This window comes from Chaetodon trifascialis, chromosome 2 (assembly GCF_039877785.1).
Source record: "Chaetodon trifascialis isolate fChaTrf1 chromosome 2, fChaTrf1.hap1, whole genome shotgun sequence".
NCBI classification, from domain to species: Eukaryota; Metazoa; Chordata; class Actinopteri; order Chaetodontiformes; family Chaetodontidae; genus Chaetodon; species Chaetodon trifascialis.
The window spans coordinates 1,944,348-2,088,526 of NC_092057.1; the positions used below are offsets into that span (position 1 = coordinate 1,944,348).

At 43.2% G+C, this 144,179-nt stretch overlaps 2 protein-coding genes and 1 pseudogene across 3 annotated transcripts; 1 reads left to right on the plus strand and 2 right to left on the minus strand.

Moving 5' to 3' along the window:
- LOC139337254 (protein ELFN1-like) overlaps positions 1 to 4,588 on the plus strand; it is a 4,990-nt pseudogene extending 402 nt beyond the window's left edge.
- Positions 4,589 to 21,494: 16,906 nt separating this feature from the next.
- mad1l1 (mitotic arrest deficient 1 like 1) lies at positions 21,495 to 79,330 on the minus strand. Of its 2 annotated transcripts, none has more exons than XM_070987895.1 (18): positions 79,199 to 79,330; positions 78,493 to 78,647; positions 78,261 to 78,401; positions 76,669 to 76,848; positions 76,421 to 76,545; positions 76,229 to 76,310; positions 74,366 to 74,496; positions 72,625 to 72,739; positions 72,358 to 72,419; positions 68,358 to 68,444; positions 67,341 to 67,485; positions 63,668 to 63,808; positions 63,156 to 63,212; positions 60,387 to 60,478; positions 60,082 to 60,172; positions 49,509 to 49,740; positions 43,807 to 44,000; positions 21,495 to 22,533 (listed from the first exon to the last, which is right to left on the minus strand). In XM_070987895.1, exons 2-18 carry the CDS (start codon positions 78,634 to 78,636, stop codon positions 22,384 to 22,386), a joined length of 2,169 nt encoding a protein of 722 aa, XP_070843996.1. In that variant the 5' UTR covers positions 78,637 to 78,647; positions 79,199 to 79,330; the 3' UTR covers positions 21,495 to 22,383. The 2 variants fall into 2 exon arrangements, with proteins under 2 accessions (XP_070843996.1, XP_070844003.1); XM_070987902.1 differs by having other exon boundaries at positions 22,281 to 22,533; positions 78,493 to 78,705; positions 79,199 to 79,296.
- Positions 79,331 to 109,896: 30,566 nt separating this feature from the next.
- On the minus strand, positions 109,897 to 113,470 carry LOC139349492 (neuropeptide Y receptor type 2-like). The gene is made up of 2 exons (XM_070990352.1): positions 112,593 to 113,470; positions 109,897 to 111,436 (listed from the first exon to the last, which is right to left on the minus strand). The coding sequence occupies exons 1-2, from the start codon at positions 113,468 to 113,470 to the stop codon at positions 110,440 to 110,442; spliced, it is 1,875 nt and encodes a 624-aa protein (XP_070846453.1). The 3' UTR covers positions 109,897 to 110,439.
- Positions 113,471 to 144,179: the final 30,709 nt, after the last annotated feature.

A 144,179-nucleotide genomic window follows, 5' to 3' on the forward strand; every position in this document is an offset into this window, starting at 1 on the left:
GAGGCCATCCCCTCCCACATTAACAGGTAAGGAAACGTCCAGTCAAAGACAGCTTTGTAGACATCATTCGGCCTCTGTGCCACACATCTACAGCCCTCCCACGTCTCTCAACAGCACTATTGTGGATCTGAGGCTGAACGAGAACAAGATACGGTCGGTGCATTATTCTTCACTCAGTCGCTTCGGCAACCTCACCTACCTGAACCTCACCAAGAACGACATCAGCTACGTGGAGGACGGCGCGTTCTCAGCACAATTCAACCTGCAGGTGAGCAACCCCAGCGTCTGCACAGTGCACGTGCACATCCACACACGTGCACATCCAAGGATGCCCTTATTAATGCACATGCACACAATGGAGGAAGTGCTTTTACCTTTTAAGCGCTGTGTTCGGAGGTTAGCCTCACAGTTCGTTCGCTTGCTTTGTTCTGCTGCGCCACATTTCAGTGGGAAATGTTTGACTTGTCACTCCACTACATTTATTTATTTAGAGTTATAATGTTGGATTGTGTTACGGTGAGGTTCATGTTTTACAGAGGAAAGATTTGCTCAGAATAAAGTTTATAGATTAAACTGCACCAACCTTTAAATCCAAGCCAATTATGCAATTATATATAATGCTGGATGTCTTTGCTTAGCACTGGTTTAAAACTTAGCAGTAGCACCAGGTGTTGAAATCATCCATAGTGTGTTTATTTACCCTTTGATGAAATATTTAGATCTGAATCGTGATTTCTTTGAGTTTTATTCAGGCAAAGTTCTTGTTTTTCTACAGCATTTAATATTTCAGAGCTTAAACTTCATTTGGTAAATAAAAAAAAGAGTTTTAGGAAAAAATAACATGTTTGTATTTCTCAAAGTAAGGTACCGAAAAAGTATCTTTTTATTCCTCATAATGAATAATGATTACTATTAATATTTACAGACATTTTGCAATTGAAACTCCAATATTTTCACTGAAGTAAACTTCTGAATGAAGGACTTGTGAGTGTAATCAAAGGGAGTATTTTTACACTGTGATACTGCGCTGTTCCAGCCTCACACACAGATCGACACGCTCACACAACAAAGACAACACCCGCTCATTATGGCTTCCAGAGACATTGAGGCAAAAGCGGTTTCACCAAACTGAGCTGAGCGCAGCCGTAATGAGCTGGCACATGTACCGAGCCGCTGGAGCAGTGCCAGGAGGTAAAATGTGAAGAAGATCTTAGTAAATTCAGCACAGCGCAGAGGCTTAGATCACCACGTGAAACATGAATAGTACTGAACAGTCGTCTGTTTGTTCTGTATGTTCCCGGCTCGCAGCGAGCGATGCCTGGCGCTGGTCGGCTCTTCAGAGATTAGAATAATCCCACTTGCCTTTGTCTCCCCAGGTTCTCCAGATGGGCTTCAACAAGTTGAGGAACCTGACCGAGGGGATGCTGCGAGGCCTGGGCAAGCTGCAGTATCTCTACCTGCAGGCCAACCTCATCGAGACTGTTACACCCAACACCTTCTGGGAATGCCCCAACATCGAGAATATAGACCTGTCCATGAACAGGTATCGACCTGGGTGTGTGTGTGTGTGTGTGTGTGTGTGTGTGTGTGTGTGTGCGTGTGTGCGTCTAATGAGAGAGAGGGCGAAAGCATGCTGCGGTGGAGCTAAACAACGAGCTGATGAATCAATTAGACCTGGAGAAAGAGGTTATTAATAGATCAATCACTGAAGTCTCTTATCAAGAAAAACTAGAAAACATCTACTGTTTGAACCTGAAAAAAAAAGCGAGTTTTACTGTGTCCAGCAGAGCTGAGCTGGAGCTAAATTGGAGAACGTAGTACTTTTTTTTTAAACACAACTGAAACAACAGTAAATGTCAGGCGTCGTGTCATCAGCCCAATGGCTGCTCTCTAAACTCACCAATTTGCACTGATGTTTTCTCTACCAGGAAAAGAAAGCACTGCAGCAGATAGTCATTTTCTCACTGACAGCATCCTCAGTTAACCATGATGCAACGCTGCAACAACGCTGCCATCTTTTCAATAAAAGTTGAGATTCCTCCTTGTTCCCAGTGGGAATAACTGTCTCGCCCTTGCTATCGGTACTAACTGGTATTGATCTCTTGACTCAAATGGAAAAGCACCAGCTGAATGGAACAGGTTTAACTGCTCTTTGGGGCTTGTTGAAAGGCATTCTGGGAGATGTATAAGAGCATAAAGTGAAGTATAAGAAGACTCAGTAAGAAGTGCTTTAAGAGAGGAAATGCATTGACTTTACACGTCTGCATGTGTGGAAAACGTTCAGACAATGTGAAGTGGTTAGCAGCTCGGAGGCATTCAGCTCTGAGAGCATCTGACGGTGAAATCTTTGTCTTTGTCCCGCCTCAGGATCCAGGTGCTGGACGGCAGTTTGTTCTCTGGACTCTCGAAGCTGACCACCTGTGAACTTTACACCAACCCCTTCAACTGCTCGTGTGAGCTGCTGGGTTTCCTGCGCTGGCTCTCCGCCTTCCCCAACAGGACCAGCGAGAGGATGGTGTGCGACTCCCCTCAAGGATTCTTCGGCTACAACCTCCTGAGCCAGAACCCCCGCCTGCCCACCCAACGCAACGCTCTGCACGTGCTCAGTCTCGTGTGCACGGACGACGGCAGCAGCGTGACGCCCTTCAATTTCATCGAAGTGGCCGATTCCACCACCCCGCCCCTTGATTTCGCCTCTCCCTGCGGATTGGACGACTGCGCTTCCGGGACCCCTCCTGATGAGCCAATCAGCTTGAGTCCGATCAGCATCAATCCGATCATGACGCTAAAGCAGGTGCAGCATTCCAGCGCTGTGATAACGGTTCAGATTCCTCACCCGTACAGGAAAATGTACATCCTGGTGCTTTACAACAACAGCTTCTTCACAGATATCCAGAATCTGAAAAATCAAAGAGAAGATATCGAGCTAAAGAACCTAAAACCGAACACGGACTACACATACTGTGTGGCTTCTATACGAAACTCCCTGCGCTACAACCACACCTGTCTGATGATCTCCACCGGCCGCCGGACTGAGGCTGAACGGACAGCCAATCAGTCATCAGCCACCCACTACATTATGACTATTTTAGGCTGTTTGTTTGGCATGCTGCTCTTCCTCGGCCTGGTTGTCCACTGCCTGAGGAAGAGGAGGATCATGGAGGAGAAGGAAAGGAAGATGAGCAGGATCCAGAGGACTCTCATAGAGCTCAAGTACGGTGGAGAAGGGGACATAGAGGGAGGCAGCGGAGGATCTGTTTCCCAAAAACTTGCGGCTGGGGACAGTCTGTCCAGAATGCCGTACCTTCCCCAGGGCAGCGAGATTGATCCATACAAGCTGCAGGAGGTGATAGAAACACCACCGCACAAGCCTGCTAAACTGAACTACATGGAAGTGAGAGGGTCCGGCATTGAAAGGGAGAGAGAGCGAGAGAGGGAGAGGGAGATGTCGCCACAAGCAAATCCCCAGGGCTCAGTGGCAGAGATCTCCACCATCGCTAAAGAAGTCGATAAAGTTAACCAGATCATCAACAACTGCATAGATGCTCTCAAATCTGAGTCTACCTCCTTTCAACAGGGGATCAAATCCCCCTCGTCTGCAGGCGGAGGAGCTGTTTCCACTGCAGAGCCACAGCTGGTGCTTCTCTCTGAGCAAGTAGAGAGAGGAGAAAGAGGAGGTGAGTTCCTCTCCCCGGTGTATAAGGGAGGAAGAGGAGGGAGAGAAGAGCGCGGGAGAAGCTACCACCATTCGCTGCAGCGACACCACAGCATGGAGGCTCCTCCGACCTCCAAAAGGCCCAGCACCTCCTCCTCTCCAGGCTCTGCCCGGAGCCCTCGCTCGTTCCGCTCGGAGGGGGGCTACCACTCGTCAGAGACCCGCTACATCGAGAGGACCTCGCCCGGAGAGAGGGGGGAGAGGGGAGGCGGGGACGCCATCCGCACAGTCACCCCGGCGGCGGCCATCCTCCGAGCTGAAGCCCAGAGAATCCGCCAATACAACGAACACCGCCACTCCTATCCCGGCTCCCAGCAGCACCTGCAGGACCTGCAGCACCACCCCCAGATCCTCCAGGAGCTCCACCACCACCCCGGCGGCCGTAAGCCCTCTGTGTTAGACCCTCTCACCCTCAGCAGGCAGGCCAAGCAGCGCGAGCTGGCCTACTCGCAGCTCTCGCCGCACTACCCGCTCTCCCCCCAGTACCACAACCTCAGCTACTGCTCCAGCCCAGAGGAAGACGAGGAGGAGGAGGGGCTCCTCTGCACCCCGACCCTGGGGCTGTGGGAGAGGTTCAAACTGCACCGCAAGAGGCACCGGCAGGCGTCCATGGAAGACGAAGGATACGTGGCGGCCGGGCACGCGCTGAGGCGAAAGGTTCAGTTTGCCAAGGATGAGGATCTCCATGACATACTGGACTACTGGAAGGGCGTCTCTGCCCAGCAGAAGACCTGATCCCACATCCGGACACCCCCAACACGTCGAGGATGGAAGATACCAACACTACGCCCACAGCATATTGATACAGATACAACAATGACCTGTAAATACACACAAACACACACCAATTACAGGCACACATGCATCCACACACACACACACACACACACACACACACACACACACACACACACACACACACACACACACACACACACACACACTTTACACAAACCAAGCCTTTGCTTCTGAGAACATGGAGGACCAAACTAATATAGTACACTGACAGAAGAATCCTAACTTATAGAGCGACTGAGTTACTTTTGTAATGTGATGAACATCATAGCTCAGACTTATGTAGCTGTTTGTACGAAGTTTTGAACGAAGAAGAAAAAATAATCAACATTACGAAACAGAAACCTTAAACGTTGCCGGGAAACCCATCCTGAACAGCTCGGCTACGCTTTCAATCTGCCTCGAGACTGACGCTCGCCAACCCCGACCGCGGCAGCTTCATCTCACGGCGGCGGCGGCGGCGGACTGATGATGAGCCAGTGGTTGTTTTGGCATCGCGCCCTGCGATACTACTGAGAGAAAAAAAAGAAGAAGAAAGACACTTTGAAAGGTTTGCCGTGATTTGGATGGTTTAAAACATCAAAACGATGAATTCTGGATGGGTCGCCAGGCAACAGTAATATTCAACTGTGCTGAGGAGTAGGGAGCGCTCACAGAGAGCGAGCTTCATGTGCCAAATCAAAGCAGGGGATAGTCGAGCCCTACTGTGTACCAACGTCTCCTCGCCACTGTTTTTATATACAGGATTTAAAAAACCTAGAATGATATGTTATTACTATTAATTATTCTTATTACATTACTGCTCTTCTTCTTATTCCTATGCTCCTCATCATTAATACTCTATTCTTTGAATATGGCATGGCTCCGTCGTGTGACTGTGTTTTGACTGTTTCGAACCTCTCGGCTGAGAAGTGCACACCAACAGAGACGAGCAGCGTGACGGACGAGACGTCTGACTTCTTCTTTTCTACGGGGGGGGGGGGGGGCGCGCTCTCTGCCGAGCCCCCGCCGCACCTGCTCCTCATCCTCCTAAAGAGGGAACGCTGTACAGATGAGAGAGAGAAGTTCTATATTTGCAACAGAGGTGACTGTTTTGTTTGTACAACCATGGTTTTGAAATCTTTCAGACTTTTCAGAAACCAGAATCCCGAGTTAGTTACCTACCTTCTCACTTACAACGGTACGTTTTTGATTTTGAAATCGAACTAAAAATTCTAATCTTCAAATGAATGTCTTGAATTTCCACAGGGGAAACATATCTGCACTGTTCAAAATCACAAAACGACTCTTAGGAAGAGACCTGGAAACTCTCAGCTTCCCTCCCGACACTGTAGAGCCACTGTGTTTTACCAGCGCTTCGTTTGCTTTCTCCTCCCGCCTCCCGCCTTTCTACTCTTCATTTTCTGGATTCCTCTGGTTCCACTGTGGTGCCACTGTGCCAACGTGATAAATCACAAAGAAGTATTTGAAGTGATTTTAAATACTGCGTATACAGACCTCCTCTCCTCTCCCCTCCCCTCCCCTCCCCTCCCCTCCCCTCCTCTCCTCTCCTCTCCTCTCCTCTCCTCTCCTCTCCTCTCCTCTCCTCTCCTCTCCTCTCCCCTCCCCTCCCCTCCCCTCCCCTCCCCTCCTCTCCTCTCCTCTCCTCTCCTCCTTCACATTGACACGCATCAGTTTGCCAAACAGAAAGACGATTTGCACAAAAAGCTCCGCCACCATTGGCTCACTGCTCCCCTTCTATCCTCCAATCATTTCTAAGACCAAAGTACTGTGGTAGTAAATTGACCCTTATGGCCCCCGACCCGGCCCCCCACCGTCACCCTTACAGTTTCATACACACACACGACCACACGCAGATGAATGTATTCTTTGAGAAATTAATACTGTTCAGCAGCTGGATTTTCTGTTTCTGACGTGAAGCTGTATTCAAACAGTGTCCTCATCTGACGATAGGAAGCTTTGCTCAGACGGCCACTTGTGTTTCTGAATTGGGAGACAAATAAGGAATATTTGGCTTTCTAAAAACACAAACTGACCCGCTCGGGGCAGAATCTCATGGACTCGCCGACTGAACCAAACGTCCACACGTCTGTTGAAGTAACAGTTATGGTGTTTTGCCTTATCGAAGGTTTTCAACCCAAAACGTTCCCGACACGAGAGGCGTGACGGTGAAATTGGTATCGCTCGTGGTGAAAGGAGACCACACGTATGTCTGAACGTCTGCAGGAGAGCAGAGGCTGGAGGGAGAAACACTGCTGTTTATTCTACAGAGCCGTGCTGCAACAACTCATTACCAAGACTGAACCAGGGATGGAGTCAAGAACATTTCAATTCAGTGGATTTTGAATTTAACAAGCTTGTAGTATTCAGAGTATTGACAAACGATTTGGAATTACGAATGCTTGTACCGACTGAATCGCAGCCACTTTGCTTTCTGAATTGAAACAGAATTGACTCCTTGAAACAACACTGAAAACTACACAATAGAAAGAAGCGAGCTGGCAAACAATGGAAAGTTTATTGGTGAATGAAACACTGTATAAAATCTTTTTTCTGTGCTGTAATGAGTTCAGAATGCTCAAGTCGTTCAGCCCGGTTAAAGCCATGATCGTGGGTTAGTGAAACGTCCACAGCTGCTCGTAGCGCCGCGGAAGCTCATTGGTTCGTCGTTCCTCCGTCGCGCTGCAGCGGCTTTGACGCTCCTCTGCCGCTGTAGCAAACAATGAAGGAGGAAGCCGATGCGCCGCGCTCGTCTCTGCGTCACACGTCCCAGATTGTGGCTTTAACTAAACAACAGCCTTAAAACATTCGATTTTCTTTCATCTTTTTCAATTCCTGGTTTCTTAACTTATACTTTCCTGACTGCAATTTTATAATTGCTTGATTCTTAAGCCTCACTTGAGCATTCTTTGAGTAACAGTAATAGCAATGTAGCGATGTATTAAACTACTGTTTTTTGGGTTTTTTTCCGTTCTGTTTATGAACAATAATGGCCTGAATTCATCACGTGTCACAGAGCAGCAGCGCTCGTCTACAGTCAGACGACGGCGACGAGCCGACGGTCGACAGCGACCCTCATCAGCGCTGCTACTCTCTGAAGGGCGATGAAGAGAAACTGTGTTTTTGAAACAACAATGCCTAGAAAGTGGAAATAAATCGAGGTCCTACTGACAACAGACAGGAACAATGGAGCATGCAGCGAGGACATCTTCACCGGGAGCTTGTGTTGTGTTCTGCTGAACGACTCAGGAGAGAGAGAGGGAACGCTCTGCCATAGGATCTCTCAGAGGCTTTCTTTCTTTATTTTCTTGTCAAAAAATTAAAATGAGCACAATAAAATAGCCTTTCTTTCACTGGCTCTTTTCCTGGAGAGACCGCACCCATGTCAGAAGTTCAGACACACTCACGACTGTCACCCACATTTCAGCGTTCATTGCTTTAGAGTCACAGGGTCAGTTCAGCTAAGAAACAGAAAGCTGTGCAGTGACACGTTTGGTAACGTGGTCATTTCACTGTAAATGTTCTGACGTTCCGCCTCGATACGATGGAGAGGAGCTGAATTTGTCGGTGGTGCTCAGTGCTGGAAAATTACATGTGAAAAATTCAACAATATAATTTCCGTTGCAGCGGACAGAAACAGGAAACGCACCCTGTCTCTGGAATGAAATGATGCTCATTGGCTGAGCTGTGGTTGTTGCCTGGTCAGTCACATGATCACTGAAACCCTCTGCTGTGTCCTCTGAAGCTAAAGCGTACGCGAGGTTTAACTAAAACCTGCTGCAGGCCTGGTTTAACTGAAGTGTTCTGTCTCTACACACTCTGCTGCTGCGTTGCACTCATGGCGTACATGTTTGAAAAGATTCGTGTGATTCGACTGATAGAAACTATTTCATGAAACAGTCACAACAGCGAGTACAGTCAACGCCAACAACAAACAAACAAACAATTAGAAAACTGAGGCTCACCACTGAAGTGTCATCGTACTGCGCTGATGGAGAGCAGTTTAACAGCATCTTCCACATTCCTCCGTTACACCTGCGGTAAGAACGAAAATTCAAAATGGCCGCTGCACTCTGACCTTCCCACTGACGCCTCACTCGACCAGGTCTGACCTTTCACTTCATCTCTGCAGCCGACAGAGTCCACAAAGTGCCTCACTCTCTGAGACGGTGGCAGATGAGTGGCGCTCTGTGCAGCCAATGAAACGTCTCAGTGGGAAATTTACAGCCAAATCAACGAGTCAGTGCAAATAATGACATTACACACTGTGAAACTCTCTAGTAAATGATCTCAATATGAAGATAAACAGCCTAAATATGAGTATAGATGTAGATCAATGTCTATCTAAACTAATATGTCGCTAACCAGAGAAAAGCTTCACGCTGTGGTCCCACTCTGCTTTCCAGCCAATAAGGACCAAACACACATCTGAAAAAATAAAAACCTTCTGAAATAAAAGTACACGTCAGTGTGTTCACACTTCACGCCAGTAGCACTTCTGTTGATTGTGACTGCTGGGGATAAAACTTCACAGCGTCACATTTCAGAGACCAGAACGATGCAGGCAGACCCAGAGCTTCAAGAAGAGCTTCAAGAAGAGCTTCAAGAAGAGCTTCAAGAAGAGCTTCAAGAAGAGCTTCAAGAGGCTCTGGGTCTGCCTGACATCAGTGTTTCAGGATGATTACATACAGGAATGGTGAGGTTAAAGGTCACAGAGTTCAGCATAAGGACACATTCATACAGCTCAGCAGGTAACACTACATACAAGTGTCAAACTTATAAAATCCTGTGATCACTCTTATTCCTCCTCGGTTCAGTTTGGATGCCAGAAACAGGGTCACAGATTATTATTATGATCATATATCTGCTGTCGTGCCCACCACAGCTGGAGGAAATCAGTCAAAACTCAGCAGATCGCTGTCAAGGTGCCTCAATAGTGCATCACTTAAGGTGTAACAGCACTCACTCATATTCACTGTACAACACCCCTGAAATGTGAACGACAGCTCAGACTCACAGAGAAAGTGATGTGAGCTGCAATGACATCATCACTGTCGCATGCAGCTTGTAACAGGGACGCTGCCGTGAGCATAAACCAGGTATCAGTCTGCAGCAGCGCCCTCAGCTAAACGCTAACCTGCTAACGGGGGAAGTCAGAGATCACCGACATCAGAATCCATCTTCAGGAACCGTGATGTGAATGAGGTTTGTGCCAGTCCTACGAGTCCAGACGTTTAACTAAAACACAGACCTGCAGGTGGCGCTAGAGGAAAGGTCAAGAGATCACAAATGTCATCAGGATTAATCTTCTGGGGATCATTAATGTCTGTGCAAATCTTACATAATTCAGTCTGGACCAACCATCACTGCCATCCATTCATCTGCAGTTTGCCTAAAACTGACTGGATTCAACACGTGAGACGAGCACTTGAACGGCGTCCTGCTGTCTGATTTGTGCTCAAATCTGTGCTCGCAAACTCTCATGAGTTCAGTCATTATTGAGAATACATATATGTAACTTGCAGCCAATTTGGATTTTCATAACATCACACAACTACATGAAGACATCAGAATAATGACTAATTCAAATGGTGTAGTCCACGGCTGGCTGACAGGCGTGAACAGTTTTGGCTTGTAGCTCGACGTCATCCTCGTCACGACCTGCAAAACTCATGTAACAGGAAATAAATTTGCCAAACCTAAACGCTTTTTACATCTCAGTCCAAAGTAAATCTGGGTGATTTTAAATTCAGGCCAAATTTGCTGGAGGAGAACTAGGATGAACATGGACCCTCCATCAAAGCACTGCTTGGAGAAAGACGTCAGAAAGGGAAGTAATGTGGCGTTGGTGTGGCGTCATGGCTGAAAGGCCGTGTGTGCACGCCGTTCCTTACTTTGCTGAATCTTAATTTGACGGCAGCAAATGAACGAACCAAACGAACCATCTTGAGTATCAGTGCACTGAGCAAGTCCAAACCTTTTTGGAAATCTTTAACACTTTAATGTTTAAAATGCCAAGAAAATGCAGCGTTAAAATAACTTTGAAAATTAGAAACTATTTCTCTCTTCGTGAGTGAGCAGCTGCACGGTAACCTACTTCTCCGGCAATTTCAGGACGTTTTGGGCCGAACAAAAGCTCTGACGCGGTTGGAGTTTGAACTGTCAGCAGCTTAAACGTCATCATCTGAAATCTGTGCTACTCTTACACACAAAGGGCGTCCTTAACCTGCTCTTTCCCCCAAAACAGCCATTTCCTGCACAGTTACACCATCCAATTTCATTCAGAGGCTTTTAACGAGAAGCTTTACTGTGCATGAAGCAGGTAAGTGCTTTGCTCAGAGACATCAGCAGCTTCACTTCTGCACTTTTCATACACTCATTACTGTCTGATACTACATTTACAGAAGAAACACACAAATCCTAAATGAACCTCACAAAAACTGCTTCTCCAGCCGTTCAGCACAGCATGGGCGGTTATGTCTCAGCCACTGGTGGGTAAACGTGCTCCGGTGCTGAACCGCAGTGATTTTCCACATCAGGATGAGTTTATAGGTCAGGAGGACTTCCCCTCAGCCTGTGAAAACAGCTGTACAGCGTCTTCAGAGGCTCTGGAGGGAGCTTTGTCAAGTCTGGGCAAAATCAATGAAGTGACACCGACTGTGAACGCACACAAACACAAAGCCAGGGTCGCAGAGTGGGGGCGTAGAGCTCGAAAAATGAGCGTTAGGAGGCGGGGGGGCTGACGACCAGACACAACCGGGTGGTGTTTTAGCAAAAACAGGATGAAGGGTTCTTGCTGCTCGATCCACATCAGAGACTTACAGCCTCGTTTCTCAGTCTCTGCTGATTAGCTTTGATGAACTGCTGCTTGAGCTCTGCTAAAGTAAAATATGGAATAAAATATCGCTGATCTTCAAATTGCTGATTGTTACAGAACTTTCAGACACGTCTGATCTGTCCAAAGGTACAGTTTGTCGTCGTGAGGTTGCCAGACGACCAGCAGAGACTCCAGGACAAAATACAGCTCAGCGCTCAAATCTTTGCACCATGTAACTCCATAAAAACACTAATTTTTACATTTCCGTGTGTGTATCAATGAAACAATCGACAGTGGGCCGCCGCTGTGCAGCGTCCAGGGAGCAGCTCCGGCTCTAAGCCAGGGCCTTGGTCAAGGGCCCTGACAGGAGAGTTAACCTTATACATGGTTTTTGATGGCGGGGGAAACCGGAGCCCCTGAGGAAACCCGCTCGATACAAGGAGAACATGCACACTCCACACAGGAGGGATCGAACCCGGGACCCCTCAGCTGTGAGGCCACCATGCGGACCACTCATTTAAAGCACATTTCAATTAAAAACCGTGACGAGCCGTCAGAAAGTCCTCAGGAAACCTTTAACGCACGGACACCAGAGGTATTGATTTCCTCATCTGACTGTCGTCAAAGAGAATGTAATTAAAATGTTCAATTAGAAAAGGTCCTAAAACAGTGGAGAACACATAACCCTTCAACTGATCCGCAGGGAAAAAATCCCGTCACGTCTAATTTTAATGTGATCCTGTGAAGCTGCAGACGGAGGCGATGACACAGACCCTCGCTACAATAAGGCTGCCAGGCTTATCTCTCAGGCGAAATAACCCTTTAGACTCATAACGGAGGTGTAATTCATGTGCCGGAGCGCAATCCCATTCCATCCTGAGCCGACCGGCTGAAAATCACAACTTCAGTCCAACACCAGCGAGCTTCATTACTCCTTATCTTCAAACTGCTGCCGTACAAGTGGCTCTGGGGCCTGACGGCGGGCGGCCCCCATCCAGACGGCGCCAACAGAACATGTCTTAACGGGCCTTTCATTATCTTCCCATCTTCTGTCTGTCATGTGTGATTTTAACCCAGGGCAGGTGGATCCGGTATGTCTCCCCGGTTACATCATCGGTCTCCCCCAGCCTCGTCTTCCTCCCTTTGCGACGCCTCAAATCTCTCGCTCGCTGTGAAGCTCAGCGCAGGCAGACAGCAGCACTGTGTTCGCAGGCTGAGACTTAGGACGCTTTCAAACTTTTCCAGATTGGATTCTGTTGTTGAACTTTTAAAATTACACATGATATTTACAGAAACGCGCGTAACGCAGTCATGACGCCGGGCGGCTTATTAAAGAGCACTCCTGGCCAGCAGAATGAAAGATTTCAGCCGTGTGCCGGTGGGCCGGTTGAAAAGGGCAGCCAAACAACTCCGAGTATTACTGCTGGAAGAGGACCTACATTAAGTCCAGTTTTGAAGCGCTGGGTGAGAGCTGCCCTTTCTCCATGTGGTCTTATCAAAGCAGTCTGACGCAGAGCGGGAAGGAGCCTCCAGCTCGCCCCGGTGTCACAGTTTGGAACACAAGTAGTTGTCAGGCTCGTCACCGCCGGAGCTGCAGAAATATCTGCCTTTTTCTGTGTGTGTGTGTGTGCCGCCTGTCTCCCCCCATCACTCCATAGCTGTCCACGCTGATGCCCGCCCGACTACAAAAAGAGGCGTCCCCAGGCACAAACAATACACCCCCTCCCCCCTTTATTCTCCACATGGCATTTACAGTGACACCTCCGGCACTGACGGAGGCCAGAAGAGATATGAGGATAGAGAGAGAAAGAAAAGAAAGAGGCAGAAAACAGAATTAATAAGGGGCTAAGGAAGATAAAAGAGGACAGAAAGACGGGATTCTTTGCTCATTTCAGAGTTTTGATTTCCCTCTTAGCCCTCGGGGTTGTCTTTGTGAAATAACCTTCTTTTAAAAATGGGAATTAGAGCTGCTGTCTCCATCAGAGATCACAGCCTAATGTGGGCCAGCCTGCAGAAGGAGGCGCTTTCATTCAGCGTGATGTTAAGAGTGATAATGGGAACCACTGTATTAATACGCATTAAAATCAACCCTCTAAAAGGAGGCCCCCACGTCTCACTGCAACACACACACGCACGCCCACGCACACACAAACCATAGGCCAAGCAGCATTAAAAATGTAGAGTGTAAGTGAGAGCGCGCCGTGGAAAGGTCGAGGCTGGCTGAGAGGCGAACAACACGACTTGTGAGTTATTAGGTCAGCGGTTACACTGGTGATCTTCTCTTTGACTGTGTGAACGTATCCAACCTCCTCCTCTTTAATATCTTATGAGGCCCATCATCCTCGAGGTACAAGCAACGTTTCCACACTCGTGTCTTTTTAGAAACGAGACGAATCGCATTTAGAAGACAAGGACGCCGGCCGAACGACTGGAGACTGCTGACCCTGAAACTGCTCTGCTGCTCTCACACACAGGAGGTGAGGGGTGTGTGTGTGTGTGTGTGTGTGTGTGTGTGTGTGTGTGTGTGTGTGCGTGTGTGTGTGTGTGTGTGTGCAGGCCGGAGCCAGACGCAGGAAAACGAGGGACGAGTCGAGAGCCGTGAAGGAAATTCAGCTCGGAAAGACGAATGAATGAGGATGGAGAAAACGTGACGAGGACTGAACGACAGAGCTTTTGTCGTTTAGCCTCCCTCAAACTATTTCACCTTTCTAAACCACCACAAGGTGACACTGAACCAGCTGAAAACACACAAACACACACCCGCAAGCAGCGCTGCACACACACGCCAGCCCCAGATTGAAGGAGGCTAAGACGAGAGATCAAGGCAGTGCAAATTAAAGGCGCTCTAATTAGCCAAACTGTCACTCTCCTGCTCTGGCAGCCATATTGGAGTCTGCCTGGAGACCTGCCCGCCCGCACATTTCCACCGGCCCTCCGAGCAGCCATATATGCTGGATGGGAGCGAGGATTAGAGGCGGCGGCTGCTGAGAATTACACTTGCCAGACGTTAAGCACAGCAACAGCTCCAAAATGTCCTGATGGATGCAGAGCCGTGTGTTAATGAAGCTGCTTTGTGCAGGTCTGTCAGCAGAGGCCGAAACTTTGCCCTGTTTACGAGCGTGCCATCAGTTCTGAGTGCATTACTGCACCGTCAGCTTTGGCTGATTGTCGCCAGACAACGATCATGTGGTCAGAGCTGAAAATACCCCAAATTTCAAAGGAGGCCACATTTTAGTTTATTCAATTTCTTCAATGTTAAGACGATCTGCAAAAAGTCACTGGGGGTAATTTTTTCTCATTAAAGCAGCTTTTGATTAACTTTTGTCTTTGTAATTTGTGGAAAAATAACTAATTATCCAGTGAGAGCTGGAGTCTCTGTGCTGCTTTCTGCCACCTTAAAGTTTCAGCTTACAGGTTCATCACATTCTGATCTACATTCATTTACTGCTGAACATTTCCCAAAGTTTTTCAACCGATTTCCAAACTTTCCAGGGAGCCTCCGATGACAGGAAAGCATAAAACTCAACTTGCAGAAACTTGAAATGTGTTTGAGTTCGGTAACTCATAAGGAACCTTTAGGTTTATGTGACTGTCATTAGAAATGGAGCACAGACTGAAAACTCTCCCTGTTGCTGCTGATCTTTTCACTCAATTTCTAGAAAATCAGCAACAAAAATGTGAATGAATGCTTGTTATTGTCCACCAGCTTCAAGATCAGCAGTAGGTGGCGCCAATTCTGCAGACGCAAAACCATTAAACCACCACAGAAGAAGAAGCTGCATCAAAATGACGTGATTAAAAAAGTGCCAGTCGAAGCACAAATGTTGAAACACACTATAACAAACAGGACGGATACGTGATATTTCTTTATGAAAAAAGGCAAAAAAAAAAACAAAACACCTTAAGCATGCATAAAAACTTTTAGCTAAACTGAAGAAGACTTTTCTTGAATTTTGCTGTTTTCATCAACTTTTTCTACTGCGATGCTGCAAAATGTGCATAAAAATGCAAAGATGGAAAAGCTTGCTGCTTTTCTCACAGCTGACCTTTCAGAAACACGGAACAGCAACTTAAATCCTGCGAGTCACAAACAAACAAACAAACAAACAAAAATCACATTATGTCTCACTGCCGCTCGCCAATGTCAGCCAATCAGAAATGTGCTGGAGTCACGGCCACAAACAGGTTTACAGGAAGTCTCGGCTCAGAGGTGTATTTCCAAGTGACAATAGCAAAACAAATAAACAAATAAAAATAAAAAGCATTTAATGTAATGGATGACCAGCTTCAAGTTTTACGTCTCTGCCAGCTCACTGTATTGCAAGCTGGGATGTGGAAGCCCGGCAGGTAGGAAATCAATCTTAAAAGCTATTAACAGAAAGCGTTTGCTGTGGAAAACGCTCAGCCAAAATTTAAAGCAAACACAACATGCAGCCGGCGAATGGGCCGAGTCAGTGGCTGCATGATGAATCTGTGGGGTCGTGACATGACTGAAGGGACGAGACAGGAAATGATGTACTGCTGTTTACTTTATTCTGATTTCTGAGTGAAAAATGGAGCTTCTCAACTTCACAGGGCTGAAAAAATACTTAAAATAAGACAATTTAAGAGGGAAAAATCATTTTCTGGTTGAAGTCGTCATCAGTCACAGTAACACAGCCTGTGATGGGGGGCCACTCAGTAGATACGGCTTCACTCTGGGGGTCCCAATCCAAAAAGACTGGACGTCACTGAGTTAACCTACACAGCGCTTCAACACATGAATTTAAAGGGTAATTGGAGTTAAAGGGGAAGTCCACCAACTTTAAACATCAAAGTGTGTTTTCAGAGCGCCGCTGCGTGTGAGGAAGTCTGCAGCTCCAGAGGGAGCCGAGTGAAATCTGATGAACTGATGAAACACCGTCAGCGCCGGCTGGGGCTGAATACACGTCTGGAAGTGGAAAAATAAATAAATAAAAATACATCTGGGGGTGTGGAGTTACAGAGCAGCGAGTGTAGAGACCTCAGAGCTCAAGGCCACATTAGCTGCTGCTAGCATAACAAATCTCTGAGATCTTTGCTTCAACGAGTTTGATGGATGTATTTTCTAACTGTCATCACGAGTCAGCGTCGTAGATGAGAAACTCTTTTAATCACAACATGGATGTTACAGATGAGCCACTGTTATCAGTTATGATCACGCTGCACGCATCAGCGTCACTGCTGCGATCTGGGAAAGCAGCCAATGAACAGTCAGACAGGTTGTAAAGACACCAGCAGACATAATGTGACTATTACAGCTAGAAATGACGGCCGAAACTCTGAAGGTAAGACTCAGGTAACAATGACCAGGAAGAGCCTTCATAAGAGCAGCATGAGCTGCCGAGAAACTTCAGGTAAACGTTGAATTCAGGTGCAGAAAAAGGTCAGTTTCACTGCCGCCCCCCCACTCATTACTGGATGTACACTAAAATGCTTTGTCTCACACACACACACGCACACACACACGCACACACACCTTTCTCAGCGAACGCAGCATCACTCTGCTTCCACTCAAAGGGAAACCCGAGGAAAAGAAAGTCAGATTTGAGCAAAAGCATGACAGCTGCTCCGTCTCTGCTGGGATTTCAGTGAGGGAGAGTGGGAGACTGGGGGGAGACTGGGGGGAGACTGGGAGAAAGACTCTTCAGAGAGAAAGACGCCGAGCTTCCTGTACGAGTGGAAACAAGCAGATGGAGAGTTTAGTGAGGAAGGTGTCGACAGGAAGAGAAGCGGGATGAGAGATGAAAGAAAGGCGTGACAGGTCCTCTCTTTCCGTCCCATAAGCCTCTCTGGTTTCCAGCTGAGACTCTCCTCTGTAGTGGGAATGTCTGTTCTCAGCAGGTTTCACTTATCAATATTTCTCTGTGGTGAAAAAAAAAAAGATGAAGCTGAAACTCGGCTCCTATACTTTTTAATAAATTAAACATGTGAGAGAATCTCTTTTAAAGATTTAGAGCTGCCTTGAGAAGATTTCTGCTGTTTATCTTTAAAACGCCTTTCAAAATGGATTGTTTATTGCTCGATGAGGATGTGTGTGTGTGTGTGTGTGTGTGTGTGTGTGTGTGTGTGTGTGTGTGTGTGTGTGTGTGTGTGTGTGTGAACAATCTGACGTATGCCGCCGAGCTTTAAAGCTCCGCTTTGGCATTTTCAACTTCGCTCTACCACCTCATTTATATTTAACGAGATATCAGGGGGTGTACTAATTGTTTTCGACTCTGAGATGATGGGCTGATGAAATAAAGATAAAGGAATGAATAAAAGAGTGGAAAGAAGCAGGAAGAGCAGAGAGGATGAGGAGCAGGAAGAGAATGAGGCTTTAACAGGTAGTGATAACGTGGATGAAGCTGAGCAGAGCGTCTTCCTCTTTCCCTGTGGGAGGAACTCAAACATTACAGAAGCAGATTCAGACGATCTTCTTCTGCGATTTTCACGTTTCTAGATTGTGTAACATCACACTACTGAGGTGGCATTTACTTTTGTCTTAATCGGGCAGAGAAAACACGTGTTTCTTCTCCTTTTATCACCTGAGCGTCTGTTGATTCTCTCTGGTGAAATGGAGCCAACCATGGGTTAAATCGACTACAAGCACAAAGTGTAAAAAATGCATCAGTTTAAACAGATTCTCCTCTCGCCTGTGGCTAGGGGCCATTGTGTAAGCACAACAATACACTAAGGAGTCCTGACGGCCTGCGAGGGGTAGAGAACACAAACAAAGAGGAGTTCTGACTTCGCTTCCTCTGTGGAGGCGCTGCTGGACGGGTTCAGCCTCAAGTCTTCCTTCCACCATCCAGCATACATATTTTCCGAGGTCAGCCGTTCTGCCGGGGAAATACGACGTCTCACCTCCGCCTGCGTCGACGGTTTATCAGATAAATCCCATTTCACGACCTCCTCGAACTCTAACCTGTCTGCTCGCTCCTCAGTCGGCGGCTTCCTTCACCGCCAGGGTCCAGAACTCTGTTACCTGCCACCACTTCATCCTGGGACACACCAGAAGGAGAAAGTCCTGCCTCAACGTGGGAGTTCGCTTTCAGAGCAGGTGCTATGTGTGGAGGTGATGCTGGTAACTCTCCACCTTCCACGAGCCGTGACTCCTTCCACTGAGGAGACAAACGGGTGAGATTCCTCCTCCCGAGAGCCAGTTTTTGTGGGCAGGGGTGAGCACGAAAGCTGCCGCCGTCAGACGGGTAATGCAGCGGACATGCACTGATCCAGCTTTGTGACCGCTCGCCTGATGTTACTTCCAGGTTGAGGCCGAGCAGGTAAATGGCTACAGGCTGAGACACTCGGCTGTGAGCGCCACTCCCAGGAGTCCCTGTTATCCTGGTCGGGCAGATAGAGCTCTGACTCACGCTTAGTGGGTGTTCAGACAGGAAACAGCAGGTGTGTTTCAGGGACTGCTGAGACAAGCGGTGAAATGAGTCCAGTCTGAGTAACAGAGTCACGAGGTCGGAGGTTTATCAGATGCTAAAATACACAGAACATTATGAAGGATTTTACTGCTCATTTCACTGCTGGGTAACAGCAGAAATACAGCGCTCAGCTTCTGAGAGACATCTATCGGGAACCTGAACTTGGCTTATGTGATTGGCCGATGCTGCGCCTTGCCAGATGACATCACACTGCGCCGCATCAGAAGTTGAAGCAGTTTCAACTCGTTTTTTTGGAGAAACCCTTTGTTTTCTCCCTGAAGCCCTGAAGCGATTTTGTGCTGCGTGGTCAGCGTGAACGTGGTCTGAACGAGCCTCCAGACTCCCGTCCCAGCAGCCCACGTTGACGATGCTCTTCATGAAGACTCCGTTCCATCGAGGTCTTCGGGTCACGCTTAGCCTGGACTCTCACCTGGGACCAACAGCCTTCGGTGGAGAACGTACCGGAGCCGCTGCAGCCGACGCCACAGCACAAACAAGGAGACGAGACTTTCACTGAGTCTGAGGACGTGCTCTCGCCGTGGTTGGAGGTTCATGGTTATACGTTGCTGCAAAATGCATATTCTGTCAAGAAGTCAAATTTCCAAAAGCCAGTCACACTTATGCTTTATTGATTACATTTCAAATTGAAGTAAGACAGGACAGAAACGTTATCAGATGCAGACAACAGTGATAAAAGCGGAGCTGCTGACGGAGGCTGTTCTGTGCTCAGTGCTGTATGTGCAGCTCACATGAAAGCCTCTATAACATCACCTCTAGCTGAGAGCTGCAGAAGATGTGCTGCGCTGTGAAAATGAAGACGGTGTGGGGAAAACAAGGACAGTATGCGGCGTGTAGCGTACAGGAGAGCATGTTTCCTCATGAGACATATGGCCGCACCAGCTGGAGCGCTTATATTGTTGCTGTGATAAGTAGCTTTACTCTCAGTTCACTTCCTTTTGTTTCTCACATTTATTGGATTGCTCCCCAGCTTCCTCTTCACCGCATGTGTATTTATGCCATTTCTCTGCTGCTGCCTGGAAACGTCCTCGTCTTATCATCATCGTACTCGCTCCGACTCACAGGCGCAAGCATTAAACTGAAGTCATAAGAGGAAGAATCCATCAAAGTCTCATTCATACCAAATGACTTATTTTTGTGTCACATCAGTAAGCAAATATACATTTTTAGTTCATTTAGTGCAACTTTCTGTGCTGGTGTTCATTAACAGAGTGTATGAAGCAGGTGAGGAAAGAACAAATGTGTGTCTGGTATCAAAGTCTGTGTTAAAAAAAAGGTTTTCTCTGGCAAAGTTTTTTAAAAATAAGAGAAAAAAGTTAAAACTAAAGAGAACTAAAACATCATGTGTCCAATTTAATTCAAATTCAACGCATATAATCAGACCTAAACGTACCGTAAAGCTCTCTTAAAGGGCAGCTCACCTTCATCACTTCTCAAACAGCGTCATCATTGTTTGTTCTGTTTTCTCTAATCTGCGCTAATGAACCGTCTTCTGGAGGTCAACAGGTCATGCAGCAGATGCAGGAGAACACACACGCTCTCGAACGCTCCCCGCTGGAGCCACAGTGACGCCCGGTGTGCTTTGAACAGAGCGAGGCTATCAAAGATCAAATACAGATTTTTGATCTTTCAACTTTCAATGTGCTGATGTGGACTCTTATCTCTGCATTTCCCTCCTAGCAGGAAGGACCAGAGAGAAACTCCAGCTTAGCCTTTATCTCCAACTCAAGCTCAGAATCACTTAAGTAATACATCATATGTGCAGCACGGCTACGGTGGACACTGATGAAAGCTAACTTCAAATTCTGATATAATCCAGGACACGAATGATCAAATCACTGATGCTGTGTTTAAACTAGGGCTGCAACGATTAGTCGACGTTGTCGACGAAAATCGATAATAAAAATAGTCGACAATGAATTCCATTGTCGACTACTGTCGCCAGATGCCTTTTTCCAACAGAGTGATGCATCTCACTTGATTATAATCTCTGCTGAGAGTCGCTCATGCGCAATAGCGTCTCTGTCCCTGAGCGGTAACATACGGAAATGGCGGTGTCAACAGGTACGCGTACCAAAACTTCTAAAGTTTGGGAGCATTTTAGCCTGGATACGGCGAATAAAAAGACTACTCGCAAGGTTTGCAAAGCAGACCTTGCGTATCATGGCGTTACCTCGGTGATGCACGAACATTTAAAGAGAAAGCACGTCGGGCAGTTGAACGAAACGGAGTCTGACTCGCCTCGGTAAGATTCAAGTAACATTCAAGCCAATACGGTTTTTATCCACTCCCAGAAGAGAGCAAGTCTCACACGAGACCATGTTGATATGCTGACTTTTCTTAGTATGAATAAACTGAACGACATAGCCTGAGCCTCATGTTGATTTTAAACCTGGTCTGTCCACCATGACAGGTTTGTGTCCAGGTTATATCACACAGTCCATGTTTACCACTTGAATATGGACAACTCTGAATGCTCATTTTCAGCCGTGTATCTACAAACGTCAGTTGTTAAAACCGTTAGATTTCAGACTGTTGAGAAAGAAATGTAAAGTTCTTTTGCAACAGACTGTGCAGTTGACCACTGAATGTACTTCACGAAATGCACATAATATTTGTTTTATTTACTGTTCTACTGCTGCTAATGAGCCTGTTCTTGGTTTACAGGAAAAAAAAAATGTTTACTTGATTTTAATTTATTATTTATTATTTATTTGCCTGTCCCTAAAAACAGACAAAAAAAAGACAGAGGTTTATTTATTTATGGATTTATGTCTCAACTGACTGAGCACTGTGCCTAATTGGTTTTAGACAGGACATTTTTATTAAATTTTTGTACGAATCCGCAGTATGTTCAATAAAAGATGTATTTTTCATTGTACCCATCTTTCTTGTGTTTATTATCATTTGCCACATAATTAAATCAACTTCATGCTAAATTTAAGAAAAAATTAATAATTATCCGATTAGTCGACTAATCGTTTCAATAGTCGGTGACTAGTCGACTATTAAAATAGTCGTTAGTTGCAGCCCTAGTTTAAACAGATTCCTTTAACGCCGTCTTTTGATTGGCTTGGACACACAAGTAAGAATAAAGAGTCAACAAAGACTCAGCCTCAGCAAAGACAACGCAAAGCACACCTGCTGCAGATCCAGAGAACCACACCTACGCCTCTCCAGCCTCACGCATGTGTGTTAAACCAGGAAGTGCATCTCAAACTCCCACTTAAAAAAAAAAAAAAAAAAACATGCTTCAAATCCAAACATCTGCTTTTGTCATTTTCATGACAGCTTTGTTCTCTTAAGGAAAAACAGATTTCTCAAAGTGTCATTGATGAAATATTCAGTGTACAAATAGGGACAGCAAGTAGCTTTCTGAGACTTCTCAACGTAAGCTGGAAGGATTCCATCAAACAAGGTGTTCATCCTCCACAACACAGCGCCGACTGCACCGCTCGTACGTCAGCGCTGTCGAGAACAACCGACACGTTTCCAACACGCTGTGAATACTCTATGAGGCAGAGAAAAGGCAAGGAGCAGAAGGAAACAGAGCTAATCCCATCCTAAATGTAGCAGCCCCGTGTCTGAGGGGGTGTCAGATTACTTCAGATTGTGGTCTGTCGGCTGAAGAGGTCGAGGGTCACGGCGGAGAGGAACGCCGGGATGCTCTTCTGGTGATGCAGATGAAGGGCCACCATCTCTCCCAGAGTCTTGGAGAACTCGGTCTCCATGAGCTGCATGCTTCCATTGGAGCCCTGCGTGCACACACACACACACACACACACACACACACACACACACACACACACACACACACACACACACACACACACACACACACACACACACACACACACACACACACACACACACACACACACAGTGAGACAACACAACATCAAACAATGCGAGCTGGCTTTTCCACTCCGTCCATCTCCAGAGGAAAACTTTCAAAGTGAAGCAAGATCACTTTAAGTTGTTATTGTCTACGGGGGATTGTGGAGTGTGTGCGCGAGTGTGTGTCGTGCGTGCACGCTCACAGCAGGGTGAAGGTGTCTAAATCTGTGTGGATTAATTAAAAGGAATGAGGAGCAGCTCGGGGCGACGGAGTGAAGGAGAAAGGGATGAGGAGAGAAACGAGGGATGAAGTAATTAAAGCATTGCAGGGAGGGGAGGAAGGTAGCGAGTAGCTCGGTCCCACGACACGCTGGAAGACATCGAGACATCTGAGAAACGTCCTGTGTCAACGCGTGGAAGCAACGCAGATCTTTATTTAACAAGTGTCATGAGAAGCTTCGAACACAGACGGAGGAGGGGAAATAAATGAAGAAACTAAAGAGCAGAAGACAAAACGGATGAATGGGCGACGATTAACGGAGGGAGATTTAACCACATTATTTCCCATATGGACACTTTTTACTGAGTCCAACTCAGTAAATGTTCCCCCATCGAGAGTGATTTGGAGCTAAATAACTTTCCAAAAGATATGAAAAAACACAGATTATTATTTGAAAACTGATTAGACTTAGGACACAGGAAAGCAGCGCAGCTGAAGCAAATAAAAAAATAAAAAAATAATCCTTCTTGATAAACCAATTAGTGTGCTTCCTCACACACAACAGGATGAGGCGAACTCAGCTGTTCACTTCGTGTGAACAGCCACAAATCTCTAATGGGTGAGAGGAGAGGATAACTGAACTAATGACATTTGCCAGCCGGCTGCACAATGCTAAACAGAGGCTAAACGCAGCACGGAGCGCTGCAGAGACAGATAGGACGACTTTCCGTCTCCACGTTGTCCTTCAGCAAAATGGACAAACGTGCAGCCGGCGTTAGCGCAGTCAGAGCGGGCTGCGAGCTAGCTAAGGTTTAGGGCTGATTGACTTCTGGCAGCGAAAGTTTGGTGTTCCTTTTCACTTCAACAGACCTGATTCATCTGCTAACATTTCCACTAAATAACAGCTTAGTTGGTTCGTTTTGTTTTAATGGAGCCTTCTTGCAGAGCAATCTGACACTAAATCTACTTTCTGCAGCCAGAAGATTATTTGTACTGTCACTTCATCGTGAAATCACTGGATTATGCTTCCAGTCGATAAGTGAGCTTACCTTTCTTTCTTTTTAGTGAGAAAATCAAGTCATTTCTGCACTCTACAGCAAAAAACTGATGCATGACGCTTCCTTTTACTCCCAGCAGCAAAACAAGTGTAAACTCTAGTGGCATTGTCTTTTCTTTTTCTCTTGGTAATAAATTGCCTTTATATATATATATATATATATATGCTTAACAACATTTATTAGACCACCACCCAAAGTAAGGTTTATGCCACAGCTGCCCTCAATTAACAGCACAGGTAATTACCAAAATCATTTTTTCTGTTTCTTTGATGGTTAAGACACCAGTATGCAGAAGCTCTTTAACCGAAATGATATTTTTAATGCTAAAATATAATTATTATTGTTATCCATGAATTTTCAAATTAACTGATTTACCAAAAAAACTAAAAAAATATTAAAGCACATTATTATTTCTTGATTAATATGTCAAATTATAGCTATTTACTTGCATTCCTGAGCAGAAAAATGGGTTTTAGTGGTTGAATGTTATGCTTGATTCATTTCTGACTTCCCACTGAAGCCCAGTGAGACGGCTCAAATCTGGGTTTAAAAAGGTGAATTCAGTTTGAAATCCCTCATTCCTGTTCAAAATGGTAAAATGTGGAGAGCTCACTGAAAATGAAAGAGTCCACATTAATGCACTTCATGATGCTGGACGGTCTCTGAGACAAAGAGGGACAGACAAAGTGTTCTCACAGTGTGGTCAAGGATGCTTTGGAGTCAACTGTCGAGACGCCGAGGAAGAGGCAGCAAACGAAAGCTAACTGATGTCAGATGTCAGACACCTCAAGATTTGAAGTACCAGAGACAGAAGGAAGACAGAGATGAAGGCTTCTAGATCAGAGTGAGAAAGTGTCCAGACTGACGGAACAAGGCTTAAAGGGAAGAGCAGCTGCTAAGAAGCCATTACTGAGGCCTGCAAACATCCAGCACAAACACTGGACTGCTGGTGACTGGAGGAGGGTTCTCTGGACGGACGAGTCCAAGTTTGAACTCTTCGGTCAGCGTCGTCGTGTTTGTGTCCGCAGAAAAGCTGGAGAACGTTTTGATGCCAGACGCACTAAACCCACAGTGAAACACAGTGGACAGTTCGTTATGGGCAAATGAGTGAAAATCAACGGCATCATGAACAAGAGCGTCTACAACAACACGTTAGCACATCATGGAATCCCTTCTGGACTGAATCTGATTGGCCGTGGGTTCATATGCCAAAAGGACAAAGAGCTCAAGCAAACTTCAAAGGCTGCAGAGACTATTTGACCAAGGAAAGTTTGGGATTTATTCAAAGATTGATCGCACAAATGTTTCATCTAAGCCAAGTCTGAGAAACAGCCAGAAACTATTTGGAACTCAAAAACAAAACTGACTGTCGAAAAGTACATAAAAACAACGGCAGCAAGAAAGCAAGCTGTTACCAAGGCCAAAGGAGGCCACACAAAATGTGACGTTTTCTGGTTATTATGTGTGAAAAAGTTTATTTTCCAAATAAATAACAATAACATTTTTAGTTTGAAACAAGTTTTTCAAAGATTTCTAAAATATTGATGTTTTCTGGTTTATATGACAGGTGGTCTAATAAATTTGTTAAGCACACAGTCAAGAGGCTGCAGAGGAAATTAGAGAGAGAGGGAGGATGACACGCAACGAAGGCCTCCAGCCGGATTGGTCGCGGTTACGTGGTAAGCATCTTAGGCTGCTCGGCCGCCGTGACGCCGGCCACAGTGCTGTTTCCAAGATTAAACATGTCCGCCTGTCTTTAATTGGGTCATTATTAAAAAGTTATCAAATGTAAAAGAATTCTTTATTAACAAAGTTGCTTCTTCCGGGTTCGATGTACTAATCGATGGTGAAAAATCTTCTCTCCACACTTTGTTTTGGAAATAGGAACTGACTCCAAGTCCCATAATTCAAAGCACCTCCAATAATCTGCTTAAGTTTGAGTACGACGTCTGCGACCTTCTCAGTGCATTTCTGGACGTATCACAATGATCAAGCATACGAGCAGCTTTAACAGTCGCAAACAAGAACATCAAACACTGAGAAGCGTCTCGCGCCGACACTTTAAACAACAGGAAACACTCGTTTCAATCAGCAGACAAGAATCTGGAAAAATTACAAAACAAATGTTCCTCAGAGCACGACGACTCGGATCCGGTCGCCTCTTCAAACTCTGCACAGCGTGGAGACAAACCACAGGCTGTCTCACGACCACTGTCCACCGCTCTCACTGCGGCTTCATGTCTCTGGCCGTCCCTGGTGTTTCCTGTCCCTGCACGGCCGTCTGAAGGCTATGCCATGTCCTCGGGCGGCTCCTCTCATCACAGGCACACACACAGACACGCGTGCACACGCGGCGAGAGGAAACCGCCGGAACACGGAACACATACATCAAAGAAAGAACCACTGCCAGCCGTTACCATGGAGATCCAGTGTCTGATACACCTTCTGCTGGAGTTTGTCCTCAGACTTAGTGTGTGCGTGGGTGAGCGTGTGTGTGTGTGTGTGTGTGTGTTAGACGCTGATGGAGGACGGTGACGCCTCTCACAGTCAGCTGGAGAGGAAAACTAATACAACAGATTATTGTCTGGAGAAACACCAGCGCCCCCACATAACATTTAGATTACACATAACACACACACGCACTCACACACATGCACTCACACAGTGCTGAGCAACGGTTACACAGATTTCCATAGATTATGAAAGGTTAAGGTGCTCTGGGTCTGAGACTGTGAGTGGAAACACAAGGAGGTCAGCAGAAGAGGGAGAATCCGTTAATGGCATCTTTGTGTGCTTCAAAATGATTTATCTGTACTTATTAGCTGTTAAAACCAGCTTAGACTTAGCTCATGACGTGACATGACTTAGTTCATAGTTTCAGTGCGTCTGTTTCCTCACAGACTCGGAGGCGACGCCATGCTAGCGTCCCTGTGAGGCTGTACTCAGGCTAATGTCAGCATGCTAACACGCTCACACTGACAATGTCATGACACCATTACTGCCACGGTGACACTAACAGCTACTAATCAGCACAACACGAAGTACAGCTGAGGCTGATGGGAACGCCATTAGCTTCTGTTAGATATTTGGTCATAAACCAAAGTATTGGTCACACTGAAATTCTGACCTGATGGTGGCGCTAGAGGAAACGTCCAGAGGAGCCTTCCTCTGTGAAACATGAATGTTTGTGCCTATCCAATAGCTGTTCAGACGCTGAAAGCGTCGTGGACGCAGACTGGCCTGTGACATCTTTAACTGCTAAAAATAAACACGTAGCTGTTGCTACACATTTCCAGGCTCGTGACAGCAGCGAGGAAGAATAAACTAAAGGTCTGGACTCCGAGCGGTGCTCTTCTAAACGCAGAGCAGCATTTCTGGCTCTTCATAACTATCATTTCTTTCTTTCAAATGTGACATCTTCCTCAGTCTAGAGGCACTGCCACCGACTATCAAACTACAGCTTTAGAAAATGAGGAGCTTTCTGACAGTAATACAGATGTAGAGATGACTTTGTACAACATCTACACGTGTGTGACGCTGAGGTAACTTTCAAGTACTCATGATTGCATCAGCAAAAGAATCTCTCACAACCTTGTTGCTTCAAGAAGCTTCTGATGAGCGAGAGGGAAAATATCTCCTCATGTCAACGCTGCTATTTGTCAAGTTCACAGCTGTTAATATAACAGTTTAGAAAAGAATCAATGGCTAAGTGGATTTCTTGTACTGAGGAAAAATTCCACTTAACACTCTCCCCCCATTTACACGAGGTAGGGAAAATGAATGTTAATACAGGGTGTAAATGTGATGCGAGCACGTCTGGAGGTGGTCTGGCTCACGCTGTGTTTGGATCTCAGGTGTTACTGTAATCCAGCGTGCTGTCAAACGTACGCGACGTAACACTGCTTCAGATATTTTCTGAAAGAGGAACAGCTCTAATAACAAATTATGTCTGTTCTCTGCCATGAAAGCATCAAATCATGTCCTGTTAAACAGAACGCCATGAAAAGAAGGCAATCCCGGTGAGAAATGAAGGATATACAGTAAGAAATAACCGTGTGTGACACTCAGCGGATCAGCTGTTAACAGGGCATGTAATTCATCAAGTCACAGAGGAGGAAGCATGTCGGTGCTGCACCACCAGGAGTAACTGACTCAATGTGTTTTAGATAAAGGAAGGAATAATAATGCTTCACATATGTCGAATTTACAAGAGGGGACAATTAATGAAGAATTCGTCAGACAGCATTTCACGAAGTTGACAAAGTCTGAGGCTGATTCGCCACCAACTCAAGTGAGTCACATGCAGGTTTTGTTCTGGAGGACAGAGATTCGATGACAATAACGAGAACAAACCAAAAATAACGTATGCAGATCTCACTTTAACACCACGTTTAAACGAGGAGTCTGACACGCAGTGCGCTCACTGACTTACTCGTTTGAAATGACGTTGAAATGTACCTTTGCATTGTAGCCCTGTTTCCCCCTCAGCCTGCTGCATCCACAGAGTTTTACATTGCAGTGAAGGTCTACAACAGTGATTGTCATGCCAAAGACGTCTGAGGAAAGAATGGCTCTCCTTCACAGCCAGGGAAGAAAGAGCACCAGCGCACAGCAAAAAGCTGAAGCGAGAAACTCCTCACTGGCTTCTCTTTTTCAATCAGGGTGTCACAGTTGTGTGTTTCTGTGTCTGACTGGTGTAAAAATGATGCTGTCCTTTGTTTTTGGGGTAATCTTGCTGAAATGGAAGTTAATCGATGCGTTCTTGAATTGATTGACAGTAACTTCATGAGTATCAGTGCATACCTGGTTCACTAATGAATTACCTGACAGCATGCTTGTTCCAGTGAGGTTTCACAGAGGGCCAACCTGGCTGCCTAAATGACATTAAAATGTAGCTGTACTCACATGGGCTAATTTACCTACTGGACTACTTGGCAGTAATACTGTGATTTTATTTACGTATGGTAAAACATCTTGCTCTACAGCACAGATGGAGTGGTTGAGTCATTTCTGCTTGCTACCACCATTAAGGCCACACTTACAAACCCATTAAAAATGTCTGATTGGAATTAAACATCATGCATTATAAGAGGGTTCCTCTAAAAAGTGCAAAAAAGAGCATTTCTGATGGTTGAGAGGGAAGCATCTTGGTAACTAATTTGACCCAGAGGGCCACACGTTGAGCAGCACTTAGATTTTTTCTCACGTTCTTTAAGCAGGGAAACATTCAGAAGAAGTTCATAAAAGGTCAGGGAGGTTTTTTTTTTTTAAATCAGCTTTATTCAAATACTGACCTTATCAATGCTTATATGCATATTCACACTTCCCCAAAACGTGTTTTAAACAATATCTGACCTTTATGAAGACAACGAGGTTCTGTTTATATCTGACAACAACCGGATTTCCCTCATTCAGCGGAGACGGAGAGCGATGCGGAGAGAATTCAGCGAGGGTCGGTTATTTCCTCCCACAGGGTGAGATCGAGCTCATCCAACATAAAAACAGACAGAGATGGAAGAAAACTTCCATCTGCTTCCCTGATATCAGCGCTAAGAATCTAACAATCTGCGACAAACTTGAACTCAAAAGCTCAGAAGGACACACCTCAGCGGTGGAGAGCAGTGCTATCCCAGCCGTGCCCTCCTTTCATTTGTCTATCCAATTAAAGGAAATCAATACTTCCTGGCTTGAGATGCAGGGCGGGGCTTTATACTGACCTCATCCAACCAAGGAGCTGCATGCTGCTTGAATGACAATCGTGCTCCTCTGTCGAAGCCGACGGGGTCAGAGTAAATGTGAACAGTTAGAAACATGAAGCCAGAGACTGAGCAAAGATGAGAGGAAACACTCCCTGCTGCTACTTTCCTGACCTTGAAATGAGCTTTGCCTCCATATTTCATATTTTCTTCTTTATTCTACATTTACTTCATTTAATATTATCTCTTTTTTTGTCCTAGGGCTACAACTAATGGCCTTTTTCATCATTTCATCCATTAATCTGGAGAAAAGTAGAGAAAAAATATAGAAAAATGCTCATCACAGTGTCATTAAGCTGTAACTCTCATCTTCAAATGTCTTGTTTTGTCCGACCAAAAGTCAAAACTCCAGGCATAATTCCATCACTCATACAGGATGAAGAGAAGCAGTCGGTCCTCATCAGAAGGAAGCTCGAAGCTGAAACATCTGACATTTTTGTTTGCAAAGAGACTGAAATGATTTCTTGACTATCAGCGTAGCTGCAGACTATTTTTGTTTTTTTCAACTAACTGATTAATGGACTGATCCTTTCAGCTCTTCTTGGTGTTTTGGTGAAAACTGAGTTTCTGAAATCGCCAGATTCCACCAGAGACCAGACGTCACTCATTTGGTGATTTGATTCACAAATTCAAACTAAATACTTCTGACGAATAAACACGTATAATTAAAGAATATGTTTGGTGATGCTCTAAAGTTTTCTCACTGTCAACAAATCAAAGACCAAAACCAACGAAGAAGTGAATGAATGAATCTTCTTTCTTTCTCTCACCCCATCTGCTGCAGCCGTGAGTCAGGCTGAAGTGGTGTTTCATTTCCAATTCTTAAAATACATTTCTAATTGATGATTGAAGTGATATGATGTAATACAGCTAAACTGGCTTAATAGCAGTGAGTCCACAAACAGGTTAGTATTTATTTTTTAATCACAGCTCAAGTCTGAAGTGAAATGTTGTCACCTGATGTCATTACGTTAATTTAATTAACAATTACTTCATTCACACTTTTGGCTGAAATGACATTATTGTTGCACATAAATGTAACCAATTCTGACTGAATGCAACCACATGAATCACATCAGCGTAAAGCTGAGGCAACCTTTACTGTGCTGAATGTATCTAATCTTAATTGAAGTTCACCGAGTCCCGCAGACAACAAACGTTTTTTATCTCAGTCAGGTGTAAGCCTTGACGGGATTATGTGTGTGTGTGTGTGTGTGTGTGTGTGTGTGTGTGTGTGTGTGTGTGTGTGTGTGTGTGTATGTGTGTGTGTGCGCGCTCAGTTAATCTCCAACATTTCTGGACACATCAGCCTAATAATTTCTGTGCACATTAGTGAGTGTGAGCTCGAGGACCTCTCATGGCTGCGCTGATGACAATTGTTGAAGACTAAAATTTCCGTCTCCAGCAACTAGTGATGTCACAGTTTACATCCATGTCTGTCCAGACTCGTATCATACGCAGTGAAAGATTTTAATATAAGATATTATGTATGTTAGATGTTATCAGAATACTGACATGTATGATCCTGGTGAATAATTTCCAGTAAGAACATGTTGTCTTCATGTAGAGATCTTCAGAGCACAGAGGACTGACAGAGCGTCGTCACATGATGCAACGCCATCACCTGAAGATCAATACCAGCAGAACCAATGACCTTGTGGTGACTACAAAGCTACAAACTGTAAAACGTGGATGCTTCACACACATCTCAGTGACACTGGTTCCAGAACACTCATGGACCAATCGCATGCACTGCCCATCACCTCATGTCATACTACGCAGCCAATCACATCTGTGCACTTGTTTTAGAATTTGCTTCTGCAACATGCTCGACCAATTCCTGGAAGTGTTTACACAGTGAGTGAGGTGTCCTGTGGACGCTCAGGTTATGCATAAACAACCCAAATATTCAGGTCATGGTGACCGAGCATATTTGCAATAACAGGATACAGGAAGTGAACTAATGGGAGCCATTGTAATGCTGAGAATGATGGCTGGGTCACGTCAGCACAGAACCCCGCGTGCGTGTTTGCATGTCTGCATGTTTCCATCATTTTTAGGGACGCTGCATAGACTTACATTCATTTCCTGCACTTACCATCACCATAACCACCACTTACTAACCCTTACACTCACCCTAACCTTAACCCGTCTTCACTTTAACAAGATTAATGATTTACATTTCGGGGACGTGCATGCATGCACACCCACACGGGAGATGTCTCTAATTGGACCTCTTTAAATTTTAATTGAACACCTCTGCACGAGGGATAATGCACACACCTGGTGGTTATCTGCACTCTGAGTGCTCTCCTCTATTTTTATTTGCATGCTGAAAAGCTCTCTGCATTCTCACTTCCATTTGATGAGCGGTTTCTATTATGTGTAACTGTGACTGGCAAGATAAGTAATGTGACTGAAAAGATAATGATCAATCACCACTCCCTTACAATTTATATTACAATAGTCTGAACAGTTCTCGCCTTTATGAAATGCTTAAAAGACAGCTTCAGTGTCCTTACAGATATGACATACGGCACTGTTAAAATAGAGTCCTCGGACTATGTGCATGCATGGACGTGACAGATGGCTCTATGCTGAGGTGAAGACATGCAGTTCACAGATCAGCTGACCTCTGTCTCCTCTCTCCACCGCTAATGAGGGGACGTTTCTTCTCTGTCTTACCCTCTCCATCTTGTTCTCTCCTGCCTCCACTGCACAGATCTCTGCTATTCAGCTTTATTAAATTCTCATCTGCACCTTTGCCTCTTTTCAGACTCACACACACTCACACTCACACTCACACACACACACACACACACACACACACACACACACACACACACACACACACACACACACACACACACACACACACACACACACACACACACACACACACACACACACACACACACACACACACACACACACACACACACACACCACTAAGAGCAGCGTCATCATCAACAATAAACAATTCCACTGCACGGCACAGCTGCTGATTGGTGGGGGTGGAAAAAAAAATAGAGGGAAAATTAATTGAATAATCAAATATATGCAGATGAATAGCTTTCAATTTAAATGCAGATTTTGGCATTTTTCTGCAGTCGGGAGGAGGATGTCAGAGAGGAGAGATGGAGTAAAGCTCCCACCAAAAATAATTAAATCAGCAGCAATTCTATTCATATTTATATTCTAATCAGCTTTTTGTTTACTGTTTTTAAAGCGCTGTTCGTGTAACTAATGACTACGTACATCTTACAGAAACCTATTTTGTGAGCAGAGTGATAAACATCATCAACAGAACCACTGATCAACCTGAAGCTCACTAGCATAAATACATAAAACATGGAATTAGTTCCAGCTGTCAATACAAGACACCTTAAAACGCAACACAAGCCTCGGTGTTCAAAGTGCTCCGAACTCTTTGTGGTTTGGTTTTGGATTTCTTTTGCTTTAATGTCATTTTCTGAGAATTTCAAAGCCAGAGGAAACTCACAAGCCCTGCATTTCTAACTCAAAATGCCATCAGCAGCACCTCCCCTCGTGGTTCTCGACTTTATCATATTTCTGTCGTGGTTCAAATGTTCGGTTTTGAACAGTTGTGAATCATTTTGTCACGGAGAAGAAAAAAAAACTCCAAACATGCAACACTGCTGTGCCATGGGCGTCACCTTTGATGTGTGATTGACAGGTCATTAGTAAGCTAGTTAGAGTTGAGAGAATGACAGTGTGCTGACCTCCGTGTAGTATTTAACAAAGCAGGGACTATTATAGAAGAAACCCGCCAGTTGGCCTGGATTTTCCACCATTAAAACTCCAAGCAATGTATTACAAATGAGGCAGAAAAGGGTTTTATATGCAGGGTGAAATCCAGCTCAACACAAAACACTGTGTGCCATATGCATTTCAGATAGGACTCAAAACAAACTGGGCTGGTAAACAAGTCTTAGCTGTTGGAAGCTCAGCAACAGGCCGGTTTTTCCAAATGAACTGTGAATTTGATACTGTGTTTGTTATCTGGACATATTTACTGCGACAGATGCAGTTTTGGGCAGAAGTGTAATGCAGCTTGTTGTAATCACAAAGCTAATGCATCCCTCTCTTTGCCACACACACACACACACACACACACACACACACACACACACACACACACACACACACACACACACACACACACACACACACACACACACACACACACACACACACACACACACACACACACACACACACACACACACACACACACCTGCTCTGGCTATCTAACCTCTCTCGTATCTCAGGTGTGCTGGTGCTACCTGGCTACATGTTGGCCTGAACACAGTGAGGCCACTGCAGTACTTTTGTTTTTGGCTCATTCGTACAGTTTACAGCTGTGAGAACTCCCTTTCGCTCCTCCGTGTAAACCATAAAGCAGGTTAGGGCTGAAATTCACCATGTTTACATTGAAAACTCAATTTATAAGAGCATTAACAAATCACAAGAACCACAATCTTAATTACAACTTTAACAACTTCTTAATGAGATTACATTAATGGCACCACACTAATTGGACAGTATGATTTCACAGCATGGCCAAGACACAGAATTAATCATACAGCTACAGGTGTTTCATTCAAGCTACAGCTTGTTAAATGTGAGATAAAATGGACTTTTTTTCCTGTGGATAATTAGCCAAGTTTATATGTAATTTAACTTTTCTCCATCTGGCTGGTTTGTATAAAAAAAAGAAATCCTGGAAAGAAGTCAAACAGCAGCAAGAAGCGACTGCGTGACTTTCTCTGATTACATCCAGAAGAAAAATCGTTGTTACATTAAGATTTAAATGATAACGGCAGTGCTTGTCAGAAAAAATGGAATTAGAAATTTTCCACAAATCAAATGAAGTTTCTGAGTCAAATGAACTTTAAATAGTCTTCTTTAAAGCCTGCGTTTCCATCAGAGCTTCTGGGTGCTCAGATTAGGAGGCTAATTACAAGTCTTGGTAGCAAACACAAATACTCAGAGGAAGCTCTTAAGATAGGTGACCTTTCACTGTGGACCAGCAGCACACAGAATATTTACAGCATTGGAGCTAATGTGACACTGCAGAGCATCAACAGCAGTTTATTGGGTGAACTTTAGTAAACCTTCTTAACTTAATGAGTGAAAGTGAAGAGAAAACTTCACTCCAGTGATTCAGCATCGCGTCAGGGTCACGACGGACAGTTAAAAAAGAAAACAACTGGCACCAATATTACCCATAAGACAACTTGGCTGCCAACCCTTGGATCAGGGATTTGGGTGCTATGCTAGCGGTGGCTAATGTACCGACGAGCCGTTGGCCTCGAGCAGAGATGAGTGGTCTCCGGGCACCTGGTGGCTCACTTCACCTCCCTCTGGAGCACCAAAGGTTTTCTGCAACTTTTCCACGTACGCAGCAGCAAATGTAACATCATCCAAATATATTTTGATAAAAACTGCAAATACTTTTACATTTTTGTGAATTTCTATCACATTTATTCAAAAGAGGAAATATTCATGTGTGCATGAGAAATAATTTGTGAACTTTCTTTTTTATGAGGATTTTTTCTGTTTATCTCGCCGGGGGTGAGCCTGGAGGAGATGGTGCGTTTGGTCATGCATGCGTCCACCTCTCTGCAGATCATCTCGCACACTACTGGACTCAGCGTACCTTCTTTTGTGCAGATTAACGATCGCATGTTCAAGGGCCTTTCGTGGTTAAGGTGATTCATAATTTTTGAAAACCCTGTTTTATTAGCTGTTCTCTTTTATACCACAATTTCAGGATAGGAGTGGGTGATGTGGCCTAAAATAATATCACAATATTAAAGGGAATTTCTGTGATGCTCGGTTTAGCAGTCACGATAGCTCTCCTCGTACTCAACAGGGCGCTTCTGCTTGAGGTAGTGAAATAAGTTTGCTGCACTGCCCTCTGTGGTTGCTCCAGTCACATTAGTGTGCTTTGTTACACAGCTGATCCTCCACCATGGTAACGGTATGACATCATTACATCCAACAAGTCAGAATATTGCCATTTCAGCTGAAAAACAGACATCTATAGAAAGGTTTGGTCTCATCTTGAACCACAGCATACACAGATTAACTCCATAAAGGATATGCTGTGACACGCCAAAGTTAGTACGATAAGAGATGAATAAATGCCTGTTTTTCTTACCTACCTATCTTGCCTGGGAGGGAGCTGGGAGGGAAAACTGAGATTGGACTCTTCTTTGGGAGGGGAGAGGCAATGAAAAATATTTCTGAGGAAAGTTATTTATAAATAAATTACTAAACAATTTGTGAATCCTTTTTGGGTACTTTCAGTAATATCAGGACGCACCTGATTCTACAGGAAATGGATACTTGACAGTCAAACGGACCAACGTTTGACTGCTTTTTTCTAAATTCTTAACTCACCGTGGAGATAAAATCATGTGAGTGACTGGGCTAAGCATTAAACATGGAGTTATGAAGACAACAGCTCCGAGTCTGCACCGTGGAGCTGCAGAGAGCATCTCACGCTCAGGAATATTCATGACCTCAGGTGGACTTGTGTGTGGTTGTGATGTATCACGTTACCATGGAGACAGCAGACATATGTTCCGAACATCGACCAGAGGAGCTAGTGACGCCGACAAGCGCAGGCACGCACACGCGCATGCACGGACACACACACATACACATACACATACACACCCTGAGGGCGAGCAGGACAGGAAACTGTCAGGAGAAATCAGAGTCAACATTCTCTCCTTTCTCTGGGATTTCAACTCCAAGATTTCTCTCTGAAGGTTTAAGTACATAAAGTCATATCCACTGAAAATGCAGTTAATTTATTCACTCTTGTATTCCCATCAGCCTTTGTGTTTACTGTTTATTAGTGCTTTGCTCATGTTTATCTTCATTGCTATCAGCGATACATCAGTGAGTGTTTTGTTTCAGTCAGCGAGCAAAGTGAGATTCAGTCCCAGCAAGCCTTCTTTTCCCAAACACCCACTCATCATCTATCCTTTTTAGTTTCAGATTCATTTTACTGCTCTCTGTCTGTCTATCCGCACACACACACACACACACACACACTTTAGATGACTAGAACCAACACATGACTGCAACATTTAATGGATCTTACTGTTATTTCAGTAATAAAGACCCATTTTGCACAGGGAAAGATTTAAGATAAATGCACAGTACGCACACACACACACACACACACACACACACACACACACACACACACACACACACACACACACACACACACACACACACACACACACACACACACACACACACACACACACACACACACACACACACACACACACACACACAGCCTCAGCAGTATCTTTCAGAACTGCGTTGGTCTTTAGTCTGCATCATGACCTTGTTTGATCAGATTCAGCTAAAAATAGCTATACTACAGTGCTACAGCAAGAGTTGAATTATCCATCCAGAGTGAGTACAGCTGGCGTAGTATTCGTGGATTAAGCCTGATAAAAAAAAATGGTAAATAAAGCCAGCAATAAGCTGGGCATGTTAAATTAAAATTCTGGGGGAGATTCAATGAAGTGGTACTATAAGTCTCCTCTTTCATCCAGAGTCAGACAACATATCATATAAAGTTTCATTTAAAAGTCCTGATTCAGTTGGATTTTTGATTTCGTTTGATGCATTATGAAAATGATAAGATGGACAAACTATTTCAAAGAGTTTCTCTCCATGACTGCGATGTGAAAAAGGGAAAAATGCATCATAAAACAGTTAAAAAGTTCAAACTTTTCATGCCCGTCCCCGGCGTGTTCATCCTGCACTTATTACATTAAGACTAAATGCTCATTCAGTTACCTGTTGTGTTAATGTACCTGCTTCTCCTGTGTGTGTGTTACAGGCAGCACAGGTGCTCTGTCTGGAGAGTGACATGAGACAGGCAAAGGAAAATGTTGGCATAACCCTGATTAGAAACACAATGGTTCTCTAACTGTCCTCCTTTTTAAAAAGGAGCTGTATTGATATTTTCACACCACTCTGGCTGCTGTCAATAGTGTTGTGGACAATGAATGTGCCGTACGTTCCAAACCCTTTCAAAAGAACCGGCTTATTCCACTTTAGTCTCTAATCAATAAAAAAATGGTTAAAGAAAATACAACACCTTTATCGGCCTTATCATTTTAAGTAGCTGCCACACTGCCTGCTACAAATAACACTAAGACTGTGGTGGCGTTAAACCTGATTGGTCAGAAGAAGAGAGAGGCAAAGATAACAGGCTTATCACTGGGTGAGAAAGAGTGACACCGAGACGTTTTTGGACGTCTGCCCAGCTGGGTCCCCCTGCACCAGCTCCTGTCCACTCCCATGGCTCAAGTCTTACTGGAGCCAGCAGCTTCCTGACAGTCGAGCTACGCTTCAAAGTTATTCTCAAAATGAAGTTATAACAGACAAATGACTAAACCATTCAGGCAGCGATGGCTTACAATCTGTCTTACACACATACACACAGGCAAACACACATTCGTGTGGCGTTAATCATTCCCAAGTGGCTGATAAAACAGAGACAGGTCATTAAGACTCGACAGTGTTCATAAACTGCGCTTTATTAACTGTCCTCTTCCTTCTCCCACTCTCTCACACAGACACAGATAAAAATGATTTTGCTTTATGAAAAGGCACTGTTTCATTTCTTCTTGAAACCACTGCCATTTTTTAAACTCCCTGCTCCGTCTACGCACCACCTACCTTCCACCATCCCTCCATGTATTCTCTCCTTTCCCTCCATCTCTCTCTGCTGAGAGGGTTGACAGTTAATTGGGAGTATGTTTTAATGAGCTGGCCCTGAGATTCTATCTTCTCCTTTCATTAGGAAGGGAAGACGAGGGGAGAGAGTGTCAAGGAAGTGAGGGAAGAGCGAGAGAGGGGGAGGGAGGGAAGTAATGAAAGAAAAAAGAGAAAAAGATGGAAAACTCAGGTCGATAGAGAACAGCTAGGAGTTTAAAGTCGCTGCTGCAGAGAGCACAGCTCTGTGGGTGCGTTTGTTTATTTGTTAATGAGCTAATCAATATCAGAGGTGTGTAAGCCCAGCAGTGGGTCTGCTTTGGGAGATTACTTACAGAGACGCACAACTTGTAAGACTTGTTTGTCTACAATGAGCCTCACCATTTTTTTAACCGACTTAACTGTTTTCACTCAACTAAAGTTGCTAAACTCAAGTTTGTCAGGTACAAACGAGAACAATGGGAACATCAGAGGCAGGATTTCTTACTTCTTTCTTATTCACTATTTTACTAATATCTTGGAGGAAGTGAAAAGGAAAAGGTGCATAGAACTTGGGTCTTGGGTCTACAGCACTATAATCACTGTGTAGATAAAAAAAAAAAACTGCCCTGGACGTCTCCATCCTGTTAAGTCAGACTTTTTTGGGCTTGAACCTTCACATATTAAATGTTAATGTTATAAAATGTAAGCACTGCCTTCCTCTCCTTGAAACTTCTGGAAGAAAAATGTTCAAATAACTCACTCGCTCGCACAGCTAAGGTGTTTATCTCGCTGATTAGCGGGGCCTCATAAATACCTAATCACTGATGCTAATCAGCCCTCTCACCTAGGGGTGAGCTAAAAATATAAATTGCACACATGTTGGAGTTAGGCTAATACACAAACATCTTCTGCACACTTTCCCTGTCAAATTAATTCTGGCATCACAGCCATTTTAACTCAACACTGCATTAATCCAATGTTAATTGACAAACAGTATTTCCCCACAGAAACGAGCTCTGAATAAGCAGCTTTGGCACCACACTGCGTCTTGTTTGCAACACTAGAAAAGACCCACACAGTTATAGTTCAGACACACACAACTTTTGATCTCCCAGCACTCTAATACCAGCTGTTAGCAGAAACACACATTCTAACCTCTGACTTTATTCTGTGAGATTGATCAAAAACAACAGCAGGACGGTGCCAATATAATGACATTCCTTTTGACTTTGAAGCTGATGATAAATGCTGTGGAGGTGTGCATCTCAGAAACTTAATGCAATGATGGAATAAAGTTACAAAAGGAACTTTGAGGAGGATTAACAGTCTATACTTTATGACAAGTGTCACTGTGTTAAAATGTATATAACACACAAACATTTAATATGTCAGCTAACTGTCAGCGCTAACAACTGACACTCGCAGTCATTGTTTACGGCCACATTTTAAATTCAAATATCTGTAATGTTTGGTTGCACGTTTAGATTCAATCTCTTGCACCTTTGGTGATCCTGTTAATCTCACATCTGCTGCAATGTTTTACGTTAACTGAGAAAGTCTAGTCGAAGACCATCCACTCTCTCTAACGGGTCGTCCTTCGTAGGGCTGCAGGGGGCTGGAGCCCAGCTGACACTGGGAGAGCGGTGGGGTACACTTAGTGCCCCTCCCCACACTCAGCAGCTTTAGTTACTCCTGTCCCAACTTCTCTGAAACGTGCTGCTGCATTAAATTCAGAATAAGCAGATATTTATGAAAATCAATGAAGCTGATGAGGTAAAACACCGAATATATTGTCTTTGTGCCGTATGTCAAAAAGGATTTGCAAATCATTGCATTCTTCTTTACTTGTGCTTTACAGCGTTCCAGCTTTTTTGGAATCCTAAAAGGAATCCTGCTAAGCAAAATGAAGAAAGAACATCTTCATTTTTCTTGTTGTAAAGGTGTTGACAGTTAACCTGTGCTATGCTACACTAATTTGTGTTATAGCAACAGCAGTTTTTCAGTGAAATACAGAGAGGACGGACACAACACCTCCTCCAGCACCTGTACAAGCTAATGCATCCCAACAGTCCTCCCAAAAAACACAATCTTTATGAGGCTTGTGAGAGATGTTGCTTCAGCTCTGTGTTTTTTTTTTGAGGCTGTAGTTTGTGGCGTTGTATTATTGTATTAGTATTCAAGTTGGGTGGGGAGTTAGTGTATCGGGCAACTGGATAATAAACCCTGAACTTCAGCTGAAATGATTAGTCAATGAATCAGAAAATTATTTTGATAATTGAGTAAGTCCTTATTAATCACTCTGGTGTGAGAATTAGTGGCTTTTTCATACAGTTGAAAACTGACCATCTTTGTGTTTGACAAAACAAGACATTTAATGAACTTTGGCTTTAGTAAACTGAGAGCGGAGTTTAAAAAAAAAACAGATATTCAGCAGAAGAATCAATAATGAGAACAATGCGAAACATTAGCCCCATCTTCCTTTTGAAAAAACAGACCGTACTTTTGTAAAGAAAAAAAAAAACAAAAAAAAACAACGTGTATATATATTTATATTGTTAGATTTTTTACTTATTGTTATATTTTTCACTTTTTTAATAGCTTCTTTTTAATAGATGTGTCATGCACCAACCTCACCAAAGCAAATTCCTCGTATGTGTAAAATCGTACTTGCCAACAAAGCTTTTCTGCTTCTGCTTCATAACTAAGTTTCTATTAGTTATGATCATTGAAGTATTGTTTCAGTTTCTTGTTTTTCCCCAAACCCTCAATTAGTATTTGATTGTGCTTACTAGACTTGCTTCTCACAGATGAAACCGTAAATGTAGTTCAAATTACAACATCTGAGCAAAGTGAGTAACAAAGATTGAATGAACAAAACATTGCTTGCAGTCATAATTACCATTATCACTGTGTCTCTGTAGCATCCCTGTTGAGATTCACACAGGACTGAATGAGTCAGAAAAGTGTCTCATTTGACGATTTAACTCGAAACGTTTCAATTACCAAATTACAGCAAAGTTAAAAGGCCGAAAAGTAAACATGAATAAAGAGTGAATAAATCATTTGAATGCAAGTGCGACATAATGAACGAGAGAGAGGGAGGGAGGGAGGGAGGGAGGGAGGGAGAGAGAGAGAGAGAGAGAGAGAGAGAGAGAGAGAGAGAGAGAGAGAGAGAGAGAGAGAGAGAGGGAACGAGAGGGGGAACGTGACAGTTGCAGGTTAAACAGCTTACACCATGGGGGGGATTTGGGTGCGTATGCTAGAGGGGGATATTAGCAGGATTATCTGGCAACCCTGTTGCTGAGGTGAATAACATTAAAATCCTATTTGTAAAGACTTCTATGCTTCCTGTCCAAAATCCCCCGTTTTCTCTGCTCTTACTCCTGCCTCATCCCACAATTAGTCCAATTTATATTCTCATAACCCAGATTACAGTCTCACACACACACACACACACACACACACACACACACACACACACACACACACACACACACACACACACACACAAAACAGCAACATTACACATGTTATGTATATCGCATTCGTGTGTATGTGAGAGTGTGTTCCTTTAAGTGTGGATGTTCCTGTGTATGTGTGTGTGCACGCGGTTTGAGTGTCGTGTTTCATTAGCAGTACAGGCCTCTCTGCTCCCATAGGCCATCAGACGTGTCATACACACTCAAACAGCAGAGCAGAATGCTAACGCAGGAGGTGTTAGCATCTGTTTTAAGCGTGTATGTGTGTGTTTGTCTCTGTACATCTGTATGCATGTGCAGCCAACGGGGGGTGGGGGGGTGGGGGGGGGTGAAGTGTGCTGTGACGGAGAGTGTTGAGATTGGAGTGAGTATGTGTGCAGCTGAGTGTGACAGTGCGCACTATGAGGGCATTACGACCTGTGTGTGTGTGTGTGTGTGTGTGTGTGTGTGTGTGTGTGTGTGTGTGTGTGTGTGTGTGTGTGTGTGTGTGTCTATGGACGCAGTCTGAGGTTAATACATATTGACAGTGAATTATCTCTTCTGGCGGGGTCGCAGGTGGGTTCGACAGAGCAGATTTGACACACCAGCATGAAAAAAAAAGTTCATGTGCGCGTGCATGCACGTTCGAATCCCCCCAATATCTCTCAATCTTATGTTATTCTCTACTCCACCATCATTTGAATGAGCCCTTGAGCAAGGCAGCAATGCCCAGCCACAACCGTCTTGCATTTGACCACAATAATTACCCTGCCAAGATAATAAAGCTGCCTTCTACCTTGCCAGTATGGATTCTCCACGGTTTCTGTTCTAGCTAGAGGCCTCCCTATCATAACACAACACAGCAACAACACGGCGATTAGCTACTGCTACACACTCAGATCAGAGGGTAACAGAGAGAGGGTGAGAGATAAACAACAAGGGAGAGATAAAGAGAGAAAAAGTGTAGCAGTGCAGGATGGAGAGAGGAGAGAAGGGGGAGGAAGGAGACAAAGAGGTAAGTGCAATGGGAGCATAACAGGATGTTTCCACTGTAAAGCTACTTAAGAAAAAGGATTTGCTCAACAGCTAAGGGACAGACACAGTTTTTATTTAGCACACTCAATGAGTGGATGGGGAGAGGTGATCGATTAATGCAGCCCAGCCCTGTGACACTGCCCAGTCATCAGTCTCTCCCACACACACACACACACGCATGCACGCACACACGCACGCACGCACACACACACACACACAAACACACTCAATCATTCCTCTACTCATGGGGTACACACACATTCAATACACAGAGCAGAGGAGAGTCCTGGTCGGCGTAGCGCTCCTCTGCCTGCATGGCCGAGTCAGGTACAAACCTATAACGTGGCGTAATGGTGCATAAACGTGCATATGGAGGATATGGGGGTGGGATGGGAGTGGGGACACCCTGCAAGGTCAAATTTGCACTTCCTGAAGCATTTGTGAAAGATCTCACTCAGACAGATATCAGCACGCACACAGATGCCACAGCCTGTAGGAGGTTTAATGTTGACAGTGTTTCCCTTTCAACATCGCATTTCAGTGTTAATGATCCTGGTGCATACTGCAGAAATACACACTGTCAGTGTCTCACAGCTACCTGCAACCACATCTGATGTCAGTGTGTGTATGCATGTTGAACTAAATGTACAGTATATTGGTAATATTGACGACAGTATAGGAGACTGGATCTGGGACGTAGTTTCAGTGTGTTTTCCTGGTCTTAAAGGTTGCATAACAGCTTAACAGTTCTGACATTTCTGAGCAAAGAACAACTGTGACTTTTTCTCTTGTGTAAATACTGTGCATTTGAAAGCACCAAAGTTATAATGTCACATTATACCAACATTATTCTGTTTGATTGAGTTCACATTGCCCAGCCCTAAAGGTGAAGTATGTGTACCTTTTTGAAGAGCAAGGAGTCGTCCATGTGCTCTGCATAGACTGACGTCAGCCTGTACTGGTTCTCAGTGGTGATGTCTATCTGATAGCCGGTCAGGACGTAGCACACTGTGCGGAACTCCTGAATTTTCCTCTGAAACACCTCCTTCAGCCTCTGGTTCCTGAGCTCCGAGCTCTCCATCTGCTTACGCAAATCTGCAACACACACAAAGGTTGGGAGAATACATCAACCACACATTGTGATACTTGTCTGGAATGTAAGTATGTATGGTTGGTAGTTATATTTTTATGACATCACTGCCTGTCAATAAGCAACTCAAGTCTTCCCCTCTTAAGACGAAGCTACATGAGCAAGCCGCCTTCTCCATGGAGCTCCACAAGTACATCAACTCATTCAGCTGATGGAGACGGACGACTCCACATGACATGCGCCACATTTCCACACCGAATTCCTTTGAAACCTGAAACTACATGTACCTAAACCCCACACCTGTTGTGTGTTTCCACTGCACACAGTAGAGTGAGGCAGGATATTTCACTGAAACAGTGAACTTCACTGATTTAACAATAAACTACCCCAAACACATTTTTCTGCATTATGTCCTCTAAAATAAATAAATAAATAAATAAAACATAAAATATTCATACTGCCGCATATGAGACAACACATGTAATTTCAAATACAGCTGCGATAGGCCAATATTGGCTAGGAAACCAGCCAATAAATCGGTCGGGCTCGAGCACACAGTACTTTTAATGTAGGTGTGGATGTTACCGGGCTTGTGTGGTGACTTCTCCATCACAACACATGAGACTTTTCTCGGTCTTCACAGGCTGCAGCATTTATTAACCGACACCCTGTAACCTAAACTGCACCTTTACAGCCAGACTGATAACTTAGCGCTAACCTTTCCCTCTGCTCTGCTCGCACTGACCGCCACTTTCGGCCGTTCGCCCTCTCTCAGGCGCTCAGACACGCGCTCGCTATGCACACAAAAGGCGAGGCCACTGAATGTTTCATGTCCTTTCTTCTCAGTATGTGGTTGTTTATTACATCAAGGAGACAAGTTTTGTTTGAGAGAAGGCTGCAGGCAACAAGACCAAAGACTGCTGAAGAAAACAGGAAAAGTGTGGGGAACGAGATGACGAGATGACTGGTTGCTCTGACCCTCACTGGTCTGCAGTGTTTTAACTCCACCTTGTAATATCGGCTCAGCCTGCTTGGAACCTCAACAGCGGGTAACAGAAAAGGGGACAGAATGGAACGGTACCATTCACAACTTCTGTCAATGAAAGCGCGAAAATAAGCGTTCTAATGTGTAACGAACTGAACTGAACTGGACTGGACTGCCTGGTGGAAGCACGGCTATATAGACTCCCTGAGGCAGTCCATCTGCTCACTGAGGGTCGACAAAAAAACACCCTGATGCAGAGTGTAGTGGCGACTACAGCAGTCAGCTGCGTCTCCTCGGTGGATCAGAGGGACTCATGAGGAGGAGATGCGGGATGGGGCTTGACTTTAATTTGTTGAAAATCAATTTGCGATAATTACTTTAAATTGAAGACTTGATTTGAGGAGGCAGAGAAATGAGTTTGTCTAAGCAAAAATGAGTCGTTATGGAGGGAATTTATAGTGTTCTCACTGCAGAGAAAGTTCAATGTGATACACGTGCACATGGGTGTGTGTCATTGTGCGTGAATATAATGATGAAAGGACTGAGGAGAACAGAACAAGCACAAAAAGGCAAATGTTTCCAAGATGTTACTGTTCACATTATTGAAAACATCCCCAATATGTTTGTGTATGTTCTACTGGAACATCTGACCACGGGAAGCTGGTTCATCCACACAGCACAGTCTCCACTGATACTGGCAGAGTCATCAACCGTCAGTATCATTTGATTGCTATTTCTATGATTTCTGCCAAAAAATGGAGCTGAGTTTGGAAGCTTTTATCTGGACCCAGACATCTTTAGTGGGAGTGCATGCTCCAGCCTTTTCAAAAGGTCCATGCAGGATGAGCAGTGGACAGATTGCTCTATTTAAATAACTGTGAGTATCATGGTGTAATTTTGGATTTCACAAGATCATAGACAGTTGTCCTCAAATTTGTTCTGCTATTTACGCCACATAAAAATACCCATGTTGGCTGCTTGAATTCTGTTGGCTGCTTGAATTAAGTTAAACAAAAAGTAAGTTTTAAAAAGATGGGGAATGAAAACAGGCAAAAGGGCACCAGAGAGAGAATTAAGAAGGGAGAAAAACAATTTGATCGAGGCAGATAAAATGCTTATTTTACACCCCTTAAAAGCTCAGCTTGCGTTGATAAATGTTTTCAAGGTCAAAAGCACTTCAGTTGCCCAAATGTGCATCTACTTACATAAGAATTCTGCTTTACTTAAGCAGTGCTGTTCACCTTCTTACAGCCGACACAACCAGTGACAAATTCTCAGTTCTCCTGTGCTGTCACACACAGTATATCAAACATAATGGTTACAGGGGTGCATTTGCATAGCCCAGGCTTCCACTCCCTCTATGATTGATCATTTCTACTACCCATCATTCTTCTCTTCATACATCTTAGCCTATTACATTTTTATCCATCATTATTACACAACTAAATGACTAAAAAGCATGAACTCAAGAGTCTGAGTGTGTCTGTCGTCTCCTGGGTGAATGAGTCTCAGTCAGTGCTGATAAATACTGTTTCAAGACTTCAGCATTGTGACAAAACTGTCACTATATGACAGCTATCAAACTGCCCTGAAAATGGCTCTTAATTCTCAAGTGACAGCATGAAGTAGACACTACTTAAATTTACTGTAACATGCAGGCAAACGGACACGGACTCAGGCGCATGGGCATGTTATTGCCAGTGCAATCGCAAAAAACGAATGTGCCAAGTGCACGCAAATTTGCCAATGTGTGTGTTTAGTCGCTAGATCAAAGTATTCGGGGTTAGAAGATTTTTACACCAACTGTCAAGTTTTGAGAAAGTTAGTGACTTCTGACTTTTGCCCTTAATTGGTCTCTACGGGTCTGGGCACGCTGTCTCTTAAAAGCTGTCAGAAAAATTCCACTGCGGAGGAAGTTTCTAATTTCTATATTTCCGCCTGCTCATTTCAAGCCGAACTACGCCCAAAGTAAGCACTTGTATCTGTTGAATGTACCATGGAAAAATGATCACAAATGGGTAATGACACAAATCATTTGTTGATTTACCAACAGAAGAACAGCAGAAGTTTACAAAACGTGACCCATCTACCAACGAACCCCAACAAGTGTAACGTTATCCTGCCTTTGCTCGAGACTTCTAAAGACTACTCAAGTTGAAAAGAGAGAAAATAAGAAAGAACAATTATTCCACAGTAAAAAGTTACAAAAAGAAAACAAACAGCATTATTCCTGGCTACATCACAGACCAATGACAACATCTGTTACTGAAAACATCGAGAGGTCCTCCAGCAGGAAGGTCAACCGCGTCGTCAAACTCAGCATGTTCGATAATGTTTTCACTTTCCTGTAAAGTCATCCTCAGGACGCCTCCAAAGCAGCACCAAAAACAATCTTTCATTCACAAGCACAGTAATGTGTGGAGGTAGGAATAATACTGACTTATTAATACCAACAATTGCTCAACTGGTTTAATTTCTTTTTAAAGGCTTGATGAATGAGTGGTTCTCATCTGGTACAAACATGAACCAAATTACAGAATAATCCATGTCACTTTGAACCCAGGCTTCACTTTAAATGTTTTTTCTGTAATTACTATTTAAAATCTCGTTAAACTGGAGAACATCATTAACTGCTCATCCATAAACAGCATAAACACAGTTCACACAACAGCAGCTGCCTATTTCACATTCTTGACTATCCATAAAAATCTTCCCATGACCATTTTACTAGTGCATTAATTGTGTTTGCACCTGAAAAATTTAAGCTAAGCGACATATATGTATGCAAAGAAGGTAAATCTATAATAGTAAGATATCAATTATGATTTCCATTTGCACAAAATGTAGTTGACTAAAATCATGAGACCACTGTCAACAAAGAATAATACTAGTCTATAAATAATGTTCAGTCATACACCTAGACTATACTAATGAAAACATTTTTACATAAATCTGTGATCTCAAAGGCATGAAAATGATTCAAGTTATCTAGTCATCTACTTTCCAGACATCCCACTGACCTGCTCTGAAGATAATAACAGATAGCACACATTAGCTCTGCATTATCTGCCAGTTAAAACTGAGCACACTGGTCAGAAACTAATCATCATTTCACACGAAAAAAGAAAAAAAGAGGAGAAGAATGGGTCAGAAAGGCATGAGCACAACTGAAGACAGGGGAAAAAGACAGAGAAAAGACAAGAGCGAAAGGAAGAGATGAGATGAGTTAGTGCCGGTGAGAGAGCGACAGAAGAAGAGTGAATGAGAGAGAGAGAGAGCAGCAGAGTCCCCAGAAGACAAATTAGCCAACAGACTTCCAGCGCTGAACTGCCCTGAACTCCAATTAAATATTTAACCCTGTCATAACTACACTTCCCCCTCTAACTGTCTGTCATATACTCACACCTAAGAGGACAAATGCTTCAGTGGCCTCAAATATAAATACCAGTGAAGCAGTTTCCCTCTTACTCTGGTTTTGGACACATCCAGCAGAGGGCGTAGGTTGCCAGCTTCTCTCATTTTATTTGTTTCATGAGGCTAAAAGGGAAGAGGACCTGAACAACTGCCAAAAACGTGCTGCTGGAAAGGAGTAAATCATTAAATTGCTTAAATCACACAGAAGCTGTCATGGACATCACACGTCCATCGAGTGAAGAAAGCTCACAAACAGCTGTAAGGATGCTTAAGAAGACAAAATTCCCATCCGAAATTCTTCCCATCCGAACAGCCCAGTACAGGAGGAGTCAGCAGCAGGTGATTAAAACCTCTGGAGTCCAACCACCGAGCACCAATGATCGGTGAGGCGTCTGCACAGAGCCCAGAGGACACACACAAAGCCAGGTGAGCCTGCTGCTGTCTGCTCAGCGATACAGAAGTATCTGCTCTGTACGACCAGAGCACAGAGCAGCTCCTCAGTTCAGTTAGTGAGACTCCTCGACCCATCCTCAGCCCTCACACTCGACCATAAAAATATGTTTAGGACGTATTATTTCTGCTGTTTATTAAGTAGTACAAAGGGACAAAAACTCTCATTTCGTACAACCCTGTGGCGCAGAATGATAAATAAATGAACCTAAGTTAACTGTGACAGGCTTCTTATCCTTGGCGGCTAACAGTGCAAGTGAGAAATACTCATCCTAACATAATGAACAGTTACACACTCAGTTCCAGGTACCTAATCATACTGAACAGAGTGGTTTCTATGGTACATGCAGGACATTTCAAGCATCACACTCTTCTAATACTAAATTAATTACAGCTCACGCTGAGCCCTTCATGTTCATGTACCTGGCTGCGTCCAGTATTAACATACTCTGCGTTGGTGAAGATTTATTCCTCCCAGGCTTGCTCTCAGCTGCAGCACCTGTGTTCAGCTCCATAAACATTTATGGTAACAGAAACGTGATGGACAATGAAAAAGTCACTGCAGCCGCCCGACCTGGTTCGTTTATTACCAGACTAGTGCAAGCTAATGAGCCAGTGCACAATGAGTGCGTCTGTAAACGTGTGTCTGCGTTGCAGATCTTACCCAGCACCTCCTTCGACGGCGGCAAACTGAGGCCGAGGCTGGGGGCGTTCATACTGGAGTCGTCCTGTGAATGGACCAGAGCGCCTCCATCCTGCAATGAGCGCACAAGTTCCCTGAGACGTGTCACTTCCTCCCGAAGAGCCTCAACTTCCTGCTGCCGCTGTTGCTTAGCAACAGTGGTAGGGTTCATTTTGAAGTGCAGAACTCTGGTTTTCACTGGATCGTAGTCTCCCTGAGACAGAGAGACGCACAGAGACAAAGATCAGATGTCCATCAACTCGGCTGGTTTTCTTTACAGCTCATCGACTTGAGTGGAAGCAAAATACAAAGTTCTTTATTCAAAATCTGAAAGATTAAAGGAAATACACAGATGACATACTGTTAATAGTATTATGATGTAACAAATGTGCAGAATTTATACAGCAGGACCCTTCAGTCTGAGTCCAGGACCAGATTATCAATGACATTTATCTGAGGGACAGACTTTTCTAAACACACACTAATAAATAAATAATTGTTTAGGCCTAATTAGCATTTTATTGTTTGATATTTCCACTTCCAATGTCCAGCCTGGGAGCTGAGAAGTTTGCTGGTGGCTCTATGGAGTAGAGAGGGTGGAGCCAGACAATAATCTGATTCGGCAGAACAGGTATGAACTAGGTAGAACTATGAATTACACACTTTTTGGCTTGTTTTCAGCGTTGGGAAGCTAATCGATCACTCTCAGGAAGGACTGAACGTCTTTCACTCATTTTCTGAATTCATTAATATTCTGAGGGCTGGTTGGGAAGTGTTGGTGGACTGGTGTGATTCCCGCAGGCACCCAGTTGACAATGACAGCCCTCGATCATGTTCCAAAATCATCTTGATGTCAAATCACGTGTCAGAAGCAGGTCAATAAAAGGTTGTTAATAACAACATAAAGACACTTCTCGTCTGTTTGGCATATGTTTTTGAGTCTGCTCTACTTACTTTCAACAATCTTTTCAAGTTGAGTACCATAATTTTAATGTTTCTTAAAGGCGGGACTCTCTGAGGTCTCCACTGGTTGACTGGCAACATCCCAGGGACAACAAGACTACAGGAGGTCACCTTGCCTAACCAAGAAACAGTCCAGCACATAACTCCACAGAAAACCACAAATCAAACCATCCTTTCTGCTTTGTGTGGGTTAAACAAATGAGACATAGGGTGTTAATTCCTGAGCTGTTGGTAAGCGAGGTTTACTTTACTTTTGGACAGTAGTGGACCACACGAGTCATTTCCCCATTTGCAGTGTTCAAGTTAAGCTAACCAACTGCTGGCTCTAGGTTCATACTGAACAGACAGGTATGATATGAATCTAACACTTGGCAAGAAAACAAATACGCACTATTTCTCAAAATGTCAGACGTATCAGATCCATGATCAGTGTTTAATGTCACTGTAAACTCTCTGGAACTACAGAGCAGTTGACAGGTTTGCTTGGAAAGCTGATTTAAACAATTAACCAATTATCAAAACCGTCCTAGATGTATTTTCTGTTGATGTGTTTCTTGATGAATTGATTGCATCAGCTGTAAACGACTGCATCAAGCAGTCTTTGCTCAACTGTGGCTGTACTTTGTGCTGAGGTACATGTTCTGTTAAGATATCAGCTTCACACAGCAGTCTTCAGATCAGGTCAGTCTGGTCTTGGTTAGGATGAAAATGAACCAAGGGCTAAAACATATTTGGATCCAAGAGAAAGAGTCTGTCTGTGTCCTTGCCTGTGGACTTTTTTTCCTATCGATCAAGTAAACAACATTTCACCTTCTCATTAATAATAACTTGCAGGCCTGAAGTATGTGTACTGCACAAGGCTGCAGCACATGAAACACCATATACCTGAGCCATTCATTGGTCTTACATATTTCTATGAAAGAAAAAAAATATGGACAAGGCAGAAAAGCTTGAAGAGACTTTCATAATCAAAAGGCCAGGAAGAGTTCTGTGAAAAGCATCAGCGAGGGTGTGCTGACGATGATTCAGAGGAATAAATGAGGAGGAGAGGAGAGGTTAAGTGCATCCACAAAAGCATTTTCCAGGAAATCAATCCGTGCTTTCAGTCACATTGACTCCAGAAAACTTGTACATTTTAAATACTGTATTACACACTTTGTTGCCATTTATCATTTAACCACGTTTTTCTTTTCATTTTGTCTGCTCAAGTGCTGCTGAAGAGACGAAGGTGAAGAGAGCCGGTGAGATGTCAGATAGCAAATAAACAGTTTGAAAAGATCATTTGAGTCACTATATGTTGCACTTTAGGTTACTTTATTGCTTTATTACTGTGTTGCAATAGTTTAGCTCACTGGTGTCGAGACTTGGTCGGAAAAGTCTGACCTCTCTTGGTTAGGCAGTCTTGGTTATCTTGCACATTGAACAAAGATCATGTTCCTTTCAGCAGGGAAACGGACTTATAATACACCTTTAGAGCAATTTGGCACATTTTTCAGAAACATCACATTTATTTTTTATTAAAAAGCAACTAACAGTAAGTGCAGTAAATCATGTAGATACATGGCTAAAACTGCAAGAATCATGCAAGCACATCAGCTTCATCAAATATGCTGAGCTGCTTCAAGCTCTTCATTTAGAAACATGCACACATACACACATGCTTGCATGAAACACACCATGCATGAAAGAAATAAATGGTAGCTGATGTTCATTTATTCAGTGCAATAAATGTTGATGCCAACACTGCATGGGGGAAGCAGGTCTGCTGCTAAAAGCTTGTGTAGGAGACAGGGAATTTGGAATTCAAACAAGTAGCTTTATTTCCAACTCTCTGTTTCTAAAGATATGTATTTTGTGTAACCTCTGAACGCTCTGCTCTGCTTTACCTAGCCTGCCAAAATCTTCTCTACAGAGGCTGCAGGAGCACACAGTGAAGTTATGAGCATCAGACTGCCTACCTGCTTTATTTCCCAGTGTGCTACTCTTTGCCCTCAGCACAGAGCAGTGCGGACCACCTTAGCAGAATACTCTGCACTGATACACTGCATGCAGTGAATGAAGCACAACTCATATGTTTGCGAACAAAGCGTTCTTGCTCTAGAATGTGAACTAAACTGTCAGAGCAGGCCTAAAAAGAAGTAAAAACTCTTCATTATGTACAGCTTAAGTATTCATTAATGTGCTGTTGGGTTGTGTTTTTTCCAACAAATTCTATATATACTGCAACAATAAATATGTAAGTAACGAAGTTTTACTGAACATTTCATACACAAGTCACTGACACTAAAACAGCGGTGACAGAAGAGTTCATCTAGATGCTATTATAATGCTACTACAGTAGCAGATTATCTATCAAGCACACTAACATAAAATTATGTAACTTACAATGACTGGTAAATATAGATGGATGTTGGCAACAAGAGAAAACAGCACAGAATAAGAAGCCAGTACTAAAGCAAAAATGGCAATGTTGGTTCCAGAAAACATGATTTCCTTCTTCTCTTACTTTGGATGGATGAGGCCCGGGTAAATGAGGAGAGTCTATCTTAGCTTAATGCCAATATAGGGAGACACACACAAACAGGAACATACACATACACCAATCTGAGCTCTTGATTACTGGCTAAATTAGATTGCATATGCCCCCAAGCGATGGTTGCCAAATAAACTACAGGCGTGGGGGAGAGCAAGAGGCAGACGAGGAGGAAGGGGATATGAAGATGGGAAATGTTGAAGGACATCGAAAAGGACACGGTGGAAACAAAGAGGGCTGGGGATCGTTGCCTTTGGCGGAAGAGAGTGGGAGCGTGGATAGAGGGAAAAAGCCTCACACGCTTATAAATAACACTTTGTATAATTCAAAAGGAACATAAGGATTGAGCTTTCCAAAACAAGGAACTGAGGATGTGCGTATTTCTATCAAAACACTTTCAACTGGACTGCACACACGTCACAGCTAAATACAATCCTCGCTCGTTTTCTTCTTGTGTAAACCGTTTGAAGTTCCACATCTGCACACGGAGGGTTTATTCAAGGGTGCATCTCTATATGTGTGCTGTGATAAACAGAGAGAAAATAGAAGGGAGAGCCAGATAGTGTGAGACAGATATGTAGATTAGAGCTGTAAATCCAGCACAAAAAGAAGAGTACGTCCTCAAAACGCAGCCAACAGCTACATGCTGTCAGAGAGCAAAAAACTCTTTCAAACATACTTCCTAAAAATTAGGTCAAGCTAAGGAAAATTAGAATCATTTGGCCGTGCAATTCACATTTTACTTTTTGGATACTTGGACTGAGCCAAGGGGCAAAATATTAATTGACTGTTGAGCAGAAAAAACAAAGGAAATGTACTTCTCTTTGGCATTAAAGCACATCGCCTTCAGAGTAAGCCAAGAAATAGCATAATCATTTTTTAATTGGTTGAACTCTCCTCATACATCACACTAAAGTGAGAAAATTGGAAATCATTTTGTCGCCTTTCATTGTACCTTCTGTGCAGAAGAGGAGGGTAAGACAGACAAAAAAGTAATCAAATGAATGGGTATGAGTCACTGAAAGAAAAACAGGAAGTTTTCTCCAGAAATCATCTATAAAATGGAGATGGGTGCAATTACCTTCTGCTGTACATGCATGTCTGTATTTGAGAAAACAAATAATTATGTACTACGGTTTATGTATTACAACGCACTTCCCTACACAACAACAAAAACATGCCAAACTGCCCAAATTTCAAAGTGGATGTTAACAAACTGCTCAAATATTACAATATTTCAATTGGCCTATGCTGTGTGTGTGTGTGTGTGTGTGTGTGTGTGTGTGTGTGTGTGTGTGTGTGTGTGTGTGTGTGTGTGTGTGTGTGTGTGTGTGTGTGTGTGTGTGTGTGTGTGTGTGTTCGTGGTTTACATGCATACGTACAGCCTGTTCTTTCACACAGTATTTACAGTGCAGAAAGGTGGAGTGGCATTCTAAGTGCCTGAGGCTACATATCTCTTATTCATAGAACAACAATAACAACACATCTAATACCAGGGAGCAGAGTCTGTTTTTAAAGAGAGCAAGCGGCAGAGAGAGAGAGAGAGTACAAGAGGGAGGGGGCATCGCAGTCCAGGGAGCAATGCCTGTTTTAAACACAGCTGAACAAATCACTCCGAAACATCCACTTACATGCTAAATACAGCACCAACCATAGGGGACACATGAGTCACTGATGGACCAGGTGACACACTAATGGTGAGTGAGTGTGCGTAGTGTGTCAGAGCGGAGGGGTACCATCAAAAAATAACCAAGGAAAAAGGCACGAACACACACTCTTGAACCTCATGAGCTCTTAAAGGGAGGATGAGGCTGGAGTGGCGGCAGAGACACTGGACAGACTCACAGACTGGAGCTCCTTCCTCCATACTGGCTTTTCCAGCCGCTCTCCTTTACAGATAAGCTGTACCTGTGCAGGGACAATCAGAAGTCACGTCCTACTACTATTACATCTTCTACTAGTAACCCTGTTGATCAGCTGAATAGTGTGACACCATTTGCTATGTAGGACTACGTACCACATTCATGCATGTGCATCCTTGTGTGCGTGCAAGATAAACCAAAACAGGGACACATACACAAACTCCATAGCACTACTACAGGTCTAAAACTCCACAGGGAACCTTTAAGCTCAGACAAACATGCAAAGCACAAACTGGGAATAGAATATGTTGTTCTGAAACGCAGTGAGGCTGCAGCTGAAGGGCTCCGAGATCAACATGTCAGCATGAGTTCGTCATCTTTGGGATAAAAGCAGAATGAGGCTGCAAGGTCACCTTCAGATTCTCTGGTGTAAAGTGCACACTGGCAAGATGCACAGGAGTCAAAAGCCACACGATATTAGAAAAGACAACACCCTCAGTCTTTTGTGAGGTTCTGTGAGGGCCCTCAGAGTGATTACTGAATACCAAGAGGTAGAAAAAGGTCTGGAGACGGGTCATCGTCTCTATGCTTTTTACAAAACATCAGACAGGTGGATGGTGCACTGCGGTCTTTCCTCCAAAACTAAGATGGCAAGAAAAAAATAGCTGCCGGGCGCTAATTTGAGTGGACCGCTAAGACGACTTCCTCCCACAGCACCAGTTGAGTAGTCTTGCTGGAGATGAAGCTGAGGTGCTTTACAGACCATGCAGTATTAGCATCAGAGTATCTGGTCGGCTCTCCCACGGGGACTTGAGCCTTTGGGAGTTTATGGACAAGCAAAAATAGGTAGACGTGTCAGGAAAGCATGAAAGCAAAGGGCTGCAAAAAGCTGCCACATCCTCTGTGGAAGACTGAGCTGCAGGGTCTTTCCACTTCGTTCTGTTTAAGACCTTTTCAGTGCATCACAGTGCAGAAGATTCCCTCAGAAACAACGTGCAATATGTCATCCTCTTCCTCATCAGATCACTTGGTCATGTTGAAAGATCTCACCTGTGTGCTGGAGTGACCTTTCTTGCATCTTTGGGCTGGTAATTGGACTCCCACATTCTTAGCCGCAGTGTGCCAGCCACTTCTCAGTTTTACCACTCAAATATTTATCTGCATCACAAAATATAGCTTTATACTGTATGAAGGTTGTTGGGAGAAAATTTCTTATTTAGAAAGTTTTCCTGCTGTTTTTTCCCGTTGGAACCCTTGAAATAGAAACAAAAAAGTACTTGTACGTTCAATCAAATGTATTTCACCATAACTGTCAACACTGACATTTCTCTCTCACGGAGCAGGCTGAAGGGGGATGAGGCACTCTTTTCTGACGTCGAGTCATTTCACTGATTTACTCGCTAAAAACGCATCATCTCTTCTGCTTAAGAGTCAGAAGGCTGTTATCAATTTTGTTAAGGAATATCATGATTTTGATTTTTTCTTCCCACCAAGGTGTGAGTGTGACGGAGAGACACGCTGTCTGGAAGGAAAGAAGCTCAGTCAATGGCACACAGTAACAGCACTGGAACACCAGTGCCATAGCTCAGGTTGGCATGTGGACCGCTGATGCTGCGTGGGACACCTCCAACTACTGCAAACCTGACTGAGGAGACCGCTCCCTCCGCAACCAATATCCTCATAAGCTTAACTACTATCTTTTTTGGAAAACACTGATCCATAGCATGCAATGGCCTCGTTTATTTAAGGATCTGTCCATTCTACTTCAACTTTGTTTGCACCTACAATACACATTTCAAAACAATGAAGTGACTAAGAAGAGATACTTTATTACAAGATTTCTAGATAATGTGATTCTAGAAGAAATACTGAGAAATTATTCTCATTCAAAAAGCTTCCTATTGACTTAATCAAACTTTTAAGTAGGTAAAACTGCATTTGAACATGCAAGCCATCAGATGACAACACTGCAACAGAAGGGACTGGAAAGAACTTACCTGGGCTACATGCATATCGAGGTCAAGAGAAAAAGTCAGCAGCTTTTTCATCTGGTACTACGTCTCTTTCTATCTGAAAATAATGTCTAAATAATGCCGCTGTGGCTGAGTAATATACACTTGGGCATGCCCATGTAAGCACATGTATAACAGAGAGCCTATGTTGATGCAACCTCTTGCAACGGCAACAATTATCTCTGTCTAGACACTGGCATGACAGCAAAAGCAAAAAGACAAAGTACAGCAGTATCAAGTCTACCATCACTGCTGCTCCGGTCTGTAGTGCAAAAAAAATCATGAGTGAACAAAAACAAAACAAGAAAGAAACTGTAAGGAAAGGACTGACTGTTATTACCAGCTACATTAAAAATATCTGTAATTCTGCTGCACTTTTTGAAGTGATGATGGTGATATCATTCGCCTCCATGCTAATGAACAAGATTTCTCACCAGGAAAAAAGCAGGGTCCAAACCACAGAGGGGCTACTTAAGACAGAGCAAACATGGAGGAGACCAGAGCAGCCCGTTACAGGGTCTGAAAACCTGTCAGCAAATAACATCTTTGTTCTTAATGATAAGACTGAGCTGAATGCTGACGGCCCTTTGAGATGGCCTTGTCAGACAAATTTGGAGCAAATGTCGTTAAAATCACCCTTAAAAATTCAAAGTAGCAAAGATCCAGCACAGTGTCTTTCAGTACTCCCTGTTCTGGTTTTAGCCTGCAAGCAACTGCTCGACTTCAAGTCTTGCCCCTCTTGTTGCCAATGATAGCTGGTAACACCTCTAACCAATTCATAAAGCCTCTACATTTAATATTAGGTGGGGTAAAAACAAAATTGGGTGCAGAGAATGTAATGTGTTTACGTTCCTGTCATCATCAATAATGAATGTTAGGAAGAAACAGAGAAGCTGTGAAATAAAAAGATGAAAGCTTTGCAGTCGTGCTCTTCCCATACATAATCTTAAAGCTGACATTTCAGCTTGCTCCTTTGTCAGGGAGTGAACTCATTCGTTAGCATGACCACCGACAGCAAGCGAGCGTGAGAAAACAGAGACAAAAGCAGCAGCTTAAAGTCAGAGAAGTATACTTCAAAATCTCAAAACTAAAGTTACAAACCTGATCAGACTGACTGTGAAGTGACTGCAGTGCAAGAGCATGACTGTTTTTAAAGATTCATCCAAAAATACATGGATGTCACTGATTAACACTAAACCAAAGAACCAGAATTTAGAAGGTTTTAAAAACATGCTCAAATTCTAAATGCATGCGTTCACTTTTATTTTCTATCACACAATATGTTGAATAAGACAACTAACTGCAGGACCAAGTTTAAGCTGCAATGCTGACAAACATCTTCCCAACATACATATATAATCCCCTTCTCGCCCCGCCTGGATTGGACTGGATGTGCTACGTTGATAATTCAGTTCACACCAACAACACACACAGATAACTTTGGTCTTGTCAGTTGACCCATCTGGCAACTTTTTGAAACTAAACATTCCATTCAGAATCTTGTTCGCATCCATTTCGCGTTCCACGTTTGACATCCACACAAACCGTTAGCCTGCTCGCTAGCCGGCGAGACCAAACACGTGCGTGGGGTGTGCCTATTGTTTTGTTTCCAGTTGTTTTTCTTACGTTACTCGCAGTGGCCACAGCTTCTAAAAATCTATGAGTTCACTAGGTCACAAAGAGCATTAATCTCGCGATTAAAAAAAATGACAGAGAAAATTGATTTGCCTTAACGCATTAATAACGCGATATTTCTGACAGCACTAATATATATATACACACACACACACACACACACACACACACACACACACACACACACACACACACACACACACACACACACACACACACACACACACACACACACACACACACACACACACACACACACACACACACACACACACACACACACACACACCATAGACATACAGTATATATATGTGTAAGTCAGTCAGTCGGTCGGTCGGGGATGAGTGAGCCTGAGTCTCATTACACCAGTAAGCTGAGTGGCTGACCGTTACACTAGTCAGGATGATCTCAATATAAAGACAAGGCGGAAATGATGGATTAGCCCACAGGAATCTGACGTGCAAGTTGATATAATGAAAAATTGCATTGTCAATGCATTCAGGCATTCGATTGCGTATAGTCATTCATGCCTACTCATTCAGCCACTCACTTCCCTTTCAAACGCTTCTCCATTCAGTCACTCATCTCTTCACTCGGTCTGATGTAGAGGTCTCTCCGTGTGCATTAGACCATGGAGGAGTCATAAGAATTAACTCCTAAGAATTGATCCATTGACCGTGCAACCTTGAAACCTGTGCACGCGCGCACACACACACACTCCTACGCATACTCAGTTGTCAATTGCCTTAAAAGTGGTGGTCATGCTTGAGAACACATGAATCCCATTCAGCCCAGCGCTAAATGGAGCCAACACGCTTGCCCACACACGTTTCATTAAAGTGCCCTGGTAGGCTTAGTTTGGCACAGTATGAGTCAGGGGAGTAAGAGGACCTTACTGAGATCACACACACACACACACACACACACACACACACACACACACACACACACACACACACACACACACACACACACACACACACACACACACACACACACACACACACACACACACACACACACACACACACACACACACACACACACACACGTAGAGAGCCAATTTAAAAAGGAGAAGGGATCAGGTATAACAGGGAGTTAGTTAAGTAACTTTCCAAGATGAAAGTAGCTGGATTAGATGCACACAGTCATGCATGTGTGTGATTTGTGTGTGTGTGTCAGTATTAAGGTGGCTCCCAACTGGGATTCATTTCATTTCAGCCAGTTCCAATCCCAGCTGACACGAGGAAAGGTCTACATTTATTCTGACGCTATCTCACCACCAGTCAGTCCATTCTAATCCCTTCAACCAATAAAAAAGGACTTTAAATCAGTCACAAGTTCCACAGATTTTTCATTGGCCAGTGCTGGAATCACACCTGGGTCCAATTGTTCTTGAAAAACTGTCAGATATGGGGAGTGTTTGTGCGAATCAATCTACAATGTGACACCAGCAAGGCTGCTGCCATTGGGGTTATTAAATTGGTTCCTTTGTGCCAGACGAGTAAATCCATCACAGAAAACAGTTGGAGGGAAGACTTGGTGCCTACCTGAAGGTTGTGTCTCTCCAGTCTCATCTCCAGAATGTTGTTCTGCTCCTCCAAGCGTTGTCGCTCTGCCTCTAAATCTTCAATTTTCTGTCTGAAAATTGCAGGCATACACGCTCACTTCCTTGTTTATTAAAACCAACTAGCAGAATAACGACTATGCACATCAGTGACTCAATAAGTTATCCTAAGATAAAGATTAGGCATGTGAAGTCTGGCTGAATTAATCCACCCTTGGTATATGCATGAATCTTTTATATCCTAGGTTTTGAATTCTTTGCAACAGGTCGTGTATGTGTGCTAAGCACCTGAGTATGCTGACTTCTTCTTTGGTCACTAAAGAACTGCTGTCGGCAGCAGAGGCCTGCTGCTTCTTCACAGACTCCAGCTCCAGCTCCACCTAGGACAAACAGAGGAGAAAACGGGCTTGGTGCACTAACATCAGACCACCTTTGGCCGTGTGCCTGGCAGAAACCTTGTGGCTGCAGATAAATGCTGCGGACTCTACTGCAGTGTGCTGCTATCTGTTCAAGTCGGACATCCAGACAAACAGACACACCCTTTATACACAGCTCCGTTTCACATTTCAATCTCCACATTTTCAAACGTTCGATCTTTTTCCCAAGTTCTTGTTTTCGTCCGCCTGCATCTTAGTTAGTTCCTCTCTGATCTTACTCTCCTGTCTGCAATTATCCCTCATTTCCATTTGCACACCCATTTCCCTCTTCTTCTGACAGCATCTGTCTGTCTCGCAGCTCATCCTCACTCTCAGGCTCCCCAAGACGGATAAGTAATTACTGCTATACCAGACAGGTGGATTTCACGCGTCAATACTCATTGCCATGGCTATGTTGATGTCTCCTCGGCAACCAGGAGCCATGAAAAGAAGGGAGATCATAGAACAAGGGAAGACACAAAGACAGATGCACATAGTGTGTAGGAGAGTTTAGGTCACACCTGCCGACTGTTTGCTTTATCCTGGTTTACCATCATCATTATTTTTTTTACAGCAGTCTACTTTCTGTAGCTTTTCTGGAATTTCAACATCCTTCAGTTGAAAAAAAATATACACAGCAAACTTAACAGATGGACTTTTTTTACTTCATTCACAGACCTGATCTGACCACAAAGCCACAGAACTTGTACCATAAATGCAAATCCAGCTAAATAAGACTGTCCCTTTGCAAAGGTCTACAGGACTAACGCCATTATTCAGCACACCAGAAAAAGAGATGTTTGTCGGCATGTTAGTGACACAGGCATTAGAGCATCTTTGACTCACAGAGAGCCACACCTGCGCAGATAACAGTCACAATGAACAAGGTACCTGAGCAGCGTAAGCGTTAAAATCTAAGGTTACGATGTCTGTCTGATCATTAAGTAGCAATTAAGATTTCTAGGCATTCGAATGCCACAAAGCCTCTTTTTTCTGTCTTTTTTTTGCATGTCTGTTCATTCTGTTTAGACCCATTACTTTTCATCTGAAGACGGGGTTACACCACCATTATTAGTATTACACTATTGGGAGAATTACATTCAAACAGTGCCTGCGTAGGATCGTTTTCAACTCCTGTGATCCGATTTCAAATAACTTCAGACTATCGTAAAATACAAAAGTTACAATTAAAAAAATATATAAAATTCTCTGCATCGGTCCAGGTTCGTTGGCGTTGACCCTTTCAGAAACAACATTTTCACTGTGGTCAAAAGCTGCAAAGGGAGGCATGCATGACTAGTCTAGCAGCAATCTAAAAGCTTCCCCTTGGCTGACTGTTTCCGGTGGTGGTGGATGAGCTAACCCAATCTCAACTTTAACACTCCAAAGTTTCTTTAAATATTTATCGGTTACTTTTCAAAATCCACATGTACCATCTTCACACCGGCATAAATTAGATTCACTGCAAGGTCCTTCATCAAAAGATGGCTGGTTGGTTTTAAGATGGTTCGCCTGTTACTCCCAATATTTCTTTCTTCCAAAACGTTGCTGAAGAACACTACAAGCAAATGGCAGCAGTTGAGTTTTCATTAAAACAAAGTTATGACTGGTGGGTTCACTGCATGCCACATTAAACCGAGCGCACAGACCAAACTGCCTCCTCAGTTACCTCATGATAGGTTGATGACGAACGATGCAGCACTCAAAAGGATTTTTTTTTTTTTTTTTCACTCCACATGAAACACACAGGGGCTACGTTACATCGCTTACAGCAAACTTCATGGACAACAATGCGGGAAAAACAGCATCACTGATCTGTTTTAACGGATTATTCTCCAGTCTGGATGAGCTAAAAACACAGAATCCCTCAGCACGTTAGCACGTCGTTCACTGCCGAGCCTGTCCGTAAACCACTACGACAACATTATCTGCACTTCACTTGTCTCTCCTCTCCTTCGCTCCTTTTGGGTGGAGGGGCTAACCCCACCCTCAGTGAAGCACAGAGAGGAGACGACATTAATGACTGAGTGAAATTTTAGCAGTGGTGCTCATGCTGCTACAGAAAGAAGTTATGGGGAAGGCTGGTAATGCATGTAAAGAGTTTGACTCATGTTTGGGAGCGGCGCCGCAGAGAATCACAGGGGAAACACTCACTGATATAACCGAACCAGCAAAAAATCTATTTGAGCTTCAACACCATTAGAATAAATTCAATGAGCGCTTTGTGCTCCGTAAAGACATCAATACTTTCATACCAGCGACTGTAGAAAGCTATCAAAGAAATTACCAGTTTGGAAGCATGACACGATTGCTGTGCTGTGCTGGTCATTCAAATGTATTTATGTTAGCATAACTGACGAGTTCATCATTATTTTTATTAAATTCTCTGATGACATCATAAAATATGACCACAGAGATTGAATGTTTCGTTCAAAAACCTCATTTGAAGCTTTGAATATTTTAAAAATGACATTAGGTACAGGCCTATGTTCTATTTTGAAAATTTTGTTTTTTGATTTAAAGTCAATCGTGGACTACAAAGAGAAGTTAAATGGAGTCGAATGCACACACCAGTGTGTTTTGTGTGAATGTCTCAAGAAAAAACAAAGTGTGTGCAGTGTGTGTGGACATGCATACGTACTGTCTGCAGCTGCAGCTTCAGAGTCCCTGTCTCTTCCTGTGCTTTGCTCAGCTGGACCTGAATCGAAGGACAGAAAAAAGGGGAAACGGTCACAGATGTGAGAACAAAAAAATAACTTCCTGTCCTTCTACTACTGATACAGTGTTGACAGAAACAGCATGTGAGCGGAGAAGAAGCGGCCATATTTTATCCAAAGTGTGCTGCTCATTTGCTCAGCCTTCTTCTTTTTGTTCCAGCGTTGCTCACAACGCCGCTCGTCTATCACAAGTTTTGATATCTGCCAGTTCGTTCACTGAGCGCGTCAACGAGCAGCAGCCGAGCAGGACGCATTAACATTGCCTTTAGCCACGGGAAAAGTGTCACTCAACAACATGCGTACTGGCCGACAGCGCAGAGGAGCGTAAATAAGTATCTGCATTCAAATTTTGTAATTGTGAAAATAATAAACTTAGCGACGGATGCAAGTGTTGTACAGTATTAGTGCGTGTGTGCACACACGCCGGCACACGCACCTCCATCTCTGCATTGTGGCTCTGAGTCTTCTGCAGCACGTCCTCTGCCTCTCTGAGCCGTTTGCTGAGTTGGGGAGAGTACTCCGTGGGCGCCAGTTCACTATCGTAGGACTCGAGTATGGCCCGCATCCCATCACGCTCCTGTAACACACACATCCACATCAGCATAACCCTTCAAAACAAAATACAAAATCCTGCTGTATGCTTTATTTCCATGTAGCAGAGGATGAAGTCATGACCTCACAGAATTTTGTGCTTCTGGATATGTTATGTTTGTGTGCATGAGAGCGAATAAACTGAGAATATCAAAGCTCTTTGATCTTTTTCTGATTTGTCTGTGTCACTTTTGTATGACTGTGCAGTGCATTAATATGACAGGCGAATGTCTTTGTAAATGAGGAACAAAGTATGAGGCAGCTGCGCCTTTCTCATCCAAGCTGTGACAAGAGAGGCTTAAGGTTACGCTCGTGCTCATCTGCATTTCTCCTCATGTAATCATCAAATCAAAGACAAATGTCTTTGTAGACAAAGAAGAAGAAGAAATCAAAAAATTAAACCAGAGACTCCTGACAGAGAGATGTCTTTGCAAATGAAGCATATAATATTATGCTGCCTCATCTCTCCTTTTAGAAATGTGATGAGATCATTTAAAAATTCTGATGATTGCTTTTTCTCCTCTATAACACTGGAATGAAAGCTGTGTCCTCAACGCCGTGCTCTGTCCAGTAAATCAACACACCAAGCAGATGCTTCTCTTTGAGAGGAGAGGATAAAAACCTCTTCAAGTCATCGTCCTCTCAAGTGTCACTCAGACTGACACGTCGTCTCCAAATAGCTCACGAGTCTGTCAGTGTGTGTCTGTCTGCCTGATGCCTGAGTGCGTATGTTCGTTCGCACACACAAAAACATGCATGTCTCGGGAAGCACGAACAAAAATGTATAGAAGGAGAAGTCGGCCATCTACAGGACATATCAGAAATTGAAGACGGTGAAAAAGGGAATTATTGTGTATGATTTATGCTCTACTTTGCGATGTTTGAAGAGAAAGGAGCAGTACATCCTGTCGTCAGCTGAACAGCTAAAATCAGCCCCTGGTTGAGTATCTGTGATGCCACTTAGAGAGAAATACTCCATCAAAAACGGTACAATGCGTAAAAATATCAACACATTACCTGATAGAACATTTTAGCTTGTAGCGGTAATGACTGATTACGACATTTAATTCATGCGTTGACATCGTAAATCTGTACTGGTTGCCAGGCAACATGATGAGTGAGAACAATCTAATCTATTTTAAAAAAGCCAAACAGCCTGTTTATTAATGCAAATTCACTGTCAGTCAGGACGCTTAAAATGTCAGATTAGCTCATGGGCTAGTATCTGAAAACAAACCGTGATTACCCTAATCAGATTCAGCCTTTGATTAACCAGATCAAAACCAGCATAATCCACTTAAAGATGACTAGTCTGGTTCATTTAAAAGCACTATATATGAAATCATCCTTAATTCAGCTTGATTTGTTTTGCCACTGAAGGGGCATCATTTGTCATGCTCGGTAACACAATTGGCCAATAAATCCTGAGAGAAACTTGGGAAGGAGAGAAGAGGAAGACCAACAGACTGAACAGAAGTAAATACAAAACGGTACAGACACATTTAGAGGTCAGTGTGTATGTGTCTGCTGCCAGTCCTAACCAGCAGGCCCTTTGGCTATTTACTGTCTATTAACGTGTAATGAAATTCACTCAATCTAAATCAAAAATCTGACGGCATTCCTCTGATAAAACCCTCATTTTAAAGAACACACAAACAGGGAGCGGGAAGAAAGAGTGATAAAACTATGGTTACAGTTTTCATCATCTATTCTTTAAAAATTGCTTTTATGTCAGCTGTTTTATCTGGTGCGTGAAGATGTGACCATGCCTGTAATGAGTCCACGCGTCTGTCCCACAGAAACAAAGCGCCTGAGCAGGGCGGCGGTAGCATGAAGCAGACGTAGCCTCGTGGTGGCGAGGGAAATTTGTTCGCCTCTCTTCTTCTTTAGCAGCTGCTGTCAAGGTGAAGCTGAGCAAGGCCCTTAATCATCATTGATTTGTGCCCCAGTATGTGGCTAAAGTCATTCCCACAGGTGAAGGGGGAAATAGAGAGCAGTGCACCTTAGAGCGCAAACGAATACTTGACCAATACAAAATGAATCGACAACAACGATTAATAGTTACTGTCACACACTTGCCTGGTTCCAGCTAAATGTAAGTATTCTGGTGGAGCTGGGCGATACAGTATATCCAATTAAGTACAATTAGTGTTACTGCCCAATGTATAAAATGTCTACATCTTGGCAATCAAGTTATTACAATATGCAAGAAAGGTTACTTTTAATCCGAAAGTAACAATGACAGCTGGCTACATTCAGTATCTTACAGTAATGAATAATAACAACAAAAATATTGCAGCCCATCTATCACATTATATACGCATGTTGTGCTTTTCTTGGAATTAAACAAAACGAATTAAAGAAAAAAGATGAATGAAAGACTAAATATAATTGGGCAGTTGCAGATATGGTTGGGTGAAAGGCAGTAATATACTCAACTACAGTCTTTAAATATAACTTTTAGCTGGCTGGATGGAACAAAATGCTCAGCGAGACATCCCTGAATAAACAAGATTTACTGCCTCATGGCTGTATGCTTCTGGAAAACAGGTCAAGTTGCAGTTTCCATCCATGTGTGTCCAGACACATATCAGAAAATAGTTCTGTTTGTTGTTGCAGAACATTATGATGTCACAGTGACACTGACCTTTGAGATTTGGATATAAAATGTCATCACTTCAACAGTTTATCCTATGAGACATTTGTGGGAAATTTTGGTAGCAAATGAATTCTTGAGTTATGGCCAAAAATGCATTTTGTGCAGGTCCAAGAGGAAGTTTGTGCCAGATGCAATGAAATTCACTCCAGGTCTTTCTGAGTTCACAGCAACCAAATTACAATCAGTTCATCCTTGAGGATAAGTGCTCATTTGAGCCAAATTTGAAGAAATTCCCTCGAGGTGTTCCTGAGATGTGGCGTTCAGGAGAATGTGGCAGAGTATAGACAACATGGTAACATGATGCTTACAGCCACAGCTGTTGCCTGCATGGCACAATGAAGGGGTCAAATTATTCAAAAAGCCCTGTATTCAAAAACAAGTGCACTGGATATTGTTTTAACAACTATTATTTATGAGCGCTCGCTAAAGTGTGGCTGGTTGAATGCTGTCTCAAAACAGTCAAAACAGTCTTGGGCCAAACCAGACTTTCAGCATGCCTGTAGCCCTGCTTAGTTATGGTGTTGGGTGTGTGTGTGAATGTGTGTGTGTGTGTATGATTTGTGTACTAAGAGACTGAGTATGTTGACCTAGGGAATTACACACACTGAGAAATCGATATCACAGGGAGGTCTGGTCAGGAACTGCAGAGCAGGGGGAAGCAGGCCAGACAAATTGAGGAGTCACATGACCTTTGTTGACCAATCAGAGTGGGCCGGGGGGGGGGCAGAAGGGCAGATTAGGAATTCTGCCTTGAGACTCAAGTGTGTGCTGCGTTCCCTGAGCGTCAGGGCGATGGTGCAGGGTTTGAACACTTGTGCAGTGTGTTTATGTGTTTGTGTGCGTTTGATGGTTGGGGCACCTTGGTTAGTAAAAGTACTCTCTTCTGTAGTCGACGGACAAGAGAGTCCTGTGTCTCCCTCTTCTTCTGCTCCTCCAGAGTCTTGCTGCGCTGCTGGGACAGCTCTGCACGGAGCTCAGACTGCGAGCGCTCCACACTCCTCACACTGATAAATGAACAGGCGGAAAGCAAAAGGGTGTTTGTCAGTTAATAGCAGGGGAGAGGAGAGGGCAGGCCGGGATGGAAACAGGCTGATTAGTGCTGAATGTTCAGACAATCTGACAAAAGTGATCTATAGTCAATTTAGAGTAATACTCCCTAACAGACAACTTACCTGACTGACACCAAATAATTTTGAGACAACTGTCCAGAAATCATTTGCAGCAGCGATTTGTTCCAGGTCTGATCAATAGGACAATAATTATAGCAGAGCACAATAATTACACTTCACGCTCCCTTCACCATTCCCTCCCGCACCCACCACTCGCTCATTCTGCTGTTTCTAATATTTCATAATGAGCCCAACGCGCTCAGCAGAAGAGAGATGCTCGTTAGCTAATGGAAGCTTTCTTAGTTGGACTGAGCGGCAGCATTAATATATACCAGAGCATGCGCACAGCCCTCCCCACAGACATCACCTCTGCCTAAACAGGACAAGTTTAATTAGCGAATTCCCTCTCTCTCAATCGCAATCACACACACACACACACACACACACACACACACACACACACACACACACACACACACACACACACACACACACACACACACACACACACACACACACACACACACACACACACACACACACACACACACACACACACACACACACACACACACACACACCCAACTGTCAGGAGTGCTATCAGAATCAGAACCAGTTTAATTAACTTTGTGACAATTAAGGACTTTTCAGAGATACGCTCTAATAGATACATGGGGGGAGAGAGGCATGCAGGCAGGCAGAGTGAGACGAAAAGGTCTGAAGGCAGACCGAGGGATTTTGTGTAAGTGTGAGGAAGTGTTTGTTACCGGCTGTTCAGTGTGTAGTTCTGCTCTTTCAGAGCGAATTCTCTCTGCTGGATCTGAATCACCTCCCTGGACAGATCCTCTGGTTTCCTACAGACAGACGCACAGAACGGTTTGCATACACATGTGTACTCAGGCACGCACTCACAGACACACACAATGAAAAATCAATCTGAGTGAGAGAGCAGAAAGGACAGAGAATAGATGAAAACGACGGCTTCTCCATATTCTTTTGTTAGTCGGCCAGTGGGGAGCTGTGAAATAAAATGACATGAGCAGCAGAGGGAGAGATGAGGGGAGGATAGTGGGCTAAATACTGGTCACAGCTCTACAAAACAAACTCACTCTGTGGGAGAGATTGGCAGATTACAAAACACATAAACACTCAATGGGAAGGCAACAATGCAGAAGGTCACATACTCTGACAGAGATGCGCCACATGACCTCCAAAATCCTGAAACTATGGATCCGTCTACAGAAAAAGTGAATGTCATTACCTCTTTATCTCTTGTGAAATGGCCGTACGTTACAGGAGTTTATTAATTTTGCTGCCACCCAGCAGTTAAAATTACAATGATGCAGCACGTTCAGAAATACAACTCAACATCATGAGGTTCAGTGCAGTCGTGGCAGCAAAAGACTCGAAACTTTTAACCCGCAGGAGGTCGGTGTAACATTGCAATCTTCCATACCAAAATTCGAGCGTGTAATCCACCTTCAGGTTTCACTAGAGACCGCCAGCGGTGGCCTGAGATCTGATATTGTGCTGCAGCATGAGGCAATCCGCTGAGTCATGTGACAAATTAGAAAAGGCTGAGCAGTCGAGGAGAACATCAAGGCTGGAAAGTGAGAGTGTGCCGTGTGAAAGTTGGGTGGCGTGGATTTAACAACGCTTCCGCTTCCACTCAGTGGAGCCTCAGGTATGGAAATAATCTCATGACTAAAATATGAGCCCATGAATCATATGACGGAATAACTATGGTACCCAAAGTAGGTAATTCCACACTGCCCGGAGCAGAGAGGGATTAGCCTTCTGCTAAGATTATACGAGAGGCTCTTTTTCAGTCTTCTTCTGTTTTTTGTTTTTCCCCTCACAGGTCATGGCCCAGACATCTCTGCTGATGGTGCAAGCAGTGGGTTGGTTGCATATTATTGGGTGAGATGTCTTGAACGAGGTATAGAAACAGACTGTCAGAGTGCTGCAGGTCTGTGCAGAGGAAGTGATTCTCACAGCAGAGCCTTGTTTAAGTGTTTTAGAAAATACCTGTGATAAGAGCAGCGCACTCAACAACCCAAAGACAAACTCATCGTTACCACTGGTCATGTGTTTTCACACAGGGTAGCTCATTTTTTAATCTTCGAAACTTAAAGCTCAAAGCCATCATGTGTGAACTCTGACATCTATCTGAGCGATACTGACAGCATCTACACACCCACTGCTCTAAAGTCCACTCAGATGACAGAGATCAGCTTTGTGGGGAAAAGGCAGTGTTACGACAACATTTTCACCAAATATTTCTCATTCACACAATTCAATCCTGTTGAGGACTGCACATACTGGGGCTGAAACTAATGGTTATTTTCACTATCAATTAATCTATCTATGGTTTTTGTTTGAATTGAAAATGCTCATCACAATTTCCTCAGCCTGAGGGGACGTCCTCAAATTGCCTGTTTTTTCCTGCCAAACACAAATGTTTTCAGTTTACAATGACAGAGACAAGCAGGAAACCCTCCCATTTTAGATGTTGTAGTCAATCAGCATATGATGTTTTTGATAACTAATATTCTTATTGTTGTTTGAGGAAACACAAACACACACACACACCAACACCTCAAACTGCATTTCTGACTCAGAAATACTTTCTAAGTTCTACTTTTCTAAGTTCTTTCTTTCTTCTTCAGACACACATGCGCCAAACAGTCTCAATACTCTTTGTAACTGGTGAAAGCATTACTGGAGAAGAAACCCATTTCCAGAAAACCTCCCCGTATATTTTCACTGCCGGTCTCTACAACATAGAAAATATTTTCATTCCATTTCTGTCAATCTTATTTTCAATTGTCAAGCCAGGGGGTGCACACATAAGCAAGCACAATGTTATCAGACTGTGTAACAGAAGGAAAGGAAATAAAGACCAGCGACCAGCCAAATGCTGGCAAATTCAAGCTGTGGCTGTGGGGCTTGTCGACTCCACCAGACAGCGGCACTGATTGTTGCTGGTGTGGGTTAACTTCCGGCCAAAAGTTATTTTCGTCTGGCAAAGCAGCACAAATGGCTGGTAAGAAACCAAGTCCTTTGCTGTAAGAGACAGGCCCCTCAACTACAGCGCCATTGTGTTTACTCCTCATTAACAACTGCTCCACAACATATTCTCTTCACACCACTAATGACCACCCCAAAATGTCTCGTGGCAGAAGGAGTTACAATATGTAATCGAAAGCAACACAATGAATTAAGTATCAGTAGCTTACAGTTATGAGAAATGACTCAGAGGCCAGCAAAATCAACAAATCAATAATACAAATACACAGTGGCGTGCCAAAACAGCCCAGCCCTTATGAGATATTTCATATTTTATGACTGAAGAAGAAGCCCAAAAAAGGGGGGAAGCTTTGTTTTGATGTCAACATTAATTCAGACGCTGTTACGTGACTGATGGCACTGATATTATCATTCTGTCACTGCAGCGTCATCAATTTCCTTTTCTTGCTGATCATTCCACAAAAACAGCATAATGACATAAATCCAGACTGGGTTCCACTCATTCCACCATTCTTTAACTTAAAAATACGTAGCTGAAAAGACTCAGGACATAAATGAGGAAGTCATGATGGCGTTTTAACAGCCTATGCAGCAATCACGAAATGCCACTAACGCACAAGTGCGAATCAATACTCATTTTCACGTGGACTGTTGGACTGAATGAACTGAAGGTGAACAGACTGCTGAATGAAACGCTCTCGCTTTCCATTTGCTTCCACATCACAGGACTGTGTGGGGAAAACAACATCCTGACAATTAACTTGGCCATTTAGTAAACAGTAAAAACAGCTTGAAGGAGTTCCTAACGGTTGATTTGCAAGCTGCGTTAACCTTTACTTTTGATCAGTATGAGCCTCACACATATGGCTGCCCTTTCGAAGCTGTATGTGCAACGCAGTTTTTTTTTTTCTCCCGGCAACAGCACTCAGGCAGCCAATGACATAGCGGTCTGAACACCTGAATTTTGAGGAAGGCTTCAAATTTCCAACTCGATTTGCTCATGATGACAGCCTAGACGGACTTAAATTTTCACAGCCCAACCAAATATTGTGTATATTAAACTGAGGTTGGTACTGCATTCCTGTGATCCTCCCGGGTCTTTTAATAACTGCAAAATTAACAAATGCAATCAGGCTTCAAAACATATTATGTAAGAGCAAAATGAAATCTTACATGAGGAAAGGATTTCACTCCATTTCATAATTTTTACAGTGCGTCTACCTTTTCCTTCTTGCCCTGTAGGAAAGTGTAACACACATTTTCTAAACACAAACACACACACACACACAATAAACAAACCAGAGTTGCTGTGTGGATGTATTCCACTTAACATTCTGTTTACATCATGGCCAGAGTTAATCACAGAGAAAATGGCGTGTGCGTGCGTGCACGTGTGCATGCATGCATGCGATAGGACAAGGCTGCAGTGTTTATAATCTGTCAGATCTGCTTCACTGCTCACAAGGAAACATGCAATCATTCTCTCATTACCAGTTTTGACTGGATGCATTGAGACACACTCAGGAGCACACAAAAGCAGGTATACAAGCAAACACACACACCTATACAGCTGGTGAAATCAATCCACGGTGATGAGGCACATTTATTTGGAAGGACGACAGCTCCTCCTAGTGGCACTCATTCATATTTCATCAAAAATGTTGAGCTAACACTTGCGAACACTCGTCTATCTCTGTTTCTCTGGCTCACAATCTCACTCGTTTGACAGTGTCTGACCTGATGTTGAGTCCTGTAGATTGGCCCAGATTTTCCCAGGCCTGGAGCTTCTCTGCCAACCTCTAAGGATTCGAGAAACCATAGGTCAAAGGTCTGTACATTACACGTATAGCAAGCACATGATATTACTATGACAGCAGTCAAGTGCAATCAATTTATTGATTGGCTTTAATATAATCTTCATTTCATGTTCATAGTAGAGGTCAATGTGACTACCAACACGATACAGAGTGAAACAACACAATGTCACAACCACACAGCGTTTACCTCCTTCTCCAGTTCCATATTGACCAGCTCTTCTTTCGTCTTCGCCATCCTCTCCAGCTTCCTCCTCAGGCCCTCCACCTCCTCTTTCAACAGGCTGCAATTCTCTCTGCTCTCCCTGGACAGAGCGGAGCGAACAGCAAAGACAAAGAGCACAAAACACAACATTAACTTTAAATCCTGTCTGGTGTAGGAAAGATATACGTTTTCTAAATCCCTGGCTACATTCACCCTCTCACGTGATTTTAAAATCACATTTTAGTTGTAGTGAGATCACAGTAACTTTGTTTATACACGCACGCACATGTTGGGTTTTCATCGCATTGGGGACATTACATATGACCATTCATTTCCTGGAGACTTACCCTAACCTAACCTTAACCCCAGTCTTCACCCTAAAATGAAATTACTTACATTATGGGGACCTGTATTTTGTCCCCACAAGTATGGCGAGTCCCCACGATGTGACGCAGGAAATTGGGCGACATATTAATCTGTATTGCATTAATCGGATTATTTTAAAACTCAGATTACGTGTGTGGTTTCTCTGTAAAAATGGATCAAATGGGTTATAATAACAAAGATGAGCAGAGAGGAAGGAGTGTTGAGTTTTTTCAGCTGCAAATTACAACCGTTCAGCACTGCAGAGGGCAGCGGATAGACATTATCACTGATGATGTTATCAGGTTACTTTCCGACTTGATATTACTCTTCCCATTCTACTTCTTGTCCATGCACATTTTCCTAATAAACAAAGCTCTCTTACACCGAGCTAAAGGTTGAGCCCCCCTTCATATCAATGGGTCCCCAATGGAGAGGGCAGACAGCTTCAAGTACGCATCACTGAGGGCCTCACCTGGGCGCTGCATACTAACTGAGCGGTGAGAAAGGCAAGGCAGGGACTCACTTTAGACGCTTGAGGAAACACTACTCCTGCACCATCATGAGCATCCTGACAGGGAACATCACTGCCTGGTCCAGGAGCAGCACCGAACAGGCCATGAGGCCCTGCACAGCGTGTGCTCTGTTCAGCTGAACATACAACAGGCACTGCTCTACCTCACCGTAAGGATTTTTACACCTGGTGCTGCCAGAATAAGGCTGGGGGAATCATTAACAACCCCAACCACTCTGATAACGGCCTTTTCTACCTGCTGCGGTTCAGAGGAAGGTACTGGATAGATCAGATCAGCACACAGCTTCTACCCTCAGGCCACTAAGAGCCTAAAGGAAGCCACTGCCGGAGGCTAATTATTCCTATTTCTATTCTATTTAAACTTTCTCTTTTTAATGGACAAGCTGAACCAACTGATGGGTTTACATTTCACTACGATTGTGTCTTATATGATTACATGTGACATATGTTAGCAAAATTATACTTCATCCCTTATCTTGAGAAAGGAAATTAAGTTTCATGCATTAAAATGATGTTTCTGAAATCAGAAATCTGCCAACAGGAATAATCATGTGACAGAAAGCACACACGATGTGGTCTGACAGCACCCAGGTGACACAGAACACACCGTACAAACCTGAACAGAGTGTCTGGTTTGGAGGATGCAAACACACGAGCAATGTCACCTGTCACCTAATGCCTCCTAGTGGTATGATGATCTTAAGTCACACTGAAATGTCAAGAAGTTCAAAGCAAAGATTTTGAGCACTGTGGGGTCATACTAGGCTGTAGTCTTTAAAAATGAAAGCCTGTCGGTTTAATTGAAAGGAACTTAAAAAGGTATTTCACCTGAGGAAGGCATTATCCTCTCTGAGGTGCTTCAACTCCTTTTCCAGGTCTGGAACCTTCGCCACCTCTGCCTTAACAGTCTTCACGATGGCGACATCTTGCTCCTGGAGGGCAAGACGTCTCTCCAACTCCTGCCAAAGTGTGAAGAGAGAAGTCATCCAAAACAGCAAAGTGTGTATTCAGTGCACTACTCGTCCTTGTTACAAATACAGACATCATTTAAGATTTAAATGATCTAAATAGCTTTTATGTTCAAGAACCATAATCATGTAAAAATCAAATCACACACACATGTGAAGCAAACTTTCAACCTATGCTACGTAATTTAACAACAACTGTAATTACTGCCTTGCAGTTGTATGTCTTGCCAACCAGTCAAGTTGAAGTTCAAGCCAATAAAAACAAATAGAACGGTCAAAGTTGTGACATTTCAGGGTTTAGATTGATTCACGTTAACTCATGCACTGAGTAACATGCTAGAAAACATCCCACCTTCCAGTCCACCAAAGTTGCTGTTAGCCTTTCAGCTGTGCAGTGAATTAAATTATCCTTATCCAGTCTATAGCTCACTAACATTAACTTACAAAGACGGAAAGGCAGCAAAACATCCTTTCATTCATCATTCACTCATTCACCGACAGATTCTTCGTTTGTGATGAAACATTACAAAGCCAGCCTGTTGAACGTGACCAGCTTGTGCTGTTTCCACAACAGCTGCACTGCAATCTCTCCTTAGAACGATGTGCTGAATGTGGCTTCATTTGAGCAACACAAGTAGGAAAATGAAATAATTTAAAACAAAGCCTACTTGTCTTCATTCATCTGTACTGCTTAATGCCACCCATTACACCCACAGTGTCGCCTAAACTACTTAGCTCGAAGTTTGGCTGACTGCCATGTAATATTCTCACTATGAAACTATTTATAATGTCAGCCTAACATTTGATCCTGTGGTCAGCTATGACTCACTAATGTCTGTAACAGTCACCGTAGGTACAGTGTTTCCATCACCTACAAAACAAGGCAAACATTGTAGGTGCACTCTGGTATTTAAATAGCACTACACTTGACCACAAGATTGACTTTTTGTGGTTCTTCGCTTCACACGGCAGCATCACACAGCATTTACAGGCAAAGCTACGCTGCCACCTAGTGAAGATGCCAGTACACTACACCAGTACGCCAGCTGCTGTAAGAAAACCAGAAAAAAAAAGAAAAAAAAAAAGGTCAGCATCGTGTATTGGCCTGTGCGGATTGGCACTGTGCTGGCAAATATCCTTGGGTAAGATACAGCTCCCACTGTGGTGTGCCATCAGTGTGTGAATGGTTAAAGCTGTTAATGAGCAGGCAGACTAGCTACCATTGTATGAAAGTGTGTGTGAGTGGGTGAATACAGACTTGTGTTATTAAAGAGCTTTGAGTGGTCGTCGGACTAGAAAAGTGCTGTATAAATACAGTCCATTTACCATTTTACCATTTACTTGTTGTGTGATTGTCTGCATTTGTCTTTGAAATCCTCCTCATCCGGCCACGCTGTCAGTTTTCTATAAACATAATTAGGAGCTAACTGCTCCGACTCTGCTGGACCTGGCGTCCCCAACTTATCATCCGTGATGGGGGATGAGAACAACAAGCAGTAAAACTGAAATTACACAATACAAATGTCACATCCTACTTTCAATTCAACATGTAGACTGTAAATTCAGAAACAGTCTGTCTCCTTTACAAACTAACTATTCAAACTGGCATGTTTTCATCCCAGTTTGTACAAAGCAGACAAGCTGGTCCACCATGTTCAAACTCGGTGATCCCAAACTGAGAACAAAGAGTGGGCTAAAGTGATGTCCGCTGTGTTGAACATACCTTAATCTTGATGATGTGCTCTGAGCAGGAGGACTGGGCAGCTTGGAGACTTTGGCAAAGTTGAGAGACTTCCTGATACTTCCTGATTTTAATACCAATCAGATAGAAATGTGTGGTCAGCGTTGTCTTAGGCACCACAGCTCACAATACAACAGCACGATAGAGAGCAGCAGTCTGTTTAAGTGTCTGTACCCGCGTTGTAAATCTAACTGTTCCTGCAGTTCCTGTTTTTCCAGAGATTGAGTAGAAATTGTCGAGTCTTGGTTTTGAATCTTCTGCTTCAGCTCTCTGATCTCATCCTTCAAAGAACTGATGGTCTGGGAACAGATTACAGAGGTAAGCCCACATAAGATAAGAGACATGACTGGAGTACAAACACAGTGTGTGTGTGCATGTGTGTGTGTGTGTGTGTGTGTGTGTGTGTGTGTGTGTGTGTGTACCTGGTTAGCAGTGTTCAATTTAATATCTCGCTCCTCCAGTTTCTTGTTCAGGCTCTCCAGGTTCTTACGGAGAGCACGATTTGCCTCTACTTGCTCTGATAGGGTCTTAGCCGCTCCAGCCTCTCTCTCCTCCAACTTTTTTATTCGCCCCAAGAGGTCCTGGTTCCGATCAACCTCGTGCTGTAACACAAAAGGTTGAGAAGCAGGTTTTACCCAGTGTCTTCTCTGACACTTAGCAGTTTATGCAATATCCTGAAGGTAAGAGAGTGCCGAAGAAGAAGTCTGTCTACAAGTCTGTGCGCTAACTCGGTAATATTATAATTAATTGTCACCACATGGCACAAACGGTGCCATCTCCACAATCTTGTCTTGAAGCACTTTGAAAGTTCTTTTGCATATACCAGACTGCTTTTATTGATTTTGTTCTGCTTTGAACACTAATAATCCCCACATGTTGCTTAAAAAAGCTACTCAGTTGAAGATTAATCCTTTTTTGATTAAGTGGTATTCATCTTTTTTTTCCCCTCAAAAAAAATCAAACAGGCCACAACAAATTAATTCAACACTCTCCAGTATAGTAGTTATCAATGACTGCAATGACGCATTAGTTCACTCTGTTTGTGTGTTTGTTTGTGTGTTTGTGTACTCTGTATACAAGCCAATAAGTTTGAGGTGAAATTCTCAGATGACACTGAGACATTAACCAACATTACCAGCTGCAAAGCTGAAGGGTCCAGGTTAGTGGACAGGTGTGATGAGCAACATCTGCACATGAGTGAAGGCAAGACTGAAGAAACTGTATTAGGCTCCACATGAACTGGAGACCATAGTTCTATTGCCATGCAAAGCCATGACATTAGACAGGTCACTTATTACAAATATTTAGGGGTTAACACTGATAGCCAGCTTAGCTAACACATATGGTGTAAGTCTCCCTTCCCCTCTGAGACGGCTGGTGTCTGCAGGTATGCTATGCACACTTTTAACAGAGCTGCTTAATAGAGTCCATCGTAAGCAATGGTAATATCAGCTGGTTTGGAGGTTTGTGGGTCAAACGATCAGTCTGGTTAAGGTAGTAGAGAAAATTAGGGAAACACCCAAACCCCAAGACATTTTTACTATTCAGCAGGTCAGTAGGATTTTAACTAACCTTTTCCATGTGTTGAACTCTGAGTATTGTGCTGATGAATTGTGGAAGGAGGTACAGGGTCCCAGTTGTTCTAAACATTCGTCCCTCTGTCATTTAAACTGAAACTTTTAATTGGCAACTCCTGCAGAACAGACTGAAGGGGAGGCACTAAGATAATTACAGGTTTTCTGGTAAGCATGTAAAGTGATATGTGTTTGTTTGCTTGGAGGGTGTGTATGTTTAGAGAAAAATGATAAACAGAGCAAATGGCTTTGTGACAAATTAGTTTTTTTTTTTTTTTAAATCTCAAGTTAATGCTTGAGCACGTGTTTGTATTTAATATTTTTACTGTGATGTTTGGCTTTGATGCAGCAATTCCCTGAATTCACTTTACTTTACTTTACTAACCTTTACCATGTACTTATTTGTACTATATGAACGTGTATGGATGTGTAACTTGTACCTCCAGGTCTCGCGCGCTGTCTGAAGCAGCCTTCTCTAATTCAAATCGAGCTCGCTTGTGACTCAGCTCCATCTGCTTCTTCTCCTGGTCCAGCTGAAGGTACCGATTCTGAGACTGAACCCTCTCTGCTGCCTCCAACAACTATAAGGGAAGACAAGTGAGTCAGTGCAGAGGCTGCATGTTCATACCGCCTTTACTCAGCTTACTGTTGATCTTGACAGTTTCTGTATACCTCCATGCTGCGTTTGTACTGACTCTGCAGGTTTCCGCTACCCGCTGAGTGCTCTGACAGCCGCTGCGGAGGCTCAGTGCGGCTGATGAAGGAATTGAAGGACTTCAACGTCGCGAACACAGTGGTGTCATCTTCCAGATCCATTTGAACAGTCACTGATATTGCAGTGCACACATCGAGGGTTTAGAGTGAGGAAGGGTCAGTAAATTTACAATGCAGTGAAAGAAACAACTATTCAGCTGCTAATACTCAGTCAAAAAGGTACAAAGCTCAGACAGACAGATAAATAGATATAACACTCAGCTAACCTAAAAATTAGGGGAAAAAACAAAGGCTAGTAGCTAAACGAAAGATAGCTATGGGACAGTAAGTGACATTAGCTTGATTGCTTGCTAGCACAAACACAACAAAAGAAGTTGTGCAAGCTAACCTAGCAGCTAAAAACAAGAGCTAACATTTAGTCGCTAGCGTTAAGCTACGTAACGCTATTCTGGCTTTTCGTTCCTGTCTCTTTTCAGCCGTTTAAACTGTTGTTCTCGCTCCTATGTCACTTCAGAATAGAATGCTACGTTACAACTACAGCGTGAGTGTTAGTTTCTAACGTTACAGCTAACGTTATTCAGAGGGTGCTAACACGGTAACAATCTTTCAAGGGCCGACTAGCCTTTACGTTATTACGGTCTCGCCTGGAAGTGTGTGTCCTTACCTCGGAGTTGACTTGTTTGTGAAGAGGAGCAAGTTAGTTGTAGATAAGCTATCTTTGCTCTGCTAGCGTGTTAGCTGCACACTCTGCATACTGACAAAAATCCCTCCAGTTTAACTCGAATGGGACGCGTGTGGTATCGCGAGACTTCGTTACATACCGCGAGAGTGCTAGTTGGTTTTTTCGTTTTACCAAACGAAACACGTTTTCCGTCAGTGGATGGGTGAAGTTTGTAAATGTAAAAGGCTGCAAGCTTTTTTGTTATGGCAGTCTTTATGCCTTTTCTGGCAAAACGTTATTTAGTCTCTGTATGAATCCACATTCAGAGTCAGGAAGAAGTAAGTAGACCAACAAACAGTTCACTGAAGTTGGGAAGTTCACCATCAACAACATCATCTCCACAACTGTCTGCTTCTCAGCTAATAAAACTGAGGGAAAAAAATAGTAAGGGTGATAGATTTCATGTTTTCCATCAGTCTGCCACCCGTTAGGTACCTGGATGTGTGTGAGCTCCTTGACATCAAAACAATGTAGTTGCATAGTTTGTCCCACAGAGAGCAGCACTGCTGCATTCATCGGTCTGCATTTCACACAGCATGATGATGGAGCGCTCAGCAGCGAGCTGTGACTGGCTCCTCATTACTAAAATGCACAAGGATAGTGTACCCACATAGCAGATTAATCGGGCACTGATGGCATGCATTTAGCATAGTACAAATTTAAAGATGGAAAATAAGGTATGGTCTGATCATGGCTGACATGAAAGAGGCATTAAAATGTATTGAATCACCACAAACAACCACAAATGATGCTCTTAATCTGACCTTGATTTAGCTACAAACAACACATGTTACTTAAGCTTATTATGAGCTATAAGTCTCATTCTTATGCATCCAGTTTGCTTTCACATGAATTCTTCATTCATCCCCTTGAGGAAATTCATCTTCTGCATTTGACAGCCAGAGCAGAGCTCCCAAGGACGAACTCAAGTTCTGTGACAAGTGCTGGGATCTGACACAATGATCAGAGCAGTGCTTATACCTCGCATACATTCATGTATTCTGATGTGGGAAGAAACTGGAAGGCTCACCACCAGTTAAGGTGGGGAGGAGACGTGCATGTCACATGATTTTCTGAATTCTTTGCCTGAGGGATTTCCAACGTCCACAACATTTTAGCAGTCTGCAGGGCAGCCCTCCAGAGAGAAGCAACATCGTCACCAAGACCTCGCCTGTACGCTGACAGTACTGAATGCTGAGCCACTGTGCCTCCCAGATAAACTGAGAAAACAGCTTCCGGCTCAGCAGTTGCGACGAGCTTGGAGGAGGGTAAACGCAGGGAAGGAGCAACACTTTCACATCTTGGCCATTAGCTGAGGGTTTAATCCAGAGCAGCCCGCAGCAACACTAGAATAAGCTTTAGTAGCTAATTCACCACACCATGTTCCCAGCGGAGAGCAGCAGCTGAGGGGGTCAGAGACGCTGCCCTGGCTCACCAGCATTTATGTGAGAAAAGTGCTAAAGTGCATTAAATGAACGCTAGGGGGCGCCACAGAAGGCAGTTGTTGTTTTTTTTTAAATTGGGAGAAATCCAAGGGGGAGAGGGTGGAGGAGTGTGAATTCGTCTGAAAAGGTCAGGCAGAAGACATGTCCTCTTCAGAGTGACACAAGGGCTCTCGTTCTCTCTGTCACTGTCTCCTTCTTTCTCATCGCTTCTCCCCCAAGAGTATTCTGTCTGTTTTGGTCGGCTGTCCTCACACCCCTTGGCCCCTCCCGCCTCTTTTGTCTCCTTTTCTTGGACCCCCTATCTCCCTCGCTTACCGGCTAATAGCACTTTTTCTTTACTGTCTTGCTTTATCCATCAGCCCCAGACACACACTGAGACGTGCGTACACATGTTCTCACACACACACACACACACACACACACACACACACACACACACACCATAAGAAGTAAATCAGCAGAAGTGCCTGCAGATGTGCCCTTCATTGCCATCTGTTGTGAAAAATGTGAAAGCAGCTCACAAAAAGCATTCAGCTGCTTTTGCACCCACAGCATGTAAACATCATCGCAGACATAAATACTCCAGCTTCATGTAAGTTGAAAAGGGTTAGGCAGCTGTCATCTAGAAAAACTTTTGTTACCTTGCCTTGTTGTTATCAATGTCGACTTGTACATCTTAATTAATGTCAGAAAGGTGAGAACAAATAGTGATGTTAACCAAATAGCCATAAAAAATGCATTTAGCATCACCAGCCAGGACATGTAGTAAATGTAGCACAAAATTGCGACAGACTATTAAGTTCTTTACACGTTTCTTTTCATTCCCACAGTGCTTTTGAAAAGCCTTTTCATTTCCAGGCACTCATATTCATCCTTCGTTATTGTAAACTGCGACGCATCAGGTTTATTAAGACTGCTTTTGATTTTTGAGTCATGCCAAGATGTCTGATGAAGATACCCCTCATGGGAACCGCTGTGTGAAGCCCTGAAATAGAAATGAAGTCAGTCAAATCATGTTTCACTCACATCAGACAGAGAGAGGTCATTCCAAGGTCACCCAGACACAATGTGCCGCCTCAGTGACTATTGTAACTGTAAATCTTTGTGGGGAAGTCAGAGGTGGAAAATGGACAATTAGGAGAAAAAAAAAAAAAGTTGATGAGGTAGATGAGGTAGCAGAGGGTGACGGCAGAGAAATGGGAATTTACAGGTGTGATGGTTCCATAAAGTGGGAAAAACATGGGAGACAAAAAGAAGGAAATTAGAGCAGAGATGGACAGAAAACAATGTTAGACACCACATGGGCAAAGGTTAAACAGAGGAATCAATAAAATAGTGATTTTACACTCTTCTAATGAAGGAGGACAGAGTCAATAGCTGATTCAGGCTTCCTGTGTTCTCCAGCCCCAGGGAGTACTTTAACTATATTAGCTTATGGGTGACGTGCATGCTCATACGCTCACACACACATGAACACACAGGCAGGATGATGCATACAGAGAGCACAATCAGAGGAGGAATTAAAAATAAATTACACTCACTAATTAATAAAATAAGCAAACTCTATGGAGCAGTCAAGATGGGGCGGAGATGTCACATGATTTTCTGAATTCTTCGCCGGAGGGATTTCCAACATTTCTGCAGTCTGCCAGGCCGCCTTCAGAGAGCAGCAGTGTCATCAGCGCAGAGCACATCGCAAAACTATGGAATGTGTATAAGCTATATGTAAAACACACACTACATAAAAGTGTGTGTTATAATCCGTATGGTTGTGTGAGTGTTTGTGTGTGTGTGTGTGTGTGTGTGTGTGTGTGTGTGTGTGTGTGTGTGTGTGTGTGTGTGTGTGTGTGTGTGTGTGGTGTGCATCATACTACCATGAACCTCCATCACCTGTTTTCCAATCAATAATCTACCCAACAGCTTTCCTCTGGGAGTCACTTGCTACATTATGAAAGATAGGACTATATGTTTGTGTTGGTGTGTGTAGTTGTGTGAGTGTGTGCATGTGCTCAAGTGAGCCATCAGCTGGAATGTGACCAATTGCACGGATGCATTTCATCTGCAGGGTGGCTTGATTGACAGACGCACAGAAATGAGAAGCGTCAAGGCATTGCTGGAGGTGAGTTGGGTGAATGGAAGGAGAATAACAATAAAGAACACACATGTGTGTGTGTGTGTGGGGGGGCGTCATGGTGGCAGCAAGTATGTGGAATGTAGGAGGAGAATAAACAGAGGAGATAGGGAAGGGCAGAAGAGGTGGAAGTGGAGCTGTGGAGGAAAAAAAATGGAGAGAAGTGGCGCAGACTGAGAACAAAATGTGAGAAGACAGCTGCAAATGAGAGTCAGATATGCAGCACACAAGATTTACTTCCATATGGAGAGATGTGTGTTGTGAATGTAGTGTGCTTCCACTTCCACTTTTATTTGACTCTAAAGGCTGATACCAATGCCAGTAAGCAAAGAGTCAATAACGGATGATATCAACATCATTAACCCTGAGGTAAAAGTCCTCTTTGAGATTAGCAGCTGTTGATGGTGTAGTGATCCATCTCATGTGTTCAGTTATAACGCTGTTTCTCCGCTTATTCAGCTGGAAAGTACTTAAAGGGGCTATTTTTTATTTTTGTGACCAATTCTTTTGACTGCTGTCTGTAAATCATGTTAGTGAATCGTTTTTTTCTAGTCAAAATGAAGCCATACGAGCCAATATCCAGTCTGAATTCACCACAATATGTAATAAACAAAATAATTGTATAACATCAAGTCTGCCCAAAAATGCAGCTGGTATGGTGTCATTTGTTTAATTTGTATGCTGCTTTTTTGTGTTGTGCACTATTTGTCTCTTCACCTGAGCTAAAGCAGGAACTGTTAGCAGAGGCTGTAGACAAACATATGGTGGTAAGGGGGAGCAGACAGAGGCAGGAGACCCCGGGGTATACCCAGAGGACAGATGGATGGATGGATGGATGGATGGATGGATGGATGGATGGATGGATGGATGGATGGATGGATGGATGGATGGATGGATGGATGGATGGGGCATCATCAGGCATGCTCAGGCCCTGGTGTAGGATGACTTTGAGGGCCGACTTGCATGATCAAACCGTGTTGATTTAGCACAATCAGCAAGCTGAGTAGAACTGAGACTGATACGAAATGAGCAGGATCAACAAGGGACATTGTGGTTATGTGCAATGCAGCTTAAATATTCAGCTGCTGAGATGCTCCCAAGACATTACTGCTGTTGGGGTAAAGAAAGGTCAAATTCAGTCAACATGGTGGAGCCTTGGTTGAGGCAGAGAAACTGTTGATGAAGAAAGTGTGAAGCCAACCTCTTTGAGCTGCAGAGGGTGTGCACACTTGTTATTTCCCAGATGTTGAGCTTCAATTTCTGGGCACATTTCAAATATTCATAGACGGCTGACTGTACGTTGTTTGTTGGTCGACTTATGACCTTTACTGGTTTGCTTTTCTCTTGGTATCATATGATTATCAATTTACAGCAACAACCTGGTGGTATGTTTGTTTAAACAGTTTGCAGCAATCTGAGTGACAGCTTTCGAAGGTAGTTGTTATTCCAAAAATGTGCTTTGATCATTACGGCCAGTGTGGCTGTCAACCCTCCCCACCACCACCACCAGCCATCTGTCAGGAGGCTCTGCAGAGATTATTATTGCATGAATACAATAAATGCAACTGATTCAGGCTGCAATTGCCCAAGACACTGTAAAACTTTCATGCTATGATTATTGTGGTCAAAAGATGACGATCAATTAAATGGTGTTCCATAATATTGCACCAAACTTTGACTGAAAAAATGTAACACAAATTATTAAATTATTAAATTTAAATTAAACAGTCTCATTTATGTTTATGGTTGAACCTATTTTTTAGGTTAAACTAATAGATTTGTCACATTGAGCTTAAGACAAATATTTCGTGTGATCGATTACTTCAGTTTTTTAAAATTGATCCAAGTTGTATTTGTTCTCGGTGTTCCTGAAATACTACTTTTAGATACTCCTAACTTGGCTTTGAAAACAGTACAAAGACAATATATTTAATTATTCTGAATTATTCTGAATTTGATGCAGCAACATGTTTCAAACAAGTTGGGACAGGAGCAACTAAAGACTGAAAGATGTGGAACGCTCCAAAAACACCTGTTTGGATCATTCCACAGGTAAACAGGTTCATTGGTAACAGATGAGAGGATCATGATTGGGAATAAAAAGGGGGGTCCTGGAAAGGCTCAGTGGTCCATGAACAAGGACGGAGCGAGGTTCGCCACTTTGTGAACACATGACTGGATAAACACAGTTTGTTTGCAGATGTTTGCGTTCTGTTTTTATTTATGTTTCATAGACTTCCCAGCTTTGTCTCTATGGATGTTGTGTGTATTACACTGGTCGGACATGTTGGCAGTGGGTAAGACTATGTGAGGCATTTGACAAGCGATTTTACCTTAAGATAACACTCTGATACAACATGATGCAGATCGTTTTACTTATTTGTTTCACTTACATTAATGCAAAACACATGAAGGAAATACAGGGCGTGATAGAAACGGCTTATGACATCTTCATCTAATTTACATTCTACTCTTCTGTCCTGCAGCTGTACACTGAATACTAATGTTACTGCACTTAAGACACAGACTTAGAAGGACTGCGCTTGGTAATCACTGAAGCCTGCTTCCACTCTGCTCTGTCATGTGCGTGACACCATGAAGATCATGACTGTTTTCCTCCATGACCTTTGCAGATCGGATAGCTTTGGCTGGACTAATCAGTCAGATAGAGGCTGACATGTCTCAGAGTCTCACACCAGGGACGAGGAGTGGTGTAACGTGGGAGGGACCAGTTTCTAAAACAAGCCGGGCCCCTAGTCTGTCATGCAGTCAGTCCTTAAATCAGCACTTGTGCCCCATTGATTTTCTCTTTTACTTACGCAAAAGAAACAGCTGCCGTGGTCACAGCCCTTACAAAAGCAAAGAAAATGAAACAATAATAACGATGCCACCGATTCACAGAACATCTGGATTTGGATGCACATTAAAGCACAAGAATCTAGCAGCTGTTTCAACAATGTCTCTGAAATTAAATCAATAGAGGATGAATGATTTTGTCTGTGCCGGAAAAACACATTACAAATCACAGCACATAAAACGCAGAGGAATAAATCAAGAAGAGAAATGAAGACCATTAGTATTATTCATACTTAGCTTATTATTGTTGCCTATGTTTGTTTTTCTGCACTGACATACATGTTAGACACCAGGGTGTAAGACATTTTAATCCATCACTGAATCATGCACCAAATAAAACCTGGTTAAACAAATGAAAAGTCTTCCATTTATATTCTGTATCTCCTGAGTAGGTAATTAAACACAGTTTGAAGTGAGGCCTGGGGGAGAAGAGCTTTGTAGTTTTAAGGAGGGTATGAAATTAGTTCTTTCATGTATCCTGTTAATAAAATAAATAAAATCAGTTAAATCCTTTAAACCCTTTTTGTCTTGTCACATATTTGTGAAGTGAGTACTTGAGCCATGAAACCTTCTGAAAGCGATTCATCATGCAAGTAACTCCATATTTTCACCTGCCCGATCTCGCCCTAATGTCAAAAATACAGTAAATAAATAAGCAATGAAAATAACACACATGCTTTTGATGCCTTGTCACTAACAGTATGTGCCATTTGGTGCTGGGCAGGTGGTGTACAGTGGATCATTATTACTCTAGCAGTTGGAGAAGAGCGGTGACGCGAAACCAAAACAGTAAAGTTAGGGGCAGAAAACTAAAACAATGAGCTGAAAAATGGCAAAATGCTCCACAGCACTAAGGGGAACTTCACTGTGAGCTCATCACAATGAGCAAGCCCTCTCACATAACACACACATCAGTCATGTGACCCACTGTTATTCTAAAAACGCTGATTAGTGCAGCGTTGTTTTTACAGTCTCACTGGAATTTTGTCTCCACATTTTGTTACACTGCATCTCCGTGTTTCACAGCGTTTCTGAATTACTCATTGTGTATGTTGCTATTGTTATGTGCCTGTGTGTGTGTGTGTGTGTGTGTGTGTGTGTGTGTGTGTGTGTGTGTGTGTGTGTGTGTGTGTGTGTGTGTGTGTGTGTGTGTGTATACCACTTTTCCTGGTCAACAGCAGTTGGTTGATTTATCACCTACCCACTCCAGCACGGTGGAGTATTTAGAGCTTCAGAGGACAACAGTTTCTCTTCTGGCTCATTCACACACACCAAGGTGAAAGAAACAGCAAGAGAGATTATCTGGAACCTCAACAAATGAAATACGCCCGCTGCGAATATCAAGGATGCCCTCCGCTTCCCCTTTCCCTCGACACACTGATGATTTTTCTCATTACCTTCCTTGTCAGGGAAATGGGAAAGACCGGGAACAATGAGAAGTGGAGAGAGTTCTGCATCATCTGAAGACTGGAAATCATTTTTTAAAATGGGTCAGATTTTCAAGCTCGACGTGTGCGACACGCTCTTGAATTAATCAAATATAGGTCAGTTCAATAACTGTGTGGTGGGTTTTTCTCGCTCTCTTTCTCTGTGTGTGTGTGATTCATACTAGCAGCGTGACTCTTGGGGCTGTGCAGTCGGTTTGTCTGTGCACCGTTTTGATCCACACTGAAACATCTCAGTAACTGCTGAACGTGACATTGCCGGACACCGGTCATGCTGTCGAGTGGAAAAATCTCAGCATCTGGAACTTAGGCTGCCACAAAAGTTTGTACAAGCATTCAAATTTGTCAGACAGTGTATCCAAAGCACTTTTGTGGTCCCTCTTTCCTCTAGTGCCACCATGAGGTTGGCATTTGTGGTTTGGGGTGCAATGCTGTCAAACAAACTGCCATAAACTTTGGTAACGACCTCGGTTTGCTCTAAATTTTCATTTAGCGCCATCATCAGATCAAAACTACAGACATTCCCATCAGCCTCACATATGTTTAGTACTAATTAGCTAATGTGCGCATGCTACCACAGTCCAGCTATTGTTTAGGTATTTCTGCCCGTCTCCACCCACCCCTCCACCTGCAGCTTCAACTCTGCTCATCAGACACATAAACCTCATCAGCGGCTTGATCTGACAAACTGATCTGAGTAACTACAGACATTTTGAACAAAGTTCATCAACACCCCAAGCTGTAAAAACGTCAGGTCAGTATTTGACATGAATCATGTCAACCGATAAAACAGAAAGAAAAATAAACTTAGCAGTTCACCAACGTGTTGGCTCGTACTCACTGTGTCCGCAGGATAAATGGATGAAACAGCGTTGTTTCATAATACATGAAGGCCCACCATCTGCACAGGGCATGTGTGGTTTGTCCAGTTGATGGTTGGGTGTTCAACCATCAGTTGGACCGGACAAACCACACATGCCCTGTGCAAGAAGGGCCAAAGTCGAGTCCATCTGCTGAGAAGACTGAGGTCCTTTGGAGAATGAAGCACACTGTTAAAAACATTTTATGACTCTGTGGTGGCATCTGCAGTTTTCCACGCAGTGATCTACTGGAGCTGTGGAACCTCTGAGAGGGACAAAAAAAGACTGGACAAACTGGTCAGGAGGGCTGTCTGACTGCCCTCTGGACTGCATGAGACGGTGGGGGCCTTAAGCAGCTCTTTCAATCATCAATCATCATTTAACGCTGTTTCACAAACCCACTGTTGTTTGCACTACTGCATTATTATTTTTCATCATTATTTTTAGCATTCTGCTAATATTCACTACATCCGTGCAAATATCCTGTGCAATATTACATTTTTTTCCTACTGTGCAATAGTACATAACACTGTATTTTATTATCCATAGTCTATTTGAACGTGAAAGCAACTTTATTTTTATACACTTGATTTTTATTTTGCATTTGTTTTTTCCTAGTTAGGCTCAAATGAGTCTCAGTTCTCTGGAGAGAGATTTAAGAAAGTTTGTTCATGTTTCATGTCTAACTATTGCTCATTCAGCCCCTGAATCCACAGAGAGCAGTCATGCCTGTTGAGAATAAATTATTAGCTATCAGGACATCACGATATGGATACACATTATGGAAGCAAATGGCCTGGAGCTTCACGTCGAGGTGGAATGCACAATGTTTTTTTTCCTCAGTGCTTTCTAATTAGGTGATATACTGCAGTATTAAAGTCAATTTGAGTCACATACACAAGAATCACATACAAGCACATATCAGATAGTAGCATGGAGGAGGTGCCCAAGTTTATCAGCCTATAAATAGCACACTATTGTCACGGTATAATGTATGCAGGGACCCTCATAACTTTTTAGTCAGGCACTCAGGTGAGGAGCAGGAAATGGTGGTTGGTCTTGCTCACTGTCCTTTGCTTCAGCCCCCCAGCGTGAAGATGCACCTCTCAGTCCCTGGTTGACTCACAATTAGCCCTCCCCATCCACAGACCAACAGCTGGCTGTGGGTCAAATGTCTCTGTGGTCATCTTTGACAGACATGTGCATCAGGGCTGAGAGACGAGTATGTGCCATGTGAGCGTCTCCTCTCAGACGCTGCACTGCTCAAAAGAGACAACTTTACCACCACGTTGATGTCAGAGTAACAATCTGGATTGCCTGCATTTACTATTTGGGCCAAGTCACACAGCTTTCCTGCTTGCTTTAAGTGCATCCATTATCCCACAGCACAGTGTCCGTCAAGTTGCGAGGTGTTTTTTGCGATGTCCTCGGATCTATCAAAGACCAGCCCCCAAACTTCAGCAGACAGCAGCTTTGCTTTTATCTCCCCACCGATAGTTTGTGCAGTCTCTGCATTATCCACTTCTCCCCCTCACGTCAATACGGACCTCCGACATTCACTGCACACATCTTGGATGTGTGTGTTCAGCCTTTTGAAAATGCTCAGAGAAAAACATCACACACAGTTTGCCGCTGTTCCTCATTCAACTTTCACCCTTCAGCAAGTGGGCACCTGGACATTTAAGCCTGAATGACTTCTTTGTTGGCCATGGCTTGTGCCACATTCACATGCTCCTTTCTCTTTGTGTGTATCAGATAATGGATGGTTGAAATTCTTTGAGCCTGTATAAAATGCACGTTTCTTCTGCTAGATGTGGATGTGAACGACATATCTTACATATCACATTTCAGCGCACTCATCCTTAGAAAAGACCACGGCACATCCTGGAATATCTTGTCAGTTTGATGTTTCTTTTAATGAAGTAGAAAAACCAAAGTAGCTCTTTAATGTCTGTTGTTTCTTGGACAGTGCTCACAGTAGTTTACTGGAGTTGGTCAAATGTGGTGACAACAGACCCATGCAGACAAGAAGTGTGTATTGATAACCAATAACAGTGGCCACCTTTTTCTTCTGTTGAGTTTTCATGGCATCCATTACCGCCAGCTGCTGACCTGTAAAGCCTCACAGTGCAAACTATTGCAAGTAATCCCATCCACGACACCGTCCATTCTGTAATATATATATGCATTTTGACTTGCTCATGGCGGAATTGTTTGGTCTCTGTGGATCAAAGGGTGACCTGCTCTATATGAAGAGCTAATAGAGAGAATTTATGGACATCAACTGACTTATTTGCGTCTATATTTACAGTCTATATTGATTAGACTGTATATACAAAGCATCTGTATCAGTCCAGTGTCAAGCTTTAGCTTTAAATACTCCACCCTGTCTTTGAGTATGAGAGAGTGAAAATGGAAAGTGAATTGGAGAAATATAAAAAGCCTTGTCTGATAGATTGGCCTATCTTACATAAAAGGCCTCTAACATTAGCAGAGGGGTGTGTGTGTGTGTGTGTGTGTGTGTGTGTGTGTGTGTGTGTGTGTGTGTGTGTGTGTGTGTGTGTGTGTGTGTGTGTGTGTTTTGCATGAATTCCCTGTCTAAATGTGGATTTTATCTCCACTCGAATGTCGCTGTAAAATGTTTTTCTTCCTTTTTGTCATTAGTGTTCATCAGTTTCAGTTTTTCTCTCATCAAACACGCACTGATTCACACATGAACCCTCATCCTGCCTCTGTTCTCTTTAGCCACAAGCTTCAGCTCGTCATTTTGTCGCTGATCATTTCTAACAGCTTTTGAAACCTGTCCGCTGTCGTCCTGTCAGCGGCCACCCTCTGTACTTCAAACAATAAATACTCAAAGGACGCTCATCAGACAACAAAGATAGGTGGTAAAAAGGTGAAAGATGAGGTGAAAAATAGCACACAACATAAAAAAATAATTTCTCTATCAAGTGAATAACTTGTGACATAATATGAATTATGCATCTGCTGGTCTTTCCAAGTTATTCATCCAGATTGGATTGTAGGCAGAGTTGTTGACAGAATTAAATACAATATAGAAAAGCATGTTTTCAGTAGTGTACAATCACCTGAAAATAAGGATCGTTGAGTTTTCGTTACTTTAGAATGAACTCTATATCTACAGAAGGAGCAGATGTTCTTCCACAAGCCCGCCATGTTTCTACAGTATCCCACAATGGACAAACCAAACACTGGCTGTAGAGAGAGCGCCGCCAAGAGTATAAATCACTGCTCCACAGGTATTCACATTTGTGTCCATGCAGTGGTATTGGATATGGGTATTTCCATCTGGCTAGTCACACAATCGGCAGGCACACAGCAGCACTAGCATCCAAGTCGTGTCCTGTCCACCTGCGAATGCCTGTTTAATGGCCACCTTCCTTCTGTTTAGCTATTTAAAGAAAATGCTTGATGAGGTTGATGAGAGCGCTATGGGTGAACCAAAACAATAAAGTTGTGGATCATGAAACCAAAACAACAAGCTGAAAGGCACAAAAACACTCCGTGTTAAGATGTGGGGTTGGATAATGATTTCATGTTGGTTCATCACTGTGAGCAACCTTCTTACACCATGTTGGAAGCAAAGTGCTCTCTCAGAGGCCCTCATGGTGGATAAAACAGGATGAAGTGTGCTTCCGTAGAAAGTGTGACGCACTGACTCGTCCCTTTTCTTATTTTCACTCTGCTCCTCAGATAGCCTGAGTCTTCCCATAATGATGCATTTTAACATCTTACAGAGAAAACTATGTATGTGAAAGCCACATGAAGCCATTATCTCTGTGTGGTGCATTCATGAGTCACAGAAAACACTGAAACATGTTCTTGCTGTTGTTAGGTTCACATTCACTTCCAGCAATAACTCTGGGATGACAGATGAAAGTAAACATGTGTCTTATGTACTTATTTCACGTGTTGTTTACCTCTGTGCTCTACCATCTACCATCTGTGCTCAGTGTAGCTGCAGATTCATCTTTGTTACTCACTAACAACACTCACAAAAACAACACCAGGGTTTAGTGAGCTCTACCGATGCACCAGCCTCACCCTGATCTGCTGTACGAACATATGCTTTGTGTTGTCTTTCTTCTAGGCATTTTGTAAAGTGGTGCCTGCATTAGTGAGTCAGCACGTGTGCAGCAAGGCAATAAGTGTAGTTACACTCAAGAGGCTATCTTGAGACTTTCAGGGTGAAGATGAAAAAAATGATTTTTGCTTGCAGGTGTTTGCATCGAATTTGTCAACTGTCAGTTTGCTAGCAAACAAATTCAGTGTGGGGAATGAAACATTCAGAAATGTGGGTTCTCTCTCAGAACTAAGGTGAAATAAAAGTAAATGAGAGCTAGCTCAATTTTTTACTCACTGCTGTTCTCTCCACTGTCTCTCTCATCAGAGAAATGGACATTGACGCAACCACCACTAATAATGGTGACCCCATTTATGTCCTCGTGGCGCTGGCTTTGGAGAGCTAAACAGAACATATTTTCTGATGACTCAGCCTGCACTGATGGATGACCTGTTGCCCTTTGAGCCCTGTTCAGTCAGCAAGCCAGGATTAACCTGTTAGGGGGGACCTATTGGCCCCTCACTGCCACCTGTGTGCACCCTGTTGCCCAGATCTCATTAAGATCACTGCACACAGCAGCACAGCAGCTTACGTCTTTGCACAGAAACCAATCACTGCTCCTGTGCTGGAAAACGACCAGGCCCATGCTTTTCTATGTGTCTGTCTGTGGTAATTTGATAAAGCACTTTAATTTAGGAATATGCACCATGTGAACACAACATCGACTCGAATAAATAAAGCTGCTATAATCAATACTTTTATATTAACTATGGATCAAATGACTGTGGGTGTGAAGGATGCTGCTTATGGTTACAAACCTGCAGACTCGAATGGCTGCTGCCAGGTTTTAGCTTTCTTTCTTTCTTTCTTTCTTTCTTTCTTTCTTTCTTTCTTTCTTTCTTTCTTTCTTTCTTTCTTTCTTTCTCTTTTTGCTCACGCCCCACTCTCAGCAGCATCATTACAGACCCAGCCAACTGTTTTCAGTTGAAAACACTACATGCCCAACAACAACCAGCAGACAATAATGGAGAATGGAGATCAAAACAGAGCCAAAAGCAGAGCTAACATTTGACTTACACTCATCATGTAGACCCACACAGTGCTCCACATGAATGTTACTGCTGGGTGAGTAAATAAACCACTGGTTGCTTCTACATTCACTATTAAAAGGTGATAATATCTCAGTGTTGTGTTTACAGCTTGTTTCAGCTCCCAGTAGCCAAACAAACTGTTCCATAATATATTTAATTTCTAAAATGTCTGAAAACAAGACCTGTGTCGTATATATATTTTGTTGAGTTGTGTACTCAATTATCCCAATTGTTTCAACAATATTCAAGCCAAGAGAAATCTGTGTTTTAACAGCGAAGACGGCTGCTCCCATGATCCCACGCTGCTGATTGAGAAGCCCTTCGCGGCAGAAATACTGTGGATTTAATGCAGGTGGAACATCTTAAAGCTTGATTTTGGTAGTGTGTTCCTCTCCGAGACAAGACATAAGATTAAGCAATAATGCAAGACTCACCTTAGTTAATGTGCTTACGTGGAGCTTTTAATCAAAGTCATTGATTGATTAGCTTATAGTTAATGATGAAGAAATAAGTTAATCTGGTTATTATTTCTGACGACTTACACCATGACTAATGATATCTCAAAAATAATGCATTACTTACAATATTGTATGCAAGTTATTTTCAAAAAAATATTATTTCATCATTAATAAGTGACTCATAAAAAGCTGCTGTGGACTATTTCGAACAGCTCGCGAATTTTATGGAGCCACATTTAATCCCAGATTTCCCCCCAGTTTTCCTCACACAAAGACTGGCATGTCGCCAAATGTGAAGAGCTTTAGAAGATTGGTTTGAACGAAAGCCAATTCACTCCAAACTAACCTCTTAGGAAATTCCTGTGAAAGATGGTGATGGCGTGCAAATTAGTACATTCACCAAATGATCTATTTGCTTAATACCAACTGCCTCTGCTGTACTTCCTTCTCGCATGTATGTACTTCATTTCAAATGCTGCTAAATATTCTAATACAGGATTACAAGAAATCCCAATCGCTCGTACACCAACTGGAAACGCATGCAATGATTAATGCAGAGGCCCACTGGGGTGTGAAATTACCTCAGTGTTATTAGCTAAAAATGTAAAGGAGGCTTGATTATTTTCACTTTAAAAGCTATAATTTTATTCTTGTCTGTGAGTCTTTCAGGAAGATCACAGCTCAAAACCACGTGACTCTGGGGTTTAAATCTGGCCTGGAAAGCTTGTTGCTCATCTTTCTCTTCCACTGGTCTGTCTTCATGAATGCTACTAGCATCAAAGCTAACAAGGCAAGCACACGGCTCTTTAATTAAAATGTCAGTCACACCTTAAAGAAGGCATCAGGTTAGTCACAAGATGGTGTGACTACACAGAAATCAGACTTTGAGTGGTTTCTTTGTTTATTGAATACTTTAACTTCTCAGTCCAATTACAACTTAGATTTACCAAATGTTTATTGCCAGTGTTTTTCAATTTAATTCCTCCTCTTCATCATAATATGCAAGCAAAGATATGCTTAAGATTCAGTGACTGGAACCACTTTCAGACAAGGAAAAGATTGCTGCATGGTGAATAATTCAACAGTCACCTAGATGTGGTGACATTTAAGGAAAAATGTTTAATTTCCTTGTTGTCAAGAGCTAAATGAGAAGACTGATACCGCTCTGATGGGGCCACAGTGTGGCTGTGGCCTGGCTGTGTAGCATAAAGGCTAAAAACAGCTAGCCTGTTTTATAATCTGCCGACCAGCACCTCTATGCCTTACTGTGGCAATTAGCATGTATCTTGCTTGTACAACCTGTACACAAACAGAAATGTAAAAAACATTTCTGGACGTTATGTGCTGCAATCCTTAACTAACAACAGTTTAAACCAAGCTAGTGTTAGCAGCTGACCAAACACTTTGTCATTAAATGTAATGGAGGCCATTAAACCATATGACCATATGATGTGAGCGACATAAAAGTAAAACTGAACTAATAGTGTGTTCATACGTGTGTTTGTCAAGATTTTACCAGTGAAAAAACGCTCAAAATGTTCTAAAAATAACACAAATGCTCCAGTGAAACACTTATGCTAATGCTAAATGCTAAGCCACTATTTAGCTAGACTTCTGTTTAGCATTTACCATTTTAGCAGTACAACAAGTAGAGAGAAGGGTCATAAAGTCAGCAAACCTGTTCAGAAATCATCATCATCATCATCATCATTCATCGTACAAAAACGTATAAAAGCTAACATTAGCTAACATTAGCCACCGTGGGCTAATAGTCGTTCCAGACCAACTAAGGTTGTAAAAGTGTACTGAAGTGAGCAAAGATGCTTTCCTGCTTATCAATTCAACCTTTTATTTGAAAGAGAAGGAAGGAGTTATTGCTCGACATCAAAACTTCTCACCCAGGGATAAATAAAGTACAGAGAGCCCGGAGAGAGACGGTATCCATTTTTGATGTATGTTTGTGATTCAGAGCCTGTGTCTACTTCAATATAGTCTCTGCTGAGTGCCTCGGCAGCAAAAATGAAAAATAAAAAAACACAAAAAACCCAACTACATCCTGCTGATAGTGATCTGTGTGAATGTAGGTGCTTTGTTTATTGTGCTGAAGTCCTTTTAATGCTGAGATATGGTCCAATATGGCTCAGGCCAAGAGTGTTTACACCTCCAGATACGCACACACGAATACTCTACATGCCCAGCTGCAGTAACAAAGAGCAGATTAAATGGGAGGATAATTGAGCAGTTTTGTAAGAGCTTATAAAATAATAATAAGATTTTTCTTATGAAACAGCAAGGTAAATTGCAATAAGGGATGAGTCAGAATATAGGACGATGAAAAAGTGAGGGGTGTGGAAAGGATGATGAAGGGACTAAAACGTCTTCCATCCAGAGTGTGGTACAGGAAGCTGAGCTCAGGGTAAGATGACACAGTCTGAATCTAACATCCATGAGGGGCAGGAGGGACATGTCCACCCCACTTTTCCAAATCACATTTATGTCCTCGCCACTTCTTTTAGTAAAGGAAGCGCTGCGGACACTCTCCAGTGTCTTATGTTCTAACACTGGGTCCACTTGATCAGCCGGATACTCCGGGGCAGTGGACTTATCAAGGCACAGATGTTCTTATTTTACTTTCATTTGATGGGAAACTTCACCCAGCTGATGCCCACCTGCACGCGGCAGAACAGTAATGAAGTGGACCCACTCTTGGGCTGTGAGTCACAGACAATTTGTGACTGGAGTGGTAACGTTACGGGTGCAGTTTTAAAAGTCAGGCTATAAAGTCTAGTTCACTGGCCTGTCACATTCAAAGAGGAAGACGGGATGAAATGAATGACGAAGAACTGGAGGCTTGTGTTTGCTTGTGTTTAGTGAGGAGAAGAGAAAGGACAGTGTGGAGGGATTGTTTTTGGGTTCATTCTAACGTTTGAAGGGAGAGATTGAGGAAAAGAAATAATCTTTTTTTTTAACAATAAAAGCTAGATTAACGTCTAGATTAACGTCTTTTATAAAAGGTAAGGACACATGAGGGTAAGAAGGATTATGTTCCAATATACTTTAAGTTATTCAGTTTAAGGCTTTGCTGTATAATGCTTTTGTTATGTTTATATTATTTAAAAAAGGCATGTATTTTGAGTTACAGCGAGAAGCTATAATTATAATGTGCTCCACGCAGTGTTGCTTTTACATATGAAAATGATCAAAGCATGCAGGATTACAGAAAGGGAACCTCCACGTTATTGTGTCTCCCGCAGTTTTCAAATGAATGTTAGGATTACTCTACACCAGGCATGAGTGCTGATATGCAGACCACCCGAACAGCCGGGCTGCCTCCATCAACACACATCTGTTAACGGAGCTGGCTGCATGGGCAGCTCTCCTCTCCGGGGTTGTGCATGTCCGGTGTGGATATGAAACAACAACAAGAGGGAAAACATTAAGCCTGTGTTCAGACAAACATTAGCACTGCTTCAAAAAACACAGCCAACAAAACCCAGTGCTCTGGCACAGCAGGAGAGCCACACAGACGTCTGAGGCGACATTAAACAGCTGAAGTTTTACCACACAAATGCCATCACGGTTTCAAGTGGATTAGCTTGTTATATACGTAAAGCAGTGTGTCACCTCTGCTGTTTTCCTGACATGCATCATGATGAAGGAGGAAATTAGAGGGGGCACAAAGAGTACAGCATTTTGTGCTCTGCTTCAGTCTCTGATAAGCCTTCAAACTGGACTTCCTACAATCTCTATTCAATTTTCTTGCCCGTAGCAACAGACCTACACCTGCACAGACTGCTGAGATGTTTAATAGTGCTATTTTGGTCTGAAGGCAGCCTCAGGGAGAAGGAGTGGAGGACTAGAGGGGAGAGACAGAAACAGGCAGCTGTCACCTTTTTCTGAACAGCAGATTGGATGGATGACTGTCTGCCGGGGTCACTTCTGCAGCCGAGGCAGAGGGCTGGTGGCGCTGAACCCGGGCCAGGAGTATTATACCTTTTTAAGGATCTCCTTGTCATTTAACAAGCTGGCTGCAGACACAGTTCAAAGACATTAAAAGCTGCTTATCGAGGGTGCTGCCAATTTCCTCATACTGCTGTTTTCACAGCATCATGGCGGGTTCAGACTCATCCTCTTCTTCCACAAAGACTAAGAATGATGGCAGTAAGTATGAAGGATGTAAAAAAAAAACAACTGTTGGCTACAACCTGTGCTTTCCCAGAAATCACCACTTTGGCTTTTTCAGGAGATTTAATTCTCTGCATCCTGTTGCTGCATTTTCACAATAATTAGGTATCCTGTCTATGAGCAGGATGGAGCCCATCTAAATAATAACCTCAGGACCAGTCAGTCCCAGGCTCCGTCCTCTCACATCCATTCATCCATCTTTTAAACCGCTTGTGCTGTTCAGACTCACAAGGGGCTTGAGCCAATTCCAGAATACACTGGGCAATAGGTGAGACATGTCACTGCTGCGTCTCAGGGCTCTACACATGTGGACTAACACTCTCACATTAACATCTCCTGGCAGTTTAGAGCTGCTGCTCGCCTGGGAGAAGTGCTGCACCTGCTTGTATGACCTCACATACAGAAAATGAGTTTTTCTGCAGAGATCAAACCTTCATGGAAGCAAGTCATTAATACAAAGGAACCAGCTGACCCAGTGTGCAAGCTGAGGTCCTCTCAACAGTTCTGCAAATGCATTTTCTTTTCTAGTAGAGCTGAGAAATGAATCTCATCCCAGTCACCACACCCACTGTACATAATCTGATCGTGTACGACTTGTAAGGACATGAGAGCAGTCCCACCAATGCGACTGCGTGGGAGGATTTTGTCCCGACAGTGTGATTAATACAAACGCACACAGAAACAGACAGACTTTCACACGCTGGCGAAGTAGTCTCAGCCCACTGTGTCACATTCTGTGAGTCAGTAGAGCAACACTGGACAGGAACTGAACAAAGATAAACACACACACATCTATAAAGTTACCTGTGTGTGTGTGTGTGTGTGTGTGTGTGTGTGTGTGTGTGTGTGTGTGTGTGTGTGTGTGTGTGTGTGTGTGTGTGTGTGTGTGTGTGTGTGTGTTCAATCTTTGTAGCAAATGAGAACCAAGGCTGCAGTGTCTGAAAATATCCGCAGTATCAGATCAGTAAGTGAAAAACTGTCTTAAGAACTAGAGTCTGATATCTCTGTTTACACATTAAATCGTCTCATAGGTTGAGGTCATTGTGAACAATTTATACTTCTATTATTTCAGCTTTCTTTCAGTGGGAATGAAAACATGATCCCACAACATTATAAAACACTGCGAGCATAATGGGCCATATGGTTGGTTCAGAGCACAATGAATCACATCAACTTAAGACTGCATCCAACCAGGTTTCCCATAATATTCCAACCTTGATTAAATATCTGCTCATTATGAATTTGATGCCAGCAACATGTTTCAAACAGGTTGGGACAGGAGTGACGAAAACACCTGTTTGGCCCCTTTTTCACTGCAAACAGCTGCCTGCTGACAAAAATGACACCATGATGGGCAGATCTCAAATGTCCAAAAGTCCCTGTGTTTGCTAACAGCTTGTGATCATCGGGAGTCATAAACTGAGAAACAACAAAGCAGCTACAACGGCTGGAAAGATTGACTGTGAGGAGAACTAAGATGATGCGGCAAACAGGTCGTGAACAGCCAGGAGTCTGCTGATTGGATAATAGAGAACAGGTGAAACAGGGGACAAACTGAACAATATCAGGAAGTAAAATAAATTGGAATGCAAGATGGTAAGTACTACAAAATAAAACAGGAAATGAAGCCACGAGAGTGTTGACTGCTGCAGTGATGTTCAGGTGTATAAACAATGACTTTTTAATTATCCCATCCTACCTTCACACAGAGCACCGTTAGAGTCTTTCAATCCCATTTTGGGGAATTTTCCAGTAAGAAAATATTACTGTATCACTACTGCAGGAAAATATTTTTCAGCTTTTTTTTTTTTTTAGCTGAAAAACAGGAAACAGCTATTTCTGGAGCTCATTAGTCTCCATTACTGTATGAGGATTGACTGCAGCTCTATGACCAAGCCAATCTCACCATGTTGTCTCTTTCTTTTGGCGCCAAGGCAGAAAATCTTGTGGTTTCCGCCTCACTTGGTTTGGATATTGAGTATTGGAAATCGGTGATGGAGGCGACACACAACAGTATTCTGCCGGAGCCTGCGCCATCTGGGGAGCACGGCCTTTCACTTCAGGCTACGGTGAATCCATCAACGAGGAAAAGCTGTCAAATGTTTGAAAAAAGATTTTTATCCTTCCTAGTGGACGCTTGATCCTCAGATACAGGCACAAACATATGCAGACACACACACACACATGCTGGCAAAGCTTCCACCTCAGATTTGTATCTGGAAAATAAGGAAACCGTATCTGAGAGTAACGCTCTCAGTGCCCTGCTGGAAGAACATTTTAAGATTCACTTCTGATGTGTGTATTTATCTCTTTGTGCTGATGAATGCGTTGGCAGAGTTTGCTTCCTTGACCACTTATGTCCTCCGTGTACAAGCTTGTTCTGTACACTTCATGTAATCATTTCACACACGGCAAACACCTTCAGGTCTTTTGTGTTTGTCCAGACTATAAATCGGACAGAGCAACAAACAGACAGCTAAAAGGTTGACCGCTGGCTCTGCTGATATGGTCTAACGCTCATATCAGCTTCGGATGAAGTGAAAGTAGGCCTGACAGTGCGCGGAAAAAAGGAGAGAAGTGAGACGGAGAAAGAGAATAAGTACGTGGGTATGCAGAGATAAAATACATGTGTTTGTACACCGGTGAGGGCTCAGCAGACCACTGTGTGTGTGTGTGTGTGTGTGTGTGTGTGTGTGTGTGTGTGTGTGTGTGTGTGTGTGTGTGTGTGTGTGTGTGTGTGAAGAGATAACAATTACAGGGCAGACCTATCCACCTGAAGTGTAGCCTTGAAACACCTCTTACTTTTAGATTGCAGTAACTCCAGTTTGTGTGTTAGCAAAGCTCGAGGTGATGTGTTTTGCTCTCAGTTTTCACTCAGTTTGTTCACTACAGCAGCCGCTTTCAATGAATTGAACTGCAGTGCTTCTACTTCAGCCGCAGCACCGTCAGTCAGTCAGTCAAAGCATCTGCTGGTCGCCGGAGAGGTTCAAACACTCTTACTAGGGTTAGACTTGCCTGGTCTGAGATCAGAGAGTCATTTCACAGGTGTGACACAGGTAATGAGACACTGAGCAGAGTGTGCTGTTGTACACTGAACACGGGCAGAGTCAGCGGTGCCTCCGTTCTCAATCATCACAACAGCATCATCATCACACCTTTTGGCAAATTTGGTAAAATTGTGTGATTTAGCGGCTGAACTTTGACCTGATGGAGCTCCAGCTGAATTTGTCTGTTGAGTGAAAAATGCTAATAGATTTTGAAAGAAACGTAATGATTACAGAGAATCCTTGTGGTTCCCATGGGAGTCATTTTCACTCTTCATCACATCATTGGAGGAATAATCAACAGGAGCGGACGGGATGGGAATCAATATATCAATGGGTTCGTTTTTACACATATATAAACATGCAGTTCTAACAAGAATAAATGCTCTTTTCTTTATTTTTAACATAATGCTAGTTGTTCCACTGCCTTTTCTCACTTATGTCCCTGTGATTTCTCTACAGTACAAGAACATATGTGTCAAACCAGTGAGTAGCAGTACACATCATTTTCAGAGGACTGTGAGCCTTTAATCCCATTCAACTTTGTGAAAGTGGTCATTTTCTTTGTAACAGAGGATATTCTGACAGCCTTTCTGCGTTCAGCTGTGGTCAGTGAGACGTGTCCCAGTGAGTTGCTGGACGGCGACAAGATTTCAGTTCCAGTCTCTATTTTATAGCAGGTGCAACCGTGATCCCTGGGAAGCTGGACAAATGACAGACATCCGTTTCCATGTCGTCAGGTAGAAGAAGAGAATAAACAGGCAAGTGATGAATTTGTGCCTTAATTGCTTGAGAACTAGAGCAGAAAAGCACAACGCCCAGAAAATTCAGAGCAGCTTGTGAATCACTTTCCTCACAGAGTAAAACTAGGAAAGGCTACGTCTTCAGCCCTAAAGCCAGGCCTAAGCCATAAAATGTTTAGATGGGACAATAAATTTCATTTAGTTGAAGACACATCAATCCAGGACATTTGGTAATGGCTCTGTAATGGCTTTCCTGCCCCCGTGTTTCCTCAAGGATTCAAAGTAAAACACCTGAACTAGAAATCACAAATGCAGGGCTGCAAAACTACCAAAGGAGGGATTTTATACAACATGTTTATGGAGGGCTGATGCTGTTTTAGCCATGCTATCAGCGTGACAGCAATGCTGGTTTACTATATCTCATAAATATCTCAACATCTACTGCAAGGATCACCTGATGTCTGACACAGATATTCATGGTGACCAGAGGATGAATCCTAATGACTCTGACGGTCACCTGACTTTCGCTCTGGCAGCACCATGAGGTTGACATCTTAGTTTTAGTGCAATGAAACAACACATTTTTTTCAAAACTGATTTAAGAAATACCTGCTAAAGTGATCATCCACAGCTGTACTTTCTCTCTAGGGTTAATTAGCACCTGTTAGCACGATAAAATCAGATGATGAGCATCAGAGCTGCTGAACATCAGCGTGTTAGCACGCTGACTTCTGTATGTAGTGCGGTGCTGCTAGCTCAAGCTGAGGACTGTGCAGACTCACTTCTCATGCTCAGCAGATAGATAAACAAACGGGGGATTCACTTAGCTGATCGGCACTGGGTTAGTATCGGCGTCTGCTGACCTTGTGGTGCCGACCACTGACTCCACATCAGTTCAAAAGTTCAGCTGAATTTCCATCCCAGTCTGTCAAGAGCATTCAGTTTAATTCCATCACAGCTCATATAACTCCAAGACTTTTTAAATTGGTAAATTATGTTAGTTTACCGGCATTGAGGGAAACTAACAGGGCTGTTCTGGCTCAGCTTTTACTACAGCTGTGTTGCCGGTGTTGCCACAACTTTGTGACTGTTGAGGATTATCTGTTTCATAAATACTGATGAGAAAATGAAGGGAGCAGCTGGGAAGTGCAGTTATGATGGACGGATCACCAACTGCAACTTCTGTAAATTCAAATCGTGAGTTTACTGTTGATACAAATACAACAGTCCTTGTTTTCAGAATGACAGATTACATGTAAAGCTGTCAACTGAGTGAAGCTGCAACCGGGACCAGCAGTTTAAGAGCTGGCTGAATGTCTGAGCCAAAGCTGGCAGAACGCTTTCAAGGTTTCAATTGTTTATAATTACTGTCATCATAATGGTCCTGTGTAATTCTAACCCATTTTTCAGTAATGAAAAAGTGGCATCAATATGGTTAAATCCATTTCACACTTCTTGGCTTCCCTTATGCTGCACCAACACACAAACACACAGAAGGGATTTGGCTCAGATTCAACAATTAGGCCAAATAAAATGGTTATGGAGAAAGTTACAGATTTCAACTGTGCCAGACTTACATTAGCATCCTAAATTTAGCAGGATAATGTCGTCTATTTATTTGGCTAAATTACATTTGGTAGAACAATGACCTTCTGCTCGTCTGGTCAGATCTCTCGTGTCTCAGTAGTGGCTTATTAAATCTGTTTTTTGGGGGATGATGTGATTGAGGAAGTCCAGAATAGGATTCTTTCTTTCTGAAAGTATAAAAAGTTCTTCCAGCATTGCTGCGTTCATACCTCCTGAGACTTCTTCAGCATCCTGCCACGTTTATCCGCCTGCTGAGCCTCTCACGGTTTGATGAAGTGCTCTTTAAATCTGGTGTGTCAGCTGTTTCAGTCAGTATCAGGGCTGTGTTTTTGGTTTATTTTATCAAGTGGAGTGCATCAATACCACAGCAGTATTTGACTTGGTGTAAAGTGAAGGTAAAAACAACTAAAATCAACAGCGACAGCATAACCAAACAAATGATTGACAGTAATTGCCCAAAGTAACTGAGTACATGAGCCATGAATAACAAAGCTCAGTCCTGAAATGTTTGAGAATTGTGTTTTTGGCAAGAAAATAGATATTTGAAGTATTTGATGCCCTATTTTTAAAAGCTAATTCTCTGGTTTTGTTTTAGCAGCCCAAATCCCAATATTTTAATATTTACATATAGAGCTGAAATAATTAAACAACTGATCAATTAGTGGATGGACAGAAAAAAATAATTGTTTAATAGAACAAAACGATTAAGCAAGCAGATTAATTATCTAACAATCATTAGTTCCACTACTTAAACTCTAACACACCGGTGTCCAGTACAGATGGACTGGAGGTCTGGTCAGTCTGAGCTACAGAGCTCACAAACACGTGAGCATCGAAAAGGCTGTTTGAGCCTTTTTGACATGTCAAAGCAGGAAAGGTATTTTCCGCTGCGTACTGGTCCACATGCAGAGTTTTGCGTCACTAAAACTGAGATTTTTGAAAACGTGTGAGTCTGTTGTTGCTTTGTAAAACCAACATGTGCCTCAAACAACAACAACAACAATGGCGGACCAAATCTACAGTTGGTGAGCACAGTTAGGCCGTGTGCCAGAAAGGTGTTACATAAACAGGAAGAAATAGATTCAAATTGCTAGAAGTTACTACTGCCAAAGAAAAATAAGCTCACCCTGCATGCTCTTCTCTCATATGTCACGTGTGGTTGATGTAGACTATCGCCACCTGCTGGTCCGGCATGATTGTTGGAGCATTTTTGCTTTCTCTGGGCATAATATCCTTTTTGAAATAAATGTATATATACGTAGACAAGACCTGTGTTCTGGTTGTGCTCGTGCTGGCTCATTGTCACACATACAATGTTAATATTAGTAGTAACACCTGAGCTTTTTCCACGAGACAAACATGCCAAGATTTCTGCAAACTCCTCCTCCTACGCTCATCTGAGTCTACCAAAGTAAAAAAAACTATTCCAAACTGCAGCAGTTTATAAAATAATCTTAGTATCTTTTTGACACTGAATCAGTATTTATGTCAATTTTCATTCTGTAGCATATATTAATCCACACAGGTAGGTATGGCAGGTCCAGGCCTGATCAAATAGATTATATATCATACTCTGTGTGTGCAGAAGAACCTTCTGGCACCAGCCTTTGCAGTGCAAAAATGAGCCTGAGCAGATGGGCGTAGCATTAAAAAGCCTTCAGAAATGATCTCGTCTTCAAGCAACATTAACAAACTGTGAACCCTGTGATGAGACACAGCATTTCACAGTCTGCTAATAATGTTTTTTTTTTTTAAGTAAAATCAATGTGACATGAACAGCAGAACATAGTTTCTGTGCAGAAATGTCCCTTCTTTTATCAGCCTTGTCAATAAAATATGTGTATATTATTCTTCCAGCATTTTTAGTTCACTGTTTCTGTGCCTCCAGTGTGCATTGCACCCCTCCAGCTCTGCTCTCTAGTGTTAAATGGCCCTTGTCTTGTTGCCAAAAAAGGAAATATGAAGATGGTAATGAAGGAATGGGAAGAGAGAGAAAAGCAGGCTATTGTTAGCACAAGTTTCTGACACTGGTGCAGCAATGACGCAAGGAGAGAAGAGATGACCAAAATGGAAAGAAACAAGAAAAAGAGAGGCAGAGAGGTGGAGAGACGAGGCAAAGGGCGGAGAGAGTACAAAGGAGAATAGAGCATGATGAGAGAATCAAAATGGTTGGATGACTGAAGAAATGAAAGCAATCGTGAGTTGAAGTGCCTCATCATGAGTCCTGGGGATGTCTGAAAAGGTAGACTAAAATGTGTGTGCATGTGTGTGTATGTGTTTGCTCATCACATCCGTGCAGGTACCTCAAGAGTCAGATGGCAATTCACAAGCGCTGAACTCAGGTCCCTACAAATAATACATTACATGCACCTGGAAACAGGGATGATGAAATGTAATCAAACAAGCACTGTGGCTCGTATACTCTGTGGATAACAGGAAAAATATACAATGAGGAGGGAGAGGAGGGAGGCGCAGCAGAACCTGATGATTTGATACTGAAATAATGTGCTGGAAGAAGAGGTTTTTGACCTGCTCTTTACCAGTGATGTGATTCAACGCTCTTTCTTTCAGCTGGAGGGATGAACACCATTATTACAAAAGGCATGTCGTCACTTGGTGTGAGGGTAAACACTGACGCTGTTAATGATGTCCTGAAGGAGACTGCCCTCAGAAATTTTTTATTAAAAAGTCAGAAATCTTTGTATTGAGTGTAGCAGCACCAGTAATTTCAGTAATTATCCAATAACAACATGCTGGATGGTAATGTTGAAAGAGCGGGACCGGCTGTGGGAGTTATGACCTGTAGATTGGAAGCAGAGGGAGCAGTGTGATGCTGTAGAGCCACAGAGGGAGGAGGAGGGGGTCATGGCGGGTGGATGGGTCAACGACGTCAGCCGCATTTGCTTTCGTTTCCTGCAGCACTTAACGTTGGTTTCTTTTTACCATGGCCACAGCTGTTCACTGTAACCTCAACCACGTGGTTGAAAAGCAAAAATAGATTACCACCGAATGTCTGAAATGGGCAAATTAATTAGTTTTCACTTTTTAAGCACTTTTTCATATGACTTATGAAATAAGGCTACATAGAATGAAATCAAAAGCAAAAATTCATCTCTATTGTATTCTCTGTACTAATGGGTGCCATCCAAGCCATGCAATTTAACCCTAGTTCCACCTGATCCTGCCTCCATCTAAAACAAGTGCATGGCACAGAGGGCAGCGTCCTGAAACGAACAAAACAATGTGATTCATGAGTGACCGCTCGGTAGCCGTAAACTAAGCAAAGTGTGGGCAGAATTATTTTTGCAGCTGTGACTTGAAACAGTTTTCAAAGCTGCAGACAAATTATGTCATCCTGCCAAGAGGCACGTCCAATCTGAAAACCCATTTAGGCCTTGTTCCGGAGCACATTTAATTTGGAGAACCTCTTGGCCACACATGTACTCGCCCACTTGTCGAGATTATGGCAAAAAATGACTCAGCTGACGATATGACTTTTTTTCTTTATGACTGAAGCTCCTGCCATCTGTGGCCTAATTATAAATCCACTTTTAAAGTGACTTGGGTCTTTTCCTCCTGCCATCCTGATCCAGAATCGAGTATTTGCATGCATGGTCACGGCATAGTGGCTGTTACATTTCGCCCCTCATTTACTCAGGTTTGTCCTTTACTCCTCACCTGTGTATCTGTACGTTGATAATGAGATTGCTGGTGATGATCGAAGAAGCATTTTTCTGAATATTTCAGTTTGAAAATGAAATAAAAATGGTATCATTATCAATATTATCAATTAATCCCAGACCATATGTGGTCTCATATCACACTGTATTTGCGGTGCACATTGCAGCCACTGGCTTCACATCCTTCCACTGATCAACCACTTGTAGTAATGCACCCTGAAAGGCAGCAATGCACAAGTGACACACAGGGAAGACGAAGACTGAAAGCTACTGTGGCAAGCAGGGATGCAGTTGATGCAGGTTTTTTTATTTATTTTTTTTTAATCAGGTGTGCAAATGTTTTATGCAGAAAGAAGAAATGCATAAATAACAAGCGAGGGTTAGGGTTAGGCTTCGTAGTTAAATGATTGGAAACTGATCAGAGACTGCACCGGGTGTTTAATTTTGAAAGTTTGCCAGATCTCTACACCATTCCTGTGTCTCACTTCCTGTTTCAGTCCACCTGCTCTGTGCAGATTGATGCTCGACTACCTGTCTCTCCAAAAATTCCTGTCCATGTAACCTCGAATGATTGCTGTGTCGTCTAGAATATCAGCGAAAACGCAGACTTACCGCCAGGTGGAATTTGAGGGTCAGTGGCCCCATCTTTTTTTCTGCATATGGGCCTGAAGTTAACCCAAACCTTCATCAAAGTGGTTTCATTGTGTGAAATATGCAAGCTAACTTTTACCTTATGAAGAACAAGTTGAATCAGCATGCCAAACTTGTTCTGCAATCACTAATCAAATTCATGGAGGAGCGATGTCCATTTCACAAGTTTGATGAGGCTGTCTTTGAATCTCACCCGCCTTCAGCTTCTTTTGTAACTCGTTTGATAAAGGAATGAGAGCTACTCATAACTAAATTCAGATCCCATTAAGATTTAATCAAGTCTGCAGGAGCATGAAGAGAATGGACAAAGGATCCGGGACTCTCATGGACCTTTTATCTGTCCAAACTTTCTTATTAACTAAAGACAACTTAAACAATCAAACTTCTTTTAGGAACTGCTGTTTTGAAGGCTCTTTAAATTGTGTGTAAACCCTGGGACCTTTCAGTCATTGATACATGTGACCACAGACAAAGTTTTTTGCTTTTTTAATGAAACACCAAATGCGCCTTATTTAGTACACATGCCCTCCATCGACACGGTGCAAAACTGAGAAAGAGAGAGAGGTAGATGAAAGTAAAGAGAGAATTAGAGATGAAAGACACAGTCACAGCATAATGGCATTGAGATTTTCCAAAGTACAAAGCAACCTTATCCAATAGCATAAATAGGACAGTTTCAACACTGTTTGATGCCTCGAGTGTTGCACCACTTCACTTTTGCTGCAAGGACAAGTGTGATGTCACAGCAGTTCATGCTGTTCACCACCTCTGTCTTGCACAAAACTGGCCGAAGCCTGAGGGTAGATTAGATTTTGTTGTCTGTGTGCATGCATCTGTGTATGTGTGAGAGTGTGTGTGTGTGTGTGTGTGTGTGTGTGTGTGTGTGTGTGTGTGTGTGTGTGTGTGTGTGTGTGTGTGTGTGTGTGTGTGTTATTTCTTTAACCTTTAAAGCTATTTCGGCACCCTGTTTCAGTCCTCAACTCAACAAGGCATGAGCTGGTTTAACAGGCAGTGTCTCTGGTTGGGCCAAAACTCTCCTGTTATCAAATATTAGAAGAGTCTTATACGTCTCTCGTATTTTTCTGTAGCTGTTCACACTACAGTTAATGTGATTTAAGCAACAAACCAAATGGTTTAAGGGTCAGCTCACCACAAACATTTTCTCTGACCTTTAGCGGTATCTAGCATGCAGCTTTGTTTTTGCTTGTCTTGGTTTGAGATGTCTGTGCCCCAACAACCACGATCCAGAGAAGCAAACACGCTGATGTCCAAGTTATGGATCTCTGGTTTATTTAAGGGTTCAATTAAGTTTGGTGTTGCATTCACTGACACTTGTTGCCATGGTTGGAAAAACAACTATGCCAATCAGAGCTTTGTAGGGGAGTGAAGGATTTCCTCTGTCAGAGCCAGAAAAATGTTGACAAGATAACATTGGGCCATTCAGCGTGCAGACATAACAACTCTTTGAAAATAGGTTTTGACCACTCAAATGAGTAATGTTTTTTATGAATAGCTTCCTATTTTGTCTGTCTCATGTGCAAGAGCACTCGCACAGTGCACATTCCTGCCAGTGGTGTCACAAGATTGCACCTAAAAACACAGTAATATGTCAGTTAAATGTGGGGAAGAAGACCACTAGAAAGTAAGTGTGGATGCAAGCAATGCACGGATGAAACTGCTCAAAACGAGCTTTGCCTTGTGTGGAAGGAATATTTCAGCATATTTGTGAGGCTTCAAGGACACACGGTGCGTTTTGGTGAGTAACACTATGACTGTGACTTAAAAGAAGAAACTAAGAGAAGAAAGAAGAAAATCCACAGGGCGCCCTTAATTGGCAGATTTCTTCATGCATGAAAGATGTTAACTGCTCCTTGCAACCACCTCTCCATTATCGGCTGGAAATGCTGCTGGCAGAATGAATATGCCATTCGATACGTATGTGGGTGGCATCAGAAAAGTCAGGGAGAGTTAACTCAACATCAGGGCAAACTAAACCTCAGATACCTTCATGGTTAGAAACCACCTAAGGTATACAAGAATATTTATTTATTTATTTATTGGGGGGGGGGGGTTATTTGGGTGAACCGACCCTTTTGATTTCCTCTTTATAAAGCAACCCTGCTTGTTCCTGCTTGTTCTGGTCTTATTTCAGACGACCTGGTCTAGCGCAGTATCACAGAACGCATAACGAAACCATTTTCTGTATTCTGAGTTTTCATTTTCTGCTTCATACTGCAGTATGTCTCATATTCTTTGCAAATTACCTGTATGGATGCACACACGAACACCTGCTGCTACAGAACATTTCTGACGCTGATGGTGGCATTACCCCGCAAAGACCCGTCAGAAACTCTTGGTGTGTGACACACTGCACTGAAACAAAGTGTTTGACCTTTTATGTGAGCAACAAATACAAACAAAACCATTAGCAAAGCAGTAAGAAAGAAAGAGACAAATGTAAAGAAAAGAATTTATATCACACAGATATGTCCTGCTGGGTTACTGTCTTAAGCATGTTAGACACAACCATGGCGAGCAGCTGAATCACTTATTATACGACTTGCATGTGATGGCACAGTGCTGCAATCAGTCCCTCTTACTGATAACCGGATTTCTAGCGCAGGACTAAGTAACACTCCAAGTCTCCCCTGCAGGGTTGACTCCATCATTGCTCACTCCGCCTGCCTTCGAAAACCTGACCTTGTCTTTGCAAACACTCGCCCTGGATCCCAAGCTTATGATGACACAAGAGAATACTACACAGAGAAAGACGGACCGTAGGCCAGGTCAGTTGCGCCTCAAGACAAACAATGGCTTCTGCAAGGGATTAAGTCACACTGTCAACTGCAAACTGTGAATCAGGAGCTGTATGTGACAAAAAGAAGTGATTCCTCCCTGCTGATACATCAGATTTGCTGCAGGTTTCATAAGCTGGTTATATCGGTTGTTTCGTCCTCCCTACTGCTTACCAGAGAGTAGGTTTGTAATGTTTTACTTCTGTGCTGTCCAGTATTACAGAGAGTGTCTCTACCCATGGTAATGATGTCTCTCTTATCAGTTGACAGACCATATATTTTGTCCCCTGAATGCCTCCTCAAAGGCAGCATGTCTATTTCCATGGACTCCATTCTTAAAGGTAAAGGTGCAGCGTTCTCATTCACTGAGTGTCTTCTTGCAGGCAGGAGGTCTGCTCTTTGTAAGGAGTGCTGGAGTGCGTGGAGCTGGCAGGGGAACAAGGAGTTGTCACACACACTGGCGTTGGACCGACACCAGTCTGAGATACTGTGGTCAGATCCTGCTCGGCTGTCTGAACTGTCTCCGACCTTCTGCCCCAGTCCCTGGCCTCGAGCCAGGCTCAGCAGCCGAGGGAGTGTAACAATGGGTGCAGACGCCGCCACAGCAGCGGCAGCAATATGGTGGCGCTCAGCTTCAGTCACTCTGCTGTCTGTAATCACTGCAACAGGAGACGCTACTGTAGCTGAGCTGGAGAACGAGGAGGTGCCAAAGAGAGCGGCGACTTTCTGGTAGTATCTTGTTCGTATCACCTTTGCTGAGCGGTACAGATCCCCAATGAAGCAGTAACAGATAGGGTTAAGGCTGGAGTTTGTCAGGCCCAGCCACTGGGCAAATGGTCGCGTCTGCAGGAGCCAAGATGGTGGCCTTTGCTCGCAGTCGATCCAAAGGTCAGCCAAGTAAAGCGGCAGCCATGACACTGCAAACAGCAGCACCAAACAAACCACCATCTTGGCGATCTTCTGGCGCGTCTTGAGGCGCGAGACGTGCAGTGCTTGGCTGCGAGGATCAAGATCAGCGAAAGTGGATTTCTTCCCTCTCCAAAGCCGCCTGCCGGTTAGGAAGCCGATGGTGAGGTTAAAGGTCACTGGCAGGCAGTAGAGCATCACAAACAGCAGCACGTTGTATCTGTGGAAGAATTGAAAATGAGGTGAAACACCAACAAAGTCATTTTACGTTGCTGGAGCCGTAACTTCTCTGCTACTTAGAAACTGTGATTTGAGGATATTTTTAGAATAACAGCGTTCTTGGAGTAATGGACTGCAGCCTAAATACAGTTATCAGGGACACAGTGGACTCCTTTCAGTACTTTTTAATTTGCTCCTGTTTTCATCAACAACAAGCAAAGATCAATATGATGAAATTGGAAGCAGCAGGACTGTGTTAGAACCCTCAAGAAAATTTGATTTGAGCGTATCTCTGGATGATTAACACAATGTGCTGACGCTTTTCAGCACACAGTTGCCAAGTGATTGAATAGACAATGACGCAATAATAGCATATCAGCCCAAAAGTAGAGAGTCTGCACAATCCAAGCCATTCTGAGACATTTGACAACACAAAATCAAAGAAAACAAAACAGGGAAATTCTGAAAAAGGATCAAATAAAGGATAAAAAAAGGTGTCTCTAAAGCTGTTTTAGAGTAAAGAAGATTGGTGCAGAATTTGAATCTGAGCTCCCCGACACAGCGTTTAAGAACCTCACAGGTTTGAATGGCAAGTGGGTCCTCAAGTAGCTTCCTAAGCACAGGCAAATGCTAACTGCAACACACTGCAAAGACTACAGACACCAAAACGACCTGACAGCCGATGCAAGTTCTCGTTGTGGATCTAAAGAAACATCTCAGAAAGATAGTGTACGTCTTCATGCAACTGAAAAACTTCATTATATTCTCACAACTTGAATTACAAGTATGTGAAAAAAGTCTTAACTAGCAGAATAAAGTTTGATTTTGTTTTGTTTTATTTCACCAGTCTGTGGTCTTTCATCTTTTGAGGAAAACCCCGGAGGGAGAAAACACCTTAAAATTATGGAATCACAGATTCGCTGGACTGAACATCCAATTAGAGAGCTCTCTTTTCATTGACAGCCTCCTCCAATTCCACATGCTCAATTACTGCCTGGAGAACTGGTCACACAAAAACTACCAGTAATGGAAGGCCAAAAAACATTAACCACAGCCCAACCAGTGGTCAGCTTGTCGTCTCAAGACCCTCAGGCAGCATCGTGGATTGTAAGCGGACGTTCATAGACTAGATCTAAGAACCCTGGCAGAGTACCTACCCCTGTTTCAGGCGATGCTGAGGCCACTCCTCCTGACAGACCAAGATGGCAAATGTCCCAAAGCTGATCTCCCGTCGCCGGTTCATCACTGTAATAGGAGCGCATATGATCGAAGACACTATCCACACCACGGCGACGGTCACCAAGATTCGACGGCGGGTAAACATGGAGCGAGCTCGCAGTGGTGATCGAACGCTGTAGTAGCGATTCACACTGATCACTGTCAGCGTTAGCACACTGGCGGAGACGGAAACAGCCTGCGTGAAGGGTACGGCTCGGCACAGGAGGTCACCGTAGACCCAGGCAGTGTAGATCTGGCTTCCCAGGGTGATGGGCATGCACACACACACTACAGCCAGGTCACACACCGCCAGGTTCACCAGGAGACTGCGCGTGGCGCTGACGCCAGCGAGTCGCCGGCTCCGCCTGTTGGTGAGGACGCGCAGGGACATTAAATTCCCAACAAATCCCAAAATAAAAGACAGACAGTACATGATGGTCAGAGCGATTGTGCTTGGCTCGTGAAGAGTCCAGAGCAGCATGCTCTCCAGGTCCGCCAAGTCATTAGAAGAAAAGGTGGACAGGGACAAAGGAAAGGAGGAAGAGGAGGGTCGGTAGATAAACGTGGTTGCTTGTGGAAAGGATGAGGTGGAGATGGTGGAGAATAAAGGGGAGGAGATGAGGGAGGAGGGCAGCAGAGAGGGCACTGGCTGAGGGAGGGAGGAAGTAGGTGAGCTGAAGGTGGAGGGCAGCATCACAGTGCCGTGGAAGCTGTAGGAGTGGTTGAGTCTCTCCTGAGAGCCGTCGTACTGTAGCAGTGTAGAGAAGCTGGGCTGGACTGAGCTCCAGTCCGACAGCTGGTCCTGGGACAGATCCATGCTGCTTTCCCAGTGGGGACAGAAACACAGCGAGAGGGGCAGCAGAGAGGGGAGAAAATCTCTCGACTGTCAGGTTTACTGGACAGGTTTCCTTTGGTCCTCATTAAAATCCATTCATAGACACGACTGAGGAAAAGCAAAGCGCCACAATCAGAATCCAAACAGGCAGGAAATCCTTACCAGAAACATCAGGCTCCACCTTCCGGTCTTGTGGTCTGCGGCTCCTTCGCTTCTGTGTGGACAGAAATCTTTGTAGAAAATGTAACTCATGGTCCCCTTTTTATGCCACATCCTATGAGTCAGCTGGAGTCATGCTGCTGGTCCCAGTGCAGTCCTTGTATGTACATTCATTCCTCCAGGGAGTGGCTGTCCGTCAGCTGTTAATAGCCTTTCTCACCTTCAAGTAAAGCAATTCTCACGCAAACCTCCCACCTCCTCCTCCTCACTCTCTCTTCCTCCTCACACCTTCAGTCCATCAGAGGGATGTGATCAGATCTGTTTAAAGAAACATCACAGATATCAGAGGCTGTCCCCACCTGCAGCTGCAGGAGCAGCTCTGTAGCAGACCAAACAACAGCAAACAACCAATTCCTGGAGGGACGCAGGCTGAAAAGCTTTGCACATCCCACCGTCGCGTGTTTGGATCACAACTGGTCCCAGTCAGAAACATTTAGCCAAGAAGAAAGTGAGGAAATGTTTATGCTAATTTTAAGAATATTGGCATGGTAAAGAAAAACATCTGCAGTATAGCTTTAATATTAATTATTCATTTATTAAGCACAGTTAGCAGGATGTCATTCTGAACATATAGCATTTTGTAGATATAGTATTTTTTTTTTTTACATTTCCAGAGCCGGTTGCATCAAATTATAGGCACTGAAAAAGGGGAAAGTTGCAATCTAGAAACTTAAAAATGCCCACCCCAAACACATCCTCCAAAAAACACATTTTAATCCTATGAAAGGCAAAGAGGAGTAGAAAAGAATTATATATGAGAAAAGCACGTCAGAAAAAAAGCAAATTCAGCCAAATTTCTGTTGGGCTGTTGTTCACTGACCGTGCGCGGCTCATCTGATGCTGACAGCCTGAAGACGTTGAAGATGCAGCCAGCTGCTGACTGAATCTGCGCAAAAGAAGAAGAAAAACAGCCGAACACAGACACAAAGTTGATCCCGAATCGCTCACAGCAGGTACACGCGCTCTATAATCCGTCTCTGAGGCTCAGGGGGATTTGTCGGTGGAAGTCGCTCTTTGTGTTTCCGTCTGCGTCTCTTTGACACCAAGAGGCTCCTCAGATGTCTGCGCTCCTGCCGCCGCGAGCACCGAGCCCATCCGCCACTGCAGGACTGAATATGAGGGAGGAATAAAGTCGGGGAGGGAGCAGCTGCAGCTGCCGCACGCACTCACTCACACGCACACGCGCGCACCGCCACGCGCTTAACCGCACAGCACCTATGGCACTTCTTAGACAGGATGATCAATCAGAAAGTGACCATCACTTCACTCCGTTGGCTTGTGCCTCACTCGATGTGTCCGTTGCGAGCCGACAGAGTGACGGATGCTTCCTTTCCTGGCGCTCAAAAATGGGGATAACTGGATTCTTTTCTCTTCTCCGATTGATTATGAGACCCTGAAAGAGTATTGACTCAAAGCTTGTTCTGTCATTGTTTTCTCAACACCGATGACTTCAATCAAATACATCAGTGGTTATAAAATAAATGACAAACATTAAAAAAAAAAGAAGACAAATGAAAAAAAAAATAGACCATATTTAATGCAGAAATACACAAAAACCATGTGTGCTGTAGAGGCTATTTTGTATGTTTTATAGATTATGTTATGTATTGATAGTGATGGCAAGAAAGTAAATTTACCTAGTAACCCAGTACTTTCCTTGAGTATGCACTTTTTCCTCTATGTGATACCTCCACTTCATTTCATCATGGCTGGATTAACCTGCTTGGAGGTCCCAGAGCAAATATTTGTAATGGGCCCCTGTTGGCCCACATGGCAGTCATATTATTTCCAAAGACCGTCTGAGACCAACCAGTGCTCCTTTGCTGGAATGACCCTGCCCGAGTTTTGTGTGGGCTAATGATGTTGAACCAATTCGTTCAAAGTCAACTTTATGCTGGAATACGACATATGAGCAGAATATTAGCTAAAATATTTATGGTATTTAAAGTAGATTTTCATACAAAGTCCAGTACAATGTCATGTTATATTGTGCCAGCACAGCTCTCCATGTTCCCCGTCAGCCCTGCCAATGTTTGCTGCCCTTCCACCATGAACAACACAGTAACCACCTCACCACTAAACTTCACCACTGCACATGTTCGAGCACGAATCTGATCCATATTAGCCTCAGTCTCATTGCCCAGAGGACCACAAAGTAATGCAAAGTAATAACAATAATAATAATCTTTAATTTTATAGCACTTTTCATGATGTTTCAAAGTGCTTTACAAAAAAAAAAAGAAGCAAGATACGGTATATAAAAGGAGAAAAAAGCCAATGAAATGAGCACAGAAAGAGTAAAGACAACTGAAGTGAATAAAAACAGTATAAATAAAACATATATCAAACACTTCAGCTTTCACAAAAAGAGGTGCAAAGGAGCAATTTAAAAGAAGCCAGGCAGAGAGTTTTCATAGTGTGGAGGCTCTAAAAGCAAAAAGCTTCACCCTTAGTCACAAACGCAGACCTGGAGCAACCAGCAGGGCTCCACTGTGAATCTTAATGGTCAAAGGGGCACATGTATTCAGGAGCAAGGCTGTTCAAGCCTTAAAAGTAAGCAATAAAATTTTAAAATCAATATGAAATCTGACAGGGAGCCAATTTAGGGAAGCAAGCACAGGAGTGATGTGATCATGCCTCTTTGTTCCACTAATGAGCCGAGCAGCAGTGGTTTGTACCAGCTGGAGAGAATGGAGGGAGTCTTGGTTGATACCAGAGTAAAGTGCATTGCAGTGATCAAGCCAGGAACAGATACAAGTATGAACAACTTTTTATTCAGCTATAAATAAAAAAAATGACCTAATTTTAGAGACTAACTTGAGCTGGAAGAAGCATGACTGAACAACATTTCTGATCATCAAAATAGCTTAGCATCAATTATTAGAGCCTAGATTCAAGGCAGTCTGCATAATATTATTTGAGAGACCAAGATTAGTACCAAAAGAGCTACAAATGGTAAAACATGTCATGGTTTTGCATGACTTTACTAAAATGTAGCATGTATATAGAGAACAGAAGTGGGCCAAGAACTGAGCCTTGAGGGACACCACAATTCAGCTGAACTGTCAAGGAAGAGGAGTGACCCGGAGTGACAGGAACAGTTCTGCTGGAGAGGTATGGGCATGGTAAACTTAGAGCCCTTAATGTCTACCAAAGCCTGCCAAGGATGTAAGAGGATACTGCGATCGACTGTGTCAAAGGCTGCACTTAAATCTAAAAGAACTCAAATCAAGCTGTTTGCTCTGCCTGCACTTTGCAGAAGGTCATGGGTAACCTTAACGAGTGCTGTCTCTGTACAGAGAAGTGCTCTAAAATCAGACTGGAAGCTGTTAAAAACATTATTATTATTCATAAAAGATATCAGTTGGGATGAAATTACTTTCTGCTGAACAGTGGATAAAGAAAAAAAAAGAGGCAGAATTTAGATTGGTTGATAGTTACTTACAGCCACGGATTCAAAACTAGTCTTTTAGCAGTGGGTGAACAACAGTCAACTGTCTGGAAAAGAACCAGAGGTCAGAGAGTTGTTAAAAATCTGCACAGTGCGACCAGTGGGGAAAACCTCCTTGATTAGCTTAGTGGGGTTGATTTCTGAGATGCTGGAAGAGGAGTTCGTAAGAGTGAGAAACTTTTTGGACAGCTCACTTTCAGGTACAGGAGAAGAAGTGGAGGGTCCAGTAAAAACAGAATCAAGTACCTAAAAGAGAACTTTAGGATTGTGGTTATTTCTAGATAATCTTACATCCTTTAAAGGCTTTCTGATACATTCATATTTGGCTTTCTTTTCAGTCAGTTATGAACTATTTCAGACTTGTTTAACTTCCCTTGTCTTTTAGATTTTCTGCAGAGTCTCTTAAGGCCTCGAGTGTAATCGCTCAGTCAGTGGACGTTATTTTTTCGTTTCCTGGTTTTAAATGGTCCAGTTTGGTCGAGGGAGGATAAGTACTGCTTGTTAAATGAATTGAACATTGCATCTGGATCAGAGGAGATACAGTGGAATTAAAGGTTGATGAATTAAAAGCATCACAGAATTTAACTGTCGAACCAACGCTGAGAATGCAAGAGCACGTTGGACGGTAGCGACAAGGAATAGAGAGCTGTAGTGAACATTAAAAACAACAGCTTCATGGTCAGTTACAAACATTTCCAACAAATTAAGACACTCGAGGGAGAAACCAGATGACAGTACCAGATCTAAAGTCAGACTTCCACAATGTGTGGCCCCTTAAACAGATTGAATGAGGTAAGATCTAAAAACAATTAAAACGTTGACAAACAAATTAATTCCTACATTTGAATTTCAAAAATTTCCTTGTCTATATGTTACCTTCAGCATGTAAAAATAGTTATCAGCTTTTAACCTGCTGCTCTTTAGCTCAAATGAGGATGAATGTTCACACAGTTTCTCTTGATTGTCCCTCAACATTACAAAATTAGTCCAACATCACTCCCAGTCTGTGGAAGGAGCCACATTAGCTAAGGCTAGCTAAGGCTAGCGCTGCACTAGGCTATAAACACCAAAAAGCAACAACAAAGATTTATTGTCATCAAACCTTGTACTCTCATTATTTAGTTGGCTTCAAATTAGGCTTAGCATTCACAGTTCCTCTTGATTATCTTTCAATATTACAAAATTAGCCCAAAACCGCACCCAGTCTGTGGGAGTTAGGTTAGCCACAACATGCTACTGCCAAGTTAAACAGGCCAACAAACAAGATACATAAAATATTAGAAAACTTGCTTCCAAATTTGAAGTTGCGTCATGGACAGCCGGTATCGATCCATCCTTTAGCTTGTACTGTTACTGGCCTCCATTGCCAAAGCAGTCCAGCAGAGGATTGTTAAAATGCACACACACAGTCTTCCAGCCAATGTGGAGATATTTCAATCAAAAATAGTTAAATAAAAAAGTTAATGCACAGGGTAGATGTCCTCAGATAGGAGCAGATGAAGACTTCTTGCAGCCACCAACAGAGGTATTGGCTGCTTTGCTCACAATGCTTTGCTCACAAAACTTTTTACATGCATAAAAACATGCATCACACTAAAGGAAAGGAGCAAACTCAAAAAGTATAATATGGCCTCTTTAAAAAATAAATGCTGAAGTGGTAGTAAAGGGTGAAATTAAGTGCAATTACACTCTGCAGGTTGGTACCTACTTAAAACTAAGGTGAAGCATTTGGGGGGAAATGGCCTAAGCATTTTAAACTGCTCTTTTGTTAGTTGGTGACTTTTCCAAAGGGCACTGGTTTGATTAAGAGCAGAACTCAGACAATCACAGCGAGCTTTGCCTTTTCCTGTGCCATTTTGAGTCTTCACCCACAGATGAAACTCCCATTAATAAAGTTCCCTTGAACATGTCAAATCACTGCATTGAGGCAAAAGTACAGACTTTTAGTAATACTTTAAAGGTAATACAAAAAGTGGACTTACCGTGCAAAATTTAATGGAAACGCTAATGGTTTACTGTCTGCCCATTAAAAGTTCACATATGTTCCTGGTTCAAAACAACATTAATGAGGCACCCATAATGAAGCTTGGCCTTATCTTCTGAGGCCGTGATATATTGTGTCTCCCTTGTCAGACGTGAGAGGAAATGAGGTGCAGCATTTTTTTCAAAAACCTGCCTCTAATATGAATTGCTGTAATTTTCATTCTTGTTCTAATTGATTTCTGTTTAATGAGAAGGCAAGTTTATCAAGACTATTGTTTCAGCCAGAATGAATCATAACCCAAACTGTCTCATTGTTTCAGGATGCTACAGCATTGGCATACAGACGCCTGGTAGATTGCATAAAATAAAGTAAAATCTCAGCTGAATCCAATTTTGAGTCAACGGATTGTGAGCATTTAAGATTAATATACAAGTTTAAGATTAAAATACGACTTCATGTCATTAACATGTTCAGTTTGCTTCTGATATTTCTGACAGACTTCCAGAGAAATAGGTTCAGATAAATAAATGAACAGATAAAAGGCGAGGGCTAGGGACTTTGCCACAGTGTGACATCTCTGGTGTTTCTTTCTTCATCTGTTCTTGAATGTGCTTTTGCAAATGATGGAGCATGAGCTGTACCCAGCATGCCATTTTTCAGTGAAGGCACATGAAGTATCAGAATCTGTGCAGCAGAGGCTGAAATACTGTGACTTTCAGTTCTTAGTAGAGTCAATCTCCAAAAATACTCCCATATTTCCCAAAATGCTTTTATTAAACCATCCCATAGACTGTATTTAAAGTAGTTGACGTAACCACCATGACATCACCCATTGCTTTGTGGATCCTTGAGTTTGGCATTTTGGAGGTCGCCATCTTGGTTTTTTGGAACCAGAAGTGACCATATTAGGACAACAGGGTGTTGAACGGTGTTCAAGAAGACTTGATCTGGTAACTGAGATCACAAACTCATTAGGAAAATGTTAACTGAGGTAATGAATCAAGTGAAAAGTAGGGTCATTTTCTCATAAGCTACAAACAATTGGACGTCTTTTTGCAACCAGTGCAGTCGCCCCCTGCTGGCCTTCAGAAAAAAAATGCAGGTTTGAGGCACTTCAGCATTGGCTTGGACCGCCCCTGCCTCCTACCTGCCGACTTGATTCAGACTCCACACACTCCAGTTTGCATCACTTCCTGTCATAAATATTTACTCTGATGACATCACCACAGTCATTATTTCACTTTTGCCTTGGGGAGGGAAAACTCTCAAGCATATGTTCAAATAAAACCACACAAAAAATAATCATGTATCACTGAGACAGACGCTTCTTATGGCCTCTTACTTAGCAGCTAGTAATTCAGACTGTGTGAGGCCAAGCTCATGCTTTTATCTGCTGTAGTAACATAAAAAATACATTTAAATTAATGAAATGGGATGGAATAATTGGATAGGTCATCATTATTGACCTCAGAGATCTCTCTGATAACTGCAGCACCACATGCACCCTGATAAATGTGAAACTGGATCATATAGAGAAAAAAGCATTTTCACCTAATTAACTTGGAAGGTTAAATTAAAATGTCATGAACCTGAACCACTGGGCCTCAGCCCGATATCAGTGAATTAATAATTCCCTGTCATAAAGAGTTTTGATCAAATGGGCTGAGTTCCAGTTCATGCGTAGCCTGCTGTCATTCTCAGGCTGACATGTTCCTTCTTCTGTCCATTTATAAACAGGGAGTTCATGGCTGATGGCAAAATCACCAGTTCTCACATTTTTAATGTGGGCGAAAACAAGCAGCACATTTTCTTCTGAGCAACAAAGATGATAAATTTAACTTTAAGTGCAACTTGCTGGTGTTTCTCAACAACTTTGTTTAATATTAGATGAAAACGACAAACATCATAAAAATTACCTCCACAGCTTTGAAACCAGGTACATCAAATATCAGATTTTAATATAAAAACGATATAACTATAAAAGAGAAGAGAGAAACCCACTCTGCAATATTGACAGCTGGAGCCAAAGTTGGTTGAACTTATGAGTCATCGTAAGATATTTATTATTTAGCTCCGTTATAAAGACTGAATCATTTATGTTTTTCTTCCTCATATTCCCCTGGTGGATCTCAGATCTGTAACACAGACAGGCCCAGATAACATTTGAATTAAACCACTTGTATTATTTTAACATGGTTTTAATCATGTTGTTAGTTTCCACATTAATACACAAGATCAAGTTATAAACTGCCCGTATCTTTTGGATCTGCAATACCTTTTTGGATATCTTAAGATTTCTCCTCTCTAGAAATAAAACTTTTGCCTACAATTTTGTCTGATATTAAGACAAAAAGTAATGTGAACATACAGTTAATGAAAGACAGAATTAGTGCATGAAATCAACAATACTGTGGGTTTAAACTGTCCCCAGTCCTCTCCCTCTCTCTTTCTCAAACAAATGAGCTGCAGATTTTCTTTTTTGATGGGTGCCGTGAACAGGAGTGTTTCCTTTTATTGAGAGGATGAAAACCTTCGTGCTACCTTGAATTGCTGAGTAGAAGAAGAGACGACTGTGCCAGATTTGCATACACTTGAACTGAAAGTGCTGCAGAGTAAATGCCATTTGGGCCCTTTGTAGCTAAACTGGTGATGAGTGTTAGCCGCACCTTGTTTAGAAACTCTGTCCGTGTGTCTCAGCCTGAAAAGGGCAGCAAAATGAAAGGGCAGTAGCATTCACCCGCCTCCTCATGCAGGTGTACCTGTGAGCTCACTTATGGTTTGGGACAGTTCTGAACAACATGAGCAAGGCCACGTCAACATGTCTGTGTTACGCATTTTATCTTTCAGATGACAGTCACAAAATTTTAGGTCATTTTCAAATAATTTTGATGCTGCGAGTTTATAGAAAAATAATATGATCCTGGTGAAAACTAGTGCAATCCATGTGTTACTTTCAGCCCATTCCTTCATATCTCCCTGTTTCATTACTACCACCAGAAGGCACGAAGGACAGCCGCGCAGTGGCTTTAAATGGTCAGTTCCTTTAGTGGCATCAAAGCAAACAGATCGTTTTATGTGAACAGATTTTGTATTAAAAATAAAAAATGACATATAAAAAGCACAGCAGTAGTAGCCACTCTCTAAATAAACATAGTCTCCATTGAACTGTCTTCACTGGAACTACTTGAAACTGGAGAAAAATATTCCCTGTTTTTGCTCCACTTACTCCTCTTGTCTTTCCTACACACTTTAAAAATGCTCTATGTAAGGATTTTAGTTTAAAACGTTCAAAACTTAAGTAAAAGCATCAACAGAATGTAAAGAAATAACAGAGGTGATGTTATTTCAAAGACCTCTGTGTATTGTGTTGAAGTTAGCATGCTAACCAACTAGCTCTCTCCCATCCTGCCTTGTAACACCACAGTGAGTCACTGTCACATCCAGTCTGTCCTCAGTCCAACATGAGAGGATGAAGAGGTATCACTGGTCCCAAACGCATATTCTAACCTCTTGTCAATCATGTTGACGGTACCACCCACAATTATTTAATGAAAGGAACAGTAAACACAAAGGAGGCTGAAGCTCGAGGTGACCATTATCATCATCATCATCATCATCATCATCATCATCATCATCATCATCATCACCACCACCAATGCCTGCTCTGGCCAAGAAACCACTAGCAAAGAAAATAAGTGGCAGAACTGGAAAACAAGAGTTAACACTTCCTGTTACTGATGGACTTTGATGCTGAACTCACAATGTTTCTTTTCCACTGATAAGTAAACAGCTGATGACGCTAACATTAGCTATTTAGCAATAGCGTGTAAAGGTAGCTAATTGTGTGATGTCACTGAAAGCACCAAAGATGTGTGGGAGGGATGTGCATTTCGTTGTTGTTCAGACTGAGTGTGAATTCAACAGGTGGCCACTTCTTACATATAGCACCTTTGAATGCACCTTTATCTTCACTGTGCAGTGACGCGTTCAACGAGCCAAGGTGAAGCCAAGAATTTCTTGGCTTTTGAATTGAATTGTGCGACAATGAGTCATTTACCAACATTGTCACAAGTGAAGTATTCCAACAATTAGGATTTCAAGAATTTGTTACTGTCATGGTGGCAGAAAAGATGGTTGACTCTCGTAATGAAAAGTCATAATGATATTGCAGAAAACCTCTTACATACTGAATGAGTGAGCGTTAATAAGCTCATAGTGCAGACAGGACTATGTGAAATACAGCATAATAATAAAACCATGGCATACTGAAAATGAAACATATTACGATGCACAGTTGATCAGAGATATTAAGAATTTAGCATAATGTGTCAGAGTTGAACAGCCGCAGGGAATGTACTTCTCTTGAACCTCTTAGATTGAAAACAGAGTTGCACCTCCTCCCAGAGGGCACCTCCTCAAAGGAAGAGCTGCTGGCTGAGAATCGATGTTCAGAGCATTTTGTGACAGCCAAACGTAAAATGAAGAGGGAGAGATGGAGGAAGTGACCATTCATTTTAAATGCAGTAAATTTAGTTCATAGGTAGAATTTAGGAACTTGTCTAAAATGCATTTATACGTCAAAGGACTGAAGGGAGTAACAGCAGTCCTGTTGTACACGCCTACAGCATGAGTAATGACTCATAGTTAGAGATCTGCAGCACAGCGACGCTGGATGAATGTATTCTATGTGAATGGGACATATTTCTCCCCTCACAGTAACTGTGCTCACATGTTTCATTCAGGTTGTAGCTTTTATTTCCCATATGTCCTATTACTGAAAAAGAGACGACTGCCGTGCAGTTGCCATGGCTCATTTCTGTCATTCACCTTGGAGCACAACGTTCGGTGAGCAGGGTTTGCAGCGGAGACGTGAGTGGATATAAATTAGCCTGGGGTGCGCAAATTAAGATATATCTGCATGAGTTGAAAATGGTTCTACTTGAGTGGAAAATTCAGATTTCTTCATAAAGGTAGAAAAGGAAATGGAGGATAAATGGAGGAAAAAGAAAGAAAGAGCTGGAGCTCATGATGAAGCACACAAACACAGGCATGCACTAACCACACACACTGCCAGCAGTCAGCTAGCTTACGGCTAATGTCAACTGTCGATGCATCGGCTGTTAGGAGTGAACAGACTGAACAAATGGTCTTTCTTCAACTTATGGCCTTACTTGATATCTCTTGTCTTAAACAGTGTCAGAAATCACTTTTTGTGCTGTCTCCATGAGGAAGGTACATCGTAACGTACGACCATACGTACAGCTTTAGTTTCCAGGTGAAACATTTATACCACAGAGGTGAAGCTGGGATTTAGATAATACAATTCAACGGAACAGGTGTGATCATAATGGAGAACCACAGATGAGATGGACCTCATCCACTACTGACACCGCAGATTATAATCTGCAGTGGCATGCACAATATATCTTGTCGTCCATGTTTTCAATTTGATTTGAAATGATTGATTAACTGCAAGCAAAACAGATCTGACAACTGAGGCAAACACGCAGAGCCTTGGAGGAAAACACGAGTTCCAAACAGAAGCTGTAGCACAGATAAATGTAAATTCAGCCTGAAAGTGAAATCCTGCTGTCAGCCGGCTGCTGCAAGCATAATCTATCACTGAGAATGAAGCAATGGTCATTCTCTACACAGCTGAAACACGCTGACTTGATTGTTTCAGTCAATAACTTCTGCCCTAACAGCAAGCGTGCCGTGGCTTTCTTGGAAAAGGATAATGGGTTTTTGAGAGCAGTAGATGGCCCACGTGGCCCTTGAATTTATTGAAACAAAGACGTAATAGTTTTGATGAGGCAAAGAGAAGAAAATAAGATGCTGCTATCGTCCTTAAAGTGGCACATTTCATTCTGAGTGCACTTTCATTTTCAGATAGAATAGCTTACTGTGTGTGTTGGTGTGCCTGACAAACTGTTCCTGTACGTGTGTGATGACCTGAACCCTTTCATAACTGAATGGTATCCCACTGTTGAATGAACATGTCCTTGAATATGCCAACTTAAAGAGTATACTGTGGATATTCACAGCAGCCCACCCACGCACCCACACACATGTATGCATGTATGCACGCATGCACAGACAGAACCTGTCACAGTCTGCCACTGTGAAACTTAATTTTGTCTGATTTGTACAAAACATAATGATGGCACAACTCAATTTTCAAGAGTGTGTTTGTGGACCTTGGGGTTGCAAATGTTCATACATGCATCATTCATAATAATGAAACCTGCAGAGATTCAACATGGCAGAATGATTGCAAATACATACTTGGTTGGATTTGATAAAGATGTGAGGAAGCAAACACTTCTTGTTCCTGTTGGTTTATTCATTCACACCACTGAACTGCTGTGTTGATTGATCTATATCTGCAGATAATGAACACGCAAACAGAAAGCTTCCTCACACACAGACACAAACACTGAGTTCCTGACATGATGTCTCTGAGGAAACACATCACAGAGACATCTCTGAACTTTCCCTGTTAGATGCAAAATACACAGTCACCACCCACCACTGTGCAGCCTTACTCTGAGGCAACACAGCAAAATCTGGGTGAGTGTGGGTCAACATTTAAAAGTCTAATGATGAAAGCCCAGTCTGTTTCACCAAAAAGCAAAGCATCTGCGGCAGGCGGTGAAACACACAATCACATTTAACAAAGCGATCTTATGTCACGCTCCATTTACAAGGCAAACTTTCAATCAGTTCACATGAGCCTCACCAGCAGATGAGTTTGCCTAGTTGTCATGAATTGTAGATGTTAAAATTTTCATTTTCTCTAATGACTTCTTTGTCAGGTTGGGTTAAAAGTTGAGCTTATTAGTCTTATCTCACCCTCAGGTCTGTTCAGTAACTGTTCCAGTGTGTGAGGGTCATAAACATGCACATATTCAGACTGTATTTTCAGGATCTTCACTTACGTTATCTCACACATTGCAATTACTTCCCAAACAGTCATTACACAAGCCTTAACATAATTCTTAACTAAACCTAAAAACAAATCTCAGCCCTCAAACAGCCTCTTTAACACACCAGAAAGCAGTAGTTTATTCTAGTTGTTGAACTACTGCAGCAACAGCAATGCACTAGCCAACCAGGTACAAATTAGATCTATCCATCCATCCATTATCTATACCGCCTATCCCTTTCGGGGTTGCGGGGGGCTGGAGCCTATCTCGGTTACAATGGGCGAGGGGCGGGGTACACCCTGAACCGGTCGCCAGCCGATTGCAGGGCCACATGTAAGGACAAACAAACATTCACACTCACACTCACACCTACGGACAATGTAGAGTCATCAATTAACCTAATGACCAAAAACCTAATTGGTTTTTGGTCTGTGGGAGGAAGCCGGAGTACCCGGAGAGAACCCACGCATGCATGGGAAGAACATGCAAACTTCACACAGAGAGGCCCCGCCTGACCCGGGGATCGAACCGGCAACCTTCTTGCTGTGAGGCACGCGCACTACCTGCTGCGCCACCGTGCAAACACCCAGCAAGCAAGCCGCAGGCAGGAGTCGAACCTGCAGCCACTGGGATTGACAGCCTCAGTACATGGGGCGCACACCTTACCAACTGAGCTGTAGGTGTGGGTTAGGTACAAATTAGATCTGTAATAAAATACCATAAGTTCTGCGGTACTGGTGCCATTTGTGTTTGAGGTTAATCCACATCATTTCCTGTCCTAATTTCCTTGTGGTATGCTATGTTGTGCCGCTCCAACTACAGATGCTGTGACTGTAGCTCTCCGAGTTATCTATCTTGCTAATCATCAATTAGCCAGCTTGTTAGCTCAGCCGCTACATTTATTGAAAAGACATTTGTATTTGTACCATCGGCTCTCATAACTGTCTACAAACCATGCAGCAATTGAGAGCTAAATAAATGATTGAAGTGCTTGGTGGAACACTGCTAATGAGCTCCAATAACTCCATTCACCCAAAGGTCAGCATTATCTAGACAGGTCACAATTTACGCTAATTTCCTTTGGCTTCACTCCGTGAGTGAATCCACCGATTGTCGCTGTTCCATTAAAATGCATTTTTCAAATGTCCTCATGCCGCGTGCCTGAGGAGGGGAAGAGGGCGGGTTCACCAAAGCCAAAACTCAATCTGTCAAATCAGAATTATGTGTAAACACTTTCTCTGCTGTATTTGATGTTTTGCGTTTGTGTTTTCTTGGTGAATGTATGAAAAAGCATATTACGTGTTTTAATGCAAAAATAAAAGCAAACTAAATTAATCAAATTCATTTGGATTTGATTTTTAGGAGTGTATATTTTAAATGTATTAAAAATCAGTATCCCAAAATATGGCAAATAGGTCATATACAGCAACAGCTGCAGCACAAACACTGCTTTTCCATTACACTGAACAGAGACTCGCTGTATTACAATTGTGAGGACGTTTTGCCTTTTCCCTGTTCTCCGTCGCTGTGACACGTCGATATGCTCTCGAAATGAAGATTGACCTGGACCACTGATACTACCTGAGATCAGTACAATACACGCACACACACACACACACACACACACACACACACACACACACACACACACACACACAATCTCTCTCTCATCATATTTTATGTTGTTTTTCCTGTGGGGACAGGAAGTGATTATCATAAATCATTAGAGCTTCTTTCTCTGTGGTGACGCTGGGATTCCTGCTGATGGCACACATGAATCATGTTCCACACACACATACACACACACACACACGCACAAACATGTACATACGATGCACATGCACACAGTATAATCTGATTTCCATTATTAATTGAATCTCTTGGAGCGTTTAACAAACCATCTCAGCCATTGAGATGTGTATTTGGGGACAATCAATTTCCAGGGGGATTGCTAACACGTGCACACATACACGTGCACACACACACACACACACACACACACACACACACACACAGTGCACATCATCACTCTCCCTCTGTCCATGTGCATTCAGTTTCTTTCACTAACTGCCTCATAATGGCCTTTCACAGCTGCTTCTGAACCCCCTCTTCTACTCATCTCACAGTCTTCCCACTTCTATCAACACTACAGAGAACGCAAACTTACAGCTTGCTTAAAATGTAAATCATTAAGTTGACAAGCAACACGTATTAGAGACGACACACGTCCTGAAAATTGATGTAACAGCCTTTTCCTCCTCTGTTTCCCTGTTCTCTGGCCACTTCCTCAGTTTAATATGAGTGATTCAGTGTTGTCACGACCTTTAGCATGTGCTGCCACAGCAACATTAACAGTCAAAGAAAAGGCTAAAAAATGCCACAACATCCCAACACATTTCAAACCTCTACATCCGAGGCCTAGTTTCTTTACTGAGGGACATTATGAGCGTTATAGCTACATTATTAAAGGAATTTCAGCCGTGGAGCAGAGTTGTGGATACGCCTGAACAGCAGCTCATTAGAAAGATCTTTGACTGGGATTTTTGCATTGGCCACATCTGCAATAATGACATTAAATGCCTGTTTGGTGCAAACAAGAGAAGCAGAATCAAAGCAAATGTCAAAGATCTCACAGTGAAGTTAAGGTAGATTCACATTATCTGTAGAAACAGGCAGAGCCTCAAACAGAGCAGTGCTCGTTCCTATCATCCCGCTAAATGGCATCATTTGTGTGTCACAGTTAGTTCTACGATGAGTATCAGACATAAAGGGTTCAAAAGAAGAGGAACAAAGGAAGCTGGTTAGGAATTGATGATCAAGGACAGTTTGGGCATCATCCTTCAGATCGCTGCCATCTCATTGGCTGTGCATTGAAAGGTGACTGATAAACAAGGTCATAGCTGAGTGAACTGATGATGAAAAGATGGCCCGCCCCAGCTCAAAGAGATTCTGTCGATGGTGATACGTAGAAGGTCTTATACAAGAATTCATGATGGGCAAAGTATTTATAAATGACATTGGATTGAATACTCATAGAATGAGATCAGAGCATGTTGCACAGCATACCCTGATGTGCCAGTTTTGCTGTTATTAGTTGCTTCCCACTTTGACTCCCCAGTATCACTGTGTGCTCAGCATCCAGCAATTTTACTCATTTTCTGCCTCATGAACAAGCAAGGTGGCCCGTCCTCCTCAACATGAATCCAATTTCCTGCAGAGACACCTTGTACATCATCTTCATCAGTGGCTTTTGGATGTGTTAGTGCAAGTATAGCCACCTGCACATGAGAGTGTGAGTGTGTTTTGTGCAGGTTACAGAGGAAATGGATGATTTTAAAATGAAGAGCAGCTACTTGATGAGCCTGAGGCGATTCCTCGCTCGCAGCCCTTTGCTTTACATTATGAATGTTTCATCTCTTCTCAAGTCACCTTTGTTCTTGGTCTCTCCTGCGTGTGAGAGATTATGACTCTTGGATCACCTTTTGCTTGTCCTAACTTGGACTACGCTGGAGATGCATTCATGTTTAAATTATTTTTCCTCTGGAATTGACACGAAGGAGTGCTGAAGTAACAGCATGTGAAATCAGCGCTACAAGACACGAAGAGACGACAAACGAGATGTAATTTCAGAGTCAAAACGTGCAGCCCGTCGTTCAGCGCTGTATTCCAGACATGCACGCTTCGCTGTGCCCTCACTGTGGCAACCTGGTCATCTCTCAGTCTGGCCTTTATCGTTCCCCCCGCAGCAAAAGCACTCACTTTATATCTGCAGCTACAAAACTCATCTCCTCAAGCAACCTTTCACATCCTCCTCTCACTGTAATTTATAGCCTCCTGTCTGCTCCCTACCAGTTTCCCCATTTGTGGTCATGTTTGAGTTCAGCTCCAGCCGCACAAGCAGGATGTGGTCTGAAGTTTGAGACACAGGTATTCAGGAAATTAATGAGCGAAGCGCAGTAATGAGGTTACTGAGGAAAGGCGGATATTGAGTAGAGCGCAGTGATGGTGTGAATGTGGAATCTCTGCCTTGTGAGTGACTGCGAGAAGGTCGGCTTTATGTTTCACTTTGTAGTCTGCAAGGACAGTGTAATATTAAAAATCGTGCCGGCAGGCTGCGGGAATCAATCACTTCAACTTTAACAAGACTGTAACAAAAATTATGTTTCATTTAGTCACTTAGTCACTTTGGTGGCACGGTGGGACAGTGGTAACACAGTCCCCTCACAGCTAGGAGGTCCCGTGTTCGATTCCCACCTGGGGTGCTGTGGGCACTGGGGGCATGTCTTCCACGATGCCTTCTGTGCCTGCTGCCCTCTAAGGGGGGGGGGGGGGGTCACCTGACCAATGGTGACGAAAAGAACTGGGTCCCCGGCCGCCCCTGGTCTGCCGCGGAGGAAGGACTTACCAGGATGGTCAAACACGGAGGAAATAATATACATAATATACAGAAGCATGCCGTGTGCATGTAAGGCATGTGGTTGTGTGGAGTGATCAGTAAAGTATGTCTCTTCTCTTCTCTCCTCTTCTCTTATGGGGTCAGGGATCTATGTGGTCTTTCTGTGTGGAGTGTGCATGTGATCCTCCTCAGATATTAGAGAAATGAATGCATGGTGTCCCGTCAATGAACGCACTGCCAGCCTGTTTGTTGGACAGACTTTTGGTGATGGTGGGAATGGTTTTGGTGTGAATGTCCTAATTTCTCCTTTTAATAAGATTCTGCAGTTGTGGCAAGTTGTTCGGCAATTTGCTGCTTTGTCGTCCCGACATGGTTTAAGACGATTTTGCTATCATGCTGAGAGAAATCTGTGAAAACCAGCAGATTTTACAAGGCCAGCGTCTTCATTTTGTCATCCAGTGCTGCAGGCGAGGGGGAAAACTGCAAACTATGACCGCTCTGTATCTCTTTTCTTATACCTTTGGTCTCTCTTAGAGTCCCTCATAGTTGGTTCAGAATATTTTTTTTATCCGTGTACTTTTACAAACGTTACTGGGCACATATTAATCAAATCTATTGCCAGAAAATGAAAACCTTCGTCAGTTAGGATGAGAATTAAACATCTGTGCGTAAAACTTTTTACGTTATGTAATATATATATTAAACACATGAGAATATGAGCAGATTTTGAACCATGGTGGCTTCTACATCTTGATGTGATGTTAAAGTGAATATATGAATATAGAAATGTGCAGGTTATAAAAACATCAAATGAACACTGATATAAATAGGACTTAACCGAGCATGTCATCCTGCAAGGTGATCATTCCATATGCATCACTGTCCTTTCTCACGCTGTGCAGACGTGCTGTGCAATAACGAGGGTAATATGGAGCGTCATCGTCTTTGAACTCTAAACCTCATCCTGTCCTGCTGTACGTAAGACAAGTTACCACCAACGTCACAGGAAAAGCACAGGCCTCTTTTATCTGTTGGCTACAGGCTATAGGTTTTCCACCCTCGTTTCACCGGGCAGTTTCTGGAAGAACACTGACACAAACAGCCAGGGGGCGTAGTTAGAAGAGAAAGGATGGAGGGAGGGAGAGGAGTATGGATGTGCATGCACAGTGTGTGGACGAGGAGGATGGAGGAGGCAGAGGAGGCTAGCTGTGCCAGTGTAATTCCCCATTGCACCACAAGATGAATTTTTCACTTGAGAGTTTCTTTCACACATTAACTCGTCGATGAGTCCTGGTCAGTTTCACAGCGAAGATGTATGAAGCTGCGTGATGAGCACATCATATCAGCTGAATGTGATGTGCTCATCCCAGCCTGCGTGACCCGTCGCCTGCTCTCTCTGCAGGATTTAATAAAGATTTAAAAGTGCCCTTCCATACATGCATTTGTGTGTGTGTATGTGAGTGTTTATTTTCTTTTAATTATCTGTACATATTTATTTCAAACACTAAAATCTCAGTTCCTCTGTTTATGTATATTTTTTGATCACACTTGCTTGGGTGATGTGGGTGATGTAAGCACTTGTTTCCAATGCCAATAACGCCCCTTTGATTTTCAAAATGTGTTCTCTGAATGGAGGTGAGGGTGTTTGTGTGTGGGAACTAAAAAAAAAACCTGAACCTGCCTTTGATGATTTGGACACATGAATGTGACACGCTGCAGCACCACCTAGCGGGGAGAAATGCTATGTCACATTTAAACATGTCTGCATGTGTCAAGCAGCAGTGAAGCTCAGAAAACATCAAACTGACTGACTGACATGTGAGAAAGTGGCCTGTTACAGTTTTATGGAGAAAGCTAGAATCACTTTAAAGGATCTGCAGGCGACAGAAACTGGCTGAACGTGAGTGATGAGAAATGATACTCCCTGCAGAGAAAGACGAGTTCCTACGCTGAGGATAATAATGCAGAGCATAACTCTGGTATACTGTAAGTGTTTCTCATGGCTGACCCATCACACCACCAATCAAAACATCTGTCTCATCTGCTGTTTTCTAACATAGTTTGGTTTGATACAGTGACATTAATGTGAGCAGGCACTGTGGCAGTTCTTTAAGACAGTGGTCGGTGGTTTCTACATGCCAAATAATGTGTGTACTTTACGTGGTGGATAAGTACTGAATCATTTTAGAAATGATAAAATCCCACATTTAAGGCTATGCTTCAAACGAACAGGAGAAACCTGTTCTGAATCGTACAAAACACAGGACCAACGATGAAGACTAACATGAGGAATAAAAAAATGCTGCATGAAGAGAGCGTGATTGTTGAATGGTCTGTTTCAGAAAAGTTTGCTAGCCGAGTTGAGCAAAAGTTGATTTGACTGCAGGTTACAGATGCTGTTAGATAATCTCTGCCTTGGTGATGCAGCGCAGTGAAACAAGAAGAGGAAAACTGGTGCTGATGGAGCTGAACCTGCAGCTGAGGGGAGCTGATGTGAAGCATTCTTTAAAATTCTGTGAAATTAACTGGACCTCTAACAGTACAAAGTAAAGTAAATTAGTACTCAGCTTTAATCTGAAGTTTGGGGAACTTTCGACACAAGAATCTGCACCACTGACGAAGTGCAACCACACATGACAGTGCTGACCTTTGAGGGAACAAAGAACCAGTGAGCGCAAACTGGAGGAAGCTATTAGCAGCGTGCATCACTCATTTCAGTGCTGCTTCTAAAAGAGATGCAGCATCTTTTTCAGCTGTGGATCATGCTGATGCTCCATTCCTTTGACTGTCTGATTAGCAATCCAGAACTTGTCAGCACTATGCTAACAAGTTTCCAACACCACACATTTTGCACAATAAATGACACTGTGCCACTTCCTGTAGTGAGAGAGCTGTAGCTGAGACGTGACTGAAACGCCGGCACTTTCACTACCAGCGAACAGGTTGCCTGATACCTGCCCTTTAATGATCAGTTGGGTTGCCAGAGCTGAGTCAATGCCACAGAAAAGCTTACATGTAACACTGCTTGTCTTGTAGAGCAGATCAATAAGTTCAGCTCCGGCTTGAGGGAGTCAGCTGGGAAAGCCATGCTGCTCTCTAAGGGCAGCTCAAATAAAAACACTCAAAGTATTTCAGAGGATTAGAGCAGCTTTTGTCTACAGGACTGTAAAGTGCCTGGAACAAACTCCAGATATGGTCTCAGGGTCAGCGTAGATTAGTTTAATCTGACCAGAGGTTTGCCTGAGGATCTGCTCTGAAGCTCAAAGTCATCCTTTAATTGGTTTCCACTGATTCGTCTTGCCATGTTTGAGTCCTGAGGAGAATTAAACCCATAGATGGCTTCATTTGGAGGGCTCTAGGTCCTAGACGAGGAGGTTTTAAGAGACACGTTCTGCCTTCTTAATGTAAAGAATTTCAGGACTTAATGTACACACGTTCATGTAAACAGTACACAGACAGTCAATCAAACACGCACAGAATGCTGAAGCAGTGCTAAAAATGATTCGACGTGTCCCTGGGGTTGTTTGCTTATCAGTGTCAGTGGAAAGTGTTGCACTATAAGGGCAGCTGATTCTGTGTGTGTGTGTGTGTGTGTGTGTGTGTGTGTGTGTGTGTGTGTGTGTGTGTGTGCGTGTGTGAGAGCTGTTCTTCTCACACTATGATGACTCACTGGTGACAGCAGACACTGCTCTGACTTACTTTGGTATTACTTATCCTTGATTTGATTTGGTCCGCCAAGCAAATTGCATCAGGGTTGCCAACTTTTGACTTCAGAGTGGAGAGAGATTGCATGCGTTGACATGACTGAAATCCATCAGACACACACGAAAAAGGACAACATGATGAGCATGATGCAATCATCGTCCTCTTGGTTTAACTGTTACTGCACCAGAAAAACTTCACGTTCGTCTGTTCAGCTCTTTTTGCTGTCACAGTGTTTTAGCATGAGACTGAAGGTGAAAGCATGTGTCACACGGCAGAAGCATGAGAGCCCTGGCACACACACACACACACACACACACACACACACACACACACACACACACACACACACACACAGGATTCCACACATACTGTTGCTCTCACGTTCACTCCCTCACACTAAATGTTTCATTCAGTTTTCCAGCATGAATAGCTTTTGGTATCTTTCATCGCACAGCGTTGTAGTTAACAATGGTTGCCAGTTCAATTAAAGAAAAAGAAGTATTTCATAGCTGAAGGACATTTCGCACAGTGAGTAACTGGACTGACCACCTGCTGTTTTGATTGGCCACACATAAAGGAACTTGAAAAATACGGATGTTTTGTAGCTCGATTCTGAATGCTGTGAGGCTTGAAACCTTTCACATGAGTGATGAACTGAAACCCCAAGATCTGAGTTGCAGCCACTCATCCTCTGTCCGGTTTGAGAGCCTATAAATGGGGCGGGGGGGGGTGAGTTCAGACACGGCCTTAGAGCTCAGGGACCGTATTCATGACGCTTCCTTGTACAAAGAGTCGCTCCTGCTGGCGAAAGAAAAGTTTCTGACATTTTCTAGGGATTTCTACGTACAGTTCAGAGCAGAGATCCTGGTTAAGATCAAAGTTATTCACAACGTATGTCAACGCTTCAGAGAGCTCCTCCGGTGGAAAGGAGCAGCGAGTTTTCTTCAGCAGGGGAGAAAGTGGTGGAAAGACAAAAATAGGCGAAATATCCTCCAAACGCTGAATGACAGCGAGTTAATGAAACGTTATATATTAGATGGTGCAGAGATCATGTTTGTGATCAATCTCATTAGAGATGTGTTCGCTTCTCCCAGCCAACACAATAACACTGGAACGCCAACATTCTCAGAAACTAATGAAAGCTGAGCCATTTTCCCCGTTAACAGCCCCATCAGAGAGAGCAAATAAATAGAACAACTATCAGCATGTATGCTGTATGTAAGCCTGTGTTTTGGAACATTTTGCAGGCTACTTTAAAGAATGGCTTACAATTTATTTAACGGGTCATTATAGAAAACTGTATTCATAATTGCAGCATGTCTTAATAGAGACTAAATACTACGACAGGGCCACTGTCCATTCCTGGACATGACATTTACCTTCAAACATAACTGTCAGCAAGAAAGTCACGAGCACATTTCACTAAATTTCAAAATCTTCCTTTTAGTCTTTTCAGCTGATGTGTTGATGTTTTTTTTTCACCATGACAGTTACAACCCTAACCCTAACCCTTTGGCACGACCACCAGGCAACTATTATTCAGTGTTGGGGGTAAAACAGAAAAATAAATAATATTCACAAATCCCTCTCTGATCTGGAGCACTGTGATAATGCTCTTTCATCATGTTCAGTATCTTCAGTACACGCAGGGATGGACCACCACCTCAGAGGATCATGGACCGCTTCACCAACCAACCACAGCATGTAACAATGCAGGACTGAGTGTGAAGTGGTTGCCTGCAGCACGGTGGCCCACAGGGACCCGTCCAGGCTCCCCTCCTCTTCACCCATGAGCAGACTTCACACAAATTCGATAACAGCCGCCTGCGGAAGTTCCTGGAGGACTGTGCAATCGTCTGCCTCATCACAGGTGGGGATGAAGAGGAGTGCATAGACCTGTCCCAGGGGTTTGATGAGATAGAGAACGTGGCCCGGCCCAGCAGGAGAGCACTGAGTGCTTCAGCAGCAGACTGCTTCACCCACAGTGTGCGAAGGAAGGAGAGGAAGCAGAGCTCCTTCCTCCCTGCTGCTGTCAACACTGTTCATTAAACTACTGTGAGACAGTGACTAGAGTGGTGCAGGACAAAAAGAGAAAAATGTAGAGAAATGTGTGTTTGTGTGATTACTATATGCAAACATCTGTGTGTGTGTGTGTGTGTGTGTGTGTGTGTGTGTGTGTGTGTGTGTGTGTGTGTGTGTGTGTGTGTGTGTGTGTGTGTGTGTGTGTGTGTGTGTGATCAGCCCGTAAAGAGGATGTAATTGGCAGCGTCTGAGTGGAGATCTGCAGGCGTCAGACTGATGCGGCTCATCTCTGCTGCAGGCCTGTTTGTACGTCGCAGATAAGATGAGACTCGGTGGCTGTCACCATCACGTTCACACAAACTGAAAGGTGTCAGCTCCTTTCATCCCAACAGATTAACGCGGTGCCATGTTTGAAGCGTCATTATCGGCCGCACACCTCATGCACACCGCACACAAACAGGCTCTCGCCTGGCTACGCTTGTGAGGACATTACATTGATTTTCTTCCTCACGGTGGCCTTGCAGTCATTTTGTCCAAAGGGACGTGCAGGGAGGTCTCAGCAGAGCGGCAGCAGGATGGTGAATTAACACTGATTAATTCATTGACTGCAGGGACTCACCACTGAATTCATTGACTGTCACTGTTAGTTATCAGGATTAAATATTTATTGGCACTCATTACTCCCAGAGGGTGTTTTTGCAATCAGTTCTTGTGTCAAGCAGCGACGTGCCGTGCTGTAAAATGACTTTCTAATGGCTGCTGGTTGCACTGTGGACACTGACCACAGAGCAGTCTGATGTTATTCTGCATGTTTGTTACTCTCAACAAAACCCACGAAAAGATCAAAACTGACACCGTCTGTCGCTCTCTCAGTACTTCTAAAGCTGTCGGTGGCAGGCAGCCCCAAGCACATCCATTCCCAGTGAAGACATGAATCCTAATGAACACAGATGCAACACAAATATATACAAGCATTTTTATGAAAAGGACTTTCCTGGAACAGCTGAGCACTGTGGCTTTTAAGCGTTTGTTAGGGAACATTTTCAGCTGCGGGTTAATATCCACAGCAGGATGATGTATGTGGGATTGAGTCATGTGTTCATTGTAAATGAACAGTGCCGCTTATTTATGTGTACTAAACAGTTTCTGGAAAACAACAGAGCCTTATGACACAGAGGAATAAGCTCTATCAGGGTTAGGCAGATGATATTTAGTAGAAATACATGACTGCTGATTTTGGTCTTTTCGTGTGACACCAAGAAAAATAGAGCCTTAATCTTTCTAAGCTGTGACTCCTGACGATTCATTTCACAGAGCCTTTTATAGATTGAAATGAATTATATTGGGACTTCGTGCTATAAAAAGGCAGGTGTTTATAGAGTACCACACGGCTGTTTCTCAGACACCAGCGCTGAATGGTTTATTCCTCCGGGGATGTCTAACAGGGCTCAAAGGGCGTAAAATGTTTGAGGTGTTCTTTGAGTTTACCTTCCTGAAGTGGCTGAAAAAAGCAGGGATATACAGCGCTGAGCATGACTGACAGCACACAACATAACCATATATTAATAAATGCAAGTACAGCTTAACTGACGAGATTTTCCCGGAGCAGATTTTGTGTGAATCAGACTCTCAGGCACGTCCTCAGCGTGCCAAAGGCAACAGCAGACAAGTCCAAGTCCTGTGGAGTTTTCTTACAAACAAGCAAACTGTTACTCACCAAACTCACTGTGTGGATCCTTGAGGTCAGCCAGCACAGTGAATATATTTCCATCCTCATTTAAACTTTGCTTAAAAGTTTGAATCCTTTAACTTCCTGGCAATCTTCTTCTTCCCTTGTTGGCTCATTGCTGCGTATCTTAGCTCACTATCTCCACCTGTAGGTCAGTGGAGTAACGTCCTTGCTTGTGATCACCTGTTACCAATCAGCCTGTTTACCTGTGGAATGATCCAAACAGGTGTTTGTGGAGCGCTCCACATCTTTCTCAGTCTTTAGTTGCTCCTGTCCCTACAAACACGCTGCTGCATCAAATTCAGAATAAGAATATATTTACAAAAGGTAGGTGAAACTTTAAATCTATTCTTTGTACTGTTTTTAAATGCATTATGTCAAAAAGGATTAGCAAGCTGTCACATTGTGTCTTATTATATTTCACACCGCGTCCCAACTCTTTTGGAATCGTGGTTGAAAATAACCCATTGACAGGACTGTGTATTGCGTCGCCCGTGTCCTCATGCATGAGTTCTCGTCCTCATGTCAAAAGCTCCTCGGGGTCCCTTTATGTCTGACTGGAGTCCAGCTCTGACTCTGACATCGTCCTCTTTCAGCTGACAGAGGCTGCAGAGGAACATTTCGAGACGAACCACCAAACTGGAACTTAAGAACAAGAAAAACTTAGCAGAGTTGCACTTTTGTCAGATCTGAAGATGCTCAGTTTGAAATCTTATATTAACATTTTCCAAAGAATCAGCACGAATTTTAACCCTAAATCAGACTTTTAAGCTCATTTAATCATAATGTCAGTCACATGCAATTTATTATTGACTGTGCAAAGGACAGGTGTCATAACTGAACACATTTCAATAATCAAGTGATAGAACTGAATATTGTGAGTCTTCTTGGCAGAACACAGATGTCAAGAGGATTTGACTTGAGGCTCCAGCTGCTGTGAGGCTGAATTATAGTTTGTTTGCAGATTCATGGTTGTGTTTCATTTGTTGTCTCTGCTTTTACGTGCGGAACCGGGTGATTTGTGGGGGGGAGTTCTGCTAGTATTACATTTTTATAGCATGACATGCTATATGTATGAATCCATGTTCCCATGCAGCCACATTTACGCACACACACACGCTCACAGAGAGGTCACCAGTTGCTATAAGTGTCATATGTTGTAAAATAGAAAGTCTCTTTTAGCAAATAAAATCCTGCTCTCACACGCTCGGGTCCAGCAGACAGTTTAACCACATACTTATGTTTAGGATTGAATAACAGCTGGACATTTATCAGCCTGTGGAGGCGAACAAAAAGTGACCTGCTGCTTCATTTTCCCGTTTCTCTGCCACCCTCTCACTCAACTCAGCAATCAGTCACAACATATCATTAAAGGCCCATTCCCGTCTCTAATCACAGCAAATCTTACTCTTGAAAGATTTTGTTTCAGTCAAATCAAGGACAAAAAGAAAGCAGAGGCCGAGTGGGGTGTTTACCTGTTTCGATTTCACATCAGTTGGGCAGATTCACTTTGCAGTTTCAGAGGATGACAGTGACACCGTGACCGAGCTGAGGCTCCACACACGGACCAGAGGCTCCTCTGCATTCGTCATGGCTGAGAGTCGGTTGGCTGGATTTCACGGAGCCTGGGTGCAGTTCAAGCTGCTGAACGTTTGTGTGAATGTCAGCGTGTGCTGAAGGAGGTCAGGGCACAGGGTTTGGATTTCAGGGACCAGGAAAGCAAGGGGTTAAGGGTGAATGACTGGGGGAGGGAGAATAAATCAGACATTACATTTCAAGGGTTGGAGGGAGGACGCTGGGGGCAGAGGCTGGCTGAGGTAAAGGCAACAGGGTCGAAGTTTTTAGTTAGAGGTGACAAAAACAAGTTTAACCTTTTAAGCCCCTCTGAGCTGCTGGCTGGTGTGCAGCCAAACACTGTTCAAACCCAAAGAACTTTATTTGTCGTGGAGTGAGTTTGAATTTGTGCTGAATGTTTCTTAAATGATGCACAAAACATCTGGATGCATTTGAGTCTTGAGTGTGAACATTTCACCAAGTGCAGCAGACTATAAGAGGATATAGATGTTACACCGTGACCCTGGAATTAGATGGGAAGTAAAAGGGGAAAACTGGATGTTAAAGAGAAACACAAACACCTCCATTTCAGTCACGCTGCAGCTAAATGGTCCGAGCTGTTCAGTCAGTCGTTACTTGAAACCGTAAGGCCGTCGGTTTGATGTTGCTGTTGAGTTATTCAGCAGGTTCCATAACTGCAGCGGATGGCTGGTGGTTGACAGCTTCATTAACCGAGTCGCCACTCTCTCCGCAGGAGTTGCTTTCACCACCTCGTACTGATGAAATGTTTCTGTGGACACTCAGAGCTTTGCTCAGAAGCTCATCACAGGGGAAAACAAAACAAAAAGGTTTAAAAAGGTTTATCACATGCTGATGGATAAAGCAGAGCCTGAGGCTGTTTGAGTGTTTCAGAGCTTTCAGACTGCAACTGCGAAGTGATCTCACTCCATTCATCTGCTCACAGAAAGGTGGATGATAACACAGAGACATCAGACAGCAGACATTTGTAGCTGTACAACAGTTTTCTATGCCAATTTATACGCTAGTACTATAATATCTACGTTTATTAGGTTATTATGGACAATTTTGATTTTAATCTAATTCACTTACATACACTGCAATGTGATTATTGTATCTATAAAATACATTCCTGGAAAATGAACTACATATAGAATATATTATCAGTATTAGCCTATTGGCTTACATCGACCATGACAGAAGATTTCTAAGTCCTGGGAAAGTGTGCATTCACCACCAGACACATGAACCTTCATATTCTCATGTTTTCTTTTCATTCATTTGTTATTTTCCCTTCACCCTTTCTCCTGTGTGTGTGTGTGTGTGTGTGTGTGTGTGTGTGTGTGTGTGTGTGTGTGTGGTGATATTAATCCAGACTGATTAGATGTCTTTTGGCTCAGAACCAAATTAAACAGCACTTAATTTCCACCCTTCTTCCCCACATTCTTCATTCTACAGTCTTCTTCATCCCTATTTGTGTCTCTTACCCTTGCTGCTAAACTCAAACACACACACACACACACACACACACACACACACAGGGCTTTATCATCATGTCGCTGCCTTTAATGTGAGCGATAAAGTGGAGCTGATATTCAGTGGGAGGTCAGTGCAGCCTGTGGGACGACCGTGGGAGAGGTGATGGCAGGAAGTGAAAGAGGTGATGAGAGAAAAGAAAATGCTCTCTGACTCTCGATGGTGCGCTGCATCACAGGGTCGTCACTCCGACTATTACTGCACCTCTGAATGAATCAAGCTTGTCTTCATTCAGCGGCCCTGTCGCCTTTCACAACTGCTTTACCACATTTCTCACCCAGCGGTTTCATTTTAACTCCTGAGTTTCTCACGATAGCTTGTTTCAATCGAGCACGTGCACGCTGTTCAGAGGCCTGAGAGCCTCATCAACACATCACATACCTTTAGAGGTGCTTGATAAGACACCAGAGATACTGCAGATGTAGCAGCTGTCGCATCAACCAGGAAGTTTGGGTTTATCTCAGCTGTTAGCGAGGAGCTCCAACTGGCAATGACAGTAACTGGAGTTATTAGATTAAGAAATATGACAATGAAAGCAGCTCAGAAAGCTCCCCTCGGCTGCATGGAGCTTCACGGTGAGACTCAGCTCATCGTTCAGCAGTCTGGCCCACAGTTTTTCTGTTTCGCCGCTCTTTGAGCCGGCTGTGGCTCAGGAGATGGAGCGGCTCATCCACTAATCACTGGGTTGGCTGCTCCTGTCCACATGTCGAGGTGTCCTCAGGCAGGATACCGAACTCAAAGTTCCTCCTGGTGGATCCGCCCTCGTGTGGAAGCTCCATCGCTGCGTGAGTGCTTTGTGTGTGAAGTGCTTGGTCTGTTAAGGTAGAAAAGTGCGGCCCACTCAGTATTTATTATCTCATTTCCAGCCACAGCAGGCTGTTGTTTTCAGCAAAAAGCTCTAAAAACCCACTGTGCCAAGGACCAAACAGCAGAGACACAATTAGCAAGCAGCTGGTGAAAGAAGTGGAGCACTTAGCAGCTAAAGAGCCAGATATTCCCTCAGGAGTTTGTAGAGACCAAAATAGATCTACAAGGAGAGTGAATATTGGATTTACATTCTCCAGATGGCCATAAACATTAATCTAAACAAATACTAATGATGAACTGTTTGCTAAAATGTTTGTAATTTACACATAAAGTGATAATATGTGGTGTTGCATTCACAGCCCTACTGTCCCCAAGTGGCCAGAAAAAATCAATAAGTGCAGGTAAGAGCTTATCTGGGCTTCTGAGACCAGGATTTGATGTTTATATGTGCAAAATATAACAAGGATACTTCAGAAACCATAAGGATAGCAATAAAAGAAAACCTGAAAACAAATAAAAGCAAGCACTGAGAATCTTCACTCTAAGGCCTTGAAGCAGCGATTTACTCCCTTTCTCACTGTCGCCTCACACTCTGTCTTTATTAAGCAAAGACCAACAGACTTTTTAACACATCAGCAAGCCTGTTAAAGTCACACATGTCATCGACTCACATTATCTGCCTGCCTCCACTTCACTGTGCCTCTCAAACAGACACACAAACGCACACGCTGCCTAACACACACAGTGTACACAGCAGAGCCATTGAGGCAACTGCCATGAAATCTTGTGATCAGGGATTCTGCGCTTCAGTTCCCCGCAGATCATACACTGTCTCCAGCGGCTCCTGGGAGGCGCCTTTGACCCACACACACACACACGCAGTCACACACACACACTCTGGGTGGTATGTGCAGTTGCGATATCATTTAATGGACTCACATGGTCCAAGTTAATCAGCTTTGCGTAAGTAGCTGCTAGGTCATCCATGAAGATTAATTCCTGTTTTCGATTAATCATATGATTATGACTCGCCTTTTTCTTGGAAACTTATGTGGCTCTGAGCGTGTTGTTATCATCATCATCATCATCAGCAGCAGCAGCAGCAGCAGCAGCAGCAGCCTTAGTACACTGTTATCTGCCGTGTAGCACCATGTTAGGCCAAAGTATTATTGACACAGTTCATTATTGCAGCTGAGTTGAAACTCTAGTCAGACTCTTTATTAGGATTTTAACCACTAGCAACAGTAAGATAATGCAAAGACCACACACACACACACAGAGAGAGAGAGAGAGAGAGAGAGAGAGAGAGAGAGAGAGAGAGAGAGAGAGAGAGAGAGAGAGAGAGAGAGAGAGAGCACTGCTTTTCTTTAACATATTGACTGCAGTATCAGTCCTTTTATCCAAAACTGAGGGAAGTATTTTAATGAGAAGCACATGACTGTACAATCCTGGTTAAGATGACAAGACCTCTTGTTGTAGCTGCACACACACACACACACACACACACACACACACACACACACACACACTGGAAACTGTCAAGCATCCCATGCCGAAAGGAAATTTCTCTTGTCTGTTGGTTTATTTATCCAGGAGAAGAAACAGAAGGTCTCAGATAGATTAAAAACACATACATATTTCACTGTAATGGGGTTTTAATTGCATTACAGTATGAAAACAGGCAAATGATGTGAAACACAAGCATCAAACAGGGAACTTTTGCCAGGACCACACAGCCGCCTGCATCCCTCCTCTGTTCAGCGGTTCACAGTGGAAAGAACCTACAGTGGCACTGCATCAGAGAGGTGGTGAAGCACAGACACAGGATGAGACCATGAATATGCTGAACAAAAGCGAGTGGATGCAGAGAATCAAGACACAAGAAAAGGATTCTGACTGTTCTCGATGAAAGATCTCTGTTTCTCATTGCCTGTCCTTGAGGGCAATAAATTGCCTTCTGCTAAATGTCAATACTTTCCACTTCTCTCTCGGTCTGTCTTTGTTTCTCTCTCTCTCTCTCACACACACACACACACACACACACACACACACACACACACACACACACACACAAACACACACACAAAGCACAAAAGCTGTGCAGGTTTTTCCATCATCACTAAAACATAGCTGATCTCTGCCTGATGAGTGTGGGTGTCCGTTTGGCTCCATCCATTCTGCCTCTTTCCAGGAATGTGGAGCATCTAAAGAAGTGACAGTGTAAAGGAACTGATCTAAAAATCTATCTTTTAATCAGGCTGACACTGCAGTTTGAAAGGTGACAGCAGCTCAGACTCAAAGCAGCATCAGTTCATTCAAATGACGACCAGGAGTCAAAGCAATG

Coding starts and splice junctions, on each gene's coding strand:
- LOC139349492 (XM_070990352.1), bottom strand. CDS start 113,470: ATGGATCTGTCCCAGGACCAGCTGTCGGACTGGAGCTCAGTCCAGCCC. Junction 111,437..112,592: donor CAGCATCGCCTGAAACAGGG/GTAGGTACTCTG, acceptor ATTCTTCCACAG/ATACAACGTGCTGCTGTTTG.
- mad1l1 (XM_070987895.1), bottom strand. CDS start 78,636: ATGGATCTGGAAGATGACACCACTGTGTTCGCGACGTTGAAGTCCTTC. Junction 76,849..78,260: donor ACAGCGCGCGAGACCTGGAG/GTACAAGTTACA, acceptor TTTGTGTTACAG/CACGAGGTTGATCGGAACCA. Junction 63,213..63,667: donor GCCACAATGCAGAGATGGAG/GTGCGTGTGCCG, acceptor CCTTCGATTCAG/GTCCAGCTGAGCAAAGCACA.